Below are 138370 nucleotides of genomic sequence, written 5' to 3'. Positions count from 1 at the left end.
AACGCCAAGATAACGAGTTCATCCTATCCTGACTTTTATCAATAGGACGGTAGCTAGAAGATGATATATGAGTGTCTGTGCAAAGTCCTATTGATGCAACAGAGATAAAAAGCTAGAATGCACTACAAAAATTGGGGTGTAGAATATCCCCAAAATGTCACGACCGGAATTAACCCAACGGGCGTTTCTTTTGTGCGTGTATTATTCCTTGTCCCAGGAGGCAAGGTACACCAAGAGTTGATACAATTCAGAGTTTAACAAGCGGAAGCGTAAATAGATAATTTATTACATGGGCGACGAAGGCCCAGCACACATAAAGACAAACGAGAAACAGCGGAAGACTAGGGCGACGACCACAGGCGCTTGACAGCAGGCACGAGCTAGACACCAAAGCCTTCATCAACCAGGGGCTCCTCTTCTGGGTTGGGAAAAATTGAGCAAGACTGAGTACAACCACCGTACTCAACAAGACACACCCACAAGTGCATAATAAATGCAAGGGAGTACAAGGGAGTTATAATATAAAGGGTTAGGGTTGCAGTAAACAGCATTTAAAGATGCTTAGTTGCTCAAAGCTATTTTGTAAACACGATTCTAGAACTATGCAATATTATTTATCAAGGCCGTAAACCCACACGAACCTGCCTTAACCCAAGGCCTACGATGATTCAGACCGAACCGGCAACCCGACCCTGGGTCCCAGCTCGTCCCAAGCCAACCCAGGCCAACCATTCCACATTTTAGTTGTTAAGCAGGTTTTAAGAATTAAAACACTAACTTGGGTACATTGCTCGGCTTGCCCATAACCGAGGGCGCGGCTATTCGAATAGATTATACTCTGATCAGAGGTGTACATCTTTACCCACAAGACACATCTTCCTCACGTGTAACCACGTGCCACATACCACCATGGTATACGGACGGAAGACATGATATAGTTTCCAACCCATCCTAGCCATAGACAAGAGTACCGACCCAATCCCACCTACGGCCGGAACCCCCAGGACAGGCAGGCAGGACTGAGCCCCTAGCAGCAGGACACCGGCCCTGTGCCACGACATCTCGACTACCGGGCCGCAGCTCGTGTAGCCTTCATTTGCCCTGGAGATGTCCATCGACCCCCGACTTCGTCCATCTCCATCCGTGTACTTTTGTTTATAACCAGACTGAGCCACAAACTAAGCCTTACCCACTAGACATGTGGAAGTACGGTAGTGCTTTGCAACAGAGGCCCGAAGACCGGTCCTTATATGGCCGAGGTGCTACTATCAAAACCATGCACCCCGAGCCCAGCCTAAAACCATTTTGGGGATTTTGAATAGAGGGGGCGGTGTGAATCCAATTCCACAATACTCCAACAATTCCAAAGTGTCCAGGTGATATGAATATCCCAAAGTCTAGAGTTGTAAAACCGCCTAATGTTACCTAATTAAATAGCGAAGCATCTACCTAACATCATACTAGTGGTACCATGAGTAGAGTGTCCACTAGTTGGGGTTTTGTTTAATCTAGGGTGAACAAGGAAATAATAACAATAACAATAATAAGGTCATAACAAAGGTAAATAGGCATGGCTAAACAAAACAGTGATAACGCGGGAATTTAAATAAAGCGATAATGCAATAATTTAAATCAACATAATTTTATAAACTGGGATTCAATATGTTCAAAGATGATGTGACTTGCCTTGCTCACTTTCCCAAACGTCGGCTTCAACCTCCACGAAGAGCGGATCTTCCGAAGCTGCAGCGTCTACACGACCAACGGAAAAGAAAAGGCTTTTACTCTAATAAACTCCATATAACAAGCAGAAACAAAGCACAAAAATGGGTTCTTGACTTCTTAAGGAAAAATTAGAGACTTGAACGGTCCAATTCCGAGTTCAAATGGCCAAGTTATGGCCATTTGAAGGTTATATGCTCTTTAAATGAATATTTGCGAATTTCTTCATTTAAATTTTAATTTAAAATTTGGATCTATTGCGTCAGCCGAGGGGAGGGGCGCGCGGACCGGGTCCACGGGAGTGGGGCCCACGCGGCAGCCTCACGGTCCACGGTGGACCGGGTGCTCCCGGCTCACACCGGCCGGCGCCGTGGGTCCCACGCGTCAGCCGCACCCGAGGGCGCGGGCGGCTGACGGCCGGGCCCCACATGGCAGCCGCGGGGCGCGCCCGAAGGTGGCCACGCCGGCACAGCCGACGGGAGGCGGCGCACCCGCGCCCCGATGGTCGCCGCCGGCGACCACCGGCGCGGCGGAGCGGCGCCCGAGAGAGGGGAGGGAAGGGGGAAACGAATCGGCGGTCCACAGCTCACCCCGGGTCGACGGCGACGACGGGAACGGCGACCGGAGCGGAGGAAGGCGGCGGCGCGGCTCGGGTAGACGGGGACGGCGGCGTTCCGGCGGTCGGCGGGCGAAACGGAGGGGTGGACGAGGTCGGCGAGGTTGCGGCGAAACCGAAGGAGGCGGCGCCGAAGCGGGAGAAGGTCCGGGGCGACGACGGCGGCAGACCGGAGCTCGGCGGTGACGGCGGAGAGAGAGAGCGACGACGCGAGCTCGATTCCGGCGGAGAGAGAGAGAGCGGCGAGTGGCGGAAACGGTGGAGGGAGGCACGGGGAGTGTTTATATAGGGTTGGGAGTGAGAGAGGGCGGCCGGATGAGGGGGAAACGGGCGCGGAAGATCCGGCCGCCATTGATGCGCCGGCGAGGTTTAGGGGGAAAGATTCCGAACGAATCCGAGGGAGAGAGGGAGGGAAAAATGGGGGGAAAGAGGGAGGGAATCACGGGGAATATTTCCCCCCTCTTGATTGCACGCGGGGCGGACGGGAGCGGCGGGATTTGCGGCGGCGGCGGCGCTAGGGCACGGGCGAGGCGGCGGGAGCGGCGGGAGGAAGGGGATGACGGGTGGGCCCCACCCGTCAGCGTGGGTGGCGGGCGGGCCCGCTCGTCAGCGGCGCGCGCGCGGGGAGGAGGCCGAATGGGCCGCGGGGAGGAGGAGAGAGAGGGAAGGAGATGGGCTGAGCCGGCCCAAGAGGGGGAGGGGGGGAAAGACTTTTTAGGATTTTTCTTTTTATAAAATCATTTTAACTTTGTTTATTTCTTAATAATTATTATTTGTGCTCTGAAAATTCCACTAAAATTTATTTACGCATTTTAGGCTTTTAGGAAATATACAAAAATCCTCCAAGCCTTATTGGACTTTTAACTTTGCACATTTTAATTGTGGGAGGCTTTCACAAGGATTTTAATTATTCTAGGCATAATTTCGAGGATGTATTTTAGAGTCATTTTGGGACGCGACAAACCTACCCCCCTTAAACGGAATCTCGACCCCGAGATTCGGAAGAACTGACGAAGAGATCGGGATGGGCTGCCTTCAGCTCGTCTTCACGCTCCCAAGTAGCTTCTTCCTCGGCGTGGTTGCTCCATTGGACCTTGCAAAAACGGATTACCCGGTTCCTGGTCCTTCGCTCCATGGTGTCCAGGATTTTCACTGGCCTCTCCACGTAGGTCAAGTCTTCGCGAACTTCAATTTGCTCTGAGTCGGCCTGCTCGGATGGCACTCGAAGACATTTCTTGAGTTGCGACACATGGAACACATCATGCACGTTGCCCAAGGAGGCGGGCAGCTCCAACTGGTAAGCGACTTCTCCGCGCCGAGCAATGATACGGAAAGGACCCACAAACCGAGGTGCGAGCTTCCCCTTTGTCTGAAACCTGTGTACACCTCGCAAGGGCGTGACCCGAAGATACACAAAGTCATCCACTGCGAATTCTAGGTCACGGCGTCGGTTGTCTGCATAACTCTTCTGCCGAGACCGGGCCACCTTTAGATTATCCCGAATGGTTCTGACTTTAGCTTCAGCTTCTCTCAGGATATCGGTCCCGAACACTTGGCTTTCCCCAACTTGGTCCCACAATAGCGGTGTCCGGCATTTGCGCCCATACAACGCTTCATAAGGTGCCATTTGTATGCTGGCTTGGTAGCTGTTATTGTAGGAGAACTCGGCATAGGGGAGACTCTTATCCCAGGTCTTCCCGAAATCTAGGACACATGCGCGAAGCATATCTTCTAGGATCTGATTTAGACGCTCGGTCTGTCCATCTGTCTGCGGGTGATACGCGGTGCTGAAATTTAATCGGGTACCCAGCTCTTCTTGGAGCTTCTTCCAAAAGTGAGAGGTGAATTGGCTTCCCCTATCGGATACAATTTTCTTAGGAACGCCATGGAGACTCACGATCCTAGCGAAGTAGAGCTCGGCTAGTTTGTTCCCTCCATAGGTGGCCTTCACAGGAATAAATCGAGCTACCTTGGTTAATCGATCCACAACTACCCATATAGAATCATATCCACCTTGGGTTTTTGGAAGTCCGGTGATGAAATCCATCCCAATTTCATCCCATTTCCATTCTGGTACTTGGAGAGGTTGGAGAAGTCCGGCCGGTCGTTGGTGCTCTGCCTTGACACGCTGGCACACATCACAAAGGGCCACGAACTCTGCAATTTCCCGCTTCATACTAACCCACCAGTATTTCTCCTTCAAGTCTAAGTACATCTTCGTACTGCCAGGGTGGATGGAATAAGGACTTTCGTGAGCTTCCTGAAGTATCAGCTGTTTAAGTTCTCTGTTATCTGGAACGCATACCCGATTTCTGTTCCATAGGGTTCCGTGTTCATCCTCTGTGAAACCAGCGGCTTTACCCTGTTTCATATTCTTGAGGAGTCCATGCATGTCCGGATCGTTCTTCTGAGCCTCGCGGATTTGATCGAGCAAGGTGGGCTTGGCTTCCAACGCAGCCAAGAATCCGCGACCCACTATGCTTAGATTCAGGGCTTCCATCTGTTGATTAAGTTCGGGTGGAATGCCACGGACGTTAAGAGTGTTGCAATGGCTTTTTCGACTTAGAGCGTCGGCGACCACGTTGGCCTTACCAGGATGATAGTGAATTCCCACATCATAATTCTTGATGAGTTCTAACCATCTCCTCTGCCGAAGATTCAGATCCGACTGGGTGAAGATGTATTTCAAACTCTTATGATCAGTATATATTTCACAGCGATTCCCAATGAGATAGTGCCGCCAGATTTTTAGAGCATGAACCACCGCGGCTAACTCCAAATCATGGGTAGGGTAGTTGCCTTCATGAGGCCGTAGCTGGCGTGAGGCATAGGCCACCACATGACCGTCCTGCATGAGCACGCACCCCAATCCTTGGCGCGAAGCGTCACAATACACCATGAAGTCCTTGCGAGTATCCGGCAAGATTAACACTGGCGAGGAAACCAGCTTTTCTTTGAGAGTTTTGAACGCCTTCTCGCATTGCGGGCTCCACACAAATTTCTCCTCTTTCTTCAACAACTGTGTCATGGGTCGAGCGATTTTGGAGAAGTTCTCGATGAACCTCCGGTAGTATCCTGCCAAACCTAAGAAACTGCGAATTTGAGTGACTGTCTTGGGTTGCTTCTAATCGGTGACGGCGGTCACTGTTTCGGGATCCACAGCAACTCCTTTAGCGGATATCACGTGCCCTAAGAATTTGACTTCGGACAACCAGAACTCACACTTGCTAAGTTTGGCATACAATTGATGTTCCCGCAACTTTCCCAACACCAGACGGAGATGGTGCTGATGGTCTTCCTCTGATTGTGAGTATACCAGAATGTCATCAATGAAAACCACAACAAACTTATCCAAGTATTCCATGAACACTTTGTTCATTAAGTTCATGAAGAAGGCAGGAGCATTGGTTAAACCGAACGACATCACCGTGAATTCATACAGTCCGTATCGCGTGGTGAATGCGGTCTTCGGAATATCTTCTTCACGGATGCGCAACTGGTGATATCCAGAACGAAGATCAATCTTGGAGAATACCGTGGCACCTTTAAGCTGATCGAACAGATCATCGATCCGGGGAAGAGGGTACTTGTTTTTGATGGTGACTTCATTGAGAGCTCTGTAGTGAACGCACATCCTCTTCGTCTTGTCTTTCTTCTCCACAAAAATCACAGGAGCACCCCAGGAGGAAGTACTCGGACGTATATACCCCTTTTCTTTCAACTCTTCCAACTGTTTCTTAACTTCGGCCAGTTCATTTGCTGCCATACGGTAGGGTCGCTTGTACAGAGGAGTGGTTCCTAGAGCAAGATCTATCCGGAACTCAATCTCTCGCTTGGGCGGCATACCGGGTAGTTCTTCCGGAAACACGTCTCCGAACTCTCTGACAATGGGGATTTCTGACAGTCCTATCTGATGAAGTTCTGAACTACTGACAGAGGTTGGGGGTGCAAAGAAAACAACCGGTTGTTCCGGCCCTCGGTACAGAGTGACAGTGCGTCTTGCACAATCCACTACTCCTTGGAATTGAGCCAACCAATTCATCCCAAGGATCACATCCAAGTTCTTGGTGTCTAGAAGAATCAGATCCGAGGGAAAAGGAATCCCCTGAATTTCTATAGGGACGGCAGGACTATAATACTTTGCTGTCATAACCCCTCCAGGGGTGGTGATGAGTAGAGGGTTCCTAAGCCTTTCTACCCCCAACTGATTTCTCCCCACGAATGGCACAGATATAAACAAGTGGGAAGCTCCAGAGTCGAACAAAATGGTAGCAGGGATGGAATGGATGAGGAACGTACCAACGATGACGTCTGGAGTTGTCAGCACGTCCTCGGCCGTCACGTGGTTCACACGACCCCGAATGACATCCTTACCACCGTTGTTGGAGCGGGGAGGCGCTTGGCCTTGCTGGCGCCTCGGCTTCGGGCATTTATCCGCAAAGTGCCCGGGCTCGAAGCAGTTGAAGCACAGACGCTGCGGACCTTGAACGTCCCTGCGGCCTTGTCCAGACTGCGCGGCTGGCGTAGGAGGACGGGGCGCACGGGTCCCTTGCTGGCTCTGCTGTTGCTGCGGCTGTGGGACGCGCACCACGAATTGAGGTCGAGGCGCGGAGCGAGGTTGCTGCTGCTGCGAGGAAGATCCCCCTGGATAGGGATTGGTGTAGCGGATCCTTTGGTTAGCACCCTGTTGGTTGCGGAAATTCGCCAAGCGACGCTTGTGCGACTCCAGTTCCTTGTGCTTGGCTTCCAAGCGGATGCTCTTTTCCACCAGACGTTGGAAATCCGGATAGTCACCGGAGACTAGACGGACAGACAGCTCCGGGTCCATTCCTGCCAAGAACTTCTCTTGCTTCTCCTCATCTTCCCGCACATCCTCCGGGGCGTACCGGGCCAAGTTGTTAAACTCATGCAAATACTCCATCACGGAGCGGTTGCCTTGCTTCAACTCTCGGAACTCCCTTTTCTTAAGGGCCATGACTCCGGCGGGCACATGGGTCCTCCGGAAGGCGGCGGTGAAGCGGGCCCAAGTAATAGGCTGCCCCTCTGGCTGCGTAGCCTGGAAATGATCCCACCATAGAGATGCGGGTCCCTGCAGTTGGTGGGCGGCGAAGACGACTTTCTCCTCATCGCTGCACTGCACAGTGTCTAGCTTTTTCCCCACGGCATGCAACCAATCCAACGCATCCACGGGGTTGTTGGAGCTAGAGAAGGTAGGTGGACGGATGCGTAGGAACTCGGCGAGTTTAGAGTGTTGTGGGGGTGGTGGTGGAGCATTATGTTGTGGCGGATTTTGGATGTGGTGGAGGAAAGCAGCCATCATGTTGGCCTGCTGGGCGAGGATTTGGGTGAGAATGGCGTTGGTGTCTGGTGGTGGTGGTGGAGGCGGTGGAGGAGGTGGAGGTGGGCTGCCATGGTTGTTGTGGTTGCTGCCTTCAGGTTGGTTGCCATCACTGGTGGCAGCATTTCTCCTGGTCGTCACCATCTGAAAACCCCACACAGAACCAGCAAACAGAGAGAGCTGACAATTAAAGCTAACCATCCACGACTACCATAACTCTTGAATTTATTACTGCTATTAAATTGGTTCATTAAAGTTCAAGTTGCTTAAGCAAATAAAATAAAGACAGGCTCCGACACAGTTATGCCACACACCGGCATAACCATGCTCCACAAGACCCCAATAAGAAGACAAACGAGAAAGAACACACGTGCAAGCCTACTAACTGCTCGTCTACCACTGCGACGGGCCAGGACGGAAGGTGAGCAACAGCGCATCCTCCGTGCTACCGACGCCGGAGGCTTCCCCCTCCTGAGGAACCACGGGCGCGGGCTCGGCACGAGGGGTCTCCACGAAGCAAGTCCACGCCAGGGACTGACGAACAAGCTCGGGCCTGGAGGTGCTCTTGCGGGCGGTGATCTTCTGGCTGCGGCAGACGCGGCGACGCTTGGGGCGACAGACCTCTCCCTGGGTGATCTTGAGCTGATGCAGCTGTGCCTCCACTGCGTCTAGGTCCTTCTTCAGCTGCAGATTCTCCTGACGCAGCTCCAGGATCTTCAGGTCGTTCTCGACCATCCCACGGCGCACCATCTGATGGAAGTCGATACGAGCCGCGTCGTACGCCTCCACCATGCGCGCCAGGTGCATGATGGTAGCGTCATCCTCTGAGCTAGCATCCCAGAAGGTGGCGTAGTCGCGGGCTCCTCCGCGACGAGGGTGGTAGCGGTAGGGCGAGTGCTGCAGCTCGTCCGGGTAGCGCTAGTGAAGAGTGCCGATGGCGAGGAGAGCGACGCTCTGGCAAGCGGCGGAGAAAGAATCTCCACCCGCGGTGACTGCCAACGAAGTCCGCTCGGGTGAGCCAGTGAGGATCACTGCAGTAACCTCCCAAGCAGCGTGGGGCTCTGCATCGTCACCCTCCTGCTCCGGGAGCGGCCTGCCCTGGTAGTCCACTCCATGCGGATACCCCAGGACAACGCACATACCCCGCAGCTCCAAGACGAAACCAGTCATGTCCAGACCACGACGACTAACGCTGCCGGCCATCTACAAACAAAAACAAAAAGAAAAGCAACATTTAAAAGTCAGATTTTGGCGATAAATGAAGCAGCAGGACAGAGAGAGACTAGAGAGTTTTCACAATTAGCAAAGGATTTTTATTTTTGATGATATTGCTAAGGCTTGGGATCTACGGCTCGTCCTAGGGTCAAGGGGGCTCTGATACCAACTTGTCACGACCGGAATTAACCCAACGGGCGTTCCTTTCGTGCGTGTATTATTCCTTGTCCCAGGAGGCAAGGTACACCAAGAGTTGATACAATTCAGAGTTTAACAAGCGGAAGCGTAAATAGATAATTTATTACATGGGCGACGAAGGCCCAGCACACACAAAGACAAACGAGAAACAGCGGAAGACTAGGGCGACGACCACAGGCGCTTGACGGCAGGCACGAGCTAGACACCAAAGCCTTCATCAACCAGGGGCTCCTCTTCTGGGTTGGGAAAAATTGAGCAAGACTGAGTACAACCACCGTACTCAACAAGACACACCCACAAGTGCATAATAAATGCAAGGGAGTACAAGGGAGTTATAATATAAAGGGTTAGGGTTGCAGTAAACAGCATTTAAAGATGCTTAGTTGCTCAAAGCTATTTTGTAAACACGATTCTAGAACTATGCAATATTATTTATCAAGGCCATGAACCCACACGAACCTGCCTTAACCCAAGGCCTACGATGATTCAGACCGAACCGGCAACCCGACCCTGGGTCCCAGCTCGTCCCAAGCCAACCCAGGCCAACCATTCCACATTTTAGTTGTTAAGCAGGTTTTTAGAATTAAAACACTAATTTGGGTACATTGCTCGGCTTGCCCATAACCGAGGGCGCGGCTATTCGAATAGATTATACTCTGATTAGAGGTGTACATCTTTACCCACAAGACACATCTTCCTCACGTGTAACCACGTGCCACATACCACCATGGTATACGGACGGAAGACATGACATAGTTTCCAACCCATCCTAGCCATAGACAAGAGTACCGACCCAATCCCACCTACGGCCGGAACCCCCGGGACAGGCAGGCAGGACTGAGCCCCTAGCAGCAGGACACCGGCCCTGTGCCACGACATCTCGACTACCGGGCCGCAGCTCGTGTAGCCTTCATTTGCCCTGGAGATGTCCATCGACCCCCGACTTCGTCCATCTCCATCCGTGTACTTTTGTTTATAACCAGACTGAGCCACAAAGTAAGCCTTACCCACTAGACATGTGGAAGTACGGTAGTGCTTTGCAACAGAGGCCCGAAGACCGGTCCTTATATGGCCGAGGTGCTACTATCAAAACCATGCACCCCGAGCCCAGCCTAAAACCATTTTGGGGATTTTGAATAGAGGGGGCGGTGTGAATCCAATTCCACAATACTCCAACAATTCCAAAGTGTCCAGGTGATATGAATATCCCAAAGTCTAGAGTTGTAAAACCGCCTAATGTTACCTAATTAAGTAGCGAAGCATCTCACTCCCTATCACCCAAACAAACTCAGCCTAAGAAGTTTTAGGTTATCTCTAAGTTAAACTTTTCATTTTTAACTAACTTTATACAAAAATATAGTAGCATCGATAATACCAAGTTAATATTATTAAATTCATCGTAAATATATTTCCTTAGTATATTTCTTTTGTGTTGTAAATGCTACTAACTTTTCTACAAATAAACATGATTAAATTTAAAAAGTTTGTATTAGGATAAACCCTAAATGACTTATCTCTACTAACTGAATTTGATTGCTCAATATTCGATTATTCTTTTACCTTTGAAAGAAGAGGCATTGTCCTCGTCCCCACTATTGTAGTCCCCACATAAAAAAACTACCCGAAAAAACCAGCCCATCCAAAAAAAACAACCCACCAAAACACAAGATATAAAAGACAGAACCCTATAAAACATGTGCATGACACTAGTAATATAAACACGGTGGAGTAGTAGTTACCATGGAGGGCCCTACATAAATAAAAAAACAGATCAAACATGATTCACGCACCACGAATGATTAACTAATCCACATCAAAATAACTATTTCCTCCGGATTGATAATACTTGTCGTTTAGATAAGGGCACGGTCTTCAAAAAAATAACTTTGATCATTATTTTTTATTATAATATGTATAAAATTGTTAACAAATATATGATTTTATGAAAGTACTTTTTAAAACTAATCTATACATATAGTCACCATATTTGAAAGATAAATATTTTAAAAATAATTCATAATCAATGATTCTAAAGTTTGATCTAACCCTTCTCTAAAATGACAAGTATTATCAGTTCGTTGGGAGTAAATCCTTATCTAATGTGCAACCAAAATCACCATTGGCTAGATATTTAGGCCCCTCCGAAACAGAGCAAAATCATAGGAATTCCAGAGAATTTCATATCATAGGAATTCCAGAGAATTTCATATGAGAATGGATCCTTTCGAAACAAAATGATTATTTTCTACCTATTCCTTTAAAAATCCTATGGAATGGATCATTCTAGAACATTTTTGAGGAAATTACGCATGAGGTCTTACCTCTGGTGTTTCTTCTTCATGTGTATAGAATTATTGTGTTTGTCATGTGAGCATTCAAACAACAATTTTAAACCTTTCAGTGTTTCGAAACACTATAGGAATCTAAAAAGTGTGGCATTCTACTCCTCATTTTTTTTCTATTCACGTGTTTTCTCAATCCTCCGTTTCAAAGTATCGTTACTTTTTTGCTAGCACATGAACTCGATCTTGGTTGCACTACTGCAGAACACCTGGTTGCAAACTTGGCATACATGCCGGTTTCGCAACTGACACCAATGATGCTAAGTCATTGGTGCCGTTGTAGAACTGGCACCTTTGTGCTCTCCCCATTTCATTGGTGCCGTTGTAGAACTGGCACCTTTGTGCTCTCCCCATTTCAAAGAAAAAAGGAGAAGCTGGCTCCAACCATCGGCTCGGCTTGATGAGGAGATGCTTTGGAGCCGCCCCTTCAAGCAACCCCTAATCCCATCCTTCACAAATCACAAATCAACAAACAATTCTCATTCCCATCCATCACAGATCAACAACAAAAATCCTCACCCCATCTTTCACATATCACAGATCATAGATCAACAACAACACAAGATCAAGAACTACACAAGCAAGATGAACTCACTCTCCCCGGTCCCACTGTCGTTGCCAATTTGTGTCACCGTCGGAGGAGCGATGTGGAGGTCATCGTTGGGGTCCCTCTCTGCGCCGAGGTCTCCACCAGGGTTCCTCTCCGCACCGAGGTTGCCGCCGTTAGATCCAGTGGCACGACGGGCGGCGACGCTAGATGCAGTGATGGGCGGTGGAGATGGATGTGGCGCAAAGGGAGGAGAGGATGAGAGAGAGAGAGAGAGAGAGGATAAGGATGGAGCAGATGCGCGAGGACTTGGTGGGGTTAAGTAGTGGCTCGTTTCAGGTTTTTTGAGGTGTCGGTTCTCTAAGAACCGATACCTACAATATATTATTATAGTTGTTGAAAGGTGTTGGTTTTGTATTTTTTTTCTTCCCATGGAGGTGAGAACGGTCAATAGGTGTTGGTATTATGAGCTGGTATGTATGAGGGTTTAATAGGTGTTGGTATTATGAGCTGGTATGTATGAGGGTTTTTTTTAAGTAGTGTTGGCAACTTGGCATAAAAGGTGAACGAGAATTTATTTTCCCTGCTTTCACATGGAAACAACTGAACACACAAACAATGTAGGGGGTGTTTAGATCTTGGGGGTGTTTACATCCAGGGGTGTAAAGTTTTGGCGTGTCACATCGGGTATTATATAGGGTGTTGCATGGGGTGTTCGGGCACTAATAAAAAAACTAATTACATAATCCGTCAGTAAATCGCGAGTCGAATTTATTAAGCCTAATTAATCCGTCATTAGCAAATGTTTACTGTAGCACCACATTGTCAAATCATGGAGCAATTAGACTTAAAAGATTCATCTCACAAATTAGTCACAATCTGTCAATTAATTATTGTTTTATCCTCTATTTAATACTTCATGCTGATGTTCAAACGTTCCATGTGATAGGATGTAAAATTTTAGGGTGGGCTCTAACCCGGGCCGTAATCTTCTGCCCAGTGGATACAGTTCAGTCAGTGTGATCATTATGCTTGTATGGACTACAAGGCACGCTGAGAACTGGGCTGCTGGTATCGCAATGGTTACAGTATGGTTCAGCCACCAGGCATAACCGATTCTTTGTTGATGTGGGAGTCTCGCCAAATGTCCTACAAATGAAAGTGCGTGTGCTTGAAGAGAGATCAAATTTGAAAAGTGACAAGACAGCGTTGGATTTCTCGGGTAGAGAAAGGTTCTTTCCTCTGTTTTTTTACAAAAATATCAGGTTTTTCCCTTTTCTGGAAAATTAACTTGGGGGCGAGAGAAGCCAGAACTCTCGACCTCAGGATATCTCCTTAACGTTCGGCAGCAGCACATTGTGTGAAAGTTATTTCGTTTTCCGCGAGCACGTTTTCCAAATTACTAAATGGTGTGTTTTTTTAAAAAAAAATTTCTATATGAAAGTTGTTTCAAAAAATCATATTGATACAGTTTTAATTTTTAAAATAATTTATATTTAATTAATTATGCGCTAATGGCTCACCTCGTTTTACGTATCTTCTCAATCTTCTCTTCTCTCCTCTCAAACTCAATGTTCCAAATAGTAAGAGAGATTGAGCCTCATTGATCACGGGGTTTACAATATATATGGGGGAGAGAGGCATGTTGGCAGGAGTGCGTGAGGGCCTGAAGACGTGGGGCACCACCGTGCCCCGGAGTTGGTTGCCGATCCATCCATATATATGGATGAGATCATATATCTTGTTTCATAATAGATTCAATCTATTTTCATCCCTACACATATTTTTTTATTGAAAGTCTATCTAGCAGCTTGAACTTTGAAATGAGATATCCAGCCCTCCGAACTACTATATAATATCGTTTATATTGCACCCTAGTGTAGTTTTTACAAAATGATTTTTATCTAATTTACATATATGTTGGATTAGTTTAACTAGGTGACATATGCATTGGAATTTGGACATATGTGTTAAAATCATCAGCGAAATCTTCTGTTTCCCCAACTTTTTGCTCTTAATTGCTTACAAAAGAATGCCCATATAATTCTAGTATGACAATACTATGGAGTATAAATTGGTCACATGTGATTTGACGATATGTAAACATGCTACATTAGTTATTTAAAACTGCTGATTTAAGGTTCCAAATACCCAAAACTACTATCCAAAAGCCACTATACTATATGATTGACGATATGCAAACATACTACATTAGTTAGCAGTGTTCTTTCCGCGCCCGCTTTTTAAACTGCTAAATGGTATGTTTTTTGTAAAAATTTTCTATACGAATGTTACGTTAAAAAAATCATATTAATCTATTTTTTAAAAAAGTTATTAAACAATTAATTAATCAAAGAAAATGCGTTGTTCCGTTTTACGTGCGCAGGAGGTGAGTTCCAAACTTCACCTCCCTAACACAGCCTATTTTTTTACGATGCTAGATAAACTTTTATCAAGTATATGTGGTACATAGACTTTTTCCTTTTTAGGCTGAGCTAAACAAGTACTTACTCGCCAGTGTAGAAAAATTATTTGGCATGGTCTGAATTTCGTGAATATCGGCGATTTTTCATCATGTCCAAACAGTTGGGCGAACAAATTTTTTGCGGAACCCTAAGAACTACTGGCTACTGTCAACTTGCCAATTGAGCTATGGAGATGGGGAAGAAGTGAAATTAGCTTCCGTTAAGAAAAGACAAAAAAACTAAAAAGCAAATCTGTTTGTTCCATGTCAACGTTCACAAACATTCATAAGCAGGCACCATGCTAACTCTTGCCTGTACAAAAACAATGCTAGCTGCCGCTTCAACGCAGGAAGAAACGCAAATCCACGACGCTCAGAACCTTGAACCCGTTCAGGCTGCAACCCATCACAAGCCTCGGCTTCTTCGGCGCCGGTGGGCAGTGCAGAGCACCTTCAAGTCCTCCTCCTCCTCCACAGAGAGCTGTTGGCGTCGAAGCTGCTGCTTCTTCTTCCTCCTCTGAACGGGGCCGCTTCGTCTTCGCGGGATGTAGGGTTACAGCTTGCGCCTCCTGGATGGTTCTCTTGGCTAGAATTTTGATTTTCCTCTGCAAACCCATGTTTTCCTGATGAACCCCTGAGCATTGAACAGAACTAGAGATTGGTCAGCTAGCTCTCAGACTTGAGGGTGATGTGAACAATCAAAACAAAACAATAGGAGAAAGAGTTGTGCATACTAGCAGCAGCAGCAGCCTAGGCTCGTCGGAGATGTCCACGGGAGGGAATGGATATGACAGAACGACAGTGCGATGTGCATGCTTATAAGCAGTTCAGTAAAGGAAGCAGGAAAGATCCTTGCAAGGGGCTGGAAAAGGAAGAAACAGGAACGCTAGATACAGTAAATGCCAGTGCACAAGGAGGCAGAGGGCTGAGATCAAGCAATTTAGGAATCTGAGGAAGTTGCAAACGAGATGAAAAGGAGGAACCCATCAGTTCATTTGCGCTAAAACTTGTCTTCTTTCAATAACAGTAAGGAAAGATTACCAGGATGCAAAGGAAAGAGGAAAGTGCTTAATTTGCGAGAGGACGGAGGGAAGTTAGTACTGAGGGGCACGTGAGCATGAGCAAAAGTGAGCAAGAAAGAGAATAAAAGGAAAAAACAAAGAGAAAAAGAATAGCTTTGTCTTTGCTGCAAAAAGAAGATTGAAGGCCGCTAGGTATATGCAAAAAGCCAACCAGTTATAATTATCCATATTTTTGGTGTGTTTTGGAGGAATCAGCTCGATACTTTAAAGTTAAATGCAAACTTTTTGAGCTATTAAATGATACTTTTCAATTCAACTCATCTTTTCTTTTCTTCTTTTTTTTTTTTGACAAAAGGCATACACGACCCAGCTTTACTGAAGCCATACCGGGTTCTGATACAACTACACGCTGGAGACTCAACACAGCATAGCTCGCTTAGAACAAAACAGAACCGTCTATATCTAAGAAATGCCATCGATGAATACAACTTCCGGGAAATGCCATCGTACGAATCAACCTCTCCCAAAAATGCCATCACCATCACTACTCCCTTAGCTATACTCCGTTGGACATGGTGAAAAGACCATTTGCCCCATGTGAATGCTACATAATGTATCTGCAAAACTATTGTATGATACTTTGGTAAAGAGTGGATTTTCTCTTGTAATATTTGCACCAGGTAATATTCTTACTAAAACTAAAAATGAGACATTATGATATTTTCAATTTTCACACACATGTAATAGTAGCACAATTATATAGGAACTCATTTTCGAGTTCTAGACCAAAATTTGTCTAAATTTATTGAATGTCAGGAACTAAAGGGAATGGCCAAATACCTAGGCATGAACTCACATGAACACCACTATGCTCAGAACAGCACAAGCAGAACTCTAAAAAAGTGAACCTTGAAAAAAACAGGACTTCACATCAAGATAAAATCATTACAAACATCAATAATCATATATTCATAATTGAATCATTACAAATCAACACATTTCAGTGGGTAAATGGACCTATACCAATTTTTGTCAATGACAATAGAAACTTGGATTTCCTCACTTCTGGATAATATATCGCAGATGACCACCTTCAGGGACCACAGTGCTGTCGCCTGCGTCCCCCGTATCACTACCTGGGAGTGAGGCGCCACCGCCTCCAGCCTCACTTCCACCGCCGGTTGGAGTGGCCCTACCTCCTCCTCGGGCCCATGCACCATTGTCTGGGGCCACCCTAGCACCTCCTTGCGCCCCCATGCCGCCGCCTAGGAGCGCAGCATCGCAGCCTCGCCCCCCCCCCCACGCCACCGCCCAACGTAGCCCTGGCTGGGAGACCCACGCCGCCGTCGCCGTGAGGATTCACCCCACCGCTGCCATCATTGGTCGGGAGCGCCGCGGTGCCGCCGGGATCCAATCAGCTTCCTCCTAGATCGGGGCTAGGGTTAGGTGTTGTTTCCATTTTGTCGAATTTGTCTTTACTAGGTAAAAAGAAATAAAGGATAGAGTAAGTATAGTATGTACTGAGGGCACTTTGGGCTTTTCTAAAAAAAAATAAATAGGTGTAACGGAGTGGAATTAACAGAAACCAAACGGTAGTGGCATTTTTGGGAGAAGTTAATTCGTACGATGGCATTTTCTAGAAGTTGCGTTCGTCAATGGCATTTCTTCGATTAGGACACTTGTCAATTGCATTTCATGGATTTTCTCGAGAAAGAACAGCGAACTATTCTTTTTATCGCAGTCCAAGCACAAGAGATGAAATTGCCACCATTGTCATCTTCCGTGGAGAATATGGGTACCCGGTACCCATACGGTCTGCATATCCGACTATAGATAGGAGGTGGGCTGGATTCATGTATTATATAACTAGAAAAGATGCCCGTGCATTACAACGGGTTGAGCCAATTTAATTTGTACATGTGTCGGCGGCCATTGTTTCGTTTATTCATGTGCTTATCGGAATCACTTACAACAAAATAAAAGACTATTTGTGTGCAAATCTCTCATACACAAGTTCTTAGCGACTCAAAAGCAAATACTGTAAAATAAAGTACGATAAAAAAACCAAAAAGTCAAATTTAAAATTACGTTCTAAAATTTAAAACTTGGCTTATAGGAATAAGCATAAGCCAAACAATGAGGCCTTCAAACACGAGCTCGATTTGTTGCCCAGCTTTATCTCAAGTCGGGCAGGAATTGATGACGGATGGAATCAGCAACTTCGATCATACTCTATTTCGGTTGGCGTGTTCTTTTCAAAAGTAAAACTGATTCTGGATTATTGTAACGGTATCTCTGGTAGTACGTACGAGCATGTGTGGAGAGTGACTTGAAATCATGCTAACATGTCCCAGGAACCGTGTCGTGTAATATGAATAGAATTGGATAATCTGGGCAACGGCGTATGTGATATCCACATGGACTCTACGACACGGACTTTCTTTCGCAGTTCGCTCGCGAGTCATGACTTCGCAATGAATGTTACACGTAACGGAATCAGATACAGGCGACGTACCATAGTTTTCACAAAAAAGAAAAAAAATTTTAAATCACGGGTGAGGGCGACGCAGTCCCAATCGGACATACGGCAAAGGCAAATCATGCGCGCGAGGGCGTTGCCGTGCAAAGGCGCCTGTGGAAATATTCTCAGGCACGGGCCCGATTGCCGTGTGTGGCAAGGGGCGCGTGAAATGCTACGGGCCTAATTAATTTGCACGCATCTTAGATAAGAGGGACACTCTGGCGTAAGAAAAAAGGAAAGGATTTGACATAAATATAAAATTCTAGCAAAAAAATCTTCAATTTTTATAATAGTAGAGATAGAGATAAAGTATGGCTCGGTCACAATGTTGCCTTGTGTTCTATTGTAGGACCTAGAGTCCCGATTGAGTACTACCATGTAATAGATTAGCAAACTGTATCGTGTCCGGCTAGGTTTTTCTCTTTAATTTGTATCCCTGCCCCTAACCTATATAAGGTGAGTAGGGAGACCTTAAAGGGTATAGCAACATAAGCCACAGTCAGATCATCGGACCAATACAATCCCCAAACAAAAGTAATGTATTACCTCTTATTCAGAGAGCCTGAACTTGTCTAAACTCTCGTCTTTCGCATCTATCCACTTTTAGGTCTCGTGCCCTACCCCCTTATCATTGTCAATTTCCAAAATCGATAGTTTGGCACGTTAGGTAGCGGTCGCGTCGAGTTTGTTGTCGAGAAGTGCGATAGAATCAACTTCTAGAGAAGTGTTGAGATCAATCTCAACGAGTTTGATGGCTCAAATCTCTAACCTGGGTTTGTCATTCCAATCTAACTTCTATTAGATTGATATCTAAAGGTAGATTGATCTCCTGTTACTTTCTTGTTTTCAAATGCTAGCTGAGATCGAGATGAGTGGTCGTCATCCCAGTGCGTCAGCCCGACGTGCTCCTTGATGCACTCAATGCACACGCCGGTGCGGGTCACGCTCATCATGGGAACAAGGCAGGTCTACGGGTTGTGTCCACAACCTATTAACGTTAATCGCACGCGGAGCCGCCGGCAACCACGATTTAACTCGTGTGCATGTGTAATTCAACCGGCATGCATGACTTAATCACACACAATACATTGATATATGAAGCATCTATATCTTTCAGCTTACTGACGGATTGATTTTCATGATTGCTTTGTTTTGCATGTATGACGATTCAATCACCTGATAAGATCGATCAACCCACCTCCATCCGAGCTATACATGTGTTGATAACCAAATTTGACACGGGTCATGTTATAGCTAGTTTGAGCCAAATTTAGAACGGAATTGCTAACTATCGTTTGACTGATTTATGAGCCTTCCATCATTCGCATTTTTGCCGTAGGATATGGTTTTTGAGATCCGTGCTAGCATCTAGCTGCTAATTAACTAGGTCCACGTTGCTAATTAACTAGGTCCACGTTACTGTTCCCTGTTGTTAAACTAGCCGTACGTGTTTTTCAATGCTAATTTATTTATGATCCCACGCGTACTAATTACATCGTACTTACACTATAATTATATATTAATTACATATGTAATTTTAGTGTATTTACGATGTAAGTCTGAAAATTACATATATAATTTTAGTGTATTTACGATGTAAGTTTGAAATCTACTTGAGCCCATTTGAGCCCCATGAGCTTCAGATTGTCCACGTGGCTCGTTTGTTTGTTTTTTGTATTTTGTTTGTGCATATTAATGTCATCCGTTAGATGTTGATTTAAAGGGTAAGAAATGTGCATCATAGGAGGCTAAAAAATCTGTCACATGATCTATAGGCAGTAACCAAATTTGACACGGGTCATGTTATAGCTAGTTTGAGCCAAATTTGGAAACTACCAAGTCATTCCCGCGAAGGCCAGTCTAACCGCCGTAGTGTGGCTGGTCAGACCGGACAATGAGCTGTGATCAGACCGCCGGGTGGTCAGACCTTCAGCATAGAGTCAGAGTCCAATTTAGGTATTTCTCGTATTTCCTTGTTTTAGATCGGTGTTGGTATTTCTTAACGTCACAAATGCAGCACTTCACCTGGGATTATTCTTAGGTATCGATTTCCACAGGCAACGGGTATTACTTCCTTATCAGGTTCACCCAAGGACACCAAGCTAAGATGCGCAAAGGATAGAGAGGATTTCCTAGTGAGAAACATTGTCTAAGGAAAGTTTAATTTTAATCCTAACGCGATAATTCAGACACTGGCAACCCGCTGTTCCTAGATGTCGCTCTACTACATACCCTGACAGGGAGGACTTAAGTGCTCTTGAGGGCTGTCACCACCTCTACACCCACCTCAAACGTACTGTGGGATACACAACAATTACTGGATATAAATTACCTAAACACCACGTCTGAGCAATTAATATCTACTTTAGTGTTTCTAACTCACTAAAGCAATCACTATATTTTAGTCGATTATAGTGAACAATAATTCTTATAAGAGGTAATTCTCACAAGTACTCACAAGTAAATCTAAATTACTCAGAAAGATATTTCTATTGAAAACAGAGTAATTAACAGAATAAAATAAACATGAGAGGATTACCGACATCTCCGAAATTCCTCCGACTTCTTCTACTCTACTCTCTTCCTAATTCTAGTATACAAAATAGTACAACAGAGCCTCTTATAATTCAGCTCAAGCTTGGAAGTGTGTGAAGAAGTGAATGAGTGAAGCTCCTTAAATAGGCAGTTAATGACGGTTGTGGAACGGGAATTGTCCAAAGTGCCCTCCAACCGCCATTAGGATCAAATCAGGAGCATCCCTTCCAAACCCCAGGATCAACGGTGGAGATCAGGGTTCTGGGCTGGCCCATCTGGCCCTCAATTTTGGCCTGTGGACTCCTCCTGTTCTGCCTTATCCATTACTGCGAGTTTTGGGCTGATTCTCTGGTATTTTAGTGAAGTCTAAAGCCCCTCCCTTGTATGGATATGTTCCTTCTTCACTTTAGTCTGATTTTCCTCCCAACTTCGGTGGTTTAGGACCTGCATCAATTAAACACGAACACTCGTGGAATATGTTAGAATTAACACCTACCACTATATTGGATGTTTTATTATCTGAGTTTTATGCAAATGCTGGCGGTATAAAAATGTGTATTTAATAGCCGCCAACAATAGGGATTTCTCGAGTCCTAGTTGATTTCTAAGCCTAATTGGACGTGGGAAAGACCATGGGAAGTAAGTCCACCCCTAATATAAATATAAGGGGGACAAGTTCGATTGAAACAATAACCACTCAATCGTCAAAATCAATTTAGTTATCCAAACCCTCTATATTCTACATCTCCCTCCTTGCTTCCAATCCCAAGTAAATTCTCCCCAAATCCCCTAATTGCTCGCCGCCTCTCGTCTCTACGGTGTTAAAGGACATCCTAGCTGGCCTGCCGAGTCTAGCACAAACTAGAGCGCATTCACCCTAACGGGGTCCCTCCTGGGTGTGTGTTCGGCAGCCTCTACCCACACCCTACAGCGGCGCGTCTCCGGGTGATTCCGTGGGTTGCACATAACATGCTCAAGTTGTGGCGGCGCGATTCTACATCAACAACATGCACATGCGTGATCTACCTATACAGGTACACATCAACCAGTGACTGTTCTAGCCAGAATCCACAAAGCATAGATGTTAACAACAAAATTTGGTAAGATACGTGGACATAAGGATGGATCCGAAGCGGATTTGAAGGAGTTAGTTTGGTTTCCAAAATGAAACAATGCATCTGCTGGAGTCTGTATCAGTCGATATAGAGTTGGATTTGATTAGTCGATACATATGATTTCGAGTTCATGATGAGTTCGGATTGAGGATTCAGAATTATTGCCATACAAGGATAGAGTCTAAAGAAGCAATTGCATCTATTAATTAGGATAAGAGTCAGCTTTCCTTTTTGTGTTTTAGAAATCTATATTAGCATCCACAATGGGCTGGTGTGTTTATTTTGTGAAGTTTGAATCGTGTCCGATATGAACAAGTTTTGTACTACGAGTATAAATATATGCCCAGGGTCTTGTATGAAGAACAACAACAGTTCAATATACTCTCAGCGCATCGCCAAACTTTTTGTTTTCAATTTTCTCAATGAGTTCTTGTTTCGAGTTGGGGCATCTTCTTCGATCTTCCGATGAGAGGTATGACTTGTCACAGTAGTTTGCATCGGTGGATTAGTATAACGTTTTAAATGTTCTAATCTATCTATTGTAGCTGCTGGTTATCAGTTATCTTAGTGTTAACAATGGAATTTTGCATCAGATTCAAAAAGGAAGAGATGAAGTTCTCAAATTTGACTTCTATGGACAACCTGCTTAAATGAAAAATGGCAGTATTGTTATAGCAGCCACCATTAGAAGCACAAACACATCACGGGTTGGTGCTTGGCGTGGCCGGTGATGACGGAATTGTGGCGAGATCAATATATGTTTGTGATCAGTAGGATTAATTAGTTTAGGGAACGGAATTTCGTGGCAAGATCAATATGTTTAGAACAATCAATGTAATAGTAATTTAGTTACTAAGAGATAATATGTTGAGAACATGTAATAGTAACTTGGTTACTAAGAGAAATTTTGTGGCAAGATGAATATGTTATGTTGAGAACCATCGGTGTAATATTAATTTATTTACTAAGTGAAATTTTGTGGCAAGATAAATATTTAATGTTGAGAACCATCGATGTAATAGTAATTTGTTTACTAAGAGAAATAATATCAAATAGGCCCAACCATCACACTACTGGGCTGATGGATCAACAGGCAACACACCGACCAAAAACTGGGCCGGTTGGGCCTAACTAGGGTTGGCTGTTGGCTCCCCCTTGCACGTGGATGCCTAGGATCCCTTCCAATGACGGTTGCGGGGTATTTACGACCATTCCAACCACCACAACCGTCATTGGTAGCTATTGACAGTCGTTATCGATCAGTTTTGACCGTTAATATTACCAAAATAGAGGATAACTAATGATGCTTGCAATGCATAAATGTATTAGAATAATAAACTTCCACTAGTATTAGGCATGCTAACCTCTTGCAGGGAATGACACTAAAGTGGAGGAGAATCGACATCAACTCAAACGATAAATCAATCAGACGATGTCGAGAACCAGACGTATGTATGAATGGGCCAAGAACTCAGAATTGACACGACAAACTGGGCCAAAATTCACAAGTCTGAGGAGAAGAACAACGGAGAAGGCCGCTAGCCGAAATTGGGCTAGATTGGGCCGGCCCCAAGTTCGGCTGAACCTGGTGGTTCGGCCGAACCTCCCGCAGCTCCGTTTGATCCAGGGTTCTCCTGGACGGCTGAGATGGCTCCCCAGTGGCGGTTGGAGGGTATTACCGACCATTCCAACAGTCACAACCGTCATTGGGAGGCTATAAAAGGAGCTCTCATCCTCACTTCACTCACACACCTCAAGCAATAGCTCTCTCATTTCTCTCAAGTTTAGTTTAGTAGTATCTAGCTGGTGGAATAGGAATAGAGTAGAAATCAGGAGTCTGGAAGCCTTCGGAAGACTTTGGGTATGGCTCTAACAGCTTTCCTTTCCTCTTTTGTAAGCTTTGTACTTTTATTAGAATACTCTTCTATATACATTTATGGTATTGAAATACTTTCCGAGTATATGAGTACCTACTTTACATTATGTTCATGTTATACTAAATATACGTCTAGCTTATCTGGGAGATGCTTTGGTGCGGGTATAATGTTTGCATATACAATTACTCTATGTCATGATGATGATATTAAAGTAGTATCTGATAGTTTAGACGTGGTGTCTAGATTACAAGGTATCATTATTTGGGGCTATATATTGCGGATGAGAGGTGGGCCACTGATGGTGACAGCTCAGTACGGGTATTCCTCCGCGCCGGTATATAATCCTAAGTTAATTTCCTGGGGAGGGTATTCCTCCGTATTTAGCCCCGGTTGTATGGTCATGACGGGCTATCGTAAGGAACTCAGCAGTCAGGGGTGGCTTCTCGAAGTACCAGGAGAGCATCGGATAGAGGGTATTAGCTAGTATATCAGTTAACTAGAATGTATGTATACTATGTATATTAGAAGTATAGGAATATATTTTCTTTGTCTTTTCTTTCCACCTAGCTTAGATAATTTATTATGAGGATGAGTAGTAATGCTTGTGTATCACTCTACTCTTGTATTATCTTAACCCCTACTTAGAATATGATTATCACAAAGTAATATATAAACTATTAGTTAAGCTCTCTCTACATTATCTTCCCACGGGATAAAATAAATACGATACCCTTGGAATACTCTCGGGTAAAATGCTAAAATGGTATATCCATGCGCTTGCGGATGAACTCTGTAACCATAATATACTAGAAGTATTTCTGCGCCATTGCTGGGAATTATATTTCTAGTAATGTCATTAAGAAATACCAACAAGCATTTCTGGCGTCGTTGCCGGGGAAGATTCATAATAGAGATTACTTGAACTAATACTTTATATTTACATCTATATAATCATTTCCTTTGCAGGCTAACCTTGGTTGTTTTCACTTTTTGTTGTGAAAACAGGGTAGTGCATGACAGGTTTCAACCTGCCGGAAAACTTCAAAGAAAATCCAGAAGCTTTCTTCCGAGCGTCAGGCCGCGAGTCGTTGCTTCGCAGAAAACTCTACCAACGGAGAAACCAGCCCTACCAGTGCCACCGACCTTCAAGACTATGGCCAGCAAGACTCTTCGCGAGTTCGCTGCTCCCTCTGCTGACAATGTGGCCATTGGGCCGCAGGTCAACATAGGGGACGTGGATTTTGACTTGAAGTCCAGCCTCATGACGATGGCACAGGCTAGCCCGTTCTATGGCAAGCCTAATGAGGATGCCAATGCTCATCTGCAACAGTTCCTGGAGATCTGTAGCACGTACACCATTAAGGGTGTCAGTCCCGACGTCGTCAGGTTGCGGCTATTTCCGTTCTCCCTTCTCGGGAGAGCAAAGTAGTGATTTTATGCCAACCATGCTGCTGTCAACACCTGGGACAAATGCTCTACGGCATTCCTCTCGAAATTCTTCCCGACGGGCAAAACCAATGCCCTTCATGGAAGGATTTCCAGTTTCCAGCAGACAAGGGACGAGTCTATTCCCGAAGCATGGGAATGACTGCAGGAGTACGTGGCCGCCTGTCCTCATCATGGGATGGACGACTGGCTGATCCTGCAGAATTTTTACAATGGACTCACCCCAATGTCCCGCGATCACCTGGACGCTACGGCTGGAGGAGCCTTCTTTTCTAAAACGGTTCAAGGAGTCGTTGAACTGATAGAGAAGATGGTCTCCAATATGGGTTGGAGCGAGGAACGACTCCAGACCCGTCAGCGAGGCATACACACCGTCAAGGAGACAGAGCTACTTGCTGCCAAGCTGGACCTCCTCATGAAACGCTTGGACGACCATGAGAAAAGGCCACAAGGCACCGTCAAGGCCTTGGACTCACACGTCACGTGTGAGGTCTGCGGCGGCACGGGTCATTCTGGGAATGACTGCCCGGAAACCCGTGAGGAGGCGATGTACATGGGCAACAACAACGGGTACCGTCCACAAGGAGGTCAGGGGTGGAACCAACCACGCCCATATTATCAAGGAGGTAACAATAACGGTAACTTCTCTAACCAGCCCTCCCTGAAGGATCTCATTTTTGCGCAAGCTTAAACCACTGATGGATTAAGCAAAAAACTTGCTGCCAATGATAAGGTCCTAGAGAACATTAATGTCAAGTTAGATGGCTTTGCTTCTGCCTTTCAAAATCAGCTGAGCTTTAACAAAATGACATAAACCCAGTTAGCTCAGTTAGCATCTTTAGTCCCTGCAAATGAAACTGGGAGGATTCCGAGGCAACCCGACTCCTCCATTGAAAATGTCAAGGCGATCACGACGAGGGGAGGTAAGTCCACTCGTGATCCGCCATATCCTAACCCTGCAGGAACTAATGGGATGTCAAAAGAAGCGCCATCTAATGACTCGGCTGACAAGGAGATTCAGCCAGAAAAGACCGTGCTGCAGGAATACTGTGACACACGGTTGCTGCCGTTTCCCCAACGGATGAGGAAACCGTCAGTGGACGAGCAGTTCGCTCGTTTTGTTGAAGTGATCCAGAAGATCCACATCAACGTGTCGTTGTTGGACGCTATACAAGTGCCGACATATGCCCGTTATCTCAAAGATATACTCAACAACAAGAGACTGCTCCCAACAATGGAGGTGGTCAAGCTAACGGAACAATGCAGCAACGTCATACTCCATAAGCTCCCGGAAAAGAAGAAAGATCTGGGGTGTCCTACGATCACCTGCTCGATCGGGGCACAACAATTCGACCAGGCCTTATGTGACCTTGGAGCCAGCATCAGCGTCATGCCAAAAGACGTCTTCGACAAGCTCAACTTCACGGTGTTGGCACTAACACTGATGTACCTCCAATTGGCTGACTCATCAGTCCGTTACCCGGTAGGGATAGCAGAGGATGTGCCAGTCAAGATACGGGACTTCTTCATCCCGGTTGATTTTGTGGTGCTAGACATGGACACGGGGAAGGAGACGCCACTCATCCTGGGGCGTCCATTCCTTAGCACCGCAGGATCCAACATCGATGTGGGAACGAGTAGTATCCGTTTCCATATCAATGGCAAGGAGGAAAGATTTGAGTTTCAACCAAGGACGGAACAATGCTCCATGGTCAGAATAAAGTACGGGTCGAACCCGCAGAATATTCAAGTGGTTAAAGTGGAGCCACCCAAAACGGACAGCCTGGTGAAATTTATGCAGAACTTCCTGGAGAAGGAAACAACGATGCCCAGGAACCGTTATTGGAAAACGCCGGTAAAATCACCCGTACCGGCCAAGAAGTTAGAGCAACCGGCTCAGAAGAAGCCGTCTTCCGCACCAAAACCAAAGAAGGTGTGGAAGGAAAACCAAAGACGCCCGCTCCATCACCTCCGGAGACGGGTGGAAAATCCGCGCACTGAACCGAAAGGAGGGACGGTCTTGCACGTCGGACCTAAAATGATGCGACCTTCATCAAAAGGTAAATTGGTATGTATCCGCATATTTGCTTTCAACAATTTGAATTCTTGCATCATCACATATTTGAATTTCAAAATGCATTTAGGCTTTTTGAATTTTGAGGAAATTCTTCAAATGAATTTTTCAGAGCAAACCAAAATAAAATTTTCAACGAAAATTTACTGTGCCACGACCACACTGATCGTTGGAATCCAACGGCCAAAAGTGGGGCTGGTTGGGCCCACCAGGGGTTCGGCCGAACACCCTGGTTCGGCCGAACCGGCCAGGCAACGGCTCCCTGCCACTTTTGGCAGGGTAACGGCTAGTAGGTCCCACATGTCATTTCTGACCGTTGTGGGCACCCTATAAAAGCCAGTCGGCTGGGAGAGGGAATTCCATCCCATTTCAACACATTTTCATTCCCGCTCCAAAGTTTGCTCTCAAGTTCATTCAAGCTTTGATAGTTTCCCTCAAATTCAAAAATTTAGTTGCATATATATACAAGTTGCTTTGGTGAAACTAACTGGCAGGTGAAATTCTTGTCACTTCTAACCCCCGCCGAGTTAGTCCACTTTTGCTCCATTGTGCAGTATGAGGAGGCGACTGTCTCGTCTATTCAAAGGGTCCGGCTCTTCATCAAGTCATCATGATGAGTCTAGTACTCGTTCATCAGCTGATGTCTTGATGGAAGACGCCAAAGTTCCGCGATGACTCCTGAACGACACCGACCTCGACCTTGTCAGTGATCGGGAGAGACAAGCCTACTACATGCTGAGCGACCGGGAGTATGCTCACACGCGAGAATACTCTTCGGAGTTGCTAAAAAAGATAGGTATGGATGTTGAATTTTGTTCTATCTGGAAAGTTTTTGGTTGGAAGAGATTTGCTGTGGTAGATGAGCCTGGTTCTCATTTGCTTACTTTGCAATTTCTGTGCACTTGAAAGAAATAGAATATGGTATTTCTTTTCACTTTTTTCGTAAGGAGTTCACACTCACATGGAAAGGCTTGAGTACACTTCTTGGATTTCACAATTCCTATAAAATCGATCTCCGGAAAGGAATTTCTGGGTTCGAGAAAAATAGGTTTTGGGAAGACATTTCTGGTGCTTCAATTTGCAAGAAACCTAGAACGAATGATATCCATAATCCTACACTTAGGCTCATGTACAAATGGATTGCTATGACTTTGTTTCCTAGAGGTGATCTGATACCCATTAGGGGATGAATTAATTATCATGTTTGCCATGGTTAGAAAAATCAAAATTGCTCCTGTGAAATGTATGATAAGGCAATGGTTAGAAAGTATAAAGTTCTCTGCTCCTGTTTAGTGCACTTCTCTGATTACTCGGATAGCAAAAGGGCTAGGGGTCGTTAGCGACCAAATTGCTTTTATCTCAGCCGCTCGTCCGCGTATTGATGAGGCTTATCTAGTGCAAGGGCATATTGTGAAACATGGAGCAGATGGATCTTTGATATACTTTTTCCCCGGTTGTACAAATGAAATCCCGTTGCCAAATGCGGGGTATCATTTGTACAACTGCCATGAAGTAACCATTCCCCTGCAGACCATAGAAGAATCTCGTGCAGGTGGAACATACAGGGAGACGCGCAACATGACAAGGAATGAGCAAGAAAGTTCATCATCCTCAACACCCGTGCAGATGTATGATGCAGGTTGGGCACCAACTGGGATGCACCCGGGTGGACCCAAGCTCCACGCCATAGCATCGGAATCTCAACCTGGACAAGCGCCAGTGAGGACCGGTGGCATGCGCCTCATGACATCCAATGGGGGGACAATCAACCTCCCAGATCAAGTGGTGTGCCTCCATCTCCAAGTGAATGGCGCTCGAGTTCCTCTCGTTGGGACTTGGGTGAAATCACTAAGAGAATGGACACCCTTGATATGCAGACGGGGGAGATCCAGTACAACCTCACGGAACACATAGCTCAAACGCAAGAATGGCAACAATCTGCTAATGCTCAGTTCGCCAACAACAACAACATGATGCAGCAAAAGCACGATGACCTTCAAGCGTACTTCCGTTTTCGGGGGTTCAATCCTTATCAAGGACCCTGAGCGAAAGCCAAGCTTGGGGGGAGACATCGCTCCCCCCTATTGAGGTAACTTGTATCACATTGCATATTTCCCTTTCCAATTGCATTTTATAAAACTTGAAAACAACATAAAAATTTGCAAAATATAAAATACCAAAAAGATAGGATAGGTTTGAGTCAAGCTAGGTAAGACAAGCTAGTTCTCTTTGTTGAAATGATAAATAGTTGCTCTATTTTATATCTCTGATATATGGGTTCTTGGTAAATACTCTCTCAAAGGTTAAATATAAGTAGCCAACAATTATCCGGGAACCTCAGGTAAATGGGCTGCACTTGCTGATCTAAGTCTAGGTTGTTGTGAGATATGAGATAGTAAATAAGAGTTACTATGATCCTGATACTAGTTTGACTTGAATTCCGGATGTTTTGTTTTTCAAACTAATAAATTTGAAAGTTCCTCATTTGATATAAATTCCTACCAGAGCCAAAAATATGCTATCATGATTAAACCATATACATTTTGGTTGCTTGTCATTCCATTGAACTCTATCAAACTCTTGTGACTTGTGTAGATACTTCTCATGCTCTATGATCAAGGTCATACACCCACATATATGCATATGCCAAACTCCTACACTGGGAGCTAAGCAATATTCCATTCCATTTCCATATTACCATCAAAATAAATTCTCCATGCTTTCATGTGCTTTCTTCTCCTAAAGAAAATAATATACTTTTTGAAAAAAAAAGAGAGAAGGAGGGAAAGGCATGGTTATGAAAGAAAAAAAAATAAAGTTATGCTCCATCAAGCATGAGCATGATTGAAAAAAAATAATATAGCCATGCCCTCTCCTAATCAATAAAAGAAGGATTTTTGGGAGAAGAAAGTAAGCGCAAAGGAGAAGCATTTTCTTTATTTTTTTATTCATGTGCCATTCCACCATATACCACACACACATTATGCACGATCTTGATCTTGAGTATGTTTAGTTATCTGCTCTAGTCTAAGTTTTTGACTTAGTAATAAATGTGAATGCAAGTATGCCATGTTTGATCCCTACCGAGCTCTACATATAAAACCTTAGAGTAGGAATCAACAAGACAACATTTGGTGAGGAATTCATGTTGATACACTAAGAGAGACTGAGTGAATCATTTGAGGAACTTGGTTTTCTTTTTGCAAAATCATTTGAAAACTTCCGGAATAAGAGTTGAATATAAAGATCGGGTGATTGGTACTCTAAATTGCTGTTCAATCTTTCAACCGCCCAAGGCAAGGAAAAGCAGTGTCTCGTGGGAATCAGGGGTAAGGGTAAGCCACCGTGCCAAAAATTATTTAATCTGAGAGAGAGTACATATACCTTGCACCTGTATCTTTGAGATATGCAGCATAGTAGCAACTCCTGATCAACAACCAAGTCTTTGATTCCTTTCGTCCTTCACTCGGGACGAGCAAAGGTCCAAGCTTGGGGGGTTTTGTTGACGGTCGTTATAGATCAGTTTTGACCGTCAATATTACCAAAATAGAGGAGAACTAGTGATGCTTGCAATGCATAAATGTATTAGAATAATAAACTTCCACTAGTATTTGCAGGGAATGACACTAAAGTGGAGGAGATGCTTTGGTGCGGGTATAATGTTTGCATATGCAATTACTCTATGTCATGACGATGATATTAAAGTAGTATCTGGTAGTTTAGACGTGGTGTCTAGATTATGAGGTATCATTATTTGGGGTTATATATTGTGGATGAGAGGTGGGCCGCTGATGGTGACAGCTCAGTACGGGTATTCCTCCGTGCCGGTATATAATCCTAAGTTAATTTCCTGGGAAGGGTATTCCTCCGTATTTAGCCCCGGTTGTAAGGTCATGACGGGCTATCGTAAGGAACTCGGCAGTCAGGGGTGGCTTCTCGAAGTACCAGGAGAGCATCGGATAGAGAGTATTAGCTAGTATATCAGTTAACTAGAATATATGTATACTATGTATATTAGAAGTATAGGAATAGATTTTCTTTCTCTTTTCTTTCCACCTAGCTTAGATAATTTATTATGAGGATGAGTAGTAATGTTTGTGTGTCACTCTACCCTTGGATTATCTTAATCCCTGCTTAGAATATGATTATCTCAAGTTATATATAAACTATTAGTCAAGCTCTCTCTACTTGATCTTCCCACGGGATAAAATAAATACGATACCCTTAGAATAGTCTCGGGTGAAATGCTACAATGGTATATCCGTGCGCTTGCAGATGAACTCTGTAACCATAATATACCAGAAGTATTTCTGCGCCATTGCTGGGAATTATATTTCTAGTAATGTCGTTAAGAAATACCAACAGTAGCCTATATAAGGCCATCACCTCCTCCACTCCCTCACACACTCCAAGAAGAAAATCAAGAGCTCTCTCTCAAGTTTAGTTCAGTATTCTTGTGCTAGTGGAGTAGGAATAGAATAGTTCATTTAGTCCTCGAGTCTTCAAGAGATTTTGGGTATGGCTCTAGTAGCTTTTCCTCCTTTTGTAAGACTTATAGAGTTAATGAAATATTCTTCTTTATATAGTTTCGGTCTTTTACTTAATTTATATTATCTGAGTATCGGCTTTACTTTATACTTGTCTCGATATAATTGTGTAGCTAGCTTACCTGAGATATGCATTGGTGTGGGTTTAATGTTCATGCGAGTGATTGCTCTATGTCGTTCTTGGGGATGTAGAGTTGTATTTAATAATGTAAGCGTGGTGCTTAGATTATTAGATATCATTAATTGGGGTTATATACTGCAGGTCAGTAGAGGTGGGCTGCTGATGGTGATAGCTTAGTACGGGTATTCCTCCATGTTAGTATATAGTCCAAAGACACTTTCCTGGTATGGGTACTCCTCCGTATTCATTTCCGGTTGGATGGTCATAACGGATTGTTGTAAGGAACTCGGCATCAGGGGTAGTCTCTAGAAACACCGCGAGGGCATAGTTAGGGGGTATTGGCTACATGATTGTAAACTAAAGATGAATGTATACTAGAAGTATAGGAATGATTATTTTCTTATTCTTTCTCCATTTAGCCTAGATTATATATATTAGTGAGAGTATCTTAGTTCTTCATTCTTCGTGTCAACCTTATCCTACCCTTGAATTAATTAACCCCTGCATAGACTTTGATGTATACAAGTAATATATAAATTAGTAGCAAAGTACTCTCTTATCATATCTTCCCTTGGGATTAAATAAATACGATACCTTGGAATACTTCCAAGTGAAATGCTACAATGGTATATCTGTGCGCTTGCGGATCATATCTGTAACCATGTGTTAACATCAAAATTTGATAAGCCCCGAAGTCATCATCGGCTTAGATTCACTATCAGCTTTAGCATCTTGGAATCGGCCGATGGGAGTTATCAAGTCACCAATAGTCGGATTCTTAGTAGATTCGGTTTAAAGGAATCTATTAAAGGAAGTTTATCTAGAAATGACCGAGTTCAAAGAGGATGCTCCATGACAGTTTATCTATTAATTAGGAAGAGTTTGTTAGTTTCCTTTTATCTTGAGGAAAGTGTGTTTAGTGTCCGATAAGGAATTTATATTTTCTTTATTTTAGTAAAGTTTCTTTCTTGTCCAACAAGGACTAGTATCTACCCATGGGTATAAATTTGTACACCCGGGGTCATTGTAAACTATTTCGCAATCAATACAACTTCAGCGCATCGCCACCTTTTACCTTTCTACTTTTTCGACGAGTTCTTGCTTTGAGTTAGGGCATCGGCTCGATCTTCTGACAAGAGGTATGACTTGTTTCAGTGGTTTGCGTTGGCGGATTAGGGCATCGCTTTAGATATTCTAATCTATCTTCTACGACCGCTAGTTATCATATATCTTAGTTAATCTAGTTTAGCATCTTAATTTGATCATATCGGTTGAGATTCGTTTTAGGGTTTATGCTGGTATCGACTAAATTATCATGCTAGATTAGATTAACTAAGGTATCCACCACCCTAAAAAATAGTGAAAAGCTTGGTTGTCTAGATATTATGTTTATTTTCATACCTTGCACTGCATCAGCCCTAGTCGTGTTTAGAACCATAATTTCTATCCTGCTTTTTGATTGCTAATAAGGGTTTCATCGGGGTTTCAGATGATGAGTTATCTGGATGTTGCATCGGCTTATAAGGATTACATACAAGTTGGATTTAGCCGATTGCAGCAAAGGTTTTACTGTTTATCTAATCGTTTGGATTTATTGACATCAGACCTCCAGCCGATGTATGCTTTAACCTTTGGATCAACACTTGATCATTATTAGCCGATTGGTTTCTATTAGATTATATTGTTGCTTAAATATATTATTATCAGCCGATTATCTATATATCATTATTTACTCGAGTGTTAGAATCTACATTAATTGTACATAGAGCTGATTGCTCAAAACCCTATCGACATCGGCTGGTATCGGTATCGACTAGAATTGCTCCATCGGCTTGTTAGTCGATCGGCTATTTGATCTATTGTTTACATATCTTGTCAGTTGTAGGATCAAAATGACTGGCACGCCCACATCTCATCAATATTTTTGACCTGCACTGGAGCTAAGCAGATCTCCCAAGCCGCTGTGTTCGTCGGCTTAGTTCGCGCCAACACAGTTCCGGCACTATCGGCCGATCACGGATTTTTCGTCAATAATATCTTAGCAGATGATATAGAGTTTAGGTTAATAAAGATACAATATTGGCTATTGCTCTGATACAACCTTATATAAGAATATCATTCTAAGTAAATATACCAAACAAGCATCAATCCCAAATATGATAATCTGGCCAAAATTGAATACAAGCTTGATATATTTAAATAGAGTGATATACTTATATAAAGGGCAGATATAACATGAAAAACTAGATTGAAGATATTAAACAAAGAAAGGCAATCATATCAGTTAAGATCAGCTGAAACCCTGATTCTTCCCCTATTTGCAATCAAGGTTAGTTGCTATGATTCTAAACACGACTTAGTAGGTCAAACTCAATTGATGCAGCACTAAGTATGGAAGGAAGCATAAAATCTAAACAATCAAGCTTTTTATTGATTTTTAGGGTGGTGGATATCTTAGCTAATCTAAACTGACTAAACGATTTAGCCGATACTAGCAAAACCATACAAAAGGCTTGGCCGATGCAAGTAAATCGAGTCATCGGGTTAGATTAACTAAGTGTTGATGTAAAAACAATGCGGCCTGGGAGATCTGCTTAACTCCAGTGCAGGTCCAAGGCTAGCCTCGAGTGTGTTAAGGGCATGCTAGCTGAGTTAATCCTGCAATCAGCAAGAAAGACAAAAAGCAGAATTAGTTAACCGATAGCCGATCGGCCGATGGGCCGGTAGCATATCGTTGGTGGTCTCAGCCGATATAGTTATACCAAATTAGCTATAGACTAGGTAAATTAGTGAATATTAAACTCTAAACATGCCTTATTGGCTGTAATACTGTCCATCAAAATTTAATAAAGAAGTTTAAGACAATACTATGAAAGTAGCTGATAGAACAATATTTAGAGCAAATAGAGCAAGGAAGATAATGTACTAGCTAATACTCTAGTACATGCTTATATAGACGAATCAATCTATATAAATATATCATACTATAATTGGTTAGTAGTTTAGATAGCCCAGCCGATACCAATCTGGTTTGACATAACTATTGTCACGACCAAAAATAACCCAACGGGCGTTCCTTACGTGCGTGCATTATTCCTTGTCCCAGGAGGCAAGGTACACCAAAAGTTGATATAGTTCAGAGTTTAACAAGCGGAAGCGTAAATAGTTAATTTATTACATGGGCGGCGAAGACCCAGCACACACAAAGACAAACGGGAAACAGCGGAAGACTAGGGTGACGACCACAGGCGCTTGACGGCAGGCGCGAGCTAGACACCAAAGCCTTCATCTTCCAGGGGCTCCTCTTCTAGGTTTGGGAAAAATTGAGCAAGACTGAGTACAACCACCGTACTCAACAAGACACACCCACAAGTGCAGGATAAATGCAAGGGAGTACAAGGGGGTTATAATATAAAGGGTTAGGGTTTGCAGCAAACAGCATTAAAAGACACTTAGTTGCTCAAAGCTATTTTGTAAATACGATCCTAGAGCTATACAAGATTATTAAACAAGGCCGTGAACCCACACGAACCTGCCTTAACCCAAGGCCTACGATGATTCAGACCGAACTGGCAACCCGACCCTGCGTCCCAGCTCGTCCCAAGCCAACCCAGGCCAACCATTCCACATTTTAGTTGTTAAGCAGGTTTTAAGAATTAAAACACTAACTTGGGTACATTGCTCGGCTTGCCCATAACCGAGGGCGCGGCTATTCGAATAGATTATACTCTGATCAGAGGTGTACATCTTTACCCACAAGACACATCTTCCTCACGTGTAACCACGTGCCACATACCACCACGGTATATGGACGGAAGACGTGACATAGTTTCCAACCCATCCTAGCCATAGATAAGAGTACCGACCCAACCCCACCTACGGCCGGAACCTCCGGGACAGGTAGGCAGGACTGAGCCCCTAGCAGCAGGACACCGGCCCTGTGCCATGACATCTCGACTACCGGGCCGCAGCTCGTGTAGCCTTCATTTGCCCTAGAGATGTCCATCGACCCCCCGACTTCGTCCATCTCCATCCGTGTACTTTTTTTTATAACCAGACTGAGCCACAAACTAAGCCTTACCCACTAGACATGTGGAAGTACGGTAGTGCTTTGCAACATAGGCCCGAAGACCGGTCCTTATATGGCCGAGGTGCTACTATCAAAACCATGCACCCCGAGCCCAGCCTAAAACCATTTTGAGGATTTTGAATAGAGGAGGAGGTGTGAATCCAATTCCACAATAGTCCAACAATTCCATAGTGTCCAGGTGATAAGAGTATTCCCAAAGTCTAGAGTTGTAAACCACCTAATGTTACCTAATTAACCAGCGAAGCATCTAACTAAAATTATACTAGTGGTACCATGAGTAGAGTGTCCACTAGTTGGGGTTTTGTTTATTCTAGGGTGAACAAGGAAATAATAACAATAACAATAATAAGGTCATAACAAAGGTACATAAGCATGGCTAGATAAAACAATGATAACGCGGGAATTTAAATAAAGCGATAATGCAATAAGTTAAATCAAAATAATTTTATAAACTAGGATTCAATATGTTCAAGGATGATGTGACTTGCCTTGCTCGCTTTCCCAAACGTCGGCTTCAACTTCCACGAAGAGCGGATCTTCCGAAGCTGCAGCGTCTACACGACCAACGGAAAAGAAAAGGCTTTTACTCTAATAAACTCCATATAACAAGCTGGAACAAAGCACAAAAATGGGTTCTTGACTTCTTAAGGAAAAATTAGAGACTTGAACGGTCCAATTCCGAGTTCAAATGGCCAACTTATGGTCATTTAAAGTTTATATGCTCTTTAAATGAATATTTGCGAATTTCTTCATTTAAATTTTAATTTTAAAAGGGTTTATTGTGTCAGCCGAGGGGAGGGGGCGCGCGGACCGGGTCCACGGGAGTAGGGCCCACGCGGCAGCCTCACGGTCCACGGTGGACCGGGTGCACCCGGGCTCACACCGGCTGTCACGCCCAGAATTTCCCGAATAGAATTCCAAGCAGAATGTGCATTGAAATCCCCGTCCAGGACCGGCCGGGGTACACAAACGACAATGTCGACATTCAGATCCACGTCTTACAAACATCATAAAAGTCTTACATAAATGCAGCGGAAAGAAAGAGAGACAACAGGAGCTAAGCCTTGACTAGAACTACAGCGGGAACACCACTCCACAGGCATCCTCGACGGCACGGACTAAGCTTACTCCTCGGAGAAACCTTCATCTGACACATACTCGTACTCTAGGGTTGGGAAAAATAGAGCAAGACTGAGTACTACCCACTGTACTCAGCAAGTCATACCGGAATAGAGGCATGATGCAGGGAATCATCAAAGAAGAGCTAAAGTGGTTCATTTGCATAAAGCGAGCATTTATAAACAGAAGTTGAAAGATTAAACAGTTGTAATAATTAATTAGTATTAACTATCCACTGTCCAACGCTATCCCACGTTGCAACAGGCCCAACCATCCACCTAAACTATCCAAATTCAAAAGATTACACTAGGGTGAGACTAATCACGGTGAATCTGGTCGACCGCCCATAACCGCGGTCACGGCTATTCGAATAGTTTTACTCTGATCAGAGGTGTACAACTGTACCCACAAGACACAGCCCCACGACACGTTTCCGTGCGCCGACATGCCACCACGACATACCGGAAAGAGGCCGTGACAGGACCATTCGCATAACCCCCTCTAACCAAGCACACCACACCTCAGGTTTCACCCCCACTCCTCGCAAGGCAGCGAGCAGTCCCCTCTCGTGCCTAGGTGAATCCGGAAGCCGCATAGGCCGTCGCAGGACCCATCCAAACTCCATCACGCCCACCCTTGCCTGGATGCGTCGGCTAGAGAAAAGCTACGCTACAAGCCCAGCCGTTGCCCACGCTGGCTTGTGGTAAGTACGATAAGTTCTTCCAGGGCATCCCGCGAACCGGTCCTTAACTGCCATGGGTGCGACCAGCAAAACCATGCACCCACAGCCCACCATGTGATTTATTTTAATTAACCAACACCAAAGCGGTGGCACTAATCCAACAAAACCATTAAAACCAACAGTCTACTCATTAATAAGATTTTCCCCATTGTGCACTAGTTGAACTAAGCATGGCTAAGCAATCCCTAGTCCAAACTCTAATCATGTTATAACCCCAAGCTGACAAAGAGACATGGTACAACAATAGCATGGCTATGACAATAGGTAAACATCCCATAGTAACATTATAAAACAATTCAGTATTTGAAAGAAAATAATAGAGCATTTGCAATATAGGATCAACATATTCAAGTGACAAGCATGACTTGCCTTGCTCTGCTGCTGGAGGAACCTCGGCGACTATTTCGAAGTACACCGGAGCGTCGGAGGAACCGGAATCTAGCGACATACAAGGCAAACATTGCAAACAGGCTATAAGACTACTGAAACAGAGAACAAAACCATTTTTAATGGATTCTACACATTTTTCTTGATTTACTGAGACTTGAATGGGCTTAAACGGAGCTCGGATGAATTAGTTATGAATTTTAGAAGATTCATTGTGTTTATTACTATAACAAAAATCCTTAAATAATTTATTGCGCAATATTTTCCAGGGCTGACGTCAGCACGGGGGAGGCGCGGCGCCGATAGGCGGGCCCCACTGGTCAGCGGCTCAAGGGGGGGCGGTTCACCGTGGACCGGGACCACGCGGGTGGTCCACCGCCGGTCCACGGGACCGACGGCCCAGATCGCCCTCGGGGCCGATCGGACGGGCGGCGATAGAGGCGGCCGCCGGGCTCGGCTCGACATCAAAGCCGACCGGCCGGCCAGGGCTAGCGGCGACGGCACGCGGCCGACGGCGGCAGCGACCGGCGGCACGGGAGGCGGCGGCGGCGGCCGAAGGCGACGGCGCGTGACTTGAAGCGGCGGCGCGGTACTAGGAGGGGAGGAAGGGGAAAAGAGGGGAGGGATGCCTCACCGAGGGTGGCCGGCGCGGAGGAAGACGACGGCGAACGACGACCACGAGCCACGGGAGGACGACGGCAACCGACGGACGGGATTCGGGGTACCCTAAAGAAGGAGAAGAGAGAGATTAGAGGGGGGAGATGAACCACGGCGACCGGCATTCATGGCCGAAGGCGGCGGTAGAGGTTGAACTCACCGGAGCGCGAGGGGATGCGAATTCCGGCGATGAATCCCGACGGGGAAGGGGCGGCCGGGGTGGAGCTTAGCCTCGCGAACCCGACGGCGGCGACGGCGCGGTGCGGCGGCGACCCTAGCAGCGGCTAGCGGCGGCCGGAGTAGCGGAAACGGCGGCGGCAAGAGGTTGCACGGCGCGGGAGCGATGGGAGGCTTGGGAGAGTTCGGCGAAATGGGGAAAAAGCGAGAGGGGGCGACAGAGGAGCTTAAATAGGGAGAGAGGGGGCCGGACGTGGCCGGGAGAGGTGGGAATCGCCGGCCGATGTGGGGGAGTGGGGGAGGAGAGAGAGGCGGGATTCGAAAATCAAATCCCGGCCATCTCGGGCGCGGGCGCGGGCGGGAGAGAGAGGGGAGTGGGCGCGGGGAACGCGGCGCACGCGCGGGCGTGGCCGACGTGGCCCGGAGGAGGCGGAGACGTGGGCGCGGGGACGGTTGCGGGCGCGGTGGTGCGGCGGGAGCGGCGGGAGGTTGGGGGAGGACCCGACAGGTGGGCCCCACCTGTCGGCGACCCCGGGAGAGGAGGGAGGCGGGGCGGCCTGGCTGGGCCTCGGCCTGCGGCCGGCCCAGCAGGGAGGAGGGGGAGGAAAGGAGAGAATGGGCCAGCGGCCCATTCGGAAAAGAGAGGGAAAAAGAAAAAGAAAAAGAAAGAAAAAAAAAGAGAAAAGGATTTTCCCTGGAATTAAAATATTTCTTGCTCAATTTTAATTGGTTAAAATTATTTCTAGGGCTCTGAAAATTCCACTAAAAATCCTGTTAGTGAATTTCGACATGTAGAACTCAAGAAAAATTCCACATGCCAATTCCGATTATTATTTGCATTGATTTAAAAGGGTTTACTCTTGCTTTGCACCGGTATTTTCTTAGGGTCTCTTATAAATTAAATTTTAGACTTGGGAGGAGAACTTCGGGGTGTGACACCGGCCGGCGCCGTGGGTCCCACGCGTCAGCCGCACCTAAGGGCGCGGGCGGCTGACGGCCGGGCCCCACGCGGCAGCCACTCGGCGCGCCCGAGGGCGGCCAAGCCGGCACAGCCGGCGGGAGGCGGCGCCCGCGCCCCTATGGTCGCCGGCGGTGGCCATAGGCACGGCAGAGCGGCGGCTGAGAGAGGGAAAGGGAAGGGGGAAAAGAAGAGGCGGTCCACGGCTCACCCTAGGTCGACGGCGACGACGAAAAAGGCGGCCGGAGCGGAGGAAGGCGGCGGCGCGGCTCGGGTCGACGGGGTCGACGGCGTTCCGGCGGGCGGCGAGCGAAATGGAGGGGTGGACGAGGTCGGCGAGGATGCGGCGAAGCCGAAGGAGGCGGCGCCGAGGTGGGAGGTGGTCCGGGGCGACGACGGCGGCGGACCGGAGCTCGACGGCGACGGCAGAGAGAGAGAGCGACGGCGCGAGCTCGATTCCGGCGAGGAGAAAGGGCGGCGAGAGGCGGAAACGGACGGAAGAGGTGCGGGGAGGGTTTAAATAGAGCCGGGTCGAGAGAGGGTGGCCGGGGAAGGGAGGAAACCGGCGCGGGAGGTCCGGCTGCCATCAATGGCGCCGGCGAGATTTGCGGGGGCAAATCCGCCCGTTTGAACGAGAGAGAGAGAGGGAAAAATGGGGGGAAAGGGAGAGGGGATCACGGGGAGTGATTTCCCCCTCTTTATTGCACGCGGAGACGGCGGGAGGCGGCGGGATTCGCGGCGGCGGCGGCGGCGGCGCTAGGGCGCGGGCGAGGCGGCGGGAGCGGCGGGAGGAAGGGGATGACGGGTGGGCCCCACCCGTCAGCGAGGGTGGCGGGCGGGCCCGCCCGTCAGCGGCGCGCACGCGGGAAGAGGCCGGATGGGCCGCGGGGAGAGGAGAGGGAGGGGGAGGGAGATGGGCCGAGCCGGCCCAAGAGGGAGAGGGAGGGAAAGGGGACTTTTTAGAGTTTTTCTTTTTATAAAATCATTTTAACTTTGTTTATTTCTTAATAATTATTATTTGTGCTCTGAAAATTCCACTAAAATTTATTTACGCATTTTAGGCTTTTAGGAAATATACAAAAATCTCCCAAGCCTTATTTGACTTTTAACTTTGCACCTTTTAATTGTTGGAGGCTTTCACATGGATTTTAATTATTCTTGGCATAATTTAGAGGATGTATTTTAGAGTCGTTTTGGGACGTGATTATAGGGAGATCTGTCTATATAAGTGGCAAATATACATAAAACTTTAGTAAAGGAGTATGCATATTAGGTAAGATCGACTGAAACCCCGATACTACCCTTATTAACAATCAAGAAACAGGCTAGAGATCATGGTTCTAAACACGACTTAGTAGGTCGAATATACTGATGCGGCACTAAGTATGAAAAGAAACATGATATCTAAACAATCAAGCCATTGACTAAATTTTCAGGGTGGTAGATGTCTAAGCTAATCTAATCTAGCAACACGATTTAGCCGATACCGGCAGGACCCCTAAAGCGAGAAGCAACCGATAGAGCTAAATTGATATGCTAAGACTAAATTAATAGAGACATATGATAACGATGGTCACGATAAAAAGGACTAAAATATCTAAAAATGACATATTAGCCCACGATAGCACAAGCCATCGAGACGGGTTGCTTCTTGTGAAGCAAACTCGTCGAAAAGTAAAAGAGAAAAGGGTGGTGATGCGCCAAAGTTGTATTGGATTATCTCCCGTATTACAATGCTATGGGGTTCATATTTATACCCCGAATACAAACTTAGTCCATTATGGACACGACTCGAACCTTTCTAAAGATAAAATACAAACAAGACCATATACGGTGGTCTCTTACCAAATCTCTAACAAACTGACATAACTATCCTAATTAATAGATACAATTGCCTTACATGAGCTCTATCTCTGATTGGCAATGCCGGTTATCCTGATCTAGGCCCATGCCGAGCCCAAGTTATATCGTACCGGCCAAGCCAAGCCTTTGTCCAATTTTTAGCTGATGCTTAGTCCGTCTTGGAGATAAACTTGATACCACACCAAATCCGCTTCGGTTTCCTTCTTCCTTTTTGAATCTGATGCAAAATTCCATTGTTAACACTAAGATAACTGATAACCAGCAGCTACAATAGATAGATTAGAACATTTAAAACGTTATACTAATCCACCGATGCAAACTACTGTGACAAGTCATACCTCTCATCGGAAGATCGAAGAAGATGCCCCAACTCGAAACAAGAACTCATTGAGAAAATTGAAAACAAAAAGTTTGGCGATGCACTGAGAGTATATTGAACTGTTGTTGTTCTTCATACAAGACCCTGGGCATATATTTATACTCGTAGTACAAAACTTGTTCATATCGGACATGATTCAAACTTCACAAAATAAACACACCAGCCCATTGTGGATGCTAATATAGATTTCTAAAACACAAAAAGGAAAGCTTACTCTTATCCTAATTAATAGATGCAATTGCTTCTTTGGACTCTATCCTTGTATGGCAATAATTCTGAATCCTCAATCCGAACTCATCATGAACTCGAAATCGTATGTATCGACTAATCAAATCCAACTCTATATCGACTGATACAGACTCCAGCAGATGCATTGTTTCATTTTGGAAACCAAACTAACTCCTTCAAATCCGCTTCGGATCCATCCTTATGTCCACGTATCTTACCAAATTTTGTTGTTAACATCTATGCTTTGTGGATTCTGGCTAGAACAGTCACTGGTTGATGTGTACCTGTACAGGTAGATCACGCATGTGCATGTTGTTGATGTAGAATCGCGCCGCCACAACTTGAGCATGTTATGTGCAACCCGCGGAATCACCCGGAGACGTGCCGCTGTAGGGTGTGGGTAGAGGCTGCCGAACACACACCCAGGAGGGACCCTGTTAGGGTGAATGCGCTCTGGTTTGTGCTAGACTCGGCAGGCCAGCTAGGATGTCCTTTAACACCGTAGAGACGAGAGGCGGCGAGCAATTAGGGGATTTGGGGAGAATTTACTTGGGATTGGAAGCAAGGAGGGAGATGTAGAATATAGAGGGTTTGGATAACTAAATTGAGTTTGACGATTGAGTGGTTATTGTTTCAATCGAACTTGTCCCCCTTATATTTATATTAGGGGTGGACTTACTTCCCATGGTCTTTCCCACGTCCAATTAGGCTTAGAAATCAACTAGGACTCGAGAAATCCCGATTGTTGGCGGCTGTTAAATACACATTTTTATACCGCCAGCATTTGCATAAAACTCATATAATAAAACATCCAATATAGTGGTAGGTGTTAATTCTAACATATTCCACGAGTGTTGGTGTTTAATTGATGCAGGTCCTAAACCACCGAAGTTGGGAGAAAAATCAGTCTAAAGTGAAGAAGGAACATATCCATACAAGGGAGGGGCTTTACACTTTACTAAAATACCAGAGAATCAGCCCAAAACTCACAGTAATGGATAAAGCAGAACAGGAGGAGTCCACAGGCCAAAATTGAGGGCCAGATGGGCCAGCCCAGAACCCTGATCTCCACCGTTGATCCTGGGGTTTGGCAGGGACGCTCCTGATTTGATCCTAATGGCGGTTGGAGGGCACTTCGGACAATTCTCGTTCCACAACCGTCATTAACTGCCTATTTAAGGAGTTTCACTCATTCGCTTCTTCACACACTTCCAAGCTTGAGCTGAATTATAAGAGGCTCTGTTGTACTATTTTGTATACTAGAATTAGGAAGAGAGTAGAGTAGAAGAAATCGGAGGAATTTCGGAGATGTCGGTAATCCTCTCATGTTTATTTTATTCTGTTAATTACTCTATTTTCAATAGAAATATCTTTCTGAGTAATTTAGATTTACTTGTGAGTACTTGTGAGAATTACCTCTTATAAGAATTATTGATCACAAACATATATTGATCTCGCCACAATTCCGTCATCACCAGCCACGCCAAGCACCAACCCGTGATGTGTTTGTGCTTCTAACGGTGGCTGCTATAACAATACTGCCATTTTTCATTTAAGCAGGTTGTCCATAGAAGTCAAATTTGAGAACTTCATCTCTTCAGTCCTTTGGCTCACATAGCAAAACTCTGAGTTATCGTATACATGATTTGTTAGTAAGTCAGAGTAGCATATACGTAATTGTAGTGCAAGAAACATAACCTAAATTACCCATGCATAACTTGAGACCACCTTTTTTTTTATTCAAACAAGTATGGCGGTCAGATTCCATTTCCTTCATTGTGGTTCTTTGGCTTGCCTTAGTCCTGACCTGCAATCGATAACATTGTGCAATACATCTAAATGAGAAAAAAAAGATTCATGCATGGGGTTGAAATGAATGAAAATCAATGTTGCTGTCCACCCTGAAGATGCTATTGCCATTTTTCCAAAACATTGCATTGACGAAATAATGACCGAACAAATGAAAATTCAGATGGAAGCAGTGCTCTGCACGTATTGCACATGCAAATTCAATAATGCACACATGAAAATTTAGATAAGAGCAGGAAATGGAGATGCTTAAAGCATCACAAAAACAAAACTCTAGCAGCAGGCCTACCTATGCATGATCCTTATCCATATTTCATATCCACAAAAAAAAACTACTACTATTTTGTAGTCATAATACTGCTAAAAATAGCATGTTCAACGAGACCATATATATGTACGTAGTGAGCAGTTCAGAAACACAATCCAATCCATCTCCTTTTTCAACAAGAAACATATCGTCAGAAGTTCAGAAAAAAAATCAATCGATGTGCTCCTTTGAACAACAAAATTTTGGAAATGTTGCTATCCAATCGAGTTATTTGAGTTTTCATCTATCCAAAACTTCAGATTCAGGACATGCAGTAAAAATTTCAGAAACTACAAGCATATGTGCCAATCATGTGGCTGACTGATCTAGTGATGTTCTGTAAAAGCTGCTGGCTAATCAACTAAGGCCATTCACAGAGCGCCCTGCAATTTTGGTGTTCCTCCCATGCCAACTAGACAAAGAACTTTATAGGCTACATACTCCACAATGCATGTAGCATCTTTTTTATTTTTTTATCTCCCTCTCTCTCCTCTTCTCCTTTCCCCTGTTCTCCCTCTCCTCTCCTCCTTCCCATCGGCAGAGCGTGGCGGCGAGGGCGGCGCCGGCACCGGGGCGACGAGGGCGGTGCACGGCGACGACCCCCCACCCCCGCCCCCTCCTCTCCTCCGCCTTCTTTCCCGTCGGCAGAGTGCGGCAGCGAGGGCGGCACACGGCGACGACCCCCCACCCCCACCCCTCCTCTCCTCCGCCTCCTTTCCCGTTGGCAAAGCGCGGCAGCGAGGGCGGCGCCGGTGTTGGGGCGACGACCCCCCAACCCCCCGCCCCCTCCTCTCCTCCACCTCCTGACTTGGGTATTACGTTTCCTTGTATATTACGGAACGGTCTAAAGTCCTGGTTTGATAATATTGTAAAATAGATTTAGGAAACCGATACCGTATTGGTTAAGATTTCTATCTTGTAATCCTGCCCTCCATCCTATATAAGGTGGGCAGGAGGCCCTCTAGGGGGCATGACACACAACCTGATCATCAGATCAATAACACACCCGGCGGATTCAAATCCCCAAACAAGAGTAGGGTATTACCTCATTGAGAGGGCCTGAACCTGTCTAAATCCTTGTCTCCGCACCCATCCACTTTTAGGTCTCATGCGCTACCCCCTTTTATTATTGCCGAATTCTTGTTTCGACACCCGTCGGCAGAGCGCGGCGGCGAGGGCAGCGCCGGCGCTGGGACGACGAGGCGGCACACGGCGACGACCCCCCAGCCCCCGCCCCCTCCTCTCCTCCCACCGGCGGCATGCAGCGGCGACGACCCCGCCGCCTCCTCTCCTACCAGCACTCAGATCTGGCGCCCCCCGTACCGAGCAGCGGCAACAACGTCGACCCCGTCCCGACGGAGGCGCCGGGTGGAGGGACGGCCCGAGCAGCGACGACAACATCGGGTGGCCCTAGTAGCGACGGTGCCGGTTGCAGATCGAGCTCGCCGGCGACCTGCCCCGCGGCGCCGCCGCTCCTCTCCCCGTTGGCTGCCTCGCCCCTCGCCCCTCTTTCCTGTAGCAATGAGTGTGGGGCCCGCCTGAGAGCAGGAACTCATAGCCAAAGTTGGCTACTCGGACTTGAGAAAGCCACGCGGTTGGATGATGTGGCAAGGAATATTCGCTTTTAGGGGTTGAGACTGAATGCCATGTAGACCCATTGTGAATGGCCTAATAGCTCTGCTACACTAAAAATTATCAGAAACTGCAAGCTTATCGTTGGTGCTCACCATTGGCCGGCCACGCGGTGTCGCTGGCGCTTCACCTTGCTCCCATTGTTGCCAGCAACCTCTCGTCGCTCGAGAATCGAGATCCATAAAAATCAAGGTTTTGGACTGCTTGCCACTCTCCCGGATGGCGTGTTCTTAAATGCCACTCTCCCGGATGACTTCGCTATTTTTTTCATTGGAGAGAGAAGATTTCTTGCTCGTGTGCCATTTTTGAGCCCGCAAAGCACCACGTCACCTGATCCGAGGGCAAAATGACCATCTTGCCCTTCTTCTTCCTCTAGCTCGGGGTCTCTCTCCTCCAACCTTCCTCCCTGTGTGGGGCCGTGTTACGGGATAGGACACGTGGCGCGATTTTATCATATGTAAAATTGCTTCCAGGTTTAGCCACGTGGCCCAATCAACGCTAAGGGATCGGACCCAGAAATCGGTATAAGAGATAAAGATTCCTCATATCCAGTCGGTTTGCAAGGCTGTGTTGGGGGTTTCAAGGCGTGACACGTGCTCCTTTTCCTTTTTCTTCTGCCGTTTGAATGCAGCATTTACCACTTCATTAGGTTGCTGCTGCTTTTTTCCTTCTTGTGTTCTGATGTTTGTATAGCTGCCGGTGGATTCACTGATTAGAACTTGCTGTTGACGGTGTATATCTTAGAGGAGATACAATAGTAGACTATAAGTCGGTTATAAACATATTTCAAAAGGATAAAAGAGGAGAGAGAAGAGCAACGTTCTACAAATTTATAGCCAGCTATAACACAGACTTTAAGATATATTGTGTGTACGACAAGTAGGATCACATATTAATAGTATAATAGTATTGAGGTCTAACCCCTCCTAGTTTCATTAGTACAAGTATATCGAGGCTCGTTATATCCAGCATGAAAGGTAAAGGGAAAAAGAAGATAAAAACAGCTTACTCAGTGTCAGTGATGCCATCCCATCACTTATGCCAAGTCTGCAACTAAAAATTGCAAGCTAGCTAAAGGAACTAATTCTGTCAAACTATAGAATAAACCAGTATCCCAGCATTTTGCCAAATGACTGACATAGCAACTACAAAAGACATTTCACTTCTAGGTATTTTCTTCATTTGCTTGCAAGGTGCTCCACTCGCATTGCCAGATTGCCTTCACTGTAATCTCCTCATTTGTGGCTTGGTTTAGCGGCAGCCTTAACGTGCATTCATCTCCATCGCCGGTGTCGAGTTGTAGGTCCAGATCCGGCCAGTTCTAGCTTCCGCCACTTCCAGCTCGCCCTCACCAACGGCTCCAGCTAGGAAGGAGGCAGAGGGTAACGCGCCTCGTGCACGCCCTAGCCGGCTCAGCAACTGTCGCCGTCACTGACGGCCTCTATGGCAAGGAGGGAGGGGGTTTTGGACTATTTGCCACTCTCCCGGATGGCGTGTTCTCAAATGCCACTCTCTCGGATAACTTCGCTGTTCTGCCATCGGATAGAGAGGATTTCTTGCTCGTGTGTCATTTTTGAGCCCGCAAGAGGCCATGTCACCCGATCTAAGAACAAAATGGCCATCTTGCCCTTCTTTTTCATTTCTCCCCACGTCTCTTTCATCCCCTTCCTTTCCCAAGGCGGTGAGGTTATTGGGCTCCGGTGAGCTCCTCGCCTCGCACTCCTCCCTCCTTCGCTCCGCTCCTTACCTCCCAGGCCCCTGCTGCTGCCAACACCGGCCCCTACTCTTTCTTTTGTGGCATTGCCGGTGCCTCGCTCCATCGTCACCGTCGTCGCCTTCCTACTCCTCTCGGCTCTTCTCCACTCTCCTCCGACGTTGGTGGTTGCGTCAGGTCCAACCTCGAGGCTTCCCCTATCTTGTCGTTTGCCACCTAGCACCAAGAGGTCAGTCCGGCGGTGTCACCAGCTCACACGCCGGGAAAATTTTCAGAATATACCACCAAATATGCACCGCTTTCAAGATTTACCACCAAATTCGTGCTACTTTCAGAATACGTCACATCGGAGTACGAATTTTCTTCATTCCGTGCCATTCCGTCCCCCAACGTTATTCACACCGTCGTCATCCAGCTCCCGGCGCTGCCGACGTCAGTTCGTCACCTCGCGCGCTCGCGTGCGGCACGCCGTCGTCCGTCCTCCGCCGCCCGCCCTCGCGTGCGCCACGCAGTCATCCGTCCGCCCGGCGCCGCCCTCATCGTCATCTACCATCAGCTTGGCCGTCGTCGTCGCCCACCATCAGCCGCCCCGTCGTCGTCCTCACCAACAGCTCGTCGACGTTGTCGTATGTGGCGGCCTCTGCCTGCTCGCCAGCTCCGCCACAAAGCCGTTTAAGCAGATTCTCTTTCCTTACTCAATATTCAGGAAACATTCGTTCTTATGAATCAAAGACAACAATCTTTTCTCTCTTTTTTTGGTATTTCGAGAGGAGAAACCATGCAAACATAGCAGCAAGACGAACTTGAGAATGATGGGTGGGTGAAACGTGTGAGCTCAAAACAAAATGGCACCATCCAGAATCTTAGACTGAAAACATTCACAAATCGCTATATTTTTTTCCCAGAACGAAGCATCAACCTTAAAATGCAAAATATCACGCATAAGCAAGCAGGAGACTCCTTGTTGCTTGCTTGCTTGGTCTTTTCAGCTTCCTTTTCTTCTACTTGTTCCCCACACAGCCACTCCTTTTTTTCCCCGGTGATTAAAACCGAGGTGTTCTCACGGTCGCGGCATGAGGCCTCGACGGCGATGGCCTCTACGGCCTTGGTGGTCGCATCGTCGTGTCGACGTCCAGGGCATCGACGACACCAATCCAGGCAACGAGGAGCCCGCGTCATATCGTCGCCATCTTGACGCAGCTCCGGGCTCAGCCCTGGAGCATCGCCGCGCCCCACATGCGGAGCTCCGCCCCAAACACGCGCGGTGGCCGCGCTTGCTTGCCCTGAAGCTGCGGAGGACGACGACGATGGCGGCGGCGAACGGACAACGGCGCGGCTGACGCGGGTACAGGCGGTGGCGGACTGACGACGGCGGCGCCGGGCGGACGGACGACTGCGTGGCGCACATGAGAGCGGGCGGCGGCGGACGGACGACGGCGTGACGCCCGCGAGCGCGGGAGGTGGCGAACTGACGTCGGCGGCGCCGGGAGATGGACGATGACGGTGTGATTGACGTTGGGGGTACGGAATGGCACCGAACGAAGAAAATTCGCACTCCGATAGCGTATTCTGAAAGTAGCACAAATTAAATGGTAAATCCTAAAAGCATTGCGTATTCGATGGCATATTCTGAAAATTCTCGCCCGCCTATCCGCCATCCCGAAACGCCGCCGCCTCCCCTCCTCATCGCTCCGCCTCCTATTGCTGCCGGCCGCCGCTGCATCCTTCTCCTGATCTCCTTCCCATGCCAGGCACCACGGCAACCTTCTCCTCCCCATCACCGCCTCCTATCCATCCCCTTCAGACGTCACCGCTGCACCATCCAAGCCACGCCACCAGTCCCTCATCGGACGAGCTCAAGGGCGCCAGATCCGGGCAGAACGAGCGCCGACGCTGCCTCCTGCCCATCCCTATTCTGGGCTCCCCTCGGACGACATGCACGGGCTGAGCGGCGACACTGTCGACGACACGACGACGACGACATCCTCCTCAGCGAGATGCTCCAGTCGACCACCCCCGACGGTCTCTGGTTAATCCACAGCTGCTGCAGGTTTTCTCCCTTTATTCCTGCTCATCTTTAGGCCTCCTTCTCCCTGACCTCGCTGTGGAGGAACGAGCTAGACGGCGGCAGCCTTTCATCCACCGTCATCCTCAATTTTGTTTATTCTCTGGCAAAGAGGCAATAAAGCTCACCGGAGATACACACAAGTTATCAATTCCGGTACTCGTTTCTTTAGGTGAATACTGACTCATCTACACTTTCTTAATTGAACTGGAAAAATGCATCTAGATTTTTTTTTCTGAATTCAATTAATTTATTAGCAAGGTTTCCATATCTGACATGATGCTTCATGCTTTCCATGCATACAATCAGCAGATTAATGACCCGTAACCTTCATGTATATTATAATCTGATGAGTATGTGTCAATGGTTGAGGACGTCAATCAGATATCGATTAAATGACCTCCAAATCATTTCATTATCTGTATACTTTGTTAGCAGCGATGCGTTCACCTATGGTCAGGTAGCTGCTGCACTAATCTGCAAAAGGAAAAAAAAAAAGAAAGAGAGAAAAAGAAAACATAGTAAGGCATTTTGAGCTTAAATTTAGTTAGCATTAGTTAAAAAAAGTTAGCAGTTATATAAGTTATTTACATGATTGTTCGTTAAGATCCAAAACCTTTTGCTTACCTGATGCTAATTTTATGGACATTTGTCTAGTTGTTTATAAAATCTTCTTTATCTTTTTTATGGCACGGAGTAATCTAGCAAAACTAACCCCAAGAAATCGTTTCTACTATGCTCACATCAGTGGGACAATTTTGACCTATAAGAACAGCAGAAAGAAATTGCCCTTTCTATTTTGCTTTTAAAACTAGAGTTTCTTTGCTTTCCATTTTCACCTCTGCATGAACGAAGATCACAACCAGAACTTCTGCTTGGGCTACCCTATAGTCACAAAGAACTTTGTCTTGATAACAAGCTGCATTTCTTTTAGATCACATATACTTGTATTATGCTCTCTCAAAATTATTTGTTTCATGTTATATTCTGATAACCGAGTCACTGCCTTATCCTTTAGATATTAAAATCTGAATTAAAGTCTACCATAGCTCAAATTCAAGGAGCTACATTGTTATGTTCCGTTTCTTCAGAACACATGTTTTTTCTGTTCATGACCTTATTTACATTTTCTTAAGTTGACATAGAGTGCTGGGACTGAGAAATGCAGGTGCAGAACTGGGACTTTAACCACTGTACAATTCAGTGAGAGAGCAATGCTCATGCCAAACAAGGCTGTGGTAAATGAGATATCACAAGACGGTGGATTCGGTGATAAGTTATATTATTATCCTCACTGAAAATATTGTCTTACTTTCTATTCATTACAAATAGTTAAATCTCCTTATTTCATCATTGATGCTAATCTGAAAGTATTGATCATACAATATCTTTGTAAGGAAAACATATTTGACAGGCAAAATTTGCTATAGGACATCCAAAAAAACGTGTAATTAGCTAAGAGACACCGCAAGAACGCGTTTTTGCTATAGGGCACCGTAAAAAACTGGTAATTAGCTACTGGACACCCTCGGGATTATTTTATTATATCCGGAAGAATTGGAGAGAGAAACAGCTGTGTAAGTACAGATCTACCCTTTGATTTTTTTTTCTTTTTCTTTTTTCTTCCTTATCCTTTTCTCCCTCTCTCGTTCTCTCTCTCTCTCTCTCTCTCTCTCTGCTCTCAACCGTCGCCTTCAACCTCGCCCGCGGCCGCCGCCGCTCCTCCTATGCTCGCCCACTGTCGCTGCTCCGCCCACCGCGCTCGCTTGCTGTCGCTGCTCCTCCCAGGCTCGCCTGCCGTTGCCGCTCCTCCTTCGCTCGCCCACTGTCGCCGGTGCTACTGCTCCATGGCTTCATGTCCTTCATGCCCAGCACGGTGATGTAGACATGAACGCGCTCAGCCACTCATCAGTAGCCGACGGCGACCATTGGCGCGAACGCGGTGCCGAACGAGCAGTCAGCGGCGGCCTGCGATGTTAGCTAAATAATGCAATCTTGTGCATCTAGTTTCTGTAGTTGCATTGCATATGGTTGGCTGTGTTAGAATCTGTCAGCAGCCGTTTTACTTCCAGTTAGCATGTAGCTGTTTTCTAGCTAGTTTTTCGGTTGGACTGAATTGGATCGTGGGATGGCACGGTCAGTAGTGGATCCAGATCAATCGGGTGTTTTTTCTGTTATGCATGTAACAAACTCTGTAATTGAGGAGAATAATTAGGAAACCAGAAAAGCAGCAGGGTACTTCGCTGTGCCAAAACTCTGCTCGTTCTACTCTGTTCTTCAGTTAACTATTCATATATTCGACAAAAGGTTCAGAGATTGTGAGAGTGAGAGTTTGATCCTGTAAAAATGAGACCGTGTGCTTCACATCCACCATCGTTTCTTCTCCTCTCTTGCTCTTTGCTTGGTGATGAGAATGTAAGATGTGTTTAAGCCCGTGATTAGTGAAGACTAACTAAAGAAAATGTTTAGCGGCCCACGTTGGATTAACTTGAGCCAAGGGTAAACTAGTCTTTAATGATTGTTTCTCTCTCCTATTCCTCCAAAAATAATAAAATAATCCCACCAGTGTCCAGCGGCTAATTACCAGTTTTTTACGATGCCCTACAGCAAATACACGTTCTTACGATGTCCCCTAGCTAATTACACGTTTTTCAGATGTCCTGTTGCAAATTTTACCTATTTGATATGAACCTCATATTCTTTTTATAAGGAGAAACAAAGTTGATCTCTCATTGTCAGTAACAAAAGCAACTTAGTTTGATGGTATGTAAAACTAGATTATCGGGTAAGTTGAATGTAAAATTTTGTGATTATGTAGCCCTTTTTTTTGTTTTGGATATACATATTTAGTTATGATCAATTCTTATTTACCTGACTTCATAATTAACAGTGCATTGGGTCCATCCAATTGAGCTAGCCTATATATACTAATGCGCGGCAAAGCCGTGGTTAGTTTCTAGTTCCTTACGGAAACCAAGATATATCTATATATGAAATATATATGAAGTGTGTTCAATGTCCTGCATTCTACATATAGCACATAAACATGTATTTATGATTACTACATAGTAGGATAAAAGGTATAAACATATGATCGGACAAAAGATATAAAAAGATAATCAAACAAAAGGTATTAGCAACCCTAGGCGCTCCACAACATCTAGTTGTTCAACGGGCACAAGGAATGCTATTCCATGAGCTGAACATAGCACAGCCATCAGGCTTACGAACCCCACAGTTTAATAATGGAAACAACAAAACTGTAGCTTTCTGATTGATTCATTAATGTGGCCAACTTCTACTCCAACAAAGTTATAGCATACGTTTAGCTTGAGTTTACAAACTTAATATTGATGGTGCATTTCAAGCGGATCGCAAAACAGATGGATGGGGTTTTGTTTTGCGCAACGATGAGGGTCATGCTTTTGTTTGCGGGTGCTGGGCGCATCGAATTCGTCAATGATGCTATTTCTGCTGAAGCAAGGGCATGCTTGGTAGCTCTGTTAACCATCTCGGTCCAAGGTGTATCTGCTGTGGAAATTGAGACTGACTCGGCCATACTGGCTTTGGCGATTAAGTCCTCATCGCATGACCTAGCCACTGGTGCTACAATCTTCACGGAAATAAAAACGCTTCTCCAGTTTCAGTTTGCTAGCTTTGAGGTCTCTTTTGCGCCTCGTTCTTGTAATAAAGTTGCTCACGAACTTGCTCATTTGGGTGAGTTGGAACCCGGGTCAATCGTTTGTTTGGGTTGACCCCATCCCAGAATTTGTAAGGTTCCTGGTGATTCGTGATCTCACTGAATTTCAGTAATAAGAAATCGTCGTTGCAGATTTAAAAAAAAAAAAAAAAAGCTTCCCGGTACACCAGAACATTATTTTCGTTTTGATGACAGGTACAGTTTACAATGAAGGATTAGCTGCTAACAAGGACGGATTGTACATTTACACTTAATTATTGTACAGTTGCACCTACAACCTAAAGATTGAAATTGTGAATTCCCACTGTTACTAGTTATACAAAGAACAAAAATCTTTCCCATGCACACCCCTAGCATTTCAAGTACACGAGGTGTATAGTTAATTCAATCAAATAAAGAACACGAGTAAACAATGGTGCTCCTATCTGTATGGATATCTCATATTCTATGTGACTTGATTTTGCATTGATTTGCCATTTATTTCCCACCTGCTATTCATTATCTCATGACCCTCTGAAAGAAGCTTTGACTTTAGCTTCTTACCAGCTGGTCCTGGTTCAACTATAATCCCAGACTCAAGCTCTCTCTCAATCCAATCATCTTCAGTCAAACCATCTAAAGATACAGGCTGGTCATTTTTTTGTCCAATAACAATTCCAGATTCCAGTTCTCTCTCAATCCAGCCTTCATCACTTAAATCATACGATGCAACAACATGGTCAACTTTTTTAAAAACTATACCAGACTCAAGTTCTCTCTCAATCCAGGCTTCTTCACTTAGGTCAACTGAAGGAATGCACCGCCCTTGTCTTTCTCTTCGTCTCTTCCTCTTCATCAACAAATCCTTTATCCGTGCCACATCTACCTTTTTACGCTCCACACACAAATGATCAACCTTTATCTGGACAGGCAATACAAATGATGCCTTCTCCGTGGTACCTGCAGTGGAATTAGCCAGTCTCTGATCAGAGCACAAACTGTCCACATTGAGACTGTCACTGGTATGGTTACAAATTGTAGTGGGCGGTTCGACAGATTGAGTGCTTTTGCTGTCCACATCTGTAAGCGATGATCCACCCTCTGAGCATAACTTTGTTTTATCACCACTTCGCTGACTTATTGAGAACGGGTTCAAGATTTTGCCATTGAATGTGTTACTTGAGCTGCAACAAATGCCAATATTCTGTTCCACGCATTTAGCAGTGCTGCTATCAATCTTTGCAATTGCATCTAATGGTATCTGCTGATTACATGAGATCAGTCCACCATGTTTGATTTTTAAGGCCTGATCCAAGCTTTCTTTATTGTGTGTTTTACCGGGATTATTCATATCAGCAGTAAGATTCGATAAATTCCTTTCAGGATATGACTTGCTACGATCCTCAATATGCACTATGTCTTGACTTGAATCCACCTGCAGGTGGTCATTGGGGTCTCCAATTTCAGGACTCGAGCTGCTTACTGACAAGCTAGATTGAGTCAACACAGAATCTGGGCTATTTGATATGAGCAGCATTCCTTCAAAAAGAACTTCCTTTTGCTTAGCCGGACTGGGATGAGCAAACAGCTTTGCTTTCATGTGAACCATCTCCCTCATTTGCTGAAGGACAGCTATAGCAGTGTAACTCTTAGTCTCTTACTGTAAATACCAAGAATACACAAGGTACTATTATGTTTCAGCTTAGTAGTCTACATACCTTCCAAAGGTTTTGGGGCAACATCAAATTGGTGCCACCAAACATGCCCTCCATGCACAGGAAGCTTGACGTTCTGAAACTTAGCAGCCAGGTAGAGCGAACCAGCAGCTATGTATTGGGGCTTATACTGTAGGCACAGTGTTGTTTTAAGCCTACGAGCAACAGAATGAATACATCCAGATTGATCAGTTGAATGAATGAAGCATCAAAACAATAATGTCACAAAGTGATATGTCACATCTCATACCAATCATTTACAAAGTTCCAAGCTACTTGTTTCACTTCCTTCTGAGAGATCCCAAGTTTTTCCATAGCATCAAGTAGTGGTCTGTAAGGATGTTGGATGTTGAAATCAAACCGAACAGTTGTAAGGACTAATCTCTCCCCGGTCAAAATTAGTGCTTTCTGCTTCTCAAATACATCCTGTTGATAGATACTACTTGTCAACCATTAACTGGATGGTACATATATACTGAAAACTCAATTAATGATCCAACTATACCTTCTGGTGGATTCTTCGAGCTGTAGCTGGGTCCCTCCTGTACATTGTTCCATAGGCCACTCTAATTACTTGGTCCAGAGGACAAGGTGTATCTTCAACTTTTGAAGCCAGAAATATGCACACTGTTGCAATCGTCTGCAATAAAAAACAAGTAAAGCTATTGGCTCTGGAATGACAATAAGCAAATAAAATAAACACCAATTACTTGTAATAGTATTTAGTTATAGACAGCTTGCATCACATGCACAGCTTTTTTTTTCTTTTCTTGAGCAATGAAGAAACATGTCAGCAAGTAACATCTGCAAGTGCAGATAACGAGCACAACTCCAGATTAATTGCAGAGACAAGAATGTGTTTCTCAATTAAATAACCGCATGACAGGAATACAGTGAATGTGGTGAGGCGAATCAAATCTATAAAACTTACTGGAGGATTTATACTTATTAGATGGTCAGTTATAGTATTTTAGCTTCTAATAACAGGATTGTAAGCTGTATTCCTGTTGGCTAATGGCAATAGTGTAACTTCAACAGGAATGCTGAACAGACTTGTCCTCAAAAAGGATGTTCTATTGTATTGTACAATACATCTCAATACTATTGTATCTTCCAAACATCCCAAGCAAATCAACCATAAATCAGACTATATCAAAACTTTACAGCACAGTAAAAAAGTAAGGAATTACAATATAGGATTACTGATTGGCACAAGTAGATCCCTTTGGAATTGAATTTCTAAATCACCTAATGGCACTGTAACATCGCCATGCACTTAATAAGCAATACAAGATTAAATGTTAGTGTTATTATGCAGCTTCATATTTATTGTACAACCGATAATAGATCGGAAAGTTAAGCACAAGTTGCAAAGAGTATATGAACTGATCAAGTATAAAAAATATGCAAGGGTTATATATGTTCCTTGAGAACCTTTGCCAGTAAATATTTTTTAAAGAGAAGATTGTATCCAATTGCTTTTCTAAAACATTCTTTCAGAAAAATGCTTTTTCTAAAAGACACCAACCCACCACAACAAAAGAGATAAATTAAAAAAAAAAGCTCCTTACCTGCCATCCGTTTTTGGCAAGGGACTGGTACAGATAGAAGCGATGGCAGAACATTATTGCTGTTGCTATAGTCATCTGTGGTCTGAAAGAAAAATGTTAAAATAGGTAACAAGCTTAGCAAACTTCCAGAATAAAAGAAATTATTGTGTGCTAACTAAGGGCACAAACTAGCCGTAAAACCAACATATAAGTTTGAAAAGTGAGCTATACTGACATTAAAAGGTACACTCAACAAGGAAATTGGCACATACAGTTTCAGTCTAATGCCAACATCCCGAATGAATGAACAGTACAACTGCCGAATTTCTGACTCCATTATCTCAGTAATACCATCTTTCCTAGATGGGGAAAATTTCTCCAGTTCTTCCCTGGTGAAGTACCAAGAGTACATGTGCTCACATGATAATTTACTCGTCTGGGATTCCCCATCCATCAGTATGTTTGAAAAAACCTGCTTAAGGACCCTCCAAAATCTTCAGTGTAGTTTCAGACAGAACTTCCGAATTGCTTGTGCTGAACAGCCTGCAGAACCATGAAATTTATGTATATAATAAAAATATCTACAATATGAATCCACATACTGAGCAACGAACATTATGAATGTAAATTTAAGCCAATATGTACAGATTATAGCTAAATTGTGCATGTTTTACATGATCTATTCCTTTGATAGCTTGCTACAGTTGCATTCACCATGCTACTGTGAACATTTTTACCTCCCTTTCCCTCAATTGGCAGAGAACGAAATTAACAGAAATGTTAAAAAAGTTTCTCATAGCCACAAAGGAAAATAAATTATATTGATGAAGATGATATTTTTTAATCAAATTAACATACATGGTATAACAAGATACTAATGTATTCCATCCCAGAAAATCTCTCCCCTATATTTTTGAGTATAACATGAGCCATCATATTAAGCCATGTCATCATCATTAAAATGCTAATCATCTGATGATTTTACTTTAAAAGAAATCCATAAGATGACCTATTTCAATTTTATCCATAACTAATCAAGAGTCACGGATACTGATTTATATTCATCAAAATGCTGTGTGCAGTTATATTCATTACATTTCCTTCCATTTAAAACTCTTTTGTTCAGAACCTGTACAGACATGTGAATTCCACGAGATTGAATCTTTTGAACATGTACTCCTAATGGAAGACGATATCCGGCATTGAAGCGTCTATACTCCAGAGGAAATCAATGTGTGCTGATGAGTTTGAATTCCAAAGTCTAAATTCCAAAACCTTACCAAAAATGTAGATGAGTTTGATCCGCCTCAATGCACTAATAAAAGGAAAATAGCACTGAGCAGAGCTTAGAAATTCTAAAGCCTACTTGCATGGTCCAATTTGTAACCATAATCACTTATCAGTTGCATTTCAAGATTTCTATGCAAACATCTTGCAATTACTGATTTGTCTGTTCATTTCAGTTCATTGTTGTTTGTGCCCTCTTATGTGCCAATTAAATTGTTGTTTGTGTTCTCTGAAGTGCAAACATCAGACATTCTGATCTGTTGCCATGCAATGTGGAGCATTGTATGGATGGGATCTATCGACAACTATACATGAGACAATGTGGATATAGGAGTACGATGTGAGATTTCCGAGATATCCAGTGTAAATACATGGTGAAATGTTTAACTAGGTCGGAAACATGTAAACCACAGAATATAAGTTCTCAAAAAGAGTTTTATTTGAAAAAAAGAACTCAATGATAGCTATATGAAATTAGATGGGCATACAAAATTCAAGATAAAACTCAACTTTGTTTGTGAGATATTAAGTTTACAAATAGCAAAGAAAAAAACACAAATAAAGAATACTCTTTTTTTCCTCACTGTTTATCAATTTCATATGTCCTGAAATTTTATATGGTTGTCTAATATAACCTTCCTGTATGTGAGATATTTTAGAAATTTATGCGATAGTTTTCCCATGTTTAATATCCACTGCATGTTTTTCCCATATATCAATGTGCAACTACACATTACCCATTGAAAGTTTTCGCATGTATTGCCTTTCCGGTTAGAAGCAGACAATACACAATTTCAAGGATGTGGTACACGGCCCTTGGGTTCTGCTTAATAACAATTGCACCTGAGACAAGTTAACGGTATTCCATTATACAAAGAGAATAATGCTCTTATGCCACAAAGTTGGATGCGAAAACTCTCATTTTGAACAAAAGTTTGAAGCCTTTACTAAAATGCCACAAAATTGAGTACCAATTCATTCTTTTACCACAATACAGTGTGAAATTCCAAATTAATGCCCACCTTCTTCTCCTTCTCCATTTTTGTCCTATCCCCACCCTTCTTCTCTGTGTCCAGCAAGGACAGACCTAGCTCTGTCCGGCCAAAGTTTGAGCCAGACCTGGCAGCCAGCCCACTCCTGCACGTCCGACGCCCCACTCCTGCATGTCCAACGCGCACGCCATCTCCGTGCACCTGAGCTCGGCATGAGCTATGACACCCTAGCTCCAGTAGCCAGCTTCAACCTTAGCATTACCTCCGCCTCTGGCCGCCAGCAGCACAACAATATGCGTCCTGCCCTCAGCAACTGGCTCTGTGCAGCCCACCTACTCCGCGCACGGCTTTCCTCCTGAAAGCCAGTTCCACGCGCCCTGCTCCCGGCCGCAGTGGCGGACCTAGGTCCTAGGCCTGGGTGTAAAAGCCCATAGAGAGACATACATTTTTAAGATATAATTTTCTGTTGGGCCAAACACAGTGGGCACCAGCCCGTGCGGCCAAGCTCCATTCACAAACTCATAGAAGAGAGAAAGAGGGTGCAGAAGAAGGGAAAATTGCACATTTGGTGGGTTAAAATGGTAAAGTGTGGCAGATAAACGAGTATACAACTGAACTTTGTGGCATTTTTACAAAGCCAACAAATCATGTGGCAAATAAGAGTATGGCATGCAGCTTTGCGGCATAAGAGAAATTTTCTGTTGTACATACAATCTTCACAGTATAGAAATTCTGGTTACAACAAAAACAACATGCTGAAAACTATGTCTTTTGTTGGCAGAAGATTGTAATATCTCATCCAAATCCAAGCTTAACTGAATGTAGAAAAGATTTCTCAACTAGCAGTAACTATTTATGTATAGGCACAATCTTCTTGACCAAGTAAATAATAGATTCTACAAACTGCGCTCACTAAAAGTTGGCAGACTTTGGGTGTAATTTCAACCAACTCCCAGTTAATAAACTGACCAAATTTCTCGACAAAAGCAAAGCAGTTTGTCCACCCCTTTAGGATAACATCTTTGAAGACAAAATCAAGAATACACACAAGCTAGTCCCAGCCCGACAAAAAATCTAGCCCACAAGATATCGTTGTAAAAGGTGGAGAAGCAATGAATTCACATCGACTTCTGCATATGCCATACGGCCAATACGTCAAACAGCGAGAAGATCCCCAAATTGAATAGGAAATCACGACGAAGCTCGTCGGCTCACCCATGAATTCACCTCCCAATTCGCCAAAGACAGAATCTTTGACCTAACCGGGGGCATGATGGGGTTCAGTTGAACCCCCAAATCTATTGTTTGTGGAACTAAGGCGGAGAGAAAAGCTTCCAGATCTAGGAGAGAAGATAAGGGATTAAAAAGAGGATGACGCGAGCAGGGTGCTCACCGGCCTGCGAGGATGCGGCAGAAGCAGCAGGCTGCTACTCGCCCTCGCGAGATGGAGATCGGCGCAGGCGGCGGGTGGGCAGTCGAGGCCGAGGGGACGGGGATGCGGGGGAGATCAATTTCCCTAGGCCGGGCGCGACGACTCGGAGGCCACCTACGCCGTACTGCACTCGGATACTATTGACTTGCGTCCAGTGCCCCAAAATCCACCCTTGAAATGCATCCAACGTCTCAAACTGCCTCCCCTACTATCCGGTGTCACTGGTCTGTACCGTGTAAACAGCTCACTTCCAAGGTCGGACCTCGCCGCTAATTCTGCTATCATATTTTGGTCTCAAATATATAATTCTAAATTACTCCTAGCTATTCACTGGGTGAATAAGGCCATCTACAATGTGTCTTCAACCCGCCCCAGCGACGGCCGTTCGCTTTTCCGTTCGAGCCATGCCCTGGTGATGGCGCGCGACCCCTGCTTGGGAGACGCGCCTCCTCCTTTTCGGCTAGGGAACGGGCTAGAGGCACGCGCTGCGGCGACAGACGCCTCAGGCGACTGTCTCTCCACCACCATATTCCCCTTCCACCCCTCTCCCCCTCTCTCTCCTCTCCTCCGTTCTCATCGCGAGACGGCCTACCCCGCTGAGCCGAGCTCCTCCTCGGGCACCGCCGAGGTGCGCCGTCTCCTCAGCCTCTGCTAGCGGGAGAGAGAGAGGCGGTGGGCGGAGTCGGCCACCGTGCGGCAGCCGTCTGCCGGGCTCGTCTTAGCCATCGGCAGAGGGAGCGGCGGGATCTCGAGCTACGGCCGGAAATAGCAGCGACGAGAGAGAGAGAGCGCGCGGCGAGCGGCGGCAACGGCGGATCCCCGGCGGAGGCAACGGGTTCGCGGCGGAGTAGGCGGCTCTCCTCGTCGCCCTCGTCGACAAAGCTCCGGCGGCGAGGGTGGTCCTACTCGTCGCCCTTGCGGCCGCCACCGGAGAGAGAGAGAGCTGGGGTGGGTGGCGACGATGGCGTGACGGAGAAGGCCAGGGAGGATGCCACCCGCCTCTCGCCGCTTGCCGTCGGCCACCGCAGCGGTGCGCTGGGCCTGAGTTGGAGGCGGCGGCGAGAGGGAGAGGCGAGTGCGGTGGCGAAAAAAAGGAGGGGGCAAGAGAGAGAGAGATTAGGGGTAGGATAGTAAAAATAAATATGGGGCTTTGTAGGCTGTGATACCTATTGTGGGTTGGAGTGTCTCTATTAAGTTGTTTCAGATTTTGAGGAGCCCATCCAGGGGTATCCTCCATTCCGAGCTGAGTTCCTCTACAGCACTCTAGAAGTGGCTCACATTGTGGATTCCCTAAGGACAATAGCAGTACAATCTACTCAAAATCATGCCTCGCTATGCCACATAGGATGAGGTTCCTATATGGACACTAGCTCCACAATGGAGGCTCCACCTAACAACTTTTTTTCATCTCAGCCCTTAAATTCTTCTATGTCAGCCCTTCCTATATTTTGTATTAACAAACCATCCAATTTTTTATATTTCAGACCCTGCAACAAAAAAAAAAGATCTACACACATAATCATGCCTGCCCACTGACCCACTTGTCAGCCATCCCTTACTTTTTCCTCCCCCTCACCCCGTTCTCTCGCTCCCAATTGCATTTAATCCTCATCCCCTCCCAAGTCCCAACGAAGACGCCGACGCCTCTCCATCTTCGCCGCCTCACCAACATCGCCCCCAGCTTCATCGCCTACTCTCCTCTCCATCTCCGTCGGCGCCACCCATCTCCGTCTACCCTCTCCCGTTCCCCATCCATCCCCTCCCCTCCAGCGGCAAATCAAGTTCCAATGATGCAACCAAGCTCGGTGGCGGTGGAGCTTCGGCGGCGGGACCGAACTCCGGCATCAGCGAATTGAACTCCGACGGCGCAAAACAAGGTTGGCTTTCTCCTACGTGGATCAAGGCCGACAGTGTGGGCGGGGCAGTCTCGTCTCCGGCAAGCACCAAGTGGAGCAACGTCGGGGCCATCGCGACGTGGAGCATCGACGGCATCCTCGGGCTCATCTCTGGCAAGCGGCGAGTAGAGCAGCGGCAGGCCCACTCGTGGTCGTTGCCACGTCCGGAAATTCACTAGTAATTTCCGAACTTATTTGTGCATAAAACCCTCGTCCAGGAATCAGCCGAGGTACACAAACTGACAATTTAATATACAAATCCATCATAATAATAACGTTACATACTTACAAAAGAAAAGAAAACAGCAGCGGAAATAACGGTCTAGCGATGACTTCAGCTCCATTCCCACAGGCAGCTCAACTGGGGTATAAGCCAAACGTCTTCTCCTTCTGGATCCCTTTTCTTCAATTGAGGTTGATTGATTATTGCAAGAATAAGCATATGACATACTCAACAAGCCACACAGCAAATATGCAAGTGCACAAGGATACCAAAGGATGGCATAATATAGGCTCATTTGTAAAAGCAGCATTTAGCAAAGATTTAAGAGTAGTAAAACAATAGAGTAATTAATCATCAATTTTAATCAACACTGAACAGCACCCCAATGCTGTACAGGCCCAACCAAACCTGAACAACCAACCCCGGCTGTACAAATCTAACTCCAAACCAGGAGCTAAGCAAATTATTACCAATTATAGCATCAATAATTATTGTGAGATGTGTGAGACTAATCACGAAAAACATTGCTCAACTCGCCCATAACCGCGGGCACGGCTATTCGAATAGTTTTACTCTGGCCAGAGGTGTACCACTGTACCTACAAGACACAGCCTCAACATCATGTCTACCATGCGTCGCGATACTGGAAAGTACCCGAATAGAGGCTATGACAATACCCTCTGCACAACACAACTCACCACAGTGCACCATACCTGGATCATAATCACCCCCTCTATAAATACAACCAGAGGCATGGACTCCCCAGCGACCCCCACGGACTTCTCGCCGCTTCTCAGTCTGGTGCCCCGCAATGAATCATGCTATACAAAAGGTAAAGCCGTTGCCTATGCTGGCTTGTGGTTGGCACGGTTAATGTTTTACAACAGTAGCTCGCGAATCGGTCCTTAATTGCCATGAGCACGACCTTCACAACCATGTGCTCACAACCCACCATTGACAAATTTTAATTGGCAATAATTAATTAACCAATCACGATTGACCATCGTGAGCTACCATTAAATATAACCATAAGTGATAGTGTAACATTAGTTATCCCAATCATGTGCTAATGTTTCTAAGCATGGCTAAGCAATTATATATATATAGCATTTAGCTGAACCCAAACCAATATATAAGGTTCTAGCTAATCAAATTATAACCCATAGGAAAATAAAGCCATCTTCGGCCATTAATTAATTGTGAAAGGCTCACCACCCGATGACATTCGAAAATAATGCATAAGTTGAAATCAAACAATAGCTTTAAACGGGTTCAACATGCTCAAAGGGTTGTTTGGGATCTTTGTGACTTGCCTTGAGCTTCCGCAAACACTTCCGAACCTTCCTCAACGAAAACGCTCTCCTCCGGAACGTCGGAAACTAAAACGAAAGAACAAAATCAACAAAATAGTACAAAAACAAGCATAACCAGTACATGTGGATATTTTTAACATGTAGATCTTGATTTTAGAAAAATTTAGCAACTTGAACCACTCGAATCCGAGGTACGATGATTTAGTTATTAATTTCCGAAGTTTAATCGATTTTCATCTAATAGAGAAAACTAAGAAAAGGGATTAATGACGTCATCGCTGACATCATCAATGTCGACTCGACATCAGCGACGACCTCGCCGGCGCTAGAAGACTCGGCCGGACTTTTGGAGGGTACCTACGCGTAGAGGAGAACAACGCGATCTCACCGGTACTAACCAATGCGACGAACGACGACCGGCGACGAGCTTGTGCGGCGGCGGCGGCTCTCCGGTGACCGGTGGTGACGGCGAAGGGGCGGCCGAGCTTCCCCTCTTCCACGCGCACCCGACGGCGACGTGAGGAGGCGGCGGCGGCGGCTAAAACGACGGCGCGAGGCGGCTGTTCGCCGGCCGGCGACGGCGGCGGTTTGGGTGGCGCGGCGGCGGCACTACGGGGCACGAGAGAGCTCGGGACATGGGGCAAACGAAAGAGGACGACTAGGGGATGCTATTTATAGGCTTGGATTGAAGAGATCGGACTCCAACCGAGAGGAATCGAAGCCGGAAAATCCGAGGGTTAGTTGGAGAGATAAACTCGAAAACGAATTCGATTCCGCGTTGATTTCTTCGTGATAAAGTCCGATTCTTGGGGGAAAGGATAGAGGAGGATAAGAGGAATATTTCCCCTCAACTAATTTTGCAAACGGAGCACGGGATGCGGCGGATTTGGTGGAGGAAGCGGCGTCGGCTAGAGCACAGGACGGCAGCTCGGGCTTCTGTCCAAGCTTGAAGACGACACTGTAGCAGGGAGGAGAATTAGACTTTTCGTCTTGGGCTGGCTGAAAACAAAGCAAAGAAAGAAAGAGGAGGAGCTCGGATGGGCCGACTTGGGCTGCACAGCACGCGCGCGAGGGAGAGAGATGTTGGGCTGAAATCAGCCCAACGGCTTAGGAGAGGATTTAAAAACTTTTTCCAATTAAAATAATCACTGAAATGATCTTTGAATTGTTAAAAATACTTCCAATGCTCAAATAGTTTCAAGAAAAATCCTGAAAATACTTGGACACTCAAAGTACTTAACAAAATTATAATCAGACCATTTAATGATTAATTTAATATGTGGATAATTACTGAAATGTTCTTTGTATGGTTAAAATTAGGAATTGAGCTCCGAAAAATCCGAGAAAATTCCAGAGAGTATAATTAACCATGGAGAATTTAATAAAAAATAAATCCGTCCATGCTTTATATTTAGGAAATTTTATTTCCCACATTTAACTTCTCTTGTAAATTAATGAACATTTAATATAAATTCTAATAATAATTTATTAAATAATTTATAAATCCTAAAACGAAAATCAGGATGTGACAGTCATCCTCCTCCTCGCTTCGAGAGGCGGCCCCAGTGGTGGATCTCTACGCTGCCGACCGGTGGTGGATCTCGAGCGGCATCCCCGGTGGCGGATCTCGTGTGACGGCCCGGTGGCGACTCCAGCTCCATGAGCTCTCATGATGAGGACATCAACACCATCGATACATCCACGTCTCCACGACTACAACCTCATGGTCCTATTACCTGTTGACGGTCATTATAGACGAATTTCGACCATCAATACTGTTGGAAATAATGGAGAACTAGAAATGCTTGCATGCATATTCATTTAGAAATAACCTATTTCCACTAGTACTTGACAAAGTACTTGTATACAGGAGATCACTTCATAAATTAAGAAGAAATGATGGAAAATCACCAATCAGAGGTCGACATGCGGTAGACATATGGATAGATGGGCCCACAAACCTATTGAAACACTTGCAAATGGGACCAACCACCATACCACTGGGCCCAGGATCCATCAGGAGACGTTCAGAAGGAAGGACTGGCCCAGGGAGGCCTGCCAGGCGTCGGCCGACCCAGGCTTGGCTCCGCTGGCCTAGGCCCAAGCCAACGACGGTTACTACTGACCTTCCAATGACGGTTGTACCTGTTTTGGCACCTCCAACCGTCATTCTCAAGCTATAAAAGGACCTCATCTCCTTCATTCCAACACACACCAACAAGGAATCAAGTGAAGAAGCTTTTTAGTTTACATATTTTGCTCTAGTGCTAGTAGAGTCAGAATTAGAATAGTCTTCCTTAGTTCTTCAAGTCTTCTGGAGAATTCGGGTATGGTTCTACTATCTCTTCCCTCTCTTGTAAGATTTTATCCATTAATGAAATATTTTTCTTTATATAGTTTTGGTCCTTTACTATACTTGTATAATTATTCGAGTACCAAATTTGGTTTATACTTGACTCGTATTAAATATGTGGCTAGCTTACCAAAGATATGCAATGGTATTGGCTTAGTGTTCATTCATATGGTTGCTCTATGTCATCTGCAGAGGTGTAGAGTAATATTTAGTAATGTAAGTGTGGTGCTTAGATTATTAGATATTATTAAGTGGTGTTATATGCCACAGATCTGTAGAGGTAGGCCGCTGATGGTGATAGCTCAGCACGGGTATTCCTCCACGTCGTATATAGGGCTAAGAAGGTTCTTGGTGCAGGTACTCCTCCATATCTTTAACCGGTTGGATAGCCATGACGGATTGTAGTAAGGAATTCGGCAATATGGGGTGGTTTCTCAATATATTAGGAGGACATAGTTAGGGGGTATTAGCCATAAAGTTGTACAATAGCAAATGTATACTAAAATGACTATATACTAGAAGTGCATAAATGATATTTTTCTTTTTTTTTATCCACTTAGCCTAGACTTATCAATTATCAAGAGTATTCTAAACTGATCCTTCTGTGTGTCAACCTATCCTTATCCTAAAATGATTAACTCCTGCAAAAGACTTTGATTTTATATAAGTGTAATATGAATTTATAGCATAGTACTCTCTTACCATATCTTTTCTTGGAATTAAATAAATACGATACTTGGAAATATTTCCAGTTGAAATGCTACAGTGGTATATCCGTGAGGATTTATTCTATAACCCATAAGAATACCGTCTAATATCTCTGGCAACATTGCTTGGGATTAATTTCCTAGTAATGTCGTTAAGAAATATCAACATTACCTGCGCTTGTGCACGTCAATATCAACATTACCTGCGCTTGTGCACGTCAACTCAACTATCAGGTGAGTTCATTCTTGAGTTCATGTTCATCTTATTTATACCCCCAGAGACATGTGCACTCTTGTTTTACTTAGGAATGATAGAGAGGATCAAAAGGGAGAGGATTCGCGCGGGCTGGATTCAAACTACAGGACAACTCCAACTTGTGACGACCGCCACGACTTCCTACGAACTCCGATTTGGGCGTGCAAGTACTTCATGGAAAGCTTATCAAGTCTACTTTGAAATGGATCTGGCCTCATGTCCATATCAATTCTGGAGTGGCCGCAATCATCGCTTTATCACCGAGCCTTTTTCTATCAAAGGTATTGCGTCAACTTATTTGGGCCCAATAGGCTATGTATCAAGTTGGGTCCATTAAGGACGCGTCCTATGATTAGAGCACAACCCCAACACCCATGTGGTTGTTCTCCCCCTCTTCTTATACCTTTATAGCCACTGCCAAGAACAATTGGTTTTTGATGATCAGAGTTAGCAACTTGCTACCTGCTTGCAGCGCGCGTGTTGGCGAAACCGCCCGTCTGCTTCTATTCGGAACCCTGCCATATTGTGATTTCCTAGTGAAACTTTCATATTCATCTAGCAGTTCTACTTGTTCTTCGATTGCTTGCAGGGCATACGAGTGCCCTCTAGGTCGGGTTGTCGTGCACCACAAGTTCGTGACGACCATTGGTGACGGTATATCGGTTGCTAAGGCGCAACGTCCTTGGACGGTTATAGTTGGGCCATAAACGTCGTCTTCATCCAATCGAGTTATCTCCGCCTCTTATTGAAAGATTGGGATACAAATCCCTCGCGGGTTCACAACAGGTGGTATCAGAGCGTGGTTGATCAGTGAGAGATTATTTACCCTCCGTTGTTTATTTTTTTTCCTATAGTCTAGAAAAAGCCAAAAAAAATTAGATTAGTTAGGGCTTGTTGAGTTTTCGATTGCATCGGTTGTGTCAACTTGTTGGTCTTAGCACTTAGTCTATTAGAGTTTCTTGTTCTTACCACGCACATCGCCATCTTCATCACCGCCGCCATCACCACTTTTGTCGTCATCAGCACCATCACAGCCATCCACCAAATTCCTTTCTGTTTGTGTTTGATATGTTCCTTTTATTGAGTTTAATTGTCGTTGAGCCTGCTGCCACCAGAAAGGAAACAGAACCCTGATTCGAGTGATCTACCTTAAAGGAAATAGAACCCTGATTCGAGTGATCTCCCTTAAAATAGTCGTATCTTTTTCATATGGACTCGAAATTTGGCATAATATATCCACGGACATCTACCTAAAAAAATTACATCGCCAAATTCCACACTCGACAAAATTAAAATCGCGAAATTCCACTTGCAAAATTATGTTTTTGAGGCGAGAAGCTTTGCAAAACCTTTAGATAGAACTTTGAAAAAAATTTACATGCTTCATATTTTGTCCGTTTGAGCTAAGAATTTATGTGGTTGGTTCCAATGTGCTCCTAACTGTGAAAAAATATCAAAAAAATAAAAATAAAAGTTCCATCTCTCTCCTCAGCACCTTCCGCCATTTCCTGTTGTCACCACTGTCATCGTTCCTGTTTAGGTTTGTGTCTTGTGATGTTCTTTGTGGTTAGGCTCACGTCTCTACTTCGGCTAGCCTAGGACCAGTCAGGCCCGGCCCGGGGGGGTCGAGCTGGGCCTCCACACAGGGCCCACGAAGTGAAGGGGCCCAACCCCATATATGCTGTACATAATAGCCCATAGGAACTAAGAAGCCCACTAGCTCAGGAGAGGAAGAAGCAAATGTACAGGAAAAAAATTGCGTCGATTTGGCTTCCTTCCGTGATTCCGTCCGATCGCTTCGCCTTCGCTCGCAATCGCCTGACTCTTCGCATGTTCGGCTGTTCGCCACCCTCCCAGGTTCCAGCCATGTTTCAGCTACGTCGACGACTGCGCGCGGCTATGCGTCAACGGCCGGTGTCGTGCTCAGTGCCGTCAGCGGCACCACGACAGCCGGTAGCCAGATGCAAATCTCTTATCTCTCTGACTCTCTGTTCAGTTCTAGGAGACCAGGAGGTACCCCATTGCTCTCCCCTTTGATGTATGCTAAGTTTATATGTTTAAATTTTGGGATGCAAAATGTTACTCCCCAATTGCTCCTCTTCTGATTTCTGAAATTTTGATTTAGGATTTAGGGATCCTCGCGGAGTCGCGGTGCAGCTGTGCAACTAGGGCAGTGAATAGTTATTTTCTTTAGTTCTCAACTAGGTAATTTGCCAGCACTCATTTTTATTATAATGTTGAATTGAATCTAGTATGACATAATTTTCATAAATTACTTACTTTTTTCTAAATTTACAGTGAAATCATGTAATGTCTCAAGAAAGATTAAATGGTTTGGCAACTTTATGCATCGAGAAGAAACTATTAGATGAAATTGATATTGATGCCATCGTCGATGACTTCGCATCGGTACATGTTAGAAGAAAATTTTAAGGTAAGATATATAACTTGTTTTATAAGAATGTTTTTTTATGCATTAAATTTATTAGAAACATAGTTATATTATTATAGTTGTATTAAAGGGCCCATTTTTCTAGCTTCGCTCCAGGCCACTGAATTGACAGGACCGGGCCTGTGACCAGCACTGTACAAACCTTGAACGATTATATTATTCAACTTGATTTGGCTAACTTGGTTGCTAGTTTTCTCTTGAGCATTACTTTCAGCCCATTGACAACTCAACCACAAACCTGACTACAACTTGATAGGTCTTGTTGCTACGGCACCGATACACCTCGTTCCACGGTTGCAGACTTGTGGGTTGACGTCCCCTCCTATGAGTAAGGTAAGAATTGGTAAGGGCTTGTAAGATAGGCTGAGAGTGAGCATCTTGCAAAAGCTACATCCCAATAGTTGTAGGGCTTATATTTCCTCATTTGTTGTTTTTGTTGCCTTTGTTTTATTAGCCATGGCATGTTCAGAGGATAATGATGAGGAGGGTGCGTTTCATTCCCCACGCACCAAAGGCATCATAAAATATTTTACAAGGCAAGTTAAGTAGCACAAAGAAGGACTTGATGCTGATTTGCAGGTGACAAATGAGAAGAATGGACAATTGGAGTCCACACAGATCGCCACCAACATCAAGCTTACAGGGTTGGAGACATCGATCGCTTGCATTAACACTAGCCTTGCTGCTCTTGTGAGGCATTTTGATGATCTCAATGCTAGAGGTAATGGTCGACGTAATGAAGACGGCATTGAGGATGAATATACGCTGACACTAAACAAGATGATCGAGATGCTCTTGATCGTTGACAACTACGCAATAATCATAGAGGTATGGGTGGTCACCGCCAACGCAAGGTACGCAATAATGATGATGTTTTTTTTTCTAAAATTAAATTTAAGATACCTCCTATTGATGGAAAATATGATCCCGATGCGTACCTTTCTTGGGAGATTGTTGTTGACCAAAAATTTGCATGGCATGATTTTCCTGAGAATTCTAAAGTTACTAGTTAGTTCACTGATTTTTCTTCGGTTTGGTGAATAGAACATGGCAAGAAAAATCCTAATAACATGCCACAAACTTGGGATGCTTTTAAACGGGTCATGCGGGCATGATCTGCTCCTTACTTTGCGTGTGATTTGTTGAATAGGTTGCAACAATTGAGACAGGGTGTGAAAAGTATAGGGGAATATTATCAGGAATTACAAATGGGCATGCTTCGTTGTAATTTAGAGGAAACTGAGGACGCTGCTATGGCTAGATTTTTGGGTGGTTTAAATGGTGAGATTTATGACATCGTAGACTACAAAGATTACACTAATATGACTCGATTGTTTCATCTTGCTTGTAAAGCTGAAAGGGAAGTGCAGGTAAATCTACATTATGATAGGCAGGCACCACTTCTCCGGCCGGCCGTACTCCTTCCTCATCTTCCACACCCACACCCAGTCGAGCAGCACCTCCTCCATCCAGTAACAAGCCACGTGGCCCTCCTGCAAGTTCAACGACAAAGGCTGTTTAGCTAGCCGCGAGTGCTTCTTCAATTGCATCCACGGGTAAAACAAGAGATGTTCAGTGTCACCATTGCAAGGGCTTTGGGCACATGCAGCGTGACTACCCTAGCAAGCATGTTTTGGTAGTCAAAAATGATGGTGAATATTTGTCTACTAGTGATTTCGATGAGGATACACTTGCTTTGCTTGCAGCTGACCATGCAAATAATGAGGAGCCGCCAGAAGAGCATATTAGGGCTAATGATGCAGAGCACTATGAGAACCTCATTGTGCAGCGTGTCCTCAGTGCACAAATGGAGAAGGCGGAGCAAAATCACTGACACACATTGTCCAAACAATGTACGTCATCAAAGAGCGTTCTTGCTGCATGATCATTGATGGAGGTAACTGCCACAATTGCTAGCAGCGAGATGGTGGAGAAGCTTGCACATAGCACCAAACCTCACCCACATCCATAGTACATCCAATGGTTGAACAACAGTGGTAAGGCAAAGGTAACAAAACTGGTGCGCGTTAATTTTGCAATTGGAAATTACCATGATGTTGTTGAATGTGATGTTGTGCCTATGCAAGCATGTAGGGGTGAAATCGGGTCAGGTTGGGTCGGATCTCACCCTTCCCGTATCCTAACCCACATTTTGCAATCGGAATCGGGTCAAATACGAATAGTGTCGAATACGGATACAAACTCGGATAATATCTGGCACAAATATGAAATGGATTTGTACCAAAACATATATACGCTATCGGTTACGAATGTTTATTTGGATATCTAGTCAAAAAAACATCCCTATATATCCCTATATATTCATAACGTGACTATATTAGGCCATTAGTATCTTACAATCAACGAGCTTCTAATGTGATATTGAGAAAGGGAAATGAATCATCGGCATCCGTCTTTAACTGTCCTGTGTGAAGTGACTAGTAGTTGTCTGGCTGCTAACCAATGAAGTGGGGGGGGGGGGGTGGAGACGAGGGGTATGCAGCGCAACGAGCTCATGAGTCACGACGGTTTCCAGCGGACTTCCGACTGCGGGTGCATTGGGGTGTGGTGAACCGACGGGTGCAGTGGCAATGGCGGAGACTCGACGGGGCGTGCAGGCGACGGAGGATCGACGTCACGAGCGTTGTGGAGCTTCAATGGACGCGGCAGCGGCATGGCGACAACGGTGCGTAGCGGCAGCGGAGCTGTGTGGCTATGCTACCTATGTGTTCTGTGCATGCTTGGGTTAGGCTGCCTGGCTGGTGGCTCGTGGGCCATTTGGGCCTGGTGGCTGGCTGGGAAGTAGCATGTTATCCAGGTAATATCCGGATATTTAACCGGGTAATATCCACATATTTTACCGGATAATCCATATCCATCGGATACCACCCTCCCTAACTCGATACATATCCGAAAGAAAATACCTGTATTCGATGCTATTGTGTTTTCGAAAGTTGATTTGCGTAGTCGATGCCACCAAATTCACATGAAACTAGGGGATGAATGGAAAACTGCTTTCAAAACCAAGTTCAGGTGATATGAGTGGTTAGTCATGCCTTTTGGGTTAACTAATGCACCTAGTACTTTCATAAGATTAACAAATGAGGTTTTGCGTGCTTTCATTGGGAAATTTGTGGTGGTATACTTTGATGATTTATTGATTTACAACAAGTCTATGGGTGAACATCTTCATCATTTACGTGATGTTTTTAATACTCTTCGTGATGCACGTTTATTTGGTAACCTTGAGAAGTGCACCTTTTGCACAGATCGAGTTTCTTTGCTTGTCTATGTTGTCACTTTGCAGGGGATTGAGGTTGATCAAGCCAAGGTGGAAGCCATACAAGAATGCCCTGTTCCAATAACTATCACACAAGTGCGAAGTTTTTTTAGGCCTTGCTAGATCTTACCATTGCTTTGTGAAGGATTTCAGCACCATTGTTGCGCCATTGAATGAGCTTACTAAGAAGGTGTTGGCGGCTGTTAAATGCCAATTTTATACCACCAATACATGCATAAAACATAGATTATAAAACATCCAACGTAGTGGTAGGGTTTAATTCTGACATTTTCCAACAGTGTTGGTGTATATTTGAATGTAGGTAATAAACCGCCAAAGTTGGGAGGAAACTTAGACCAAAGAGGAGGAGAATTCTATCTATACAAGAATTTGACTCATAAGAGTTTACTACTTGTTATGAACGGTTTACTACTTGTTATAATTGGACTCATAACAAGAATTGGACTCTCAACACAGACTGTAGGATCGAGATGTCGACTAGAGGAGGGTGAATAGGCGATTAAAAATTAAATGACACCTAATCAAAACTAACCTAAGTTGCTAGGCTCGGTGAGGGACACGACTAAGTAAGCAACTAAGTTATGTTTTGCAATCCTAGGGTGAAAGTGGCTCAAGTATATCACTAGGAAAGTAAATCACACTCCTATGTCAATGTTTAGCAATCCTAGGGTGATATGATCTCAAGTATGTCTCTAGAAATGTAAATTGCACAAATGTAAATCCGACAATCAAAAGAGACAATGAGACAAGAGATTTTTCACCGAGGTTCGGAAACTCGCCGGTTTCCTACTCCCCGTTGAGGCGAGCCCAACTCCACCGCTCAACCACGAAGCCACCGCACACCCCCTTCGTCAAGGGGTGGGCAAGGCCGGAGCCGGCCCACGGAGAGGACTACCCAAGCCTCGATCACTCGGGGTAGTTCTTCCTTCACTCCGAAGGTAGTGAACTCCAAACCACTCACAAACCAGCGCCGGGCCTCCTCCACAATCTTCTCGGAGAGGTCACCGGGTAACTCCTCCACAAGCCGTCTAGGAGGCGGCAACCTCCAAGAGTAACAAGCAATGAACCGGCGTGGAGATGATCAATCAAGTGCCACACTAGCTCTACAATGGAAGCAAATGCACTTGACACTTGGCTAGAACAACCTCAACCACTATAATGGATGAACACTAAGCTCAAAGATGTGTGAGAGAGGTGCAAGGGGTGTATGCAATTGAATTGGGTGCCAAGAGAGTCCCCTTGCTGCTGGTGGGGGAGTATTTATACTCGCCGTTGGGGGCGAAATCCCCCAACTCAGTGCTCTGCCGGTCTGACCGGAGGTATGTGGCCGGTCAGACCGTGCTACTCTACAACGGCTAGTTGCTGTCATTGGGCCCCACAGCCGTGGCCGGTCAGACCAACATGGGGTGGCCGATCAGACCGGCCTCGGCTCAGTCAGACCACCATCAGCTCGGTCTAACCGAATACGGCTCTGGCGGCTCGGGATCGGCACACCGAGACGGCACCATCCTAGCCATATGGCCGGCCGGTCAGACCGGCCCGCACCCGCCGGTCAGACCGGCCTTGAGGTGGCGGTCAGACCGGCCTAGACCCTGCGGTCAGACCGGCTGCCCTGGCCAGTCAGACTGGCACTTGAGCCGCGGTCAGACCGGCCCTGGTCAGGCCGAAAACAGTGAGATAAAAGTTTGTGTGTGTGTGTGATGAAATGAGAGCACAAGTCTAAATGCATAATGACCTAATGTGGCAATTAAAATCATCTCTTTGCTAGGTCATTAACCCTCTTAATAGTTCGGCAAAACTATAAATAAACTAGCACAATTTTGATCGCCCAACGCCTCGATCAATTTAGAAAAGAAAACACTAGTTTACTGTCTTCTCTTCCTTTAGCTTTGTGCCGTCAATTTTAATCCATAGGTAGACATCCATGCGCACACATAATGTGAACCTAACTTAAAGATATAGCTCAAAAGAACGGTTAGTCCACAATTAGCGCTTGTCATTAATTACCAAAATTAACACCGGGGGCCTAGATGCTTCACACACCTTTATATGCATCGTTTGGGGATGACAAGTAGTAGAAAACAAAAGCTTAGTCCCCAATTTAGCCCACAAAGTTCTCCAAAAATGGCTATGAAATTTAGTGTCACGATCAGAAACAATTGTGTTTGGCACACGATGCAAGCGAACAATTTCTCAAAAGAACAAATATGTAATATGGGTAGCATCATTAGTCTTATGACATGGTATGAAGTGTGCCATTTTAGAAAATCTATCCACAACCACAAAAATGCTATCACGCCCCCTCTTGGTCCTAGGCAATCCCAACACAAAATCCATTGAAATATCTTCCCAATGAACACTAGGAACAGGGAGAGGCATATACAAACCATGTGGATTTAAACGTGACTTAGCTTTTTTGACATGTAGTGCAGCGAGCAACGAATCTCTCCACGTTTTTTCTCATCTTAGGGCAAAAGAAATAACCAGCAAGGATGTCCTCCGTCCTGTTGGCACCAAAATGCCCCATCAAACCACCTCCATGGGCTTCCTGCAACAACAATAAGCGAACAGAGCTAGCTAGAATGCATAGCTTGTTAGCTCTAAAAACAAACCCATCATTGAAGACAAATTTGTCCCTGTCTTTCCATCCTTACAATATAGCAACACATCTTTAAAATCAGCATCATGCATATATTGGTCTTTAACTGTTTCTAGCCCAAAAATTTTTTAGTCAAGTTGTGTCAAAAAAAGTATATCTCTACTAGACAATGCATCAGCAATGATATTTTCCTTCCTTTCTTGTGCTTGATAACAAAGGAAAAGATTCAATAAATTCAACCCATTTAGCATGTCTACAGTTCAGTTTTCCTTGACTACAAATATGCTTCAAAGATTCATGATCAGAATGCATGGCAAATTCCTTGGGCCACAAATAATGCTGTTGTGTTTTCAAAGTTTGCACAAGAGTATACAATTCATTATCATAAGTAGAATAATTCAGAACAGACCCACTCAATTTTTCACTAAAATATGCAACAGGTTTTCCTTCTTGTAGCAAAACACCACCCAATCCAAATCCCACTAGCATCACATTCAAGTTCAAAAAGTCTTATTAAAATCAGGAAGTTGGAGGAGAGGTGCATGCGTCAACTTATCTTTCAACATGTGGAAGGCGTTCTCTTGTGATGTGCCCCAAGTGAAAGGCACTCTCTTCTTTGTAAGCTCATTCAATGGTGCAGCAATGGTACTGAAATCCCACACAAAATGGTGATAAAACCCTGCGAGTCCTAGAAAGCTCCGCACCTGTGAGACCGTTTTAGGAGTCGGCCAACTCTGAATTGCCTCAACCTCAATCCCCTGTGGAGTAACAACATAACCAAGAAACGAGACTCGATTGGTGCAAAAACTGCACTTCTCAAGGTTACCAAACAAACGTGCATCATGCAAAGCATTAAAAACATCACGTAAATGATCAAGATGGTCATCTAAAGATTTGCTATAAATTAGAATATCATCAAAGTATAGACCACCATAAATTTTCCAATGAAAGGACGCAAAACCTCATTCATCAACCTCATGAAAGTGCTAGGTGCATTAGTTAAACCAAAATGCATCGTTAACCACTCATATAACCCAAACTTTGTTTTAAATGTTGTTTTCCATTCATCTCCCAACTTCATACGAATCTGGTGGTAACCACTACGCAAATCAACTTTAGAGAAAACAGTAGAGCCAATCAATTCATCAAGCATATCATCTGACCTAGGAATAGGATGGCGATATCTAATGGTAATGTTATTAATAGCTCTACAATCAACATACAAACGCCATGATGCATCTTTCTTTGGTACCAAAATCACTGAAATAACACATGGACTAAGAGACTCGCGTACGTACCATTTATCAAGCAATTCTTGAACTTGACGCTAAATCTCCTTTGTTTCCTCAGAGTTGGTTCAGTATGGCGCACAGTTGGGTAGTGAAGCTCCTTGAATCAAGTCGATCTTATGCTCAATTCTACGCACCGGTGGCAGCCCCGGTGGTACGTCCTTGGGAAACACATCCTCATACTCCTACAAAAAGTTAGTGACCACAGGAGGAAAAGAGATAGCATATTCTCAAAAGAAAACAAGGCCTCTTTGCAAATGAGAGCATAGCAAACAGTGTCACTTGTATCCAAATTTTGAGTATTATTAACTCAAATTTTAAACCACATATACCATTATCTCTACTACTTAAAAAATCTATAGTAGTGGTCTTGATTCCTGACGTAGCAGAGACACTAGACAGACACGCGCAGTCACAACCATCGAATCGCCAGATCCAACGGCGTGGATCATCCATCGCCCATTCGCCCGATGCTGTGAGTTTTCTTTCTCGCTAAACCGCTCCCGATCCCCTTCCTCCCACTCTCCCGCGCCGCCGAACCACCCTCACCACCCACCGCAGCCGCGTCCTCCTCCTCCCCACCGCCGCCGCATCATCCCCCTCCCCACCGCCTCCGCATCCTCCTCCCCATCTCCTGTCGCGTCGTCCTTCGCCACGACGATCCCCTCTCTCCGTGCATCCATCGATCCCGCGGCGACCACCGTTATCGTCAGTCCCTCCTCCACGCCCCCAACACCGATCGCGCCGTCCTATCTACTGTCGTCGCGTCCTCCTCCTTCTCCGGTCCTCCCCATCAACCGCCGCTGACGCCCCTGCCTCTGAGTCCACTCTAGATCCGCCGACGCCTACTCCTCTGCCCACACGCAACCACCGCCCCCGCCGCCGAGTGTCCTCCCCAGCGCTCCCTCCCTACTCCCTGGCGCATCCTCCCGGCGGTCTCTCCTTCGGGCACCCCTCCTCCCCGGCAGCCCTCTGGACGTCGAGGGGGGCAGTGGCGGCCGAGCAAGGATTGCCCTGGGGGGACGACGAGTCCCTGCTCCTTGGCATGGCATCAGCCTCATCCAGCCCGGCGACCTCTCCTTTGGGCGCCCCTCCTCCCTGGCGGCCCTCTGGATGTCGAGGGGGAAGTGGCGGCCAAGCAAGGATTGGGACGATGAGTCCCTGCTACTCGACCTGGCATCAGCCTCATCCAGCCCGGCCTCCATCACTGTGCCTCTCTCTTCTCAGATCCACTGTAGCCGGAGTCATCCTCCATCGCGCCTCTGTGCTTTTGCTCACCGGCGCCGCCTACCAGCATTACATCTCTGAACTCTCACCCTCTCCATCGAGAGTTTGCACAAGGTACACGTAGGCCTGATAACAGCTTGCTCACTTAAGTCTGTTTATGTCTTTTTTCTTTACAATTTTGCATCATTACTTTGCCTTTCCATCTTCCATATATTCCTTAAGAGTTACGACTGTGTGTATTTCAGCCTTTATAAACATATTCAATCACCTAGCAATTTGGTTGTGGGAGATGACTTGCATTGCATAATGGAGGTAAATGGACCATCAGCTGTGGTAAATGAAAATCCAACACAATGTAATTCCATACAGGGCACTATTTGAATCGCTTATCTGGACAACTATCTTTTATACAAAGTCGTCCCCAATTCTTTACCAGAAATCTTATGTTTAGTTATTGGCAATAATTGGTGAATAATTGATGAAATATGTGGTACAGTTAATGTGCGTGGCATGCAGGAAAGAATAGCCATCGATCTGGACTAAAAATGTTGCCACCATCTGGAATTAAAATACTGCCAATGAAGTTGCTCAGTAATATTCCCAGGGTATGTGCCCTGCAGACAATAACCATGCATTTTTTTTTCAATATACTAGATTCAAGCTATCACATATCATTGTTGTCGCCTGTCAAACAAGTATGATAATGTCATGATCTGGCTCTGAAATATCTTGAGTACTGTTTGAAGGTAAATATTCCTGAAAGGATTATAGTAATATGTGGGGCACTTTGCTTAAATTTCTAAGATACGCCTGTCGTATGGGAAATTTTCATTATTTTGGGTAAGATACCATGTTTTGCTTTATAAATTGCACATCTACTTTTTACCAATGCTTGCAATAAAATTTCAGAAGTTCATCATCTCTTGGTGCTACTTTCCAGCTATTTATATTGCATTATCTCCTTCTGTAGCCTTTTTTATTCGCCGTTATAGCCTTCTATGCCTGCTACAATATATTGCATCATCTAGCAAGGTTTGTTTTAATCCTCTTCATTATTACAAACACTACTAGAAAAATAATTTATCGCCACGAAAAAAATCATAGCATCAATGTTAAAATTGTGGCAATAGATACATGTTGCCACAATCTTCAAATCGTTGCTAGCCGTGGTAATAAATAGCGTGGTAATAGTTTATTGCAATGATTTTTATTTAGTTGTAATAAATTTTGATATTGCCATAAAATGGATGTGGCAAAAAATATATATTGCAACACTTCACATCGTTGCAATAAATAACTATTGCCACCACTCCATGTGTGGCATTAGTTCTACATACCAAATTAAATGTTTCAATATTAATTTATCATCCTAACTATTTTCTTTTGATATCTTGTCATGGCCAGGATTCGAACCAAAGATCTCTCCCTCACGCGCGCTCTCCATGACCAACTCACCTACGCATCAATTTTATTTAAAAATGCATATAATTCTATTTGAGACTGCCTAACGAGATTTGAATCATGAATTTGAGTATCTAAAATATTTCAAATGAAAAATTGAAGTTTTAGATCTCATCGAGAACTATAAATTTCATATAAAATTTGTCCTAATCCGTGTCCATATGAAAAGAATAAGTTAAATTATGAGATAATAAATTTTTTATTACAACGAATTTGTTGATCATGGCAATAGAAAATAGTGAAAAGTACCATGTACTATGCAAATTGCCACAAAAATTAAATGTGTGGCGATAGAACATGTTTTTTTTTGCAATAGTAATGTTTTTTTGTGGTGATAACTTATTTTCTATTACAACAAAAATACTGAATAAAACAACGATCATAAATCGTTGCAGCAAAGTATAGTTATTTGCCACAGAAAAAATATCATTGTGATAGTACAATATATCGCCACGAATTATTTTTTGTTGTAATAAATTGGTGGCGATAGCTAAATTATCTTGTAGTGAAACGGATTCACCTAGATAGGCCAGATAACCTGAACATGATCCCATATTTTTCTTCGTCAGATAAGCAGTGGGAAGCAGTTGGAGGAATTTCTGGATTACAAGGACTCGATTGAATTCATCTTTTATGAGTAGATAGAGTAGTCCTTGAGCATGAGCCTGGCTATTTTTACATTATTTGCACACGATTAAAAAAAGATGGATAAAGAATATGAGGTCCCAATAATTTCTACACAGTTTGATCTGAAATTCGGAATATTCATATCCTGAGACTCAGAGAACCATCAAGCATGTCTACATGTAGGATGTTTTTCTTTGATGCTGTAGTGTCATTTGCTTGTAGTGCTGGAGGGTTATATCTATTGACGTGAACTGTACTTCAAACTTTAGAGAGAATCTAACGTATCAAAGGTAGCCCTGTACAGCTGTACTCCATACATCACTTCAGTGTCTTCCTTGGTTGTTCGCTAGCAGCTGAAAGTGTTGTACTTCTCTGAACGCGCATGCATGTTTTGAGAACGAACATAATAACACTGCAGAGGATTATCTTTTCTAACTGCAAACATGAGCGAGTTGTATCACAGTGGTGTTGTTTGGATGCTTCTGCCGCTCCTCTTCAAAACTTTAGCTGAATTTGTTTCATGCCATTTTGCGGTTTGGAAGATTGTGTTACTTATTATTGTTGTTGGTCTATTTAATTGTATGTTTTGGTGATCAGTGCTCAATATCTCGACCTGCCTAAAACTTTGTTCGTAATCTGAATTTTCGCTCTCCTTTGATTCTCATGTTGTATGTAATTTTAATTTTCCCGTTGCGAATTAAAACCACTTGGCTGGTTGAATAATTTACTCTTTGACTGTATATTTAGTTTTTCAACTAATCACATAGTCGGGGGCTACACCTATTAGTCGATGCACCTAAGTATATATTCCTTATTGTTTTTAATTTTTTTAACCCTTGACAGCCTCATGATTTGGTAAAAGCACTCGGGAGACCATTGTTAAGATGATTGAAGCACTCGGCTTTTGATGATTTAAGTTCGGGAGAAGATTGTCTTTTCGACTATGAAAGTCTCAGAGGCTATTGTGGAGATTATGGTAACATTTACCCACATGGATAGCTTATCCGACTGGAGATAGGATGTGGGCCATATTCGTATATTATGTAAATATACTAGACTTTGGAATATATATTGCGGTGTTTCTCAAGGCATATTCCATAAGTGTTACTAGTATACAATTATGTAAATATATAGAGGATCCGAGTCATGTCCGATTGGGTCTTCTTCCTCGTAACCCTGCCCCCCGACCTATATAAGGTGGGTAGGGAACTCCCTAAGGGCATAACCATAATCAGATTGTCAGATCAATAAAACACTTGACGGATACAATATCTGAAATATTAATAAGGTATTACTTATCGTCAAGAAGGCGTGGACCGTCCCTTTACTCATTCATTTTAGATCTCGTGCGCTACCCTCTTTTCTATTGCCAATTTCATTAAATTTTGATTTATAAGTATAACAATAAGTGAAGAGAGGGGCTACAAAAGGTTTGTCTAGGGAGAAAATTCGATCTATAGCATAGGAAAAAACCGGGTACCAAAAAATAGCACAACAAATTTCTTACTTCGATCAGAAGCACAGGCCACTGGTTTTTCTTCAATTCGTAGCACTCCTGTCTTTGCGATCCAAACATATTAGTTGGGATGAGGAAAGACTAATTTTTCCCTTAGTCCTCTCTATTGAGCCGCCACCCGTCGCCCCGCCGCCTCGCCTCCGCCAGTCGCGCCGCCTCCACCCGTTGCCCCGCTTCTGTCCGTCACCCCGCCTCCGCATGTAAGTCATCGTCCCCGCACTGAGGTAGGGCATGGGGAAGGGACACTAGTACGGGAGGGAGAAGGGAGATGTAGTATGGGTGGAAAAAAAACAGGATGGAAGAAGGTTAGTTGAGGCTAAAATATGGGTCCTATTTGTCATACTTGTAATAGAGATGATAGATGGAGAGGCTGTTGGAGTAACTAAGAGTTTGACTTGCCAAATTAGATGGAGAGTTGGTCAAATAGACATTTGGAGAGTTAGGTTTGGAGAGACTGTTAGGAGATGCTCTTATATTGGATCCTTCGCTCCTCCAATCTCACTCCTAGAGCCTGTTTGGGAGAGTTTTTAGCTGCTGCAGCTTCTCCCAGAATCAGAAGCTCCCCCAAACAGTCCAGCTTTTGGTATAGATTCTGAGAAGCTGTAGTTGTAGAATCCAAAAAATGAACTAGACCCAGCTTTTCCAGACTCACAGAAGCTGGCTTTCAACCAGCCATTTCTTAGAATCTTAGGTGGTGTTTGGATCCAGGGACTACACGTCAGATGTTTGGACACTAATTAGAATTATTAAACGTAGACTAATAATAAAACTAATTGCATAAATGAGAGTTAATTCGCGAGACAAATTTTTTAAGCCTAATTAATCCATAATTAGCACATGTTTACTGTAGCATTACATAGACTAATCATAGATTAATTAGGCTCAATAGATTCGTCTCACGAAGTAGTCCAAGGTTATGGAATGAGTTTTGTTATTAGTGTACATTTAATACTTCTAATGAGTGTCCAAACATGGGACTAAAATTTTAGTCCATTATCCAAACAGCCTCTCAAGCTCCCAAAACAGCCCCTAGTATCGGAGAATGCCCCGGATCGGTCTACCGGCACTCGGCGCACAGGATCGGTCGCTGCCCCAGCGCGCACGTGTCTCTCCCATTGGGCCCCACCACGTGTCCCTGTCTACCTACCACGTGTCTCCACCACATACTCCATTGTAACAAATCACCCATATATTTTGGAACCCTCTATTAAGGGAATTCGTTTCATTTTTTTTTCCACAAAAAATATTTCACTTAGTGTACTCACAATGTTTCACTATGTATAGATCTAATGTTGCAGTGAACGAAACATTCTTTTGCAACAAATCATCCACATATTTTGGAAACCCTATATTAAGTGAATTCGTTTTATTTTTTTTTCACCAAAAATGTTTCACCTAGTGTACTTATAATATTTCACTATGTATGGATCAAATGTTGCAGTGAACTAAAATATTCTTTCGCTATTTGCTGAAATATTATTTTTATATAAGGTGAAACAACACCCGATTTAAACGATTGAAACATTTTCGATCTACTTATGAAACAATTCCGATATACTTGGTGGAACATCATGCAACATTTAAAAATAATTTAATAATAAACTAAAAATTGTTTTCGTCGGAATATATCCATGTGTGGTCTTGTTTTGAAAATTTAATTGTAATGAATTTAATGGTGCAATCAGATTATAATTTTGATAAATAATTTAAAAGAAAAAATAGTTTAAAGTGGTTATGTACGCATGCTGTGACTGAAGTCAGTGCCCAATCGGTAGTCTCCTCCCCCCGAGAAAGTTGCATATCTACCATTGCAAAAGATTGGATTCGCTAGAATACCATCACTTAAGTTGGCTTCAAAAAAATGCCACACTCAACAAAGACGGATTCGCTGAAATATCATCGTAGACGATATTGTCCCTGGATCCTCTTCTTCCTCCTTCGAGCGCAAGAAAGCTCGCCGGCGACGATCGCACGCCATGGCGAGCAACAAGGTGGAGCCGTGGAGGTGGTACAACTGTTGTCTCCCAAGATCCACACCATTCCCATCCCCAAATAAAGCAAGCAGCCCCACACCATTCCCATCCGCAAATAAAGCAGAGCACTGGTGGTGGCTCCGACGAGCTAGCGCGTGATGTGAGTGCGCGGGCGGCGGCGGGGGATCCTTGACGCGATGACGCGAGCACCAGGCTTCTGCAGCAATGGTTCCTTAGTATGATGATGTGAGTAGTAGGCCCCGGCGGTTGCTCGACGCGAGCAATAGGCGAAGGCGCTGGTAGCGGCTGGTCAGCGCGACGAGCATCAGGTGGCGGCGGTGGCGATTCCTGTATGCAATAAAACGAGCAACAAGCGTAGGCGGCCGTTCCTCGTTGGGGCATCATAGAAGGTAACCGGAGGAAAAGTTTTGCATCATCCGGCTGAATTGATTTTTTTGTCATCCCTGAGATTGATTCCTCTTTCGCTGGAATCAATTTCCATTGATTCATGCCATGTAATTTGCATTCATCACTGCTGATTGAGACGGTGACAACTTGGATGATTTTGCCATTTTTTTCATTGCTGGTGCGGTGGTGCCCACGACGTGCAGTCGTTGCCGTCGAGCTTCTTCGGCGCACGAAGGAGAAAGAAGAGGAGCTAGGGGCAATATTATCTAGAAGGGCATTCCAGCGAAGTTATTTGTATTGAGTGTGGTATTTTTTCGAAGTCCACTTAAGTGATGGTATTATAGCGAAACCAATCTTTTGTGATGGTAGATATGCAATTTTCTCCCTCGCCTGGTATCGCTGCTGCTCTGGTTGTCTCTCGTCCTGAGTCTCCGACTGAGCGCCTCCAATCTCAACAGCCACCTCCCACCTGTTCCGGCTCCGGCTAGACCTCGCCGCCGGCGATCCCCAGCCTCAGCGCATCCAACCGACGGAAGAACACAAGGCGCCGCACCGCACCGCAGCGATGACGCTGATCACCCTCATCCGCGACTACATCGATCGCATGCTCCACGACATCCCCGGGATGAAGGTCCTCGTCCTCGACCCCGATACCGTATGCGCTCCCTCGAACCCTAGCCTCTTCTCCCCTGCGGGGATGGGATCCGATCACCCCCTGACCAGATCCGTGCTGTTCGTTCCAGGTGGGGATGGTAAGCGTGGTGTACAGCCAGTCAGATCTCCTCCGGAAGGAGGTGTTCCTCGTGGAGACGGTCGACAACGCCTCCAGCTCCAGGGAGTCCATGGCGCACCTCAAGGCCGTCTACTTCCTCCGCCCCTCCTCCGATAACGTCCAGAAGCTCCGCCGGCATCTCGCCGCCCCGCGTTTCGCCGAGTACCACCTCTGTGCGTAATCCCCCTACATTTACCCGTACCTATATGTTTTTTTTGAGTGAAATACATGGCTGGTCCCTTGAGTGGTGTCACTTAGTTTCATGAACTTGACAATTGTACGTTTAGATCCGTGAACTTGGTTTAATGTACCACCCTGGTCCAAACATCTTTTGACTACGTTTGACCGCCAACGTGGTATGCCACTTAGGCAACACTTTTGCTCTCAGCCCCCTCCACATCACAACATGTCGCATATATCTCCTTGTAGCTATATAGACACCAGAATCCCAAAAAAAAACCTCAAATCGTTCTTCCCTCTCATTCTTCTCCCTGCATGTACAGAAAATGTGGTCCCGATTAGCAATTGCCGTTGCTCTGCGCTCCAAAATGACCTTATCCTTGCACAACGGGCACTTAATCAACAACACCTTCTTCCGGCGACTTCAAGACAAGGACAAGCTTGGAGAATCCATGGGGATACCTAGCGTGCAAGCCGCATTGAGCTACCTCCCGCTGCTAATCCAACCGCACTGTGCCACCGCTAACCCCGCTGCACTGCGCTGTCTCCTGCCGCTAATCTCACCGCCGAGGCCGCCACAACTGCTACCTCTCAGCCTCCTTCTGCTAACCTCACCGTCGAAACCCTAGCTGATTTAGGGATATTTTGGGGGATTTGGGTTGAAACGCACTGGTCAGGGCAAGTTATGTGTGAACGTATATGTGGAGGGGGCTAAGCACAAAAGTGTTGTATACGTGGCATGCCACATTGGCGGTCAAACATGGTCAAAGGATGATTGGACCGGGAGTGGTACATTAAACCAAATTCACGGATCTAAACGTGCAATTTTCAAGTTCACGGACCTAAGTGACACCACCCTACAAATTTAAGGACCGGCCATGTATTTCACTCTTTTTTTTTCTTTCTTGCATTTCTGTGCGTAATCACCCTCTTGCTTGATTTCTTGTATGAGTTTCTTAAGACTTAAGTTAGGTTGAGAGGTGCAGACAATTTGGTAGACAGACTAGTTGTTACGTGATCAAACCCAACTTGACCACCACCTCCTCTTCGCTGGTTGAAACTCTGCTAATTGAATCTTAGATGCTTTTGTGTGGTCATTCTCCAAGTTATGTGCGTGTAGGTGTTAGGATTTCATAATCTCTAGTTTCATTCTATGTTGGGGTTTAATGGTGTGCAAATGTAATGTTTTGTGTAGTGTTTTTTTTTTATTTGTTTGTTGATTGATTGTCTGCAGTCTTCTCCAATGTATTGAAGATTCCACAGATTCAGGTGCTCGCAGATTCCGATGAGCAGGAGGTTGTGCAGCAAGTTCAGGTATATGATATATATGGTATTATATGCTTATTGCAACGAACTTTTTGTGAGTAGAGTGAGGAGATGGGATTTTTATATTAATGTTTTGCTCTCTTATTCCAGGAGTTCTATGCTGATTTTTGTGCCATCGACCCTTACCATTTCACGCTGAACATACGCAATAACCACGTCTACATGCTTCCAATGGTGGTGGATCCTCCTGGTATGCAGAGTTTCTGTGATCGGGCTGTTGATGGCATTGCTTCTGTCTTCCTGGCTCTCAAGCGCCGTCCTGTTATTAGATACCAAAGGACATCTGATGTTGCAAAAAGGATTGCACAAGAAACTGCGGTGAGTCTATTGCCCCTGTAAAATATGTCTATTTGGATCCTATGAACATATAAATTGATACTGATAACTTTTTTATATTGTGTTTATTTTTAGAGAGAATTGTATGCATGCCAGACTAAAAAAAATATTTGGAATGCCACTCTAAACCTTAAACATTTCTGTTTTGTTACTTCGGCATATTTTTTGGTGTTAACTCAAAAAATAGGTACAATGTCCCTTGACACAATGTCAATTATTCCCTGGCATTTAAACACAATCTTCTCTTTCTATCTCTCATCTCATGACTAGCTGTTCTTAGCTGCTTTCTATGGCACAATCCTGGAGCACTTCCAGCCTCCTGATTGAATTTTCATCAGTCGCTAGGCTTATCTTCTACTACCTCCGTCTTGAAATATAAGGGATCTTGGCAACGGACGCGGACAAGCTTGTCCAGGTGCGTTGCCAAAATCCCTTATATTTTGGGAGGTAGTAGTTACAAAGTTATCTTTAGAGATCATTTGTTAGGCCAGCTTCTCCTATAAAGAACGTACATCACCCACTTTGGAAATCATGCAGTCTTTACAAAATACTTCTACCTGTCCCTCATGTCAGCAATTCTTCCTGCCTAATCTCTCTTCTACCTGCCTCCTGTTCCCATTCATTTTACTATCAAATTCTTATGTCCTACCCAGGTACTCTTCTAGACTTCTACTATCCAAGCGCATAACACCAACTTATTATGCCTAATTAGATAAGTTATCCAAAATGTTCCAATAATAAGGATCATATTCTATCAGTCAAACTGCTAACTATTCAAAATAGCCACTAATATCGAACTTGCCCTGAATCACTTACATTCTGGGTCCTGCAGAGATTGATGTATGAGCAGGAAAGTGGCTTGTTTGATTTTAGACGAACTGAGAACTCTTCCTTGTTGCTGGTGATTGACAGAAGGGATGATCCTGTTACCCCGTTACTTAACCAATGGACATATCAGGTATCATAAAGGAAATAAACACCGTTATTTTTCATATTTCAGTTGTACCTGTGTTAACTTTCTTGCAATTTTGCATACACAGGCAATGGTTCATGAACTTATTGGAATTGAGAACAATAAAGTTGATCTAAGGGAATATCCTAATGTCCCTAAAGACCAGAAGGTCTATCAAAATGTTGAATTTATGTTCATATTGTGATAACATGCATCTTTTTTTGAATGTTGATCCATCTGAAACATACTTACACAGGAGGTGGTTCTATCATCAGTTCAGGATGAATTTTTTAGGGCTAACATGTTCGAGAATTTTGGTGATCTTGGTATGAATATCAAAAGAATGGTAGATGACTTTCAACATCTTTCGAAGACCAGCCAGAATATTCAGAGCATAAGTAAGAAACTTTTGCCTTTCTTGTTTCCTACGAAAGAAAGGAAAAAACAATTATGTCACTGGAAAGTAGGCAGTGCAGATTTGCCTTTGCTGTCACTGACATGTAGTCCCAGGACTCATGTGAGTCACACATACAATGGAGAATAAGTGAATCCCCCTGAAAGTAATGTTTAAGCTAGCCACCCTTCTTTATATTGTTACATTTGGCAACCTCATGCTTCCAATTTTTACTTTTCACTAGCATTCGTAATACATACTTACATATGTTTATTTTGGACCACTTCAGCTAATTTTGTTTCTCTTGCCAATGCTGCTAAAATTCCATTTCTTATCATGTTAGGTTTTGGTTCTGTATATTTTTGTGTATATGTGATGTGCATAGTTGGGGTAAGGGCCTTTAGACCTATTCGAGGTGTCGTTGGACCCAAGTAGCGCAATGGTGCCGTTGAGGCTGCCGTGCCACAAGGGCAGGGAAGAAGAGGAAGAGTCTAAAGCCTAGTGGCTCCGTTTGATATAGATTATTGCAGCAGATTATCGATTTAATTATAGGGATACATTAAATATAATAAGAAATAAACTTAACAAATAGCTCAAAACAAGTGGTCCAAGCGATGAAATAGAAGAAAGTTTTTTTTTTTTTTGAGAACGTATTTTTCGAAGCATGGAGCAAATAACCCACTTCAGTAATCTGGTGAATAAGTTCAATAGAACATGGAGTTCATTTCTTGCTTAAGATACTATCCCATCCTCATGGGATGAGTGATGACTTGACTCTTAAGAAACATATCACTGAGATTAAGGAAATAGCTAAGTAAATCTCATCCTATCTAGTTTAAACACCTGCCTGTGCCATGTACAGTACCACGCGTGAACAGTAGCCTCGTGTGTACTGTTTACGGTGGAGTACCACTAGCCCTAGGGAGGCTGATTGCTCTTTTGTCCCTAATGGGCTGCACATGCAGTATAAGTACATATCTCTGAGCAGTGGCGGAGCCAGGGCCAGTTGCCTGGGCTCCGCCGGCTGCACGTAGCCATTCCCCAGTAGATTACACCTAATTTCCTTGCTAATCGTCTTTCTTAGTCACCGTATGAACTGAAGCAGCAGCAATATATATAGTTTACATACTTAATTAACGTGCTTAGCGCAAACTAGCAAAGCAAATTCTTACAAAATGATATATGGATTTGAATAGAATTGTGTGGACTATATTTGTTGTTAGGCTTGCCCAGGCTCATAAAAATTTCTGGATCCACCACTGTCCCTGAGTGAGTATTGACCTTTATGTGTTCTTTCCTATTTTTGTATTTTATGTCTTTCACCAATTTAGATTTTAAAAAGTAAATTTCACAAAATCCCAGGTATTATGGTTAAGGTTGTATAAAATCTATGTACCACATACCAAAACCTATGTGGTTTTGTGCAACATGAACCATAATTAATACCTAGGGTTCCGTGATATTTAATTGATTTTAATGCATGTGCATTGTTGTCATGGCAAGCTGATGACCGTGATTGGGCTGTGTGCACTTGGATTGAAGTGTTGAATGGGTTGCTGACGATGCTTGCAAGCTGGTCCTAGGAAGAAGCATTCATGAGTAGGCCTGCTAATGGTTTGGGTAGGAATGGGTTTATGCGTCAATTTTAAATTTTTGCTGGGGTGGTTTGGGTGAAGCTGGAAATTGTTTGGTAGTGGTTTTGTCTTGGTCGCTAATTTTCAGGCCCAATACAGTTTCATAAATCCATGGGGACATGTGGTTTCAGGTTGGCAGCCTTGATCAGACTCCTGGACCTTGCTGCCATCCTCCTGGGGATTTTGTTGTCCTGAGTTATCAGTATCACTTGTGGTTACGGGCCTCCATCGCTGATTTTGTGCCCCTAGACAGCTTAGAGGGAGAGGGAGGGAGAACTCCAAATCCACTTCTTCTCCATCTATGTCGACCACTGGAGCCCGCCTGCCGGCACTTCTGGGCCCAATGCACCGCTGTTGCTGTCTTATCCACCTGTGCCTTCACCATTGGTGGCCCTGTTGGCTTGGCTTCCTAACTCATACTCATTAGACACTGCCAACACGATTTGGTTCCAAATTCCACCGACATCCTTGGGCAGTGCCCCAACAGGTAGGGGCTCGCTGTCGTCCTTGACCAGTCGATATAGAGCTGCCACTCACAGTTGACGTTGCTGCTGCTGGTTTCCCTCTATCGCCATAGACAGTTCTTGTCCTCCTTTCCACCTCAGCAGCAGTGGCTGGATCTGGTTGTCTTGCACGTGGTGGCGAGACCATGGCCGATGGTCACAGATCAGGTTATTGGTGGCAAATGGGCCAAATGGCCAAATGGGCTGAGTGTTTAAGGTGGATTTAGAGTGAGCTGAAATGGTCTGGGAAAGTGGATTCTAAACTCATATAGGAGGAAAATGGGCTGGTTCAGTTTGGGCTCAGGTGGAAAATGGGTTGGTCTAGTCTGGATCCTGAGAATCAGTCAATGGTTGGGGTCGTTTGGACTACTGTAGCTAAGTTGTGTTTTGGGTGGGGATCCAGGTGAGTTTCAAACACCATTAACCTATTATAACTGGATTTGAACATCCTACAAGGCAATTGCTAATTGAGTTAACATATCACCTATGAATATGGCGACCAAAATGAGGGGAATTAAAGGGCCGGTGGGGGGGGGTGTTAAATAAAAGGGTGAAATTTACTCTCACAAAACTACATATACCTTTACGAAACTGTCACAAAACAACAGATTTAGGACCAAACTTACCAAAGAATTATGGATTTAAGATGGAAGATCACCAAACTACAGATTTAGTAATAAAATTATCACAAAACTACATGTTCTGCATCATGTTAAATACAAAACTACAACATTTAGTTTTGTGATAACTCTAATATTATATCTATAGTTTTGTGATTGGCCTTAAATCTGTAGTTTTGAGATACGACGTCTTAAATATGTAGTTTTGTGATAATTTGGTCAAAGTACCTGTAGTAAATATTATGTTACCAGCCTGCCATTTTTGTTTGATGGTGGTGTTCATCTCTAAAAGTCTGATTTACTAATGGTTTTAGGTGATATGTCAAAATTTCTGAGCAACTACCCTGAATATCGGAAGACTCATGGAAATGTAACGAAGCATGTTGCTTTGGTCAGTGAGATGAGCAGAATTGTGGAGGAAAGGAAGATTATGCTAATTTCCCAGACGGAGCAAGAGTTAGCATGTACAAGTGGACAAGCAGCTGCTTTCGAGGTATTGGTATAATGAACATGAAATATATCATGGTGCCGTGGACACATTGTTCTTATAAAATATCATATATGTTCAATATCCTCACCACCAAAGATATTCCCTCCCGAGGTTTTTCATTTTCAATCAAATTTATCTGCTGCTAGAGTTCACTTAAGTTCTTTATTTATGCCAGTGCAATTTCCAAAATGGGAATTACACCTATACCATAGTTCTTTAGCTTATACACACTAAAAAACTGTGGCACGGATGATCTTCCAAAATATATTTACAACTTGACTCATGCTTTTTTTTTTATTATCAAAAGACAGTGGGGGAGGCACCCACGGTATATATTATAAAAGAATAAAGTATTTACAGGGAAGACAAAAAGAGTGGAAAGAAAAAGACTAAAGACTTAAATTACAGCTGATCAATCCATGATTGAACTAAAGGCCTGTTAATCTCTTTGAGTCTAATTAAATGTAGACTCAATTGACTCATGCTTTTGGATTGAATATCTTATTGAATGGGCTGTGTGCATTGGAAAATGTGTTGTTTTCTACATAGCTTAAGAGTTATGCAGCTTTCTTTGCTTTATTTGCCACCATTAGCTGCATGAATCAAAGCAGCACGTCCCCTTACAGTTTTTCATCTGTCCTTACATCACCTCTCATTGTTTATCTCATCTGATTTGATGCTAGTAAAATGTATAAGTGGTCTGTTCCACGTTTTTGGTTCACCTGTTGATTTTCTGCAGGCTGTCACTTCCTTGCTAAACAATGAAAGTGTGTCTGATATTGATCGTTTACGGTTAGTATTGCTCTATGCTTTGAGGTATGAAAAGGAGAGTCCGGTTCAGTTGATGCAGCTTTTCAATAAATTGGCTTCTCGTTCTGCTAAATACAAGTCAGGGGTATGAACCTTTAACTAGTGACAGATCATGTTCTTATCTAAGCGTTCTTCTATTTTATATGTTGTTTTGATGTTCATCTTCTTTGTAATTATTTTTAGTGGAAGGTTTTTGCTTTCACAGTTTGAACCATAAACAATTGCAGTCTTGACATCACTGTTACGTGCCTTCAGCACATAGTAACTATCTCTTTTGTGCAAATCATGGACTTCCCTTGTTGTGAACTATGAGGTCTTCTAAAAAGCATCCTTGATTTCATTTGATGTACTGGGAGCACTGATTCACTGTTTGATAAGTCTACTGCCTTGGCTTGAATATTTTAAAAATTAGACTACAATTTATTTGGAATCCTAGTGTTTTTAACCAGGTTTAGTTATCATTTTTTTCTTTGGTTACTAAGTACTCCCTTCATCCCAAAATATAGCAACTTCTAGCATTCAAAATTTGTCCCAGAATATAATAAACTTCTCCACCTACTAGCTCATCTGAACCAATCACAACCATCTCATTTAATTTCTCCACCCACTTCTTCTCAACCAATCACCCTTTTCCAATTTAATTCTATCTACTTCCTTAATACCTGTGGCTAACTCCAGAAATTCTTATATTTTTTGACCGAGGGAGTATTTTGCTACCAGTTTTGAACAAAATAGGTAATATATTTTACTAAGTTTTTGAGCAGGCTTTCCACTTGGTACACTATGTGAATTAAACTTGTCGTGCTAGTGTAAAATGGACACAGGGGCCTCTTCAGGTGGCTGCCTGTTATTATCGGAGACAAAATACCTAGCCATATTGTACTGATGGTTTTTGACTGATGACTTATTCTAATTTTGCATGCAGCTGGTTCAATTCCTCCTCAAACAGGCTGGTGTTGATAAGAGAACAGGTGACTTATATGGGAACCGTGATCTATTAAATATTGCTCGCAACATGGCTCGTGGACTCAAGGTTAGACAAAAAAGTCTTCCTTCGCACTTGTGGTACATGTAATGTGGCTTATTTCTTATGCACTTATTGGTTGCAGGGCGTTGAGAATGTATACACCCAACATCAGCCTCTTCTCTTTCAGACCATGGAAGGAATTGTAAAGGCACGATTACGAGATGCTGATTATCCGCTTGTTGGCAATCATTTCCAGCAGAACAGGTTAGTCCTAGGATATGCACGATTGTGAAACTAAATTCTTTAATCAGACTTTGTTTTACTGAATGGACTTGAATCCTGCCACCCTGAAGTAACATTTTATTTTCCGTTCAATTTTCTGAATTCTGATCCACATTCTTTTGTTGTCAGCATGGTTTACTTCTAAATGTGGAGTAATTTTTAGGAGTACTGGCTGATTGATACTCTCCTCACAGGCCTCAAGATGTTGTGCTGTTCATTGTTGGAGGGACGACTTACGAGGAAGCAAGATCAGTAGCCCTTTACAATGCAGCAAATCCTGGAGTTCGGTTCTTTCTTGGTGGTTCAGTGGTTCTAAATTCAAAGAGGTATATTCATTGCAATTCTTCCCATTTGCATAGAGTGGGATATGTTGCATCAGTTTTTGCTGATTTGATATTGTGCAATAACTCTGAATTGATTTTTAACATCTGGTTTCACCGTCAAATTGCAGATTTCTTGATGACTTAGGAGAGGCACAGAGAATATCGAAATCGAGCAGTCTAGTATGAGCAGGCTCTTAGCTTCTACAGCTTGAAACTTGGCAGTCTGACAATTGAAACTTGTGGTGTTTTTGCATAGAGAATCAACTTCGTGGTAAATTTTGTAATGCACAGCTTTAGATTCATAGTGCAACACACCATACGGAATAAAATTGTTCACAGTTCACCTAAAAACACATTTTTTGTGGTTTGCAATTATTGCTGCATATAGGGCGCTCCGGGTGAAATTAATATTTAACGCAGTTTAGTTCAATGTCCTGGGAGAATCAACATTCAAGTCGCGCATTTTGTTGATATTTTGTCAAATTTTAGCATTTTGTTGTCCAGAACCAACTTAATTATCTATTACTCTAATAGTCTTATGACCAGATATATAGTGGCTAATGTGGTAAATTTTAGCTGTCTTTAGATGTGAAAAAAAATTGCCTCACTTATATAGCAACGTATCAGGTGAACTCAGCCGTGCACACATGCACACGCTAGAACAATCCAACTTTCGAAAGAAGTATAAACAGTGCTCAAAATTGAAATTTCATCAGCGAACAGACAAATATCAAAAGAGTGAAATTGTACACGTAATGCTGCCAATTGATAGCATGCATGTGCCATCTTGAATCGTCGATGGAATTTGACATACCTAGAAAAGGTAGTAGAAGATGATGAGGTCCTGGATGGCTGGATGTTCTTGTTGGGAAAGACGCAGTGGCTGGATGGTGAGCTTCCCCGAAGTGGCCAAGAAAAAAGGCTGGTCTCTCGGCCTTTTACACCCCAACCGAGTGAGGCCTCAAAGGGTACTTGGATAATTGACAAACATAATAGTTGAACTAGCAAGCAATAATGCTCCTGCGTTGCACTGGGAAAAAAGGTTGATGGAAGAGAGAAAGAGAGTGCATTGTCAATAAAAGCAGAGCAAGGCAGCTATGTGAAAAGTGAAAGATAACGAAAACAAAATACGCACAGATGACCAAGATAGAAAGTGTGTACGGTGACGATTGAAAAAATGTATGAATTTTTAAAGTAGATAATCCCTCCTAATATATGACACCGTTGGCTTTTTATATATATTCGACCCTTTTGTTTTATTTAAAAAATATGTAATTTCCATTTATTTTGTTATAAATTTATATAACGATGTCATATATTAAAACCGGGGAGGGAGTATTAAAACCAGGGAGAGTATGTTTCAATATATAAGAATATACAGGGATATGGAAGAGATAGATATTTAACCCTTCCATACCAGAAGCCACGACATTACTACCAAAACGATTTGTTTTTCCTGACGGACTACAAAACCTTGCTCAAAAAATTAAAATGAAACCCTAAACATCTAGCCCTGCCAGTAAAAACCGATTTTTACAGATTCTTATTGACGGGGTTTCAAGAGCGCCACTTGTAAAAATAGAGGTATTTTTACGAGTGACGCTCTTTAAGACTCCACGTAAAAATTCGGGGTTTAAGCCAGAAAAGAAAATCGTCGAAGGCAATGCACAAACTATCTCAACACCCTTCCTTTTTTTCTCACAACTCCCACCTACCTCTCCCTCGTACTCAGATCTAGCTCTCCTCTCCACCACTCCCTCAACCTCTCCTCCCTCTCTCGGTTCGACGGAAGGGGTGACGGTAGCAACAAGGGGAGCCGTGGGCAGAGTTCCTCCAACAGCTAGCGGCGGTGGAGCTTGGGTCGCAGGCAGCGGTACCGAAGACATAGCTCGGGCGGTGGGGGTCAAGCCACAGGAGGTGGAGTTCAGTCGCGGGCTGCGGGCTGCGGGGCGGCATATCTGGTGTCGGTTCGGGGCGGGGGCGGTGGATCCGATGGCGATGGTGACCTAGGGTGCAAATCCGATAGCCAATGCCATCGTATATGCATGTATCGTGTATAATAAGGATGGGTAAATTTCATAATAGGCTCATCAATTATCCTAATCCAATACATCAATCAATTATTCCGTATACGCATCAACTAAACATCGAATGCAAGACTTGAAGCCCATCAAGTGTACAAAGAAATTAGCTGGCCGAACGATCTATTCATCGAGGCGATTGGAAAAGGAAGGAGATGGATGGAAAACATGATAATAGTGGCACGGTTTCAATTTTATAAAATTTCTAGTGGCACGGCTACGAATATATGAATTGTAATAGAAAAAATATATAAACTAAAATTGTACCAAATATATAAACTTTAGATGATTAGGGTTTAGTTTTTCATGATATAAGCCCTTTAAGAAAACATATTCTTCACATAGATTGTTCGAAAATAGATTTTTTATCTACATGCTTTAACACACTAAGATTTTCTGGAAGAATTCTCTCATATTGAAATGATTCTAGTGATATAACATCCATTATCTACATGACTACATGTTTTCACTTGTCCATCGTCATTTTGCCATATTGACTGCGATCGAGAAGAAAAGAAAAGGCGAGAAAGTTAATTCAAGATATAGAGCTAGCATGGATGGTATAATGGTCGAGTAAAGCGATGGAGTAAAAGAAAAGAGGGTGGTCGCTCAATGGTGCTTGGATATCGCGACATTCCAAACCTTAGGTAGAGAGGCAAGAGAGGAGTAGAGGGCCGAGTAGAACACAATCAGAATTAAACGTGGAAACAACGATGAATCAAATCCTACGTGTCTCAAATTGGAATATAGTTTTACATCAAAACTTGACATGAACTGTGTGTCGCGTGGGAACACGGTCTTGTCGAGACAATCAAATCTAATCAACCCAAACTTTGACAATAGAAGGCCTTAAACTGTAAGCATGAGTTTCGAGACGGTGAAGAATGCTGCCTAATGGCATGAGGAATGGAGACCAGAACACTCGTTGCTTAGAGAGATACTACTCTACAATGCAGAGTTGCTTTGGATGGGACATGATGATTTAGCATTTTAGCCCTTTGTATTTTTTAAATCAGTCTATAAACTTTACTAAAATATGCTCTTCCTAAATAAAAATGCAAAATAGCTCTAGCATTAGAAAAATTTACATTCATAGCCTTGGCCCACCTCTAAGCCACACAGGACATTATCCCAGTCTCCAGCTACCCTTCCTTCCAGATGCATGCATCCCAACTTCCCCAAATATACAAGTTCCTGGTTCGAAAAAGAAAAGAAAAAACTAGGCCCCCACAAATCGATGCCGCATCTCTCCGTCCGCTCCCAGAAATCAACGCCACCACTGCTGACCCCCCCAACCTCCCCACCAGCGGCTTTCCCCTCGACCTCCCCCACCCCCAACCCTACCGGCAGCGCCGGTGCTCCCGCTCCCTCTCCCCCTCCGCCACGGCCCACGGCGCCCTCGCATGGGCCTTCCCCGGCGAGCGGCACCTCAGCCACGGTGCCCTCCCCACGCACCGGCGGCTTTCCCCCTCCCTTCTCCCACCCCCACCGGCAGTGTCGCTGCTCCCGCTGCCATGGCTCACGGCGCCCTCGCAACGGCGCCTTCCCTGGCAAGCAGCGCCCTACCCTTGGTGGTTAGCGCCTCAGCCGCCGCGCCCTCTACTCGGCTAGCAGAGCTCCTTCCCTGGTGGGTGGCGTCCTCTCCTCAGCTGCTTCACCCTCTTCTCCGGAAGCGGCTTGGTGGTAGCACCCTCCTTGTGGCACATGGCGGTGCGCCCGCCAAGCCGCCATGGCCTTAGGGAAGCGGTGTGCTTGGCCTCTGATGAGCAGTGACCTGGGTGATTTAGTTGTTTTATAATTTTTGGGGATGATTTTTGTTAGAAGTACAGATATGTTAGTTATAGATAAGAGTCAAATACAAATATAGAGATAAGATATATCCTAGAGATAAAATAGAGTCCTAAAGATAGAATCCTAGAGATAAATCTACTCTTACTTGTATTGTACTCCAAGCATCCTTCGTGATGCCACCCATCATCCTTCGTGATGCCCTAGCGAGATGAGATGAATCCGTAAGCTCTCCTTGGGCAACACATTAGCTAGCTATCCTCTCCTATCATCTATATATTAGATTATCCACCGATCTCATTAGATATATTTTCCATTAATTAGTAATAGATTAGATCAATTCCTTCATTAGCCACGTAAAAGCCAATATCAGTACTGTCGTGTCGCCCGGGAGCAGCGCTGGAGCCTTGGAGATCAACAACAAGCAGCAACGGCAACACCATCCAATCAGCTCCGAGCATGTACATCTACTGATCTACTCCAAGACCAACGTCATCCATCGATCATCACCAAGTCTACGGCAAGATCGAGCCAGCTGCTACATCGATAAATGACTACGTGATCATCTTCGCCGATCCTACATCACTAGTTATCTTCATCAACTTGCTGCCGCCGACTCGTCCACGTAGATGGACACGTCACCTCCTCTGACAGATTAATCTGCAAGACGGTTCATCGACGACGACATCGACCGCGTCATCGACTACGGCATCGATCATGTTATCTACAACGACAACAACTGCATCAACATGGCATCACCATTGTGATGACCGCTACACATGTCATAAATATGTTTTTTCGCCTTCGGCTATATGCGGCTACACCTACAACCACGGCTACTACATGATCAGCTACATCGACGAATGTCTACAACAACAATCATTGACGGAAACTCTAGTCAAAGCGTACGTGTCATCGCTATCATCTATGACACTCCCGCTATAACTGCGAGAGGGAATAGAGGAGAGTCCATCAGAGATCCAATCAATGATGGTGAGTCGAACAAGATGAAGAAATAGAAGATTTCAAATCCAGTTGCAATTGTTCGCTTCACTCCGGTTACAACTGAGGGGGAATGTTAGAAGTATAGATATGTTAGTTAGAGATAAGAGTCAAATACAAATATATAGATAAGATGTATCCTAGAGATAGAATCCTAGAGATAAATCTACTTTTACTTGTATTGTACTCTAAGTTTCTATCTCCTATGTACTCCTATATGTATTCTATGAGAGGGTCGATCTAATAGATCAGAAAACATCAGAATACAACAATTAGAATTTTCACAAATTTGATTCATTGTTGTTGGATTTGTGATTTTGTGATTTAGTTTCTCTCGTTTCCGTGCGGAGTTCTCGGCTCATGTGGATCGGATTTGATCTCCTGTACGGACGGGAGCGACGTGGAGGTGAATCAGTGATGAATCGGCTACGAATTCGTGGGTGGTTTATTGGTTTTTTTTTTTGCAATTTCTTTCTATCGGTAACTAAATCGGATTGTGGTAGGACATACATGACGAAAACGCGGAAACAAAGAGAGGTGACGAAAGGAAAGTTACAAATTTTTTAATTAGCTAAGGTTAAGACTAGAAAAAAAAGCCTATATGTTGCAATGGGTTAAAGCATTTTTAATTTTAGTTGTGCACGTGCTTTGGCAGATAAATAGTTGAACATAACAATTCCACGACCACGATGATGAAGGAAGCCCAAGAAAAAACTGTGTACATGAAGAGTAGAAGGCTATCAAATCGATTGAGATTTTCATTACTAATTCGAAGCTTCCATTGCTACGTAAGGCAGACGCTCATATGTGATTTTTTCTTCTTCTTGTGTTGTAACAGATTTTCTTATAGATCATAAAAAAAAGCCAGTTTATTGTGTAGTAAGTCATATCATCGTTAAATATTGTTCACTAATTGTGTCCGCGCTATGGATGACTAAGGTTAATAAATACATGTTACTCAGGATATCAGAAAATTGGTAATAACAACTTCTAGCTAGCCTCCAGAATTTATCTCAAAATATAACAATTTATACACCAATATTCTCTTATTAACCAATCACAACCATCCACCATTCAATTTTTCCACCTACCTTCACTTCTCATCCAATCACAATTCTTCATTATTTAATTCTACATACCTTCTTAATAACTGTATGTAACTCTAAAAATGCTTATATTCTAGGATGGAGGAAGTACCAACTATCAACTAATATTTGGATTCAAAATTTTGATTGAAAAATATATATGACACCGTACACTTTTCATATAACGTTTGATCATTTATCTTATTTAAATATTTTACGTAAATATGTATAAATATAAATTAAGGTTAGAGTTGCTCGAGAGTAAAAAAATAAGTCACAACAGAATACAAGCCGACGATCTTGCATGGCGATTGATATGAACGTGTGGCAAGGTACGAACCTGTTGATGAAGGCCCGTGGCTGAGGGATTTCAGTTTAAAAAAAGTACACCGAAGGTCCCTCAACCTGTCATCGGGATAAAAAACGTTCTCGAACCGCAAAACCGGATATGCAGGGTCCCTTAACTATACAAAACCGGTCACCTGAGGTCCTTTAGTGGTTTTGACCATAGTTTTGGTCAACGTGGCGGCTAAGTCAGCGTAGGACCCACGTGGGCCCCACATGTCAGCTGGCCACATCAGCCTCCTCTCCCCTCCTCTCCCTTTCTCCTCTCTCTCTCTCTCACTCTTCTCTTATCTTCTTTGTGCAACTGGGTAAGCCGGCCGAAGGCGACTCCGGGCGCGAGGGAGGAGGGCGCGGGCCTCATCATCGGCGTTGGCAGCGGGGGTGGCCTCTCCAGCGGCGGCGGTAGCGCGGAGGGAGCGGCTCCTCTGGCTGCGACGATGCGGGAGAGGCCGGCGGCGAGGGCGCGGAGAGGGAGGAGGAGGAGAGGCCGGCGGCGCCGTGCGGGGCGCAGTCGGCTGCGGCCCGCAGCGGCGTGCGGCGGCACGGCTAGCCGTGGCTCGTGACGGCGCTGTTCGGGGTGCATCGGCTCTCGGTGTGACGCCGTGCGGCGCCGTGGCCAGCAGCGGTTCGCTGCAGCGCGCGCGGCGGCTCCGTGCGGCGGCGTGGCCAACGGCGGTGCTGTGCGGGGCACGGCTAGCAGCGGTTCACGGCAGCGCGCGCGGTGGCGCGAGCGGTGGTGCCCGAGTCTGCGCCGGCGTGCCGTGGCGCGGCTCGAGAGAGGTAGGCGGCGGCCAGGTCGGCGAAGGGGACGGCGAGCCGACGGCGACAAGGCCGATCTCTCCATCCATGGCAGGGAGCACGGAAGCGGCGACTGCCCTATCCTTGCCCGGAGGTGCCGCCGCCGACGAGGCCGAGCGCTGTATCCCTGCCCGGAGCCGCCGATAACGACCACCGATGACGACGAGGCCAAGCGCCGCCACTCCCCATCCGTGGCGGCGGCCCGTGGGAAGAGGACATGGCCGCCGCCGTTTCTCTCCTCAACCTGCTCCTGCCTTGCCGCTGCTCTTTTCCCCTGCCGGTCACTGGTCACCGGCCGCCGGACCTCCTCTCCTCTCCCGCCTCTCCATCCTCGTCGGCGCCGCACCAAGTCGCTGCCGCATCGCATCGGCCACCAGACGAGCAGACGAGGAGAAAGTGAGAGAAAGAGAGGAAGGGAGAGAAGAGGGGAAAGAGAGAGATGATGTGGCATCCTGACATGTGGGACCCACGTGGGTCCCATGCTGACTCAGTCGCCATGTAGATCAAAACCGGGGTCAAAACCACCGAGAGACCTCGGGTGACCGGTTTTATATAGTTAAGGGACCTCGTATATCTGGTTTTGCGGTTCAAGGACGTTTTTTTATCTCGCTGACAAGTTGAGGGACCTTCGGTGTACTTTTTCCTTTCAGTTTAGTTGGGGCCTTCCATACCGAATTGGAAAAGAAGCCCAAGTGTCCTAGCCAGCCAACCCAAATCCACCAGGCCCAACATTGCTGAAACCCTAACTCCCCCCAACCCCCATCCCCAGCTGTACGGACGCGCCGCACTTGACCGGCCGCCGCTTCTCACACGCCAAGTGACGCCGCCTCCTCCTCGCACCATGCCGCCTTCGCACCAACAGCATCCTCCTTCTCCTCCTCCTCCTCCTCCTCCATCCTCACGTCGCGCATCCGTCGCCGCCGATGGTCCTTGTGCCGAGCTGTTGGCTGCCGCCTCTCCTTCTCCCCGTTGCTCTGCCGTGCCGGTCAACCCGAAGCCTCGCGATGCGTGGTGACTGGTGAGGGGGTGGACCGTGCGCATTGGGCTGTGTCCGAATAGTTGATGGTCGCCTTCTCCTCCTCGTTGTCCTGCCGCGCCTGCAATGCTCGGTGGCACGAGGTGAGGGCATGGAATATGAGTAGCACCACCTCGGTAATGTTTACCATGCTGATAATCTTCTCCACTTATTTGACTTATCTGATCCAGCAGTTTGTCATATTTTCGGATTTGTGTGATTTTTATTCTTTTTTTCTGGGATTATTGGTCAGTGTAGTTCTAATACTTACAATGATTGTTCGATTGGTTTGTTAATCGATCTTTGATTTTTTTTTATTTGTCCGGCACACACGAGTTAGATTTTGTATCGGACTGTTTTTTTTTTTATTTTTGCCGTTGTACGCGATGTAAGTTCGCGTGTGTGGACGGAGGGATGGAGGGTGCCGCTTGGTTGGATTGACGGAAAAAAATTAAGGCATGTTTAGATTGTAGCCAAAATAAACCTTAAGTTGGTAATATTGCCAAAATTTTGGCAGAATTTCTTATATATTTACTAAAGTTTGACAACATTTTTTTTTGACAACTTTACCAAAAAAAAAAAATGGTATCGTTGAAAATATCATCAATCTGAACAGCCCCTTTCTGTGGAGATTGGAAAGTTACTAATCTTTTAATAATTATTACTTCCTCCGTTTCATAATGTAAGTCTTTCTAGCATTACCCACATCTATCTATCTATAGATCTGACTATACAGAGACCGCACTCTATATTGTCTTAACTAGAGACTCATCTTGCCTACTAGGACACCAAATGATACATGTCTTTTTTCTTCTTCTTCTAGATTTTTCTTTTAAATTATTTATCCGATTTATAATCCTATTACACTACTGTGTTCGTTGCAATTAAATCTTTATAACAAGATCTTACATGACTATATTTTGATAAAAGAAATATCTATGTTGTAAATTACTTTTATTATATATCTAAGTTACTTTTATCATATATATAAATTACTTTTCGATTTGATTAAATTACTTATTATACATTCATAATATTGTGAGTTGTTTATTTTATTATCATTTTTAGTCAATTCCATTATTTGTGCTAATTAAATTTAATTTCTAGATATACTCACACTTTTACCTCCATAACGGATCTACTTTTAATGTCATGACAAAGTTACTTCCTTTTTGTTTTAAGTTACTTCTATAATATATGTAAATTACTTTAAAGCTTTACTGAAATTACTTTTATATGTCTAAGAAGTAGTTTAGTGAAATCTAAAAGTAATTTAGATATACTATAAAAGTAATTTGCAATTTTCCTCAAAATATAATTATGTGAGATCTTGTTATAAAGATTTAATTCTTACGAACACAACCGTGTAATTGGATCGTAAATCGGATGAGTAGTTTAAGAGAATTTTATTTGAAACATAGGTGATACCAATATATTTTCTATTTACATGTTGATATCTAGATAGGGTCTCTCGTTAGCACTAAAACGAGAGGCCTCTTGATTTAGATTTTGCCATCTATCTATCTATTATATTATTAAAACAGCTTTGAAAGGAGGCACTATGTTCGCGGTGGGGGCTAGAAATTCCCACATTAATCGCAGAAAAAGAAAAAGAGTGTCCAAATAGAAATACAGTTTAAAAATATCTGAAATTCGGAATTAAAAATAAGCAATATGGAAAGAAGAGTCCGTATAAGAACCTAATACGAGATTAATCAAAATCTAGAATAAAAATAAAATAAAATCTGAAATTAGAAAAGAAAAGGAGAGTCCAAGTAGGAATACAATTTTAAATAACTGAATTTCGGAATTAAAAATAAGGAATGTTGAGAGAAGAATCCGTATAAGAACCCAATATGAGATTAATTAATATTCAAAATAAAAATAAAAATAAAATCTGAAATCAGCAAAAAGAAAAGAAGAGTTCAAGTAGGAATACAGTTTAAAATTAACTGAAATTTGAAATTAAAAATAAGAAATATTGAAAGAAGAATCCATATAAGAGCCCAATACAAGATTAATTAAAATTCAGAATAAAAAATAAAATAATATCCAAAATTAGAAAATTAAAAGAGAGTTCAAAGTAGGAATACAATTTTGAAACACTTGAAATTCAAAAATAAAAATATAAAAATATTAAAAGAAAAAAGATTTTTAAGAAATAAATTCTGAAATTATAAAAAGAAAAAAGATTTTAATTAGGAATACAATTTATAAATAACTAAAATTGGTGATAAAAAATAAAGACTATTGAAAGAAAAGACCATCTAAAACACATAACGAGATAAATTAAGTAACATGCCTATAAAGAAATAGAGTGGTTGCGGTTGATACTACATATAAAAATTGTTAATAAAACATCAAATAGAATCCTAATGACGATTAAAAGGAGGGATGGCAGGCAGGCCGTGAAGTAAACGAGCAAGGCGATTGCCGAGACTTCTAGAAAGTAAAAAAATAAACCCCATTTATAATCATATTTGATTTTTAAAATCTCAATAACAATAAAAAGGAGAAGCAGCGGGCGGGGTGTATAAGAGTATAGTTGTAGAGCCGCCGACGGTTAGCGGGACCTCTAGAAAATAAAAAATAAATTCCGACGATAGTTATGTTCGATTTGTAGAATCCCAATGACAATAAAGAGTAGGTGGCGAATGGGCCGTAGAGGAGTATACTGACATCGTTTGACGGGACTTCTAAAAGTTACAAAAAATGAAACCTAACAAGACAATAAACTCTAAAAACTACAAGGTCCAATTAAGGTTCAGAACTTCTAAAAAGTAAAAAAAAAAACTAATGATAATCATGTTCAATTTTAAAATCTCAATGACAATAAAAAAGGGAGACAACAGGCGAGCCATAAAGAAGTACAATGACAAAGCCGCTGACGGTTTGGTGGGACTTTTAGAAAGTAAAAAATGAACTTGAATGATAGTTATGTTCGATTTTTAAAATCCCAATGATAATAAAGAAAAAAGACAGTGGACGGGCCGTAGAGAAGTATAATGGCAGCGTTTGGCGGGACTTCTAGAAATTATAAAAACGAAACCCAGTGAGACAATAACCTCTAAAAACTAAGATCCAATTTTTAAAGGTTTCAAAGAGAATGAATAAAAATAGTGGTAGATCGAGCAAGCAAATAAAGAAGGATATGATAGAAGTAAGGGGTAGCAGCTAGGGCGACTTTTAAAAATTATATAATTAGAAATACGGGGATGATAATGTTTGGTCTTTCAGCTATTTAATAAATTTTAAATAAAATCATACTGAAAAATATTGTTTGTTTGCTAGCCGCGCAATTGCGCGGGCCACCCAGCTAGTTCATATAGATGTTAATGAATCTAAACATGTGTGTGTCTAGATTTTTTAACATCTATATAAAGATGAGTCATCTACCCTATAATTCACCAACTCATCTTACTCATATCTCATCCTTACACTCTTACACCTTACATATCCAACGGCTCATATCTACCTGCTCTATAATCCAACGGTCCAGATCGTGTGCAGCTTACTCCCTTCTCCCTCCGCGCTCCTCCCCACGTCCACGCGGCTCCTTCTCGCGATTGCCCCGTCAATCTCGTGATTCCCGTGAATCGCCCCAATCTCGCCCCCTTCATCGGCTCTAGCCGTGTCTCCCATCGCCCCGCGCCGCCGCCTCACCATCGTCGTCGCTCCCTTCCCTCTCCAACGCCGCCGTCGCCTATCACGCCCGACCCCCTCCATCGCTTCCCCAAACCGTGTCCCTCCCCGCCGCCGGAAGCCCTCCGTCGCCAGGTCGCCGCCGACGCTGATCTGCTCCACCACCCACTCCCCGCTGCACGCGACCAGTTCGCCGTCACGCGCCGTGACCCGTGCTCCCACACCTCCCCGCCGCCGGAAGCCCTCCGTCGCCAGGTCGCTGCCGACGCCGATCTGCCCCGCCACCCACTCCCCGCTCCCCACTGCACGCGGCCAGTTCGCCGTCGTGCGGCTAGACCCGTTCTCCCACACCTCCCCGCCACCGGAAGCCCTCCGTCGCCACGTCGCCGCCGACGCCGATCTGCTCCGCCACCCACTCCCCGCTGCACGCGGCCAGTTCGCCGTCATGCTTCGCCGTCACGCACCGTGACCCGTGGTCCCACCGGTTAGTTTATGCCTAGCGCTAACACAATGCCAATTGCTGTCGTTCAGTACGTGCAATGCTCAGTATATACAATGTTTCCGCCAATATCAGGTTATGGAATGGGGTGAACTAATACATCCGGATTGGTGAGATCAGGGTGATTGGGCTTTTTTTTTCAGTTTTTTCTTATGATGAAAATTTTGGGATGTTTCTCATTTAAGTGGGATGGTAATGTTGAACTATAAATCTGGTGTGTAGCATTGCTACTGTGGCAGCAGTTTGCTGCTTACTGGCTGAATAAACTCATAAAATTGTTTGCCTATGTGCTCAATGATGTACAGTTGACACCATCCTCCCCAGCTCCCCGCCGTCACCACGCATCCCACCGCGTCGCCCCCAGTCTCCGCATCGTCAACTGCCTCCGCTCCTATGTGAGTCATCAATCGCCTCCACTCCACCTCGTCAACCACCTCCGCGCGTCCACTTGTCTTGGCCTCTTCAACAACGTCTCCCGCCTCGACCTGATTCACCGGAAGGTATCATCCTCCTCCCCCCTCACCCCTTCTCTTTATTACCCATCTGAAAGAATCAACCAAAATAAGTGTATCTATCCACACTTTTTGTTTCTAAAGATTGAGAGAGGGCATCTATCCACACTTTTTATTTTACAAATATCATAGTACATTGAGTTGCACTTCACTGGTTATTTGACAAATAAGTGTATGATATGCTTCTCCATAAGAATGGTGCTGGTCTGCACTGTACTTTATTATCTTAAAGTCGATTGCTCACCAACTAAGTGACCGGTACGGGTTATCTAACTCTTAAATCAGACAACACCTATTAGCTTGTTACACATGTCAGTTGTTCACGGTTATTTAATTCAAGGTTACTTACATGTTCTCCTATGGTCTTTAGTACTGTCATCCATATTCTGATGCAGCTTAACATTTTTCTTAATATACATGTATTAGTTACAATACATTCAGAAATTTAGTGCACTGATTTATATGCTTTTCAAGGGTTTCGACAAGGCTATTACTGTGTTTTGGCTGTGTTTGAGGAGGTTCCTTCGTATAGCACCCTAAATTTATAGACGGGATAAAATATTAAGATGAATCAGTGTTGATTGGCCTTATGAAGAAAATATATATTGCTCATAATATTTGTTTTACAACTTTGCTCCTTGAAGGTTTTTTTTTTGGAACGTATTGATGGTTTTCCTCATAATATGTTATTGAAATCCGACACGCTCACAATTTCAGATATAAATAGCTGAGTGTAGGGATGTCACTAATCATAACTTTGTTTGGGGATTACTTAGCGATGTGTTGTTTTTCATGCAATTGCAGTTCATTATGAAATTCTCCAAATGATACTGCTAAGTTGCAACTTTTAGAAAACAACACAATGAGCTCCTTGGACCCTGTTATGAAGGCAAACTTGGAGCCTGTTATGAGTATTTAGCTTTTTAATACACGGCTACTTACCTTTCTATTTAGGATATTACGTATTCCATGATTATTTAACTTCAGAATTAATCTCTGAATATCATTACGGCGACCTCCACCTGTCACTGACGACCATCCAGAGAAGGGCATCCCTGTTCCTCTCTCTTAATTTGGTGATACCATTTTTGGGTCTTTCTGAGTATTCAGTATACTCATTTTGATTTTAATGATGAATGAATTGCACACTAACTTTACCACATTGGTTTTCTAGATCCATCGCCGTCATCTGGCAGGAGCAGAAGCGACCAATTCATCTTGGCATATTTCTTAAGGTAAAAAAGTTAACTTTTATTGTACATTGTAGAGTTCCTACCTCCTGCCGGTGGATACGTTCACTCAAGCTTACGGGGTTTCTGTTGGCAAAGAGAGTTCCTGGGTTTTTTATGTTATTGCAACTGTGCAACTGATGATAACATATGGTACTTCATTTTACAGGTTGGATCATAGGTATTTATTTTGTAAAAAAATTAGCTGGTTTAGGGCAACAATATGGTAGGTGTGGATGTGTATTGCAACAGAAAAAGCTAAAGTAACAGTAACCATTATTGAGGGTTCGGTTTTCGTGCTATGAGCTTTTAAAAAAATATTTCTTCAGTTAGAGAAAAAAGGTTGGATTTTCATATAAAATGAGTCCAAATCGAATTGTTCGTGTTGGATCAGTTATTGTAAAATACAATAGCTAGAGAGTTCTGTTCCACTAATCGAATTGTTCTGGGATATTTATTTTCAACAAAATTAGACAGGACAGAGAAAATAAGTATAGTCGATAGTGATTAATGTGAAAGGGATGATGCTCACATTTCAGCTGTGATGAATGAAATATTTGATGGCACTATGGCAGGACATTTAATTTTCAGGATTATATTCAACTTTTTTTTTACAATTTGTAATCTGTAGGGTGTAGACTATTCAGGTTTACAGGTTATTATGGTCCATCAAATCTTTGTATATTTTTTGTGTACCATAAACTAGCTCCAGTAGCATGTGATGTCAAATTACCTACTTCATAACTTTAGGGGTAAAAGGAAGAATTACCTACTTCAGAACTTTAGACTCTAAAAATGTAATGGCAGTGATTTCCGCCTCCAGATCACCGACACCAGCCGCGCCGTGATTCCGACACCGGGACTCCTTGCCCCTGCGACAGCTTCTCTACCGCAACACCGTCAAGTGATATCTTTTGCACCCTGACCGGAAACCTCTCTACTGCGTTGCGAACAAGGTAATCATCGCTCGATCATTTTCTTTCAGCCATTACTGTTTAAACTCAAATGCGGATTAAATAATAGTGGATGTGATTGTGAAGTATAGTGCCATGGCTGAATGTGTATATATGCATATCCACATATTAAATAATCAACGGCCATTATCAAGAAAACTTACTGAATAAAAATGAATATATATATATATATATATATATGAATATAATTTTCCTCCCTACCACCATAGCATACAACAGTGGGACTATTGAAATGTTCCTTGTGAATAAATAATATGAACTTATAGCAACAGTTGAGTACATGCGAATGTGAATTTCTTTTACTGGAAATCAGCGAATTTGAATTTAAGTAAACAAGAATATGGTTTCAGTCAAATAATGTTATCTTGCAAAGTTATGTACAAAATGTTAAGAGTATAATCTATTTATATATATCTATTAATTTTTATGCTGTTAACATACATCTACTTGCATGGTACTGTCAATAGGTTGATGTATTGTCAATATTTTCATGCATAATGGTGCATGTTTTGCTTTTGAGTTGCTTTCATCTGTCTAAAACATTAATTTTCAGGCATTAGTAACATGATTGGATTTTGTAATCGCATTTTCTTTGATTGCAGGTTTTGGAAATCCTTAACGGATGACTTTTGAAGTCTAAATTTTTCTTTCATCCCTGCCACAGGAGGTACATACTGTGCCGTGGAAGATGTGTAATCCTCAGCAAGTGATCCTTTGCCTTTCCATAAAAATGTGCAAAAAAGGTGTAACAAGACAATTTGACAGGATAATTCGTACTAAAATATTGGGCATAATGAGAATATGGCTTGTTGAGCTTTATGGGATTATGGTCTTTGATTGAGTGCTTTCTATAGGTCGTACTATTAATATGTCCTACTGCATGTTTTACAAGTTGTGCTACCTATTTATTTATTTTCTAAAAGGACCAACAGGTGCTATACTCATTCAACATGTTTATGAGCTGTCATTATTGATGTTAGTAAAACTTGGATTGGCAGTTTTCATGGTTTCAAATTAGTACCTACAGTCTTCATTTTACAGTATAGACCAAATGAAGCGGCAACATTTTTTAGTAATGTATTAGATGGTTACCATCAAGCTTTTGGAAAAATGTGCTGATGTGCATGTACTGTAAAGCTAAGTATGTTCATTAATCTCACAACTTGTTAATTAGGTAGCTATGGATGGAAATTGCCCTGCCAATGGAGCACGAATTACGTTGGGTGATATAACCAATAAACCAAGGGTAAATTGAAACCATGCCATTATAATTTTATAATAATATTGAGACATACATAGTATTTATTTTGTTCATTTTTTCAAACAAAAATCACAGGTAATAATTTGACAGACAAGCATGATAAAATATGCGATCAAACAAGAGAAGATAGTGGAGAGCAAACAGTGTGCCGTACTGATGGTACTAGAGTGTCTATGTCACGCACAAAAATTCCCGAATAGAATTCCAAGCAGAATGTGCATTAAAACCCTCGTCCTGGCCGGGGTACACAAACGACAAATTTGACATATAGATCCACGTCTTACAAATATTATAAAAGCCTTACATAAATGCAGCGGAAAATTAAAAGATAACTGGAGCTAAGCCTTGACTTGGACTGCAGCGGGAATACCACTTCACAGGCATCCTCGACGGCACGGACGAAGCCTACTCCTCGGAAAAGCCACCATCTAACACGTACTCAAACTCTGGGGTTTGGGGAAAATAGAGCAAGACTGAGTACTACCCACTGTACTCAGCAAGTCATACCGGAATAGGTGTATGATGCAGGATATAACCAAAGGATAGCTAGAGCGGTTCATTTGCATAAAGCGAGCATTTAAAGACAGTAGTTGAAAGTAGAAAAATAGTTGTAATAATTAATCAATATTAACCATCCACTGTCCAACGCTACACCATGTTGCAACAGGCCCAACCACCCACCTGAACTAATCAATTCCATTAGACTAAGCTAGGGTGAGACTAATCACGGTGAATCTGGTTGACCGCCCATAACCGCGGGCACGGCTATTCGAATAGTTTTACTTTGATCAGAGGTGTACAACTGTACCCACAAGACAGCCCCACGACACGTTTCCGTGCGCCGACATGCCACCACGACATACCGGATAGAGGCCGTGATAGGACCCTTCGCATAACCCCCTCTAACCAAGCACACCACACCTCAGGTTTCACCCCCACTCCTCGCAAGGCAGCGGGCAGTCCCCTCTCGTGCCTAGGTGAATCCGGAAGCCGCATAGGCCGTCGCAAGGCCCATCCAAACTCCATCACGCCCACCCTTGCCTGGATGTGTCAGCTAGAGGAAAGCTACACTACAAGCCCAGCCGTTGCCCACGCTGGCTTGTGGTAAGTACGATAAGTTCTTCCAGGGCATCCCGCGAACCGGTCCTTAAGTGCCATGGGCGCGACCATCAAAACCATGCACCCACAGCCCACCATATGATATATTTTAATTGACCAACACCAAGATGGTGGCACTAATCCAACATCAACACTAGAACCTGAAGTCTATGCATTAATGCGATTCTCCCATTGTGTGCTAGTTAAACTAAGCATGGCTAAGCAATCCCTAGTCCAATATCTAGTCATGTTATATCCCAAGCTAACAAAGGAGCAAGGTACAAATAGCATAGCTAAAACAGTAGGTAACCATCCCATGGTATCATTGTAAATCAATGCAGTATTTAAAGGAAAACAATAGAGCCTTTGCAATATAGGATCAACATGTTCAAGTGACAAGCATGACTTGCCTTGCTCTGCTGCTGGAGGAACCTCGGCGACTATTTCAAAATACACCGGAGCGTCGGGAGAGCCGGAATCTAAGCGACATACAAAGCAAACAATATAAATAGGCCATAAGACTACTGAAACAGAGAACAAAACCATTTTTAATGGATTCTTTGCATTTTTCTTGATTTACTGAGACTTGAATGGGCTTAAACGGAGCTCGGATGAATTTTCTATGAATTTAAGAAGATTCACTGTGTTTTTACTATAAACAGAAAAACCCTAAATGATTTATTGCGCAATAATTAAAACCCTGGAGAGAGAGGGGGCGGCGCTGACATGCGGGCCCCACATGGCAGTGACACGGGTGGCGGTCCGCGGTGGACCGAGTCCACAGACCGGGGAGGAGGCGGCACACCACGTGGCGCTGATGTGGCGCCGACACGGCGGCCATGCGGCAGCCACGTGGGCGGCCAAATGGACGGCCCCGATCTACCGCCCGGTAGATCGGACGGCGGAGGCGGCTCGCGGCCGGGCGCGCACGGGCACGGCTCAAGCCGACCTGCCAGCCGTGGCGCGCGATGGCGCGGCGCGACGCAAGGCGGCGAACGGCCAGCGGCGGAGAGCGGCGGCGACCGACGGCGAGCGGCGATGCACGGCGAGCGACGGCGGCGCGGCCCCGAGCGGCAAGGCGGCGGCGCTAAGAGGGAGAGGGGGAAAGACGGCGGGGAGATGCTCACGGAGGATTCGGCCGGCACGGAGGGGCGACGGCGAACGGCGACGAGGAATGACCGGGAGACGACGGCGAACGGCGGACGGTCTCCGGAACCACCTAGCGAACATGATGAAAGGGGGTTAGAGAGAGAGAGAGAGAGGACGATGGAAGAGGGCGAGGACGCCGGCCGAAGGCAGCGGCCATGGCGGTGCTCACCGGTGCACGGTGCGGAGTGGGTTCCGGTGGCGGATTCCGACGGAGGAGAGGTGGACGGGACGGCCCGTACGACGGCGAACGCGACAGCATCGACGGCACGGCTTGGCACGACGGCTAGCGGCGACCGGAGCGGTGGTGGCGGCGGCGGCGGCGGAGAGGAGGGCGACGGCGCTAGGGCAGTAGAGGGCACGGGGGAGCTCGGCGAAATGGAGAAAAAGAGAGAGGGGAGGGCGGTGATGCTTAAATAGGGGAGAGGGGCTCGGACGTGGCCGGGAACGGCCCGATTTCGCCGGCTGACGTGGGGAGGTGGAGGTAGAGAGAGAGAGAGAGAGAGAGAGAGAGAGAGAGAGAGAGAGGCGGGATTTGAAATTCAAATCCCGGCCATCTCGGGGTGCGGGCGAGCGGGAGAGGGGGTTGAGGGGCGCGGGAAAAGCGGGCGCACGCGCGGGCGTGGCCTATGTGACGCGGGAAAGGCGGGCGCGGGCAGTTGCGAGGCGGCGGCTGCGGACGGCGGGCGGCCGGAGGTGGGAGACGGGCCCAACAGGTGGGCCCCACCTGTCGGCGACCCGAAGGGAGGAGGGAGGAGGCGGCCGGCTGCTGGGCCTTGGCCTTCGGCCGGCCCAGCGGGGAGGGGGAGGGGAAGAGAATGGGCCGGCGGCCCATTCGAAAAGAAAAAGGAGGGAAAAGAAAAAGAAAAAGAAGGAAATGAATTTCTAGGGAATTAACTATTGCTTGTGCTCATTTTTAATTGGTTAAAATTATTTCTAGAGTTCTGAAAATTCCACTAAAAATCTTGTTAGCATATTTCGACATGAAGAACTCAAGAAAAATCCCACATGCCAATTCCGATTATTATTTGCATTAATTTATTAGGGTTTCACTCTTGCTTTTACACTGATATTTTTTTGGGACCATTTATAAATTTAATTTAGGCTTGAGAGAAGAACTTTAGGGTGTGACAGTCTACCTTTTAACTTTCTGACCAACAGAAACGAGAAGAGAAGAGCAAATATATGCGTGACTGGCGTGCCAGAAAAAAGGCTGAGTTAAGTGGTTTAAGCAAGGTGGTAACACCACTCACTCCATTACAAGCAGCAAATGTTCATGTACCGTCAGTACACGGTGAGTGTGAGGTACACATAACTCATCTTGCCGAACTTAGTGACAGACAGAAGAGAGAAGAGAAGAGCAAATATATGCGCCAATGGCATGCAAGGAAAAAGGCTGGGACAGGTGGTGTTAATGAGCATGTAACATCTAGCACTTTAGTGCAATCCACAATTGTTTCTCCACCAGAACAGAGCGATTGTAATAAGGTCCACATAACTCAACTTACTCAAAGTGATGGAAATGGACTATTTACAACGCTATTGCAGGAACCAACCATTGCATATTCTCAGCATATTGAGAGTTGTGTGCTGCAGACAACTGAACTTTCTGACCAACATAAGAGAGACCAGAATAGCAAATATATGCGTGAATGGCGTGCAAGGAAAAGGGATGAGTTAAGTGGTGTTGGCAGTACTGTATCATCTGGCGATCCAATGCAATTAGCAGCTATTTCACCTTCAATTTAGATTGAAGGCGATGATTTTCAAAAAAACTCAGCTTACAGATTCAAGTGATAAACGAAAGAGAGAAGAAAGGAACAAATATCAACGTGAATGGCGTGCAAGGAAGAAGGCCAAGTTAAGTGGTACCGGTAATGTTACATCTGACAGTCCAGTGCTAGCAACAACTATTTCAGCGACAGAACTTAGTGAAGGGGGTGAGGTCGGGCGATCTGCAATCTCCAGCACAGAAAAGAAAGAAGAAAGGAATAGAAAGCAACGTGAGTACCGTGAGAGGAAGAAGGCTGAGTCAAAGAGGGTTAGTGAAGATGATGCTACACTGAGTGTACTAGATAAGGAAAATATTGATCCAGATGATCCAATCGATTGGCTTCATAGAAATGATATGTATAAACGACAAAAAAAGAAGAGTGAATCCGAGATCATTGAGCAAAACCAACAATCACCCTTCTCAGGTGAACACAACTTGTCGGGTTTGATATTTTGTGTTTGTTTGTTGCTGCATACCCAATATTGTTTACAATCCCATAGAATGTAATGAATTCTTCTTTTTAACTAGATGGAATTATGCAATGTCATACTACACAAATACCAAATGTTCATGAGGCCATTCCAGATAACGACTACGTTGAATTCGATAGTGCATTATTCGAGCCTGCAAATGAAGGTGGTGTCGACGACGGTGAGAACTCAACAATCATTATCTCATTTAATACATTATATATACTAACAAAATTTTGAGCATATGCATAATGAACCATCATTCCACAGGTCGTGTTGAGGACGAACAAGGTGCGGACAATGATTTTGATGAAGCCAGTCAAGTTTTGGAGGACGATGGATACGAGTCATATCGTGTTGGTGTTAGTGGCGTTAACGGGATTGGTACTGATGATCCACACGATCGTGTGTACCATAAACTGTCGAAGACACACCATCTCTTAAAAAAAGTGCCTGATTGCAAACACAGCCATGCGATAAGGTTTCAATTTGAGTCTCCTGGGTTCTGTTGTAGGGAGGGAAAGATAAATGTTAAGATTCCTGTAGTGCCTGACGAGTTAATATGGTTGTTTACCAGTCAGGTGCATAATGATGCAAAGTATTTCAGAAAGCACATACAGTACTTCAACTCTCATTTCTCATTCACGAGCCTTGGAGAGACCCTTGACCAACGAGTCAGCACTGCAGCGGGTACTGGTGTGTATACATTTCATGTACACGGTGCGTTGTACCATCGCCTGGAAAATTTGGTTCCAGGATCTCAAGGTCCTCGCCATATGCAGCTTTACTTTTATGATACAGAAGATGCTGATGCACTGGCTCATAGGGTTTGGAGGTCTCCTGACCTTGATATCAACCTTGTCCGAGTCATTCTAGGTATTTTGGCCAAGAACCCATACGTACAAACCTTCAAAAGAGTCGGATCCATGCCTAATTTAGATGACTACATGATTGAGCTCAACACCAATGTAACACCTGACCAACGAAGATATAATGCCCCCACGGCCTCGCAGGTTGCTACTATCAGGTTAGAGGGGGATGATCCAGTGAGAACCTTAGATAGACATGTCTTGGTACGTGCCAAAGGTGATAAGCCCAATTATATCAAAGCATACCATGGTTGTTATGATCCTTTGGCATATCCTTTTTTTAACCCTAATGGGGAGACTGGGTGGAACCTGAAAATGCCATACGAGGATCCCAACCAGATTCCGTTTGATGTGGAAATGGATGAAACATGCGAGGTGCCGACTTTTGGTAATGTATGTACTAACGAAGAAATCACTTTTGATGATCTTCCGGGTACGTATACTAATGGTTTTTGTCGAATAATTTCTAAAGTTTATGCCCATCTGCATTGTTTATGTATATTAATATGTAAGTTTGGATGCAAAGAATGAGATTGTTGACAATTATCTAGACAATGAAGATGATAATGACGATAGTAGCAGATCTGGCAAAGGGAAAAAGGACAAGTTTGTCACAGCGAGGGAGTACTATTGCTTTAGGCTATAGGTTAGAAGGGGACTTCTAAACATCATCTTGTTTGGAGGACAAATTTTCCAACAATGGGCTGTTGACATGTACATCAAAATCGAGTCTATGAGACTCGATTGGTACTCAAAACCTGCGAACCAAAAAAAGATTCGGGCTGAGCTATACCAGGTAAATGATATAACATATTTCCACAACTATTGACATTGTCTCCCATCCAAGATTCAACAGACAAGTTATTTTATCATGGTGTTATTTAATGATTGCAGGGCGTGGTTGATGTGCTTTCTTCTGGAGAGACAAGTGGTTCGGCGGTTGGTAAGAGGGTTGTGCTACCTCGCTCTTTTCCTGGAGGTGATCGCGACATGCAGCGAAGGTTTCTCAATGCGATGGCTCTTGTCCAGCGTTTTGGGAGGCCAGATTACTTTATCACAATGACCTGCAACCCATACTGGGATGAGATAACGGAAAATCTCGAACCTGGCCAGTTACCGCAAGATCGACCAGACCTTGTCGCAAGAATTTTCAGGGCTAAGTTGCGAGACATGCTGGATCTATTTGTGAAGAAAAAATATTTTGGAGAGGTTCAGGCTTATGCGCACGTCACTGAGTTTCAGAAGAGGGGACTACCACATGAACACATCCTATTGATCATGAAGTCAGGCAGTAAATTGACAACCCCAGATGAGTACGATAAAGTGATTTGCGCGGAGATACCAGACAAGGCCAAATACCCTGAGCTACATCTTCTTGCCATCAAGCATATGCTCCACGGACCATGCGGCACATTGAACAAGAATTGTGCTTGTATGGTGGATGGAGAGTGTCGCTTCGACTTTCCTCGACAATTCAATCAGGCAACACAACAAGGGAAGGACTCGTACCCTTTGTACAGGAGGCGAGATGACAGATGGCGTGTCAAGATTAGAGGTGCTGAGTTAGACAACAGGTGGGTGGTCCCATATAATCCAGGATTGCTTATGCGGTATAACTGTCACATCAATGTTGAAGCTTGCGCAAGCATCAAATCTGTGAAGTACCTATATAAGTATGTGTATAAAGGACACGATTGTGCATCTTTCTCGGTTGATCCATCTGGGGAAATAAATGAGATACAACAGTACATAAATGCCAGATATGTGACACCACTAGAGGCTATATATAGGATGCTTGGTTTCCCACTGTTCGGTATCTATCCAGCTGTTTTGCAGCTCCAACTTCATCTTCCTAACATGCAGTATGTCACGTATAATGAGGATGGTAATCTTGAGGATGTTGTCAATCGACCATCTTCTTCTAGGACAACTCTTACGGAGTATTTTAAAATGAATCAAGTAGACCCAGAAGCAAGGAAATTGCTATACAAGGAGTTCCCCGAACACTATCGCTGGATAATTGGACAGAATGTGTGGCAGAAAAGGAAAACGCAGAGAGGTCAAGTTGGACGGGTTGTGTACGCTCACCCTGGAGAAGGGGAGAGATACAACTTGAGAGTTCTTCTCAACCATGTGCGAGGTGCTACCTCGTTTGAAGATTTGAGGACAATGTCAGGTACAACGTACTCTACATTTAGAGAGGCATGCGAGAAGAGAGGGCTTGTGGAGACGGACAAGTCACATGATGATTGTTTAAATGAGGCATCCACTTTCCAAATGCCATCTGCTCTGCGTCAGTTATTTGCAACCATACTGGTATTTTGTGAAGTCACCGATATCCGTGCATTATGGGACAATCACAAGGCTACAATGTCTGAAGATTATAGCCGAGGGAACACTAACCCTGCAGCAGTAGAGCAGATGGTGCTACGAGATATACGTGATTTGCTTCATTCCATGGGGAACGATATCACGGAGTATGGTCTTCTCGAGATCAGTGATATAGGTATTTTTTGTTATACTGGCACATATTTTTTATTAATTTACATTCGCACCACCCATCAATAGTTTCATGACGCATATTTTTGTTTTCACTAATCAGGTGAACGTACCAACGACGTAATGACAGAGATTATAGAGGAACTTAACGTGCTAGTGGACCAAGACCATCTAGACATATACACATCCCTTAATGACGAGCAGCGTGCAGGATTTGATGAGATAATTGATAATGTAACTAATAAGAAGAGCCAGATATTTTTTATCGACGGCCCAGGTGGCACTGGCAAAACGTTTATGTACAAGGCGCTTCTTGCTAGAGTGCGATCCGAGGGATTAATAGCTATTGCAACTGCGACGTCTGGTATAGCAGCGTCGATTTTGCCCGGAGGACGTACTTCACACTCAAGATTCAAAATCCCTATTAAGATTGCTCACAACAGCATGTGCAACTTCACGAAGCAAAGTGGCACCGCGGAATTGCTTCACATGGCGTCCTTAATTATTTGGGATGAAGCTGCAATGACGAAGCGTCAGCTGTTGAGACACTTGATAGGTATCTTCAAGACATTATGGGTTATTTATTGCCATTTGGAGGCAAGGTTGTTGTTTTTGGCGGTGACTTCAGACAGGTTCTTCCCGTGGTTACACGTGGGACAAGGGCCTAGATAACTGATGCAACATTGCAGAGATCGTATTTATGGGAAAATATTAGGAAGATACGATTGTCGCGTAACATGAGGGCTCAATCCAATCCATGGTTTTCGGAATATCTCCTTAGAATTGGAAATGGAACTGAAAACACTATCAGAGATGATTACGTTCGCTTGCCTGATGAAATTGTGATTGCTTATGGGGATAGTGAGGATTCAGTACATTAATTGATTAATCATGTGTTTCCCTCGCTTGATGATGAAAAGAATGCAAGCTCTGCATCTTATATGAGCACACGTGCCATTCTATCCACTAAAAATGATTATGTGGATAAGCTGAATGCGAATATGATTGACAGATTTCCAGTGCAGGCCAAGGTTTATCATAGCTTTGACTCTGTTGATGATGACCCTCACAATAGCTATCCTCTGGATTACCTTAACTCTATCACTCCAAATGGTCTCCCACCACACGAGCTGATAGTAAAAATCAATTGTCCTGTGATTCTTCTTCGCAACCTCGATCCTAATAATGGGTTGTGCAACGGAACTAGACTTATGGTAAGAGCTTTCCAAGATAATGCAATTGATGCTGAGATTGTTGGTGGACAACATGCCAGCAAAAGGGTGTTCATCCCACGGATCCCTTTATCTCCCTCCGATGATATATCTCTTCCTTTCAAATTCAAAAGGAAGTAATTTCCAATACGTCTTAGTTTCGCAATGACCATTAACAAATCACAAGGACAAACCATCCCAAATGTTGGGATCTATCTTCCAGAGCCCGTGTTTTCACATGGTCAGCTATATGATGCATTGTCAAGGGGTGTGTCAAGGCTAACAACAAGGATTTTGGAAAAGCCAAAGAAAGAAGTTGACCCCACAGGGAAGAGCACCAAGAATATCGTGTATAAAGATGTTCTTAACTGGTGAGCAAAGGTAGGTTCGCATGATCAAAATTAATTCGAAAATATATTTTAGAAGATAGTAAATTGTTAATCCGAATGTTACTCACCAACTTCCTCTTGTTTTGTAAAGCACGTCATCACTATTTAGGTGGAATATTATGTGATTATCTTCTCCATACCATCATGTTCTAGATACGTCAATTTGCACCGGATTGATAACATGACTATGTGTTAACACTTATGTCTCACTAAATATTTACTTTTGCCATCGGCAAATTTTAGTAGTTGTTCCATGTATATCTTAAAAGTAGACGTTAACAAGATGACCAACAATTGTTATCTTGTTTTACATGGTGAAACCATTAATTTGATATCTATATCATATCATATTCATATTGTTATTTGAGTTTATATTCACGTCTTTATGCTAACAAAAAAAATTACTAACATAAAATTTTAAATGAATTACACCGTAGCGTTTAGCACGGATATATTAAGTAGTGTTAGAAAGTCTTACGTATAAAACGGATGGAGTAGTTAAGATTTCGCTGCCTTCACATAGAGATGTAGCAGTCCCTGCGCGTAAAGCCACCATCCCCATCGCTGTCGCCAATTTATATTCTTTCTTAATCTCGACGGTTTTTCCTGTTTCCAACTAGAAGCGCGTGTCCCTGGCTCCCCGCCCCGCACTCTACCGCCGAAGAAGCCAGGAAGGGAGTAGGAGGAGCAGGAGGACAGGGTCAGCGGTCCAGAGGCAACGCACGCGATTGCGGTTCTGCCTTCGCGCGACCAAGTCCTCGCTTTTACCATCCGCCCTTGCTTTCTACTGTTATATATCCTCTTGCTATGTGCTGCTCTTCCTTGTTCTTCTTGCCTACTACTAATTCTTCCGATCTGTCCGCAGAGGTACGCGCAGTTATTTCTGGACCTTCTTGATAGTTAAGGTCGATCTTGGTTACTGGAATTTATAAGGAATCGGGATTTGGTGTGTGTATTCTTGGCAAGTTGGCACGGGGGATGATCTTTGCCCAATTCAGTTTCATTTGTGCGCAGAAACTTGCTTGCTGCGGAATCTGACCCAAGGAGTTTTCGAGATGAGCGGGAGGAGATCGTTCTTCGCATCCAAGAAGCCGTCGCGGAGCAGCAACCCCTTCGACTCCGACTCCGACGATGGCGGGAGGGAGCAGAGACCGGCGAGGGCCTCCTCCGTGCCTCCTCCGGCCGACCAGCGGGGCTCCCTCTTCGGCGGCGGGGATGGCTTCTCCGCCTCGTCGGCGGCGGCGAGGAGCCGGTACAGGAACGACTTCCGCGACACCGGCGGCGTGGAGGCCCAGTCGGTGCAGGAGCTGGAGGGCTACGCGGCGTACAAGGCGGAGGAGACCACTCAGCGGGTGCAGGGCTGCGTCCGCATCGCCGAGGAGATGAGGGATACCGCGTCCAAGAGCCTCGTCACCATACACCAGCAGGGCCAGCAGATCACGCGCACGCACATGATGACCCTCGACATCGACCAGGATCTCTCCAGGGTAACTAACACAAACTAATAACTAATACTATGTGATTACTCAGAAGCCTGATTAATTCTGTTTGATCACATAGTGGCGTAACAAGTCCCCACCAAAATTGGCCTGTTTCCTTCAGAATTCCATCCTTAATAAGTCCACGAAAACTGAAACAAACTTCGTGTCACACTTCAGAAATTAATTGCCAACTCCAAATTTACTGTATTATGTGGTAATAATGGCTAAAGGGAATTCTTCGCACCTTTTCAGAGCGAGAAGCTGCTGGGTGATCTTGGGGGTATATTTTCCAAAAAGTGGAAGCCAAAAAAGAATGGAGAAATCAGGGGGCCTATGCTAACTAGAGGTAATCTCCAACTCTAGTCTTGAAATAGTAGACTGCAACAACAGTTGCTGACAGGGAAAGCTTGTACTATGTGGTATCACTTATCAGTTATGTTCTCTGTGTAACTAACTGGAAGGATGGAATTACTTGTATGCAGATGATTCCTTCATTCGGAAGGGCAGCCATTTGGAACAAAGGCACAAACTGGGACTATCGGATCACCCACCTCAATCGAATGCACGCCAATTCCATTCCGAGCCAACTTCAGCCCTCCAGAAAGTGGAGGTAATGCGCTAAGACATATATGGTGATTGATTTGCTAAGTGTGTGTATTCTGATTATCTTGTTGTGTTGCTCAGATGGAGAAGGCAAAGCAGGATGATGGCCTATCTGATCTAAGTAACATATTGACCGAGCTGAAAGGCATGGCGGTTGACATGGGCACTGAGATTGACAGGTGAATGCCACATTTTTCACTTTAGTTCATAAAAACTAATACACACTTGTTTTTTCTGAGATTGGCGTATTGTTATGTGGAATCCCTTTTTTGTGCTCTAATTCCAGCGTACTTTTATAGTTTGTACTAACTGCCAGTTTATGTTTAGTCCATTCTTTAAAAATTTTCACTTCTTCATGCTGAACGAACTAAAAAGGAGTAAAAAGTTTGGCCAAAGTACCTTCAAATTCAAGCGGCAAATTACTTCCTAATATCTAATCTGGAACACTTTGCATAATTATATTTAAATCTGATGAGTATTGTTGCTTTAACAGTCCAACCAATAAAAATCATCATGTGATATGTCTTTTTGTCTGTTGATTGGATTCAGACAAACAAAGGCTTTGGGAGATTCAGAGAAGGACTACGACGAACTGAACTTCAGGATCAAGGGAGCAAACACTCGGGCACGCCGTCTGCTTGGAAAATAAACTGCAGAATATAATCTCATCACAGGACAGGAGTCCTTCCATCCCTTTTACCCTTAGTCTTGTGGAGGATAATTAATTGTTTTGTGGGCCATTGGTTCTGATGATTCTGTGCATCAGATTTTGATCAGTACGGTGAATGGTTGGTCCTGGATATGTCAGGGTATAATGTATCTGTATATACTGCTATAGCCATTAGCCAGTAATGCTTTGTGCCATTGTTTTGGAATTTGGATCGTTCGCAATTGTTTCAAATCGCGTTAGCATCAATAAAATTAGCAATCTGCCAAGCCTCTCATAATCGATATAACCATAATCACTAACTCGTCGGTGGGAAGCCGCTAGCCGCTAGGATGCGATGTCATGTGATGGGTTCTCCTAAGCTCTGTTCTTTCCTTCAAGTTCCTAGCCCCTCATCCTTGTTTTCCGCACGTACGCTTTTCAAACTGCTAAACGGTGCATTTTTTGCAAAAAGTTTCTATACGAAAGTTGCTTAAAATAATCAAATTAATCCATTTTTTTTAAAAAAATTAGCTAATACTTAATTAATCATGTAATAATACATGTTCCATTTTGCGTGCCGGGGAGGAGGGTATCACAACCCCTCCTCCCGAACGCAGCCTAAGGTCATTTCCAACCCAATGACTAGGATGGTGTCCATAGCATTAAATAAGCTGCCACCTAGAATGAAAAAATGATATGACAAGTGAATAAATGAGAAAAGAGAAGGAAACCATGTTTTACATGAGACATGGTTTCTACACAACATCTAAGATATCATGTGAGATAAGTAGTATTAAATTTAAGTATGGAACAGTGGTGTTTGCATTGGAAGAGTAGTGTTTAGTACTAGTTTCTTGATGATGTGGAGTTTATGGAAATTATGTATAGTGTTTTAGGTTGGGAATGGCCTAAGTATTCAACCAGATTTGGGTCTCATATAAAAATTTGTGCGAAAAATAGCTTTGACGCCGTACTTTTGCCTTTTGCTTATTGAAAGCAATGGTATTTTGTACCTCGGCGTTTTTTGTGATAGCACGGCCCTTGATTACTGCACCAACAAAATTTTGTCAAAGAAACAAAACCCATATAACCATTGAAGTAAAAATGTAGTTGAGCGTGAGTTAAATGGTACACAGTCCTTGATGAGCCGTTGGATTGGCTTGGACGGTTGATATTACTTGACTGCATGCTGGTGCCTTCACGGTGTGAAGGCAGAGGATACTCTTCACGGGCCACCGCACCGCGCCACTCCAACCTCTCCGTGGTCCGTGCTCACCGCTCCGGGCAACGTAACCGCCTGTGCTCCTCCCTCTGATTCCTCTCCACGGTGTTGGGCTAAATTCACTCCACATGTACCTTTTGTTCTCAGCCCATTGCAGTAAAAATGCCTAATAATTGTGAGCCATTGATTCATGCCTTGATCAATGGTTGATATTGCCTTATCCTTGTGGTAGGAAGAAAAACCCTAGCCTCCATTGGAGGGAGAGAGAGCAGTAGCCTTTGATCGAAGAAATAACCAACAAACACAAGAGAGGGAGAGGAAGAAGTCCAGCTTGTTCAGCTCGGGGCTCTTACCCGATCTTTATCAAGTCAGCGATTAGAGGCTCAAACGTGGTTGGATTGGCACCAAACTTGGTGAGTTTGTTCCTCACTTTGAGCACTTTAATCTGGCCAGTTTGGATGAGAAATGTTTGAGTAGAGCACCGGATTTGAGTAGTGGTTTATCAACTCGAGTTACTGAAATTACAGATTGTGCAACAATTAGTAAAGTGTCAGTTTGAGGGGTCAAACGGTGTCCGATTAAGCTGTTTTTTGGATAGCTTGGAAGGGACTCATAGACCATCATTTCTGCCATGTTTCATCAATTTGCATCTGTGGTTTGAGAGATCTCAGCTGAGAACCGAAGAGGACAAAATCTGCCATTTCTCTGCTTGTTTGTTGATATACCTCTTGTTAGCTTTGATGGTTGATGTTGATGATGCCAAGTGTGTAACTTGATGTTGTAGTTGCTATTGAGATGTGCCTCTAGATGTTCTAGAGAAGACTCCAATTGTACCCATTGTTGATTATAGTGGAAGCTTGGAGTGGACCGTTGGTCCCGTAGTTTTTTACTCCTCACATCGAGGAGGTTTTTCCACGTAAATCACCATATCTTGTGTGTATGTGTTTATTGTTATTGCATTGTTGATTTGCTAGTTGAAACTATCCTCAAAGTTCATGGCAAGATGATGGGTTGATTGTGTGAAATATGTTTGCCGGTTAGTGAATTGTACTTTGCACATTCTAGGTGTTTTGGTTCAGTCCCAACACACGGTCCTCCCACTCCCAATGGCCGCCGCAACCAAAGGTTCTTGTGGAAGGCTACAGCGCGGGAGGCTAAGGTGGACGGGATAATGATGTGGACACTGGCGCCAGTCCTGGAGCTGGAACGCATCGCTGTCGACTCCGGTGGTGACCCAGATGCCATCCACCACTGCGCGGTAAGTTCCCATTTATCCCGTTTATCTTAACCAGGGTTTACGATTCCGAGATGGCCTTATGTTTCGGGCTCTGGCGGAACAATGGTTTTCGCGAAATTCGGTGGAATGCCGGTAGATTTCGAACAAATTTCATAAACCAAATTTTGAATACAAATTCCCTGAGTTTACCTAAGCTCGCGAAAACCGGTCGGCTTTGGCGAAATTCTGAGCGAAATCATCAAAATTTCAATTGGTAACTAGAAAAAGAGGTAAACTAATTTTTTTTTCCTTTTTTAATTCTTTATTCTTTTCTTTCCTACTATAAATTTTAGTAAATATATGGAATACATCAATTTATTAAAAAAAATTATATCCCAATAGGTTTGATGAATATCATACTATTTATAAGATTTTATTTAATTTTTTTCTTTTTTATCAATTCAAATTTAAATTTGGATGAAACTCATCGAAATCCGGCTTCTGCAGCCTCGTCGAAACCTCGAAATTTCGTGGAATTCGATCGGTTTTCGTCGGAATCGTGAACCCTGGTCTTAACTATCTCTCTCTCTGAGAGAGGTATGTGAATATTCTAATTTTGCATAGTTTTGAATGTGTTAATAGTCCGGAAATAATTTCTTTAAGAAAATCTTTTGTGGATGGGGGCTGCTTTGCTAACGGTGTCCATATTTTGCTCTAGCTGTACTGGAAATTAAAGTATCCTTTACTTATAGGTTAGGCTTAGGCATTGTTCTAGTCACATGTTTGTTGTATTATCAAGGGGCAATTATGTAACATTCCGATCTAAGGCTTAATAGAATTATTAGAATACTCATATAACAAGTTGCAACTTCTTTTTCGAAAGCCGATTTCTAAAGAACTCTAAAGTTAAGCATGCTTGGCTTGGAGTAATTTAGGGATGGGTGACCGGTCAGGAAGGGCCCGGCCTAGAAGAGGCGGGACGTTACAAATTCGTACCCTGCTAGTCGGTACGTTTTCTTCAATGGGAACCTCTTCCTTCCTTTTGGAATAGGAAGGCTTGGAATTCTGTGTGTCATCAATTATTTTGTACAATTTGTGTGATGAGACCATGTCTACCCTAAATATTTCACCTATAGCTGATTCGCATGCAGGGACACAAATATTACAACCGACAGTTTAATGAATATTAGGTTGGTTCCTGTACTTCAGTCATGAAAAATGGCAAGAGCGAGGGATCAAAAGGGCTAGCTGCTGGTGTTTTTCCATGGTGTCAGCAAACATATTTTGATGCTGCTGATATTGTGGTCAAGAAGAAGAATAAGTTAATTAATTCAGGTTGGCTCTATGCACGTGGAGCTGCCGACTTGAATGATCTGTATCTTGTTTATGTTATGAGGAAGCAGGTCTACTAATTAAATTGATAAGTAACAATTAAGATCAGGATTAGACAAAGGTGCCGTATACTTTATTATATTTCTTTTAATTAGCTGATGAAGTCCATCTTAATTAGGTATATGTTCTAGAACCTCTTTTGTTGCCTTGCGCTTCCCGCTCTTACGGCTTCTCTTTTTGCTAGACTCTGGCGCTTCTTTGTTCATTGTTTTCTTCTCCTCGCCTGTCTTCCCTTTATCTTTTCGTCTTAAGGCATCATCTGTGTGAGCGCACCTATCAACGATCTCGAATAACTTGCGTGCAGAGGTGATTCATCATGTCGCCAGCTCCTAGGTAGTGTAGCAACCTCGGACGCCTGATTTGAACGCACGTATCACAGAAGCATCGATGATTTCGAGGATCGTATTTCGGCATTCGTTGAAGCGCCAAATATAGTCCCTCAAGGATTCACCGGGGTTCTGAGTTAAGGCAAGTAGGTCGTCCTCGATTGCATGGCGTTTGTACGTTCCCTGGAAGTTAGCGACGAACTGCTGCCACAAGTCTTCCCATGAAGAAATCGAGCGAGGAGGAAGATGAACCAGCCATGATCGGGCTGATCCTTTTAACGCAGTTGGTAAGTAATTTGCCAGTGCGTTGTCGTCTGCCCCAGCAGCATAGAGAACTGTAGAATAGACATGAAGGAACTCCTTGAGGTCTATGCTTCCATCATACTTCTCTATTGCTCCTGGTCGGAATTTCTCAGGCCACCGTACTTCTCGTACTGTGGGTGTGAATGCTCTGCATCCTCCTCCCGGTACGATACGCGGTCGGTGTCCATGCTGTCTTCTAGGTGGTCTAGCTGATGATGAGGACGATGAAGATGATGATGACGAAGGGCCGCTCGGATATGGAGCGTTGCACCTGGATCGGCGTCCTTGTTGATGATATCGACGGGAGGCTGGAGAATTCGACTCCTGCCATCGTCGATCATCGTTATCTCGTCGTTGACCTCGACCATTGTCGTCCCGATCTCGCCGTTCTCGACGGTCATCATCATGATGACTTCGACAATCCTATCGGTCTTGGTTCTTGTTAGGGTGGCCTCCTTGATTCGCAACGTTGTTTCATCGCGGCGGAGGATGGCGTTGGTGAGCATTGTTGTCAACTCGTTGTTCCCGCTGACGCCCAACTAAGTGATCGCGTAAATCGTGATTACCTTGTGGCGGTGGGGTTTGATGACGAGGGACACGAGGTGAAGCATTGCGGGGATTTCGACCTAGATCTCGACTTGGGTGATTGCTATGGTCTTGACTGACTTCGGTGTCGGCTCCGTCATGTACATCATCTCCTTGATGCGGCAAGTCTGGGGCTGGTGGTTTGGCAACTGTCGCAAAAGCACTGTTCAGGTTGGCCATTGTCTCCCAAAGTCGCTGAACCCATTGATCACCGTTGGGATGCAAGACCGTATCGAAAGGGCTTTCTCTTAGGATCGAGTTAACGATGTTCAGATGTTGGGCAGGAGTGCGGGTGTGATCCGCGTTTGCTCGAGCAGATGGTTCACCGCCGCCCTCCCGTTGATCATGTTCATGTCACGTGGAGAGTTTGATTCTCGATCATCCCGACCGTGCAGGACCGAGGGTTCGTGAGGATCCAAACCTACAAATCCTACCAAACGATCTGGGTTTTTGTCTGCGTCTTGTTCCTTTGCAACACGCCGAGATTGAACTCGTGGTTGTTGGAGTTGAGGGCAGGAAGATTTGGTAGCGTTGAGAAAAACTCTGCAGCTTGAGAGATCATGCATTTTCCATTTGTGGATCGGACACCAAGTGGTATTTGTCGGTGAAGTTCGTTGGATTCCTCGTTCTTTATAAGATCTGAGTTCATCCTTCACATGTTGTGCCACTGGGTAGTCTGATAGAAAGTGCTTGGGTGTTTTATGGATAACACACCAGGCAGATGATTTCTGAGAGAACATCCTTGTCGGCGCCTGGTTCCCGATGAGGGGATGGGGATTGGCCGCTTGAGGTTGACGTTGTCATAGTCGTTGTCTGTTTTTTCCGTATGGATGGAGGGAGGCACCGATGACATGTCATTTCTCGAAGTCGTAGCTACGACGTTCTTGTTCCCGACAGAGATTGGGCCAGACGAGATCGGTATCGCAGAGTAAACCGGAAAGTCGATGGATCCGAGTTGAGTCCACATTAGCGGAATTGAGGTTGGATCTCCTGCAATGGGGCCGATGTAGACAAAGTTGTTGGAGCGGCTTGAAGTCATGTCGGCAGAACCTTGATCACCAAAGCCCCCTACCTGGCGCGCCACTATCGACGGGGGGTACCCGTAGACCGGATGAATTGGGTATTGGGGTACGTTGGTACGAGAATCTACACGATACAAAATCAAAGTAGAAAAGAGACAAGGATTATACTGGTTCAGGCCCCTCGTGAGGTAGTAGCCCTAATCCAGTTTATATGAGATTTATATGGAAAACCACATAATACAAAGGGAACGGATGAATCCGATGGTACCGGCGAGATCCTTGTCGAGATTGTTCGACGAGATACCCCGGTGGCTTCGGCTTAAGTCATTCGGCTTTGTAAACTATGATGGGTGTGTTGGTGCTATGATTCGATGATCCTCAGCCCATTCGAAGGTGTGCCTTTTATACCATGAGTTGCCTTAGTCTCTAAGTAGAACTCAAAGACAACGAACCCTGCACGATAGAGAATAGTCCCTATCCTCTCCGAGTAGGACTCTGATAATCTCTAGCCTGTGAGGATATTTTCCATAATATCTTGTATATTTCCTTATCGCATACGGAAACATATCGTATGATACGAGGTATGCCAATCCGGTATATTTGGTAAATCGTAGGGTAGAAGGTATGCCTTATCCGTAACCCTAATAGATTTCCTAGTGAGAAACAGTGTCTACAGAAAGCTTAATTTAATTCTACCGCAATACTTCATGCACTGATTTGCTCGTTGCTACCAGAACACGCTTGTTGACGAGAAATCCGCGCTCGGCAGATGGTGCCAAAACTATGTTGGCGCGAACTAAGTTGAAGAACACAACTGCCTGGGAGATCTACTTAGCTCTAGTGCAGGTCCAAAGGTTGATGAGATGCAGGCATGCCAGTCAGTTTGATCCTACAACTGACAAGATATACAAATAGCAGATCAATGAGCCGATTGACTGACAAGTCGATGGAATAATTCCAGTCGATGCCAATACTAGCCGATAGCGATAGGGTTTTGAGCTGTCGGCTATATGTTTGATGCAGAATCTGACACTTGATGTAAATAAAGTCAATCGGCTGATGATAATGTAATATAACAACAATATAATCTAATAGAAACCAATCGGCTAATAATGATACGATAGAATAAGCACGGATCCAAAGGTTAAAGCATACATCGGCTGGAGGTCTGTTGACGGTCGTTAGCAATCAGTTTTGACCGTCAATACTACCAAAATAGAGGAGAACTAGTTATGCTTTCAATGCATATTTGTGTTAGAACAATAAATGTTCCACTAGTACTAGGATTACTAACCTCTTGTAGAGAATGAACATAAAATAGAGGAGAATCAACATCAAAACAAGCGATTAATGAATCGGGCGATGTCGAGAATCAAACTTGTGGAAAGATGGGCCAAGAACTCAGAAATGACACGACCAACTCGGCCAAAATTCACAAGTCTACAAAATATATCAAGAGGGGAGGCCGCCAACCGAAATTGGGCTGGTTTGGCCCAGCCTATGGTTCGGCCGAACCCATCATGGTGCCATTGGATGCAAGGTTGCAGCTGGATGGTGTGGATTAGCCCCCAATGACGGTTGGAGGGTATTTCCGACCATTCCAACCGTCACAACCATCATTGGGAGGCTATATAAACCTCTCACTCTCTCCATTTCAACACACACTTCAAGCAAAGTTCTCTCATATTCTCTCAAGCTTAGTTTAGTATTCTCAAGCTTGTGGAGTAGGAATAGAATAGAAAACAGAGTCTAGAAGTCTTCGGAAGAGTTCGGGTATGGCTCTAGCAGCTCTCCTTTCTTCTTTTGTAAGACTTGTACTTTATTTAGAATATTCTTCTTTATACAATTCTAGTATTGTAATACTTTCCAAGTATATGAGCGCCAACTTTACTTTATATCTGACTTATATTGATTTTACTGCTAGCTTATTTGGGAGATGCAATGGTACGGGTATAGTGTTTGCTTATGCAATTACTCTATGTTATGACGATGACATTAGAGTAGTATCTAGTAGTTTAGGCGTGGTGTCTAGATTATTGGGTATCATTATTTTGTGTTATATGCTGCGGAAGAGAGGTGGGCCACTGATGGTGACAGCTCAGTACGGGTATTCCTCCGCGCTTGTATATAGTCCTAAGTTAATTTCCTGGGGAGGGTATTCCTCCGTATTTAGCCCCGGTTGTATGGTCATGACGGGCTGTCGTAAGGAACTGGACAGTCAGGGGTGGCTTCTCGAAGTACCAGGAGGGCATCGGAAAGAGGGTATTAGCTAGTTAATCTTATAGCAAAGATGTATGCATAATATGTATTCTATAAGTATAGGAATAGATTCTTTTCTATTTTCTTCCCACTTAGCTTAGATAGTTTAAATATGAGAATGAGTAGTCTTATGCTTGTCTTTCATTCTACCCTATGAATTGTACTAACCATTGCTTAGACTATGGTTATTACAAGTAATATATAAATTATTAGTACGATTCTCTCTACTATAATCTTCCCACGAGATTAAACAAATACGATATCCTTGGAATACTCTCGGGTGAAATGGTACAATGGTATATCCGTGTGCTTGCGGATGAACTCTGTAACCATAATATACCAGGAGTATTTCTGCGCCATTGCTGGGAATTATATTTCTAGTAATGTCGTTAAGAAATACCAATAAACATTTCTGGCACCGTTGCCGGGAAGATTTATAAAAGAGATTACCACTACTATTACTCTATATTTACCTCTGTATAATCATTGTCCTTTGCAGGCTAACCTTGGTTTTTTTCACTTTTATTGTGGAAACAGGGTAGTGCATGATTGGTTTTAACTTGCCGAAAAACTTCAAGGAAAATCCAGAGGCTTTCTTTCAGAGCGTCAAGTCGCGAGTCGTCGCTCCGCAGAAAACTCTTCCGACACAGAAACCAGCCATACCAGTGCCACGAACTTTCAAGACTATGGCTGACAAGACCCTCTGTGAATTCGCTGCTCCCTCTGCTGACAATGTGGCCACTGGGTCGCAAATCAACATGGCAGACGTGAATTTCGATCTGAAGTCCAGCCTTATCACGATGGCGCAGGCTAGCCCGTTCTGTGGCAAGCCTAAGGAGGATGCCAACACACATCTGCAACAGTTCCTGGAGATCTGCAGCATGCACACAATGAAGGGGGTCAGTCCTGACACCATCAGGCTGCGACTGTTTCCGTTTTCCTCCTTGGGAAAGCGAAACAGTGGTTTTATGCCAACCGTGCCACGATCAACACCTGGGACAAATGCTCAATGGCATTCCTGTCAAAGTTCTTCCCGATAGGCAAAACCAACACCCTTCGTGGGAGAATTTCAAGTTTCCAGCAGACAAGGGACGAGTCCATTCCTGAGGCGTGGGAACGACTTCAGGAATACATGGCCGTCTGTCCTCATCATGGGATGGATGACTAGCTGATCCTGCAAAACTTCTATAATGGACTCACTCCCACGTCTCGCGACCACCTGAACGCGGCAGCTGGAGGAGCCTTTTTCTCTAAGACGGTTCGAGGAGGCGTCGACTTGATAGAGAAAATGGTCTCCAATATGGGCTAGAGCGAGGAATGACTTCAGACCTGTCATCGAGGCATGCACACCGTCAAGGAGCCGGAGATGCTTGCTGCCAAACTGGACCTCCTCATGAAACTCTTGGACGATCACGAGAAAAGGCCAAAAGGCACCATCAAGGCCTTGGACTCACACGTCACGTGTGAGGTCTGCGACAGCATGGACCACTCTGGGAATGACTGCCCAGAAACCCATGAAGAAGTCCACTCGTGATCCGCCATATCCTAACCCTGTAGAAACCAGCAGTATCACCCAAGAAGCACCATCTGGAAGCACGACTGATGAAGAAGTTCAGCCAGAAAAGACCGTGCCCCAGGAGTATTGTGACACACGACTGCTGCCATTCCCTCAGAGAAGCAGGAAACCGGCAGTAGATGAGTAGTTCGCTCATTTTCTTGAGGTGATTCAGAAGATCCACATTAACGTGCCGTTGTTGGATGCCATGCAAGTGCCAACATACGCACGTTATCTCAAGGATATACTCAACAACAAAAGGCCGCTCCCAACAACTGAAGTGGTCAAGCTGACAGAGCAGTGCAACAATGTCATACTCCACAAGCTCCCGGAAAAGAAGAAGGATCCGGGGTGTCCCACGATCATCTGCTCGATTAGGACACATAAATTCGACCAAGTCCTCTACGAGTTAGGAGCAAGTGTAAGCGTCATGCCCAAAGACGTCTTCGACAAGCTCAACTTCATGGTGTTGGCACCAACACCGATGCACCTGCAGTTGACCGACTCATCGGTCCGCTACCTAGCTGGGATAGCGGAAGATGTACCGATCAAGATTCGGGATTTCTTTATCCCGGTCGACTTCGTGGTGCTCGACATGGACACTAAAAAGGAGACGCCGCTCATTTTGGGGAGTCCATTCCTTAGCACCGCGGATGCCAACATTGATGTAGGAACAGGAAGCATCCGTTTCCGTATCAACGGGAAGGAAGAAAAATTTGAGTTTTAGCCGAGGACCGAACAATGTTCCATGGTCCGGATCAAATACGGGCCAAACCCACAGAACAGCCAAGAAACAAGAGAAGCCAGCTCAGAGGAAGCCATCGCCCGCACCAAAACCAAAGAAGGTGTGGAAGGTAAAGCAAAAGACGCCCGCTCCATCACCTCCGGAGATGGGTGGAAACTCCGCGAACTAAACTGAAGGGAGGTATGGTCTTGCACGTTGGACCGAAAATGACGTGACCTTCGCCAACAGGTAAATTGGTATGTATCCACATATTTATTTCCATCAATTTGCATTTTTGCATCAATGCATATGTGAATTCCAAAATTTGCATTTAGAATTGAATTTTGAGAAAATTACTTCAAATGAATTTTCCAGAGCAAACCAAAATAAAATTTTCAACGAAAATTCGCTGAGCCATGACCGCACTGACCGTTGGAATCCAACGGCCGAATGTGGGGTTGGTTGGGCCCACCAAGGGTTTGGCCTCCAGCAAGGCCAACGGTTGCGTGCCTCTTTCTTTGAGGCAACGGCTAGTGGGTCCCACAGGTCGGTTATGACCGTTGTGGGCATTCTATTTAAGCCAACCGGCCGGGAGAAGGAAATCCACCCCCATTTCAACTCATTTTCACTCCCTCTCCATGATTTGCTCTCAAAATTCATTCAAGCTTTGTTAGTTTCCCTCAAATTCAAGCATTTAGTTGCATAAACAAGTTGCTTTGATGAAGCTAACCGGCGGGTGAAACTTTTGTTATTCTAACCCCCGTCGAGTTAGTTTGTTCTTGTTCCTTTGTGCAGGATGAGGAGGCAACTGTCTAGTCTGTTCAAGAAGGGATCCGGCTCTCCATCAAGTCATCATGATGAGTCTAGTGCTCGTTCATCCGTAGACGTCTCGATGGAGGATGCTGACATTCCACAACATCTCTTGAGCGACACCGACCTCGACCTTGTCGGTGATCGGGAAAGACAAACCTACTACATGCTGAAGGACCGGGAGTATGCCCACACGTGGGTATACTCTCCGGCGCTGCTAAAAAGATAGGTATGGATACTAACTTTCGTGCTATTTGGAAAGCTGTTGGATGGCAGAGATTTACTGTAGTAGATGAGCCTGGTTCTCGTTTGCTTACTTTGCAATTTCTGTGCACTTCGAAAGAAATAGAAGATGGAATTTCCTTTCGCTTTTTCCATAATGAATACACACTTTCATGGAAAGGATTAAGTACACTTCTTGGTTTTCACGATTCCTATAAAATCGATCTTCGGGAAGGAATTTCCGGGTTTGAGAAAAACAGATTTTGGGAAGACATTTCTGGTGCTTCAATTTGCAAGAAATTAGGATGAATGATATCCATAATCCTACAATTAGGCCTATTCACAAATGGATTGCTATGACTTTGTTTCCTATAGGTGATCTTAGACATATTAGAGAGGATGAACTGATTATCATGTTTGCCATGGTTAGGAAGATTAAAATTGCTCCTATAAAATGTATGATAAGGCAATGGTTAGAAAGTATAAGATTTACTGCTCCTGTTATGCACTTCTCTGATTACTCGCATAGCAAAGGGACTAGGGGTTATTACCAATGATCAAATTGCTTATATTTCAACCGCTCGTCCCTGTGTTGATGAGAGTTATCTAGTGCAAGGGCATATCCTTAAACATGGAGTAGATGGGTCTTTGATATACTTTTTCCCTGGTTGTACAAATGAAATTCCGTTGCCTAACGCGGGGTATCATTTGTACAACTATCATGAACTAACCATACCCCTGCAGACCATAGAAGAATCTCGTGTAGGTGGAACATACAGGGAGACACGCAACATGGCAAGGAATGAACGGAAAGGTTCAACATCCTCAACACCCGTACAGATGTATGAGGCAGGTTGGGAGCCAACTGGGGATGCACCCAAGCTCCACACCACAACATTGGGATCTCGAGCTGGGAAAGTGCCAGTGAGAGCCGGTGGCGGGCGCCTCATGACATACAGTGGGAAGGCTGGAACAATCAGTCCCCCAGATCAAGTGGTATGCCTCCATCTCCCGGTGAATGGCGCACGAGTTCCTCTCGTTGGGACTTGGGTGAAATCACCAGGAGAATGGATACCCTTGATATGCAGACGGGAGAGACCCAACACAACCTCGAGGAACACATAGCGCAAATGCAAGAATGGCAACAAAATGCTGATGCTCAGTTCACCAACATGAACAGCCTCATGCAGCAACAGCATGATGGCCTTTAAGCGTACTTCCGCTTCTAGGGATTCAATCCTTATTAAGAACCCTGAGCGAAAGCCAAGCTTGGAGGGAGATGTCTATCCGCCCACTAAGGTAACTTATATCACATTGCATATTTCCCTTTCCGATTGCATGTTTGTTTTTCCAATTGCATTCTATAAACCTGAAAACAACATAAAAATTTGCAAAATAGAAAATACCAAAAAGATAGGTTAAATTTTATTATGCTAGGTAAGACAAATTGGTTCTCTTTGTTGAAATGATAAATAGTTGCTCTGTTTTATATTTCTCATATATGAGTTCATAGGTAAGTACTCTCAAAAATTAAATATGAGTAGCCAACAATTATCTGGGAACCTAAGGTAAATGAGCTGCATTTGCTAATCTGAGTCTAAGTTGTTGCAAGATATGAGATAGTAAATAAGAGTTGCTATAGTCCTTGTCTAAGTTTGACTTGAATTCCGGATGTTTTATTTTTCAAAATGATAAACTTATGAAGTTCCTCATTTGATATAAATTCTTACCAGAGCCAAAAATATTCCATATTGATTAAACCATATACATTTTGGTTACTTGCAATTCCATTGAATTTTGTCAAATCTTTGTGACTTGTGTAGATACTTCTCATGCTCTATGATCAAGATCATACACCCACATATATGCAGATGCTAAACTCCTACACTAGAAGCTAGCAATTATCCATTCCATTTCCATACTACCACCAAAAATAAATTCTCCATGCTTTTATGTGCTTTCTTCTCCTAAAAAGAAATCCTTTTTGAAAAAAAAGAGAGAAAGAAAAGAAGGAGGGAAAGGCAAGGTTATGAAAATAATAAAGTTATGCTCTTTCAAGCATGAGCATGACGTTGGAAAAAAAAGAGAAAATAATGTAGCCATGCCCTCTCCTTATTTATAAGAAAAGGATTTTGGGAGAAGGAAGTAAGCACAAAGGAGAAGCGTTTTCTTTATTTCTCACATTTCATTTCCACCATTTATCACACACACACTTTGGACGATCTTGATCTTGAGTATGTTTAGTTATCTATTTTCGTTTGAGTTTTTGACTTAGTAATAAATGTGAATACAAGTATGCCATGTTTGATCCCTACCGAGCTCCACATATCAACCTTAGAGTAGGAATCAAAGAGGCATAAATAGTGAGGAAATAATATTGATACACTTGGAGAGACCGAGTGAATCATTTGAGGAACTTGGATTTCTTTTGCAAAATCCTTTGAAAAACTTCCGGAATAAAAGTTGAATAAAGATTGGGTGATTAGTGCTCTAATTGCTGTTTTGTCTTTCAACCACTCAAGACAAGGTGAGACAGTGTCTCGTGGGAATCAGGGGTAAGGGTAAGCCACCGTGCCATAGAATTATTTAATTTGAGAGAGAGTACATATACCTTGCACCTATACATTTGAGATATACTGCATAGTAGCAACTCCTGATCAACAACCAAATCTTTGTTTCCTTTTGTCCTTCACTCAGGATGAGCAAAGGTTCAAGCTTGGGGGTTTTGTTGACGGTCGTTAGCAATCAGCTTCGACCATCAATACTACCAAAATAAAGGAGAACTAGTTATGCTTGCAATGCATATTTGTGTTAGAATAATAAATATTCCACTAGTACTAGGATTACTAACCTCTTGTAGAGAATGAACATAAAATGGAGGAGAATCGACATCAAAACAAGAGATCAATGAATCGGACGATGTCGAGAATCATACTTGTGGAACGATGGGCCAAGAACTTAGAAATGACACGACCAACTGGGCCAAAATTCACAAGTCTACAAAATATATCAAGAGGGGAGGCCGCCAGTCGAAATTGGGCTGGTTTGGCCCAGCCCATGGTTCGGCCGAACCAAGGGTCTGGCCAAACCCATCCTGGCGCCGTTGGATGTAGAGTTGCGGCTGGACGGTGTGGATTAGCCCCCAATGACGGTTGGAGGGTATTTCCGACCATTCCAACCGTCACATCCGTCATTGGGAGGCTATATAAACCCCTCACTCTCTCCATTTCAACACACACTTCAAGCAAAGTTTTCTCATATTCTCTCAAACTTAATTTAGTATTCTCAAGATAATGTAGTAGGAATAGAATAGAAACCGGAGTCCGGAAGTCTTTGGAAGAGTTTGGGTATGGCTCTAGTAGCTCTCCTTTCTTCTTTTGTAAGACTTGTACTTTATTTAGAATATTCTTTTTTATACAATTCTGCTATTGTAATACATACTTTCCAAGTATATCAATGCCAACTTTACTTTATATCTGAGTTATATTGATTATACTGCTAGCTTATCTGAGAGATGCAATGGTACGTGTATAGTGTTTGCTTATGCAATTACTCTATGTCATGACGATGATATTAGAGTAGTATCTGGTAGTTTAGGCGTGGTGTCTAGATTATTGGGTATCATTATTTGGGGTTATATGCTGCAGAAGAGAGGTGGACCGCTGATAGTGACAGCTCAGTACGGTTATTCCTCCGTGCGTGTATACAGTCCTAAGTTAATTTCCTGAGGAGGGTACTCCTCTGTATTAAGCCCCGGTTGTATGGTCATGATGGGTTGTAGTGAGGAACTCGACAATCAGGGATGGCTTCTCGAAGTACCAGGAGGGCATCGGAAAGAGGGTATTAGCTAGTTAATCTTATAGCTAAGATGTATGTATAATATGCATACTAGAAGTATAGGAATAGATTCTTTTCTATTTTCTTCCCACTTAGCTTAGATAGATTAAATGTGAGAATGAGTAGTCTTATGCTTGTGTGTCATTCTACCCTATGAATTATACTAACCCATGCTTAGACTATGGTTATTACAAGTAATATATAAATTATTAGTACGGTTCTCTCTACTATAATCTTCCCACAGGATTAAACAAATACGATATCTTTGAAATACTCTCGGGTGAAACGCTACAATGGTATATCCGTGCGCTTGCGGATGAACTCTGTAACCAATATATACCAGGAGTATTTCTGCGCCATTGCTGGGAATTATATTTCTAGTAATATCGTTAAGAAATACCAACAAGGTCCGATGTCATTAAATTAACAAGATTAGATAAACAGTGAAACCTTTGTTGCAATCGGCTAAAACCAACATGTATCTAATCCTTGTAAACCGATCCAACATCCATATAACTCATTGGCTGAAACCCCGATGAAACCCTTATGGGCAATCAAAAAGCAGGCTAGAGATTATAGTTCGAAACACGATTTAGTATATCAAACTTAACTGATGCAGCACTAAGTATGAAAAGAAACGTAATATCTAGACAATCAAGCCCTTGACTGATTTTAAGAGTGGTAGATACCTTAGTTAATCTAATCTAGCAAGATAATTTAGTCGATACCAGCATAAACCCTAAAACAAATCTCAGCCAATATGATCAAATTAAGATGCTCAACTAGATTAACTAAGATATATGATA

At 44.1% G+C, this 138370-nt stretch overlaps 4 protein-coding genes, 5 long non-coding RNA genes and 2 other non-coding genes across 23 annotated transcripts; 5 read left to right on the top strand and 6 right to left on the bottom strand.

Annotated features, from left to right (window-relative positions):
- Positions 1–14639: 14639 nt before the first annotated feature.
- Positions 14640–15401, bottom strand: LOC107278723 (uncharacterized). Of its 2 annotated transcripts, none has more exons than XM_015769554.3 (2): positions 15177–15401; positions 14640–15093 (listed from the first exon to the last, which is right to left on the bottom strand). In XM_015769554.3, the coding sequence occupies exons 1-2, from the start codon at positions 15254–15256 to the stop codon at positions 14784–14786; spliced, it is 390 nt and encodes a 129-aa protein (XP_015625040.1). In that variant the 5' UTR covers positions 15257–15401; the 3' UTR covers positions 14640–14783. The 2 variants fall into 2 exon arrangements, with proteins under 2 accessions (XP_015625040.1, XP_025879222.1); XM_026023437.2 differs by having other exon boundaries at positions 14640–15076; positions 15177–15316.
- Positions 15402–25031: 9630 nt separating this feature from the next.
- On the bottom strand, positions 25032–25138 carry LOC112938066 (small nucleolar RNA R71). Its single transcript, XR_003241116.1, has one exon. It is a non-coding gene; the product is annotated as a small nucleolar RNA R71 (small nucleolar RNA).
- Positions 25139–43879: 18741 nt separating this feature from the next.
- Positions 43880–45939, bottom strand: LOC4329231 (uncharacterized). Its single transcript, XR_001542982.3, has 2 exons — positions 45462–45939; positions 43880–44107 (listed from the first exon to the last, which is right to left on the bottom strand). It is a non-coding gene; the product is annotated as an uncharacterized lncRNA (long non-coding RNA).
- A 3437-nt stretch (positions 45940–49376) lies between these two features.
- Positions 49377–52557, top strand: LOC107278108 (uncharacterized). The gene is made up of 2 exons (XR_001543518.3): positions 49377–49999; positions 50996–52557. It is a non-coding gene; the product is annotated as an uncharacterized lncRNA (long non-coding RNA).
- A 1132-nt stretch (positions 52558–53689) lies between these two features.
- On the bottom strand, positions 53690–60597 carry LOC4329229 (cyclin-T1-2-like). 5 transcript variants are annotated; one of them, NM_001416588.1, is made up of 8 exons: positions 60444–60597; positions 59081–59464; positions 57044–57314; positions 56793–56874; positions 55727–55861; positions 55472–55647; positions 55225–55376; positions 53690–55138 (listed from the first exon to the last, which is right to left on the bottom strand). In NM_001416588.1, the coding sequence occupies exons 3-8, from the start codon at positions 57223–57225 to the stop codon at positions 53973–53975; spliced, it is 1893 nt and encodes a 630-aa protein (NP_001403517.1). In that variant the 5' UTR covers positions 57226–57314; positions 59081–59464; positions 60444–60597; the 3' UTR covers positions 53690–53972. The 5 variants fall into 5 exon arrangements, with proteins under 5 accessions (NP_001403517.1, NP_001403516.1, XP_066163104.1 ...); NM_001416587.1 differs by lacking the exon at positions 59081–59464; XM_066307007.1 differs by lacking the exon at positions 59081–59464 and having other exon boundaries at positions 57192–57314; positions 60444–60594.
- Positions 60598–62623: 2026 nt separating this feature from the next.
- LOC136355218 (uncharacterized) lies at positions 62624–64861 on the bottom strand. The gene is made up of 2 exons (XR_010739432.1): positions 64312–64861; positions 62624–63979 (listed from the first exon to the last, which is right to left on the bottom strand). It is a non-coding gene; the product is annotated as an uncharacterized lncRNA (long non-coding RNA).
- Positions 64862–77347: 12486 nt separating this feature from the next.
- Positions 77348–81276, top strand: LOC9272581 (uncharacterized). Of its 2 annotated transcripts, XR_010739079.1 has the most exons (4): positions 77348–78211; positions 78343–78409; positions 78594–78702; positions 79502–81276. It is a non-coding gene; the product is annotated as an uncharacterized lncRNA (long non-coding RNA). The 2 variants fall into 2 exon arrangements; XR_001542788.3 differs by lacking the exons at positions 78594–78702; positions 79502–81276 and having other exon boundaries at positions 78343–78529.
- Positions 81277–84449: 3173 nt separating this feature from the next.
- LOC4329228 (vacuolar protein sorting-associated protein 45 homolog) lies at positions 84450–94022 on the top strand. 2 transcript variants are annotated; one of them, XR_001543631.3, is made up of 13 exons: positions 84450–84737; positions 84826–85027; positions 86269–86348; positions 86451–86678; positions 87529–87654; positions 87737–87817; positions 87905–88046; positions 91114–91292; positions 92029–92184; positions 93025–93132; positions 93209–93330; positions 93478–93674; positions 93800–94022. XR_001543631.3 is itself a non-coding variant. In XM_015770934.3 (13 exons), exons 1-13 carry the CDS (start codon positions 84648–84650, stop codon positions 93855–93857), a joined length of 1704 nt encoding a protein of 567 aa, XP_015626420.1. In that variant the 5' UTR covers positions 84450–84647; the 3' UTR covers positions 93858–94022. The 2 variants fall into 2 exon arrangements, 1 of the variants encoding a protein (XP_015626420.1); XM_015770934.3 differs by having other exon boundaries at positions 93543–93674.
- Positions 94023–120007: 25985 nt separating this feature from the next.
- LOC4329226 (SNAP25 homologous protein SNAP32-like) lies at positions 120008–122317 on the top strand. 5 transcript variants are annotated; one of them, XM_066307124.1, is made up of 7 exons: positions 120008–120112; positions 120224–120263; positions 120373–120845; positions 121092–121185; positions 121322–121449; positions 121524–121621; positions 121992–122317. In XM_066307124.1, exons 3-7 carry the CDS (start codon positions 120414–120416, stop codon positions 122089–122091), a joined length of 852 nt encoding a protein of 283 aa, XP_066163221.1. In that variant the 5' UTR covers positions 120008–120112; positions 120224–120263; positions 120373–120413; the 3' UTR covers positions 122092–122317. The 5 variants fall into 5 exon arrangements, with proteins under 5 accessions (XP_066163221.1, XP_066163220.1, XP_015622819.1 ...); XM_066307123.1 differs by having other exon boundaries at positions 120357–120845; XM_015767333.3 differs by having other exon boundaries at positions 120008–120225; positions 120357–120845.
- Positions 122318–123524: 1207 nt separating this feature from the next.
- LOC136355439 (uncharacterized) lies at positions 123525–126038 on the top strand. 2 transcript variants are annotated; one of them, XR_010739692.1, is made up of 3 exons: positions 123525–123726; positions 124379–124571; positions 125681–126038. It is a non-coding gene; the product is annotated as an uncharacterized lncRNA (long non-coding RNA). The 2 variants fall into 2 exon arrangements; XR_010739691.1 differs by lacking the exon at positions 123525–123726 and having other exon boundaries at positions 123841–124571.
- A 5429-nt stretch (positions 126039–131467) lies between these two features.
- On the bottom strand, positions 131468–131574 carry LOC112938058 (small nucleolar RNA R71). Its single transcript, XR_003241108.1, has one exon. It is a non-coding gene; the product is annotated as a small nucleolar RNA R71 (small nucleolar RNA).
- Positions 131575–138370: the final 6796 nt, after the last annotated feature.

Source organism: Oryza sativa, chromosome 2 (genome assembly GCF_034140825.1).
Source record: "Oryza sativa Japonica Group chromosome 2, ASM3414082v1".
In the NCBI taxonomy this organism is placed as follows: Eukaryota; Viridiplantae; Streptophyta; class Magnoliopsida; order Poales; family Poaceae; genus Oryza; species Oryza sativa.
Note: the sequence above shows the minus strand (reverse complement) of the source record. Positions and strands in the feature narration are given on the sequence as shown.

Bases quoted from the DNA above. Each gene is read 5' to 3' on its own strand.
- LOC107278723 (XM_015769554.3), bottom strand. From the start codon at position 15,256: ATGCACATCGCACTGTCGTTCTGTCATATCCATTCCCTCCCGTGGACA. The intron at 15,094-15,176 runs GTATGCACAACT...ACCAATCTCTAG, and splicing joins CTAGGCTGCTGCTGCTGCTA to TTCTGTTCAATGCTCAGGGG.
- LOC4329229 (NM_001416588.1), bottom strand. From the start codon at position 57,225: ATGGATGGGGAATCCCAGACGAGTAAATTATCATGTGAGCACATGTAC. The intron at 55,862-56,792 runs GTAAGGAGCTTT...TTTTTATTGCAG, and splicing joins TTGCCAAAAACGGATGGCAG to ACGATTGCAACAGTGTGCAT. The intron at 55,377-55,471 runs GTATGAGATGTG...TGTTGCTCGTAG, and splicing joins TGGAACTTTGTAAATGATTG to GCTTAAAACAACACTGTGCC.
- LOC4329228 (XM_015770934.3), top strand. From the start codon at position 84,648: ATGACGCTGATCACCCTCATCCGCGACTACATCGATCGCATGCTCCAC. The intron at 86,679-87,528 runs GTGAGTCTATTG...TGGGTCCTGCAG, and splicing joins GGATTGCACAAGAAACTGCG to AGATTGATGTATGAGCAGGA. The intron at 91,293-92,028 runs GTATTGGTATAA...GATTTTCTGCAG, and splicing joins GACAAGCAGCTGCTTTCGAG to GCTGTCACTTCCTTGCTAAA.
- LOC4329226 (XM_015767333.3), top strand. From the start codon at position 120,166: ATGTGCTGCTCTTCCTTGTTCTTCTTGCCTACTACTAATTCTTCCGAT. The intron at 120,846-121,091 runs GTAACTAACACA...GCACCTTTTCAG, and splicing joins TCGACCAGGATCTCTCCAGG to AGCGAGAAGCTGCTGGGTGA. The intron at 121,186-121,321 runs GTAATCTCCAAC...ACTTGTATGCAG, and splicing joins GGGGCCTATGCTAACTAGAG to ATGATTCCTTCATTCGGAAG.